Source organism: Aulonocara sp. 'chitande type north' Nkhata Bay, linkage group LG12, assembly GCF_057382095.1.
Source record: "Aulonocara sp. 'chitande type north' Nkhata Bay isolate Kocher_YH1m ecotype deep benthic linkage group LG12, A_spYH_male_GT1.1, whole genome shotgun sequence".
NCBI classification, from domain to species: Eukaryota; Metazoa; Chordata; class Actinopteri; order Cichliformes; family Cichlidae; genus Aulonocara; species Aulonocara sp. 'chitande type north' Nkhata Bay.
The window spans coordinates 24,050,432-24,179,626 of NC_141355.1; the positions used below are offsets into that span (position 1 = coordinate 24,050,432).

At 39.3% G+C, this 129,195-nt stretch overlaps 6 protein-coding genes and 1 long non-coding RNA gene across 15 annotated transcripts; 5 read left to right on the plus strand and 2 right to left on the minus strand.

The window, feature by feature from the left end:
• Nucleotides 1-286: 286 nt before the first annotated feature.
• slc1a3a (solute carrier family 1 member 3a) lies at nucleotides 287-13,310 on the minus strand. The gene is made up of 10 exons (XM_086314532.1): nucleotides 13,024-13,310; nucleotides 12,259-12,583; nucleotides 11,268-11,405; nucleotides 5,997-6,201; nucleotides 5,616-5,658; nucleotides 3,772-4,034; nucleotides 3,458-3,691; nucleotides 3,026-3,220; nucleotides 2,645-2,779; nucleotides 287-2,047 (listed from the first exon to the last, which is right to left on the minus strand). Exons 2-10 carry the CDS (start codon nucleotides 12,440-12,442, stop codon nucleotides 1,840-1,842), a joined length of 1,605 nt encoding a protein of 534 aa, XP_086170658.1. The 5' UTR covers nucleotides 12,443-12,583; nucleotides 13,024-13,310; the 3' UTR covers nucleotides 287-1,839.
• A 2,665-nt stretch (nucleotides 13,311-15,975) lies between these two features.
• On the plus strand, nucleotides 15,976-16,910 carry LOC147317514 (uncharacterized). Its single transcript, XR_015131675.1, has 3 exons — nucleotides 15,976-16,043; nucleotides 16,438-16,621; nucleotides 16,699-16,910. It is a non-coding gene; the product is annotated as an uncharacterized LOC147317514 (long non-coding RNA).
• An 11,371-nt stretch (nucleotides 16,911-28,281) lies between these two features.
• Nucleotides 28,282-37,458, plus strand: LOC147317515 (G protein-coupled receptor-associated protein LMBRD2B-like). 2 transcript variants are annotated; one of them, XM_086314534.1, is made up of 18 exons: nucleotides 28,282-28,442; nucleotides 29,042-29,269; nucleotides 29,490-29,596; nucleotides 30,956-31,054; nucleotides 31,677-31,844; nucleotides 31,941-32,151; nucleotides 32,240-32,314; nucleotides 32,417-32,521; nucleotides 32,658-32,838; nucleotides 33,162-33,343; nucleotides 33,617-33,750; nucleotides 33,961-34,066; nucleotides 34,164-34,261; nucleotides 34,970-35,073; nucleotides 35,264-35,310; nucleotides 35,423-35,531; nucleotides 36,647-36,740; nucleotides 36,868-37,458. In XM_086314534.1, the coding sequence occupies exons 2-18, from the start codon at nucleotides 29,096-29,098 to the stop codon at nucleotides 36,929-36,931; spliced, it is 2,058 nt and encodes a 685-aa protein (XP_086170660.1). In that variant the 5' UTR covers nucleotides 28,282-28,442; nucleotides 29,042-29,095; the 3' UTR covers nucleotides 36,932-37,458. The 2 variants fall into 2 exon arrangements, with proteins under 2 accessions (XP_086170660.1, XP_086170659.1); XM_086314533.1 differs by having other exon boundaries at nucleotides 28,298-28,391.
• A 2,046-nt stretch (nucleotides 37,459-39,504) lies between these two features.
• golm1 (golgi membrane protein 1) lies at nucleotides 39,505-52,124 on the plus strand. 3 transcript variants are annotated; one of them, XM_086314536.1, is made up of 11 exons: nucleotides 39,505-39,698; nucleotides 40,815-40,956; nucleotides 44,882-45,049; nucleotides 45,285-45,339; nucleotides 45,473-45,575; nucleotides 45,727-45,847; nucleotides 46,236-46,386; nucleotides 46,507-46,734; nucleotides 47,592-47,756; nucleotides 48,348-48,446; nucleotides 49,473-52,124. In XM_086314536.1, exons 2-10 carry the CDS (start codon nucleotides 40,828-40,830, stop codon nucleotides 48,443-48,445), a joined length of 1,218 nt encoding a protein of 405 aa, XP_086170662.1. In that variant the 5' UTR covers nucleotides 39,505-39,698; nucleotides 40,815-40,827; the 3' UTR covers nucleotide 48,446; nucleotides 49,473-52,124. The 3 variants fall into 3 exon arrangements, with proteins under 3 accessions (XP_086170662.1, XP_086170663.1, XP_086170661.1); XM_086314537.1 differs by having other exon boundaries at nucleotides 39,506-39,698; nucleotides 44,882-44,956; nucleotides 46,233-46,386; XM_086314535.1 differs by having other exon boundaries at nucleotides 39,506-39,698; nucleotides 46,233-46,386; nucleotides 49,473-52,123.
• An 8,967-nt stretch (nucleotides 52,125-61,091) lies between these two features.
• On the plus strand, nucleotides 61,092-62,848 carry LOC147317517 (kallikrein-2-like). The gene is made up of 5 exons (XM_086314538.1): nucleotides 61,092-61,334; nucleotides 61,439-61,601; nucleotides 61,805-62,106; nucleotides 62,185-62,324; nucleotides 62,433-62,848. The coding sequence occupies exons 1-5, from the start codon at nucleotides 61,298-61,300 to the stop codon at nucleotides 62,580-62,582; spliced, it is 792 nt and encodes a 263-aa protein (XP_086170664.1). The 5' UTR covers nucleotides 61,092-61,297; the 3' UTR covers nucleotides 62,583-62,848.
• A 3,003-nt stretch (nucleotides 62,849-65,851) lies between these two features.
• Nucleotides 65,852-77,392, minus strand: naa35 (N-alpha-acetyltransferase 35, NatC auxiliary subunit). 2 transcript variants are annotated; one of them, XM_086314546.1, is made up of 24 exons: nucleotides 77,064-77,392; nucleotides 75,521-75,614; nucleotides 74,604-74,732; nucleotides 74,416-74,449; nucleotides 73,995-74,109; nucleotides 73,774-73,848; nucleotides 73,283-73,450; nucleotides 72,877-72,943; nucleotides 72,413-72,456; nucleotides 72,251-72,301; nucleotides 71,810-71,893; nucleotides 71,323-71,437; nucleotides 70,758-70,936; nucleotides 69,864-69,923; nucleotides 69,569-69,675; nucleotides 68,944-69,010; nucleotides 68,405-68,503; nucleotides 68,117-68,295; nucleotides 67,873-68,009; nucleotides 67,652-67,719; nucleotides 67,428-67,568; nucleotides 67,211-67,333; nucleotides 66,486-66,566; nucleotides 65,852-66,268 (listed from the first exon to the last, which is right to left on the minus strand). In XM_086314546.1, the coding sequence occupies exons 3-24, from the start codon at nucleotides 74,722-74,724 to the stop codon at nucleotides 66,209-66,211; spliced, it is 2,175 nt and encodes a 724-aa protein (XP_086170672.1). In that variant the 5' UTR covers nucleotides 74,725-74,732; nucleotides 75,521-75,614; nucleotides 77,064-77,392; the 3' UTR covers nucleotides 65,852-66,208. The 2 variants fall into 2 exon arrangements, with proteins under 2 accessions (XP_086170672.1, XP_086170671.1); XM_086314545.1 differs by lacking the exon at nucleotides 75,521-75,614 and having other exon boundaries at nucleotides 77,064-77,389.
• On the plus strand, nucleotides 77,156-105,981 carry agtpbp1 (ATP/GTP binding carboxypeptidase 1). 5 transcript variants are annotated; one of them, XM_086314539.1, is made up of 27 exons: nucleotides 77,156-77,478; nucleotides 78,811-78,869; nucleotides 80,044-80,174; nucleotides 84,124-84,191; nucleotides 85,791-85,854; nucleotides 86,063-86,209; nucleotides 86,609-86,740; nucleotides 86,911-87,004; nucleotides 87,129-87,166; nucleotides 87,444-87,652; nucleotides 87,773-87,950; nucleotides 88,203-88,244; nucleotides 89,754-89,848; nucleotides 90,248-90,364; nucleotides 90,659-91,425; nucleotides 91,513-91,596; nucleotides 91,759-91,848; nucleotides 92,017-92,165; nucleotides 92,355-92,442; nucleotides 94,337-94,481; nucleotides 94,880-95,030; nucleotides 95,900-96,080; nucleotides 96,295-96,424; nucleotides 96,796-96,927; nucleotides 97,446-97,622; nucleotides 99,404-99,555; nucleotides 103,441-105,981. In XM_086314539.1, exons 2-27 carry the CDS (start codon nucleotides 78,838-78,840, stop codon nucleotides 103,601-103,603), a joined length of 3,756 nt encoding a protein of 1,251 aa, XP_086170665.1. In that variant the 5' UTR covers nucleotides 77,156-77,478; nucleotides 78,811-78,837; the 3' UTR covers nucleotides 103,604-105,981. The 5 variants fall into 5 exon arrangements, with proteins under 5 accessions (XP_086170665.1, XP_086170667.1, XP_086170668.1 ...); XM_086314541.1 differs by having other exon boundaries at nucleotides 103,444-105,981; XM_086314542.1 differs by lacking the exon at nucleotides 88,203-88,244 and having other exon boundaries at nucleotides 77,157-77,478.
• The last annotated feature ends 23,214 nt before the right edge of the window (nucleotides 105,982-129,195 follow it).

Genomic DNA, 129,195 nt, shown 5'->3' on the forward strand with positions numbered 1-129,195 from the left:
TGATATGCCATGTTTAGTAATTCATCTGAACTTTTATTTGCCTTATTTTAAGACCTGCCCAGGATTAAATGTTTTATTTTAATTTATGTAATGTATAAAGAACTGAATCAAGGTCTGCTTTCTTCCTCCTATAACCTTGAATGAATGCATTCCTGACAGTATGTTCACAACTGCTAAAAGTGGATTTCAAAGATTTATTCAATTTATATGCGATTTCCAAAAGCTAAGAATTCACTGATTATTTCACATTTCTGATAATCATGATCAAACAATAAACACACAACCAAAGATTTTATTTTTTTTTATTCAAAAAAGCAAAACAAAAACAAAATAATCATGCAAGATAAAACTACAACTCTCATTATTTCCTGTTCATGTGTGTGTATGCGTACCTGTGAATTAATGAGAAAATCATATCAAGAGAGACACCAGGAACTGTAAACAAACGATCTATTCATTTTCCTCAAGTGTGTAAAGAGAAACATTTGGTCCTTTAATCCGGCACCGTTTGCATTTGTAAAGAGGAACTAGAGGAAATGTTAGTTTGGTAAGAGCGTCTTTACATTTACAATCCTCAAGTAACCTTTTGCCATTTTAAGCTACAATTAATATACACATTTATCTACATTTCCCTATACAATTACATTATATTCAGATGGATCTTCTATACAAAGAATCTGCTATGCATTCTATATGTCCTTTATATTGAATTAGTTCAAATGTAAAGCTAAGCATTAAACTAAAAGGCTCTGATGTAAAATCTGTTAGATCTCTATCTAAATCAAAGAAGTGTACACATAAAATTGTACTTTCTATGCCAAACTGAATTCAGAAAAATCCACCATAATGTTTCTAGAAAAATATGAAAATTTAACATCCAACCTATCATTTAACTCTTTTTTTCCAGGCAATTATTTTTCAGTCTGAAGGCGCCACCTTACAGTCACCACATTATTACTGTCTTTATATTGAAACAGCACCATGTTTTGTTGGTTGCTGTTAAGCTATAGAGAAATTTGGATTACAGACTCCTTTTTTGGTTTAAAAAAAATCTTAAAGGACTTAAAGTTCGAATCTGCAGCTGAGCAGATTTAAAGAGAGAAAACATGAGTTAGTAGTTTTGGTATGTCACTATTTATGATTATAGTGATTGAGGTGATAGTTATAGAGAGAAAGAGAGAGAGCTTTGTTTGCCTGACAGCACATACTGCTTTGGATAGTTAAGGGATAAAAGACTTTTTGTAAATATATCATTCATTCAGCTGATATCTGTACAATGATCATAAAAAATAAAGTCACAAATGACTGTACAGAAGTTGTAGTAGCACTTTTTCCTCCATATAGGCTGAAAAATGTTGGCCATTTAGTCCATGTGCATGAAGTCTCCTGATAGATTTTTACTACCACTTAACAACATTTCTCATAAACATAACCAATGAAAAACAATTAAAGCCAGAAAATGTGTGCAAGTGGGCTGCTTTCCCGATACAGCAATACTGGCCTCTAGTGGGTAAGGTTAGTCATCACAGTTCTGGGAGAAGTTGGATAACATGCACGCCATGGACCACTGGGCTCTGTTTTCATTCTTAATAGTAAACAGCTGCCACCCTCTGGCATAACATATAGTACTGTTAGGAATAGCACAAAGCTACTAATCACTTCAAGTGTGTGGGATGTGAGAGAAGCCTTACACATTAGTGAAACTCACTTGGCTGAAATAGATTCTAGCTGTAAATCACTTTAATCATACGATCTCATCAGATGAAAACTTTAGAAGTCAAAAGGACTTTGAGAGTTGAAAATGTGGTTCAAAGCAGTGCAGCAAATTTAACCCTGTCTTTACATCTTGGTCTCATTGCTGACAGGATGCTCATTTTCGTACTCATTCTCCTGGTTGATGAGCTGGTATGGCTTCTTCTCTGACTCCTCCACCACTGAGTTGCCCACCTCGGGGTCAGTATTCTGCAACTCATGGCGAGACAGATGTTCCACTATGCCTGCACCAATGGAGTCCCCAAGGACATTAGTAATGGTGCGCAACCGGTCCCTAATGAAAGACAGGTGACAACAGGAGGTTAGACATGAAACAAAAGAGAACAAACCAAAGCAAGACAGGACAAAAGATGCTAAACTTAACAAAAAAAAGCACACCGACATGTGTTCATAAAAATAAATTTAATTAGAAAATTGTAAGCGTGATTTTAGAACTGTTTCAGGCTATCCTCAGACTGAATGTACACAGCCAGTAGATGGGAGGAAGAAGGGGCTAGCGCAGGAGATAGTTGTGGATTGAATCAAATCCAGATGGATTACGTATCGTGGAATGTGAAAGGAGTGTCTCTGGAAGCTGTCCTCTTATCTTCTAATCAAGAGTGCAAGGCACAACAGATATTTCTACTAGGTCCAAATTGATTGAATTCATACCACACAGCAGCACTACATTTTATTTTCTCAAAATTAAATCCTCCCCGTTCCTCCCTCATACCAAACTATTTCCAGTTTGTACAGTGAGTGATGCAGTTTCACAGCTAAATTGTGAAAAAGCCTGGCTTAGTCTCCCTTTTTTACTGACTGCACAGAAGAACATTAGCTTTTTTTGTGTGTGTGTGTGTTTTTTTTGTAGCAATATAAAGCCAATACTTACAGGAACCAATCAACGGCAATGATCAGTGTGATGTCATCTGTGGGAAGGCCTACAGATGTTAGCACTATCACCATGGTGACCAGTCCTGCCTGAGGGATTCCAGCTGCTCCAATACTGGCTGCAGTAGCTGTGATACTAAAACAAATAAAGGCAGATGGAGCGAATTACCTGGAAATTCAATTTCTGTCCCCATATTAAGTCATTCTATGGTAATAACACTGAAGAGGGTGACTTAAATGTATTCCCTTGGCTACAATACTACTTATTTATTCCTCTCCAACTAATTGGTGGCAAAGAAACACCATGCGTAAATGCACACAAAATCTAAGGGAAATTGTGACAAAACAAATCTGATAAAAGAGTGCAGTGTACAGCACATACCTGATGGTGAGAATCTGTCCAAAGTTAAGTTGATAGTCATTGACCTGAGCGATAAAAATAGCTGCCAGGGCTTCATACAGAGCAGTGCCGTCCATGTTTATGGTGGCACCAACGGGGAGCACAAAGCGGGTCACGCGTTTGTCCACCTTGTTGTTTTCCTCCAGGCATTTGAAGGTGATAGGCAATGTGGCAGAGCTGCAAGACGACAGAAAGAGCAAGAGACGGTGGTGTAATAATTAATTTATTAATATTATTAATCTGACACAATTTATTTTGCTGATTGACATGTTAATAAAAGTTATTGCAGTTTGTTTTCAACTCATTTGGGAACAGCACAGACATTAGTGTCACACGTGTAAAATCTCTTTCCAGATCACTAAAACAACACAAAAGTGAATAATATTAAAAGGCTTTTGGATGATGCTTCTTTACCTGGATGATGTTCCTAGAGCAGTGATGAGCGCCTGCAACAGGCCAGTAATGAAGACAAAGGGGTTCTTCCTGGTGATGACGAAGTAGAGAGTGGGCAGGACAAAAATGGCGTGGATGAGCAGCCCGCAAATGACTGTCACTGTATACATTCCCAGCTGGCCACCCATAGCCGAAATGTCATCCATCTCCACAATCTTACCAGCAATCAGGAACAAGATACCAATGGGGGCATACCTGAAGAAAGATGGCTGTTATGAATTTGTAAGCTAAACACGTCATTCATCCATCCAATAACCATCCTTTGTGGTACTTACCACATTATTATGGCAACCAGCCTCATGATGGCCTCGTTCAGGCAGTCAAAGAAGTCCCTTAGTGGTTGTCCCTGTTCTCTCATGTTCCCGATGATGAGACCAAAGCATATGGAGAACACCACCAGCCCGAGTGCATTGATTCCATTTACCGATCCTGGCACAGGGATCATCTCCTCTATTTGTTGGCTGCTATTGGGTGCGACTAACGTGTCGTTTATAGTCATCGTCACATGGACTACTCGCTTGGCGTATTGTGTCTTGAACTGGAATTTAGCAAAGAAAGAAGACAGCTCTCAAACAGTAGTTTCTAAATATCTGGGCAAAGTAATTAAAAATAATTAAAAAGAAAAAAATGGCTTAGCTTAAAGATAGCGTTAAAGATTACTATGAAACTGATGTGTAATATACAACTTAAAAATGAGTATTTGGATAAGAATTCTGTGTCTGTGTGACGTCAGCAAGTTTTCACTGGAATAAGATGCCAGATGATCCTGGCATCTTAATAAATCTGGATAAATTTGTTCTAGATAAAATGTAGAGAAACAACAGCAAATGCAAGCCATCCAGTTCTGATGTACCCTAACACCAATAGTCTTTAACATTCTTTCTTAGGTTTACTTTTCCTTTAAGATGAGTGGGGTCAGTCAAGACAGATGAAGGGTCAGGCCAGCTCAAATCAACACGGGACTTGTTCTCGACATATACAATTATTGCTGTGAAAGTTTCGTTTTATATATCAAATACTTTTCAAGATTCAGAAATGTCACTAATGGTCTTTTACAGTGTTTTTTTATTAGCACATGCACAAATATTAGACTTAACAGGCTTGAATTTTTTCAAGCTTCTGGTTATCAGACATTTTCTGATGCATCTACCCAAATTATAGAGCTGGATTCATTTTGATGATAAGAAAGACAAGTGAAAATTTCAGGCTTTTATCTTTAACTCAAACATTTCCTCAGATTCAATGTGCAAAGAAAATGGCCTGAAGTGGCTTGACTGACCATTTTCAAAAAATATCTTTTCTAAAGTGTTTGATTTATGACAATAAAATGTCACAGAACTCATTATATTCGAACTTTGGACAATAACATTTTTATGCAAATAAAAGAGGGTAGAATAGAAATGTTCTAACAATTTGCTTATTTGAGATGGAATGACCTATAAGGGAACACATCTGTCTGATCCTTCAGACCGCCCAGATAGAAGATGCCAGAGCAAATATAAGATCAGATGGCGGAGATGGCGGAGATGCCAGAGCAGAGGTCCCAAGGTCAGACCAGCAGACTGACCTCAGGTCCTCTGTGTAGGTTCTGCAAGACAAGATCTTTGCAGACCTCACTAAAATAGCGAGTGGAATCAACTCTAGAAAAAAAAAAAGCAACCTTCACAAATGTTCACAAAATATAACAACCCACAAACACATCTCAGCGTACCTAAATTGTGTTCAAATGAGGAAGCAAAAGTCACAATAGGATAACATGTGTTGTGTGGAGATGTGTTTGAATGGCTTGCTGGATGTGCCATCACTGTCCCAAAATAATTTTTGTCTATTTTAATAACGTTTTGCAATGCACACCTTACCAAAGACTGAGATAAATAAAGCATGTCTAATGTGTTTTTATAAGGATGCTACCAAAGGAGTTAATCGTGGAATTTAACTCCACTGTTTATTTTGGCAGCATAGGTCAGAAATGACAATGGCAATATGAAAAGGATTACTAACTGTGAGTTTGTAAACAATGCTAACTGTGCACTCAGGTACAGATGTGAGACATCTTTGTGAGATAATCAATTTTCTGTAAGTGTAGAAGAAAACGGGAAATGTGTGGAGGAAAAATTACCTGTTTGGTGCAAGCCTCCACGAGGTTAGGTGGAAACATGTTCCTGCAAAACACAACAAAATCAGTACATTTAAAAATTAGAATGAATAAATTACAAACTACAAATGCATATTGATAAAAAAACAAAAAAAACAATCAAACAATCAAAAAGGAATTGTATAGAATATTAAGACCACTGTGTGATTTTGCAGTGCATTTTGCAGCATTAAAAGATAAAACAACTTAAAAATCCTTCTCCCAGGTTGAACACCTCCATCTCAGTGACCTATATCAAAAGGGCAATTAGTAAGGGACTATGAATCCTCATTTTTGCTGATTCGGTCATTGTACTGGAGTGATCTTGTGAGAACGCTTGTTTGGTCAGAATGCATAAAGGTATACCTGATAAGATCCAGAAAGGCATCAGCAGCGCTGACCTGCTCTATCTGCTGCTGCTTGGAGAACTCATCCTTTGATCCTTTTCCAGGGTGAATAATGAGCACCATGACAATACCGATGAAAACAGCGATGATGGTTGTAGTGGTGTAATAGACAACTGCTCTTATTCCCATTTTACCAGAAGCACGGCTGTCCAGAGCAGCAATACCTGCAAAATGACAAATCATAAACATATGAGCAGAGTTTTAAAAATAAATAAACACATTCACTGACAGCTGTACTTTTGGAAGAAGCATGGAGTGACTCATGCTGTAATAACTCCTATATACTAATGAAGAAACGGTGCCATAAAGGTTGTGTTGGGCATGATGTAAATTAGTCACCGCAGAGTTCGTGACTGTAATATTTCATTATTTCTTTATGTATATAGTAGAAAAAAAAGAATGTGGTTATTTTTTAAATAGGGTGCAATAATACTACAGTGAAGTTTGTAAAGATAGAGCATGTTCCTGTTTTTATGATGGTTTCTATTAAAAGAATAATGCAGTAATCCTGCCCAGGGATTTTTATTGATGCATCACTAAAGTCTATCCCTGTGAGCATACGGTTAGCTTGGGAAATGAGGCTGTAATTATAGATCAAATGTCTCCACCTGGATTATCTGAATTACTATCTGTGACAACAAAAAGTGGCAAGAAACACAATCTGACTGACCTTTCCTGATGGAAAAACAACACCTAAAGCACACAGAGGGGAAAATTGTAATACGCAAAACTGCACAAGTTGCAAATTACAATTTGGGGGATAAACTCTGCAAAAATGAATTGGCAGTTGAATTAAAAACTAGAGCTGGCGTCGTTCCGTGAACTCTCTTTATTGCTAAAAAGTTCTACATGTCCTCGCGAACATTAGTTTGCTGTGTACACACTGTGTAGAGATGTTGGTTGCAGATAAGCAGTCTAACGTCAGCTCAAGGTTTGTGTGCTGTGTATGTGTGTGTGTGTGTGTAGCTAGTTACTGCCATAAAAATCAGCAAGTTACTGTGTTATTTTCTTCTTCTTCTTTTCTGTTTTATGGTATGTACTACCCAGCATAAAGGTGTAATACCTCCACCAGCTATGTTGGCATGACAACCAGACAGGTACCTCTGCTATTTAAATGTAATATTAGCACTTACATTTATAGGCTATAAATTTTATAGAGCTTGATACGCCGACACTAAAATTACAATAAAAGCAAATAAACAAAATTATTTTTAGCTTCAGAAAGAAACTTTAAAAGAAATATCTGGTTCTCAGAAAGAAATTGATGCTGCAGAATAAATGAGGTTTAACGGCCGCCGGAAAGACTTTGTGAGGGAGTCGCAGCGCCTGGAGGCTAAACTGTCCTCCACAGTTCTAATAGCATTAAACAGACTTTGTAGGGATAATGGCAGCAAGAAGAAATACAGCCATTCAGAGAGCTGGATTTAGAAACTGACAAGGCGCTTCAATGGGCGCGATAGTGGTGTTGTATTTTTAAAGTGTCAGGTCCTATTATGGCCATTATCTTTATTCAGAGCTGAGGAAGGCAAAGAAAGCTTTGTGTGATGGGAGATGTATGTGTTTATTTCGCATGTCTCACTTTGATACTGTCTATACCACAGTGTGTGTGTGAGAACCAGTTTGAGTTTTAATTGGAGGTGAAGGCATTTTGGTCTGTCCTCATTTAATGACACAGCCTTGAAAGTTATATTGAGGGCTAAGACTTGGTCATAGGGGTCAGGTTAATACTGGGTATAGATCAAGGCTGGGTTAAAGGTTGTCATTTGGTATTTAGTTGTGATGTTTAAGGTTACGGTGAGATGCCAGCAAATGGATTATGTCAGTTGGCATTCAGACAAAGAGCACAATTGTGAGTGTGTGTCTCTGTTTGTCCGTGGGTGGGTGGGTGTAGCTATTGCCCCTGCTTTGGCCCTCTCTGTACCTCTTGTCTTAACATGGCCAGACTTGAGCTTTTATCCGATTCTTTTTGATCCTCTTCCTTCCCTCCTCACCGTTCCCCTTCCTCGTTCTCTTCTCCCAAATTCTTCGCCTCCTTTCTCTGCCACCCCTCCATCATGACCCCTTATTTCAGAGTGTCCCCCAGTACACCTCCCCTGCTTTCCCTTCTTTCCAAACCCACATCTCACCTCACCCCTCTCCCTTTTTTTCCTTTTTTTCAGGGGAGACTGATCTTATTGCTTCAATCCTCTTTCATTGCCACCCTTTCCCTCCCAATCAACCCCCTTCTCTTGCTTTCCCCCAATTCCCTTTCTGACAGCCCTGGGAAAACTTGTTGACTTAGTTAGTCCCAGACGCACACAATGATCTCCAGCCTGTTGTCCAGGCAACAGCGGATACAGCCGTACCAATTCCATCTTTTCAAAAGAACGAAAGATTGAGGGAGAGGAAGGACAATGACCTTCTTTTTTCATATGGGCAATGTTCATCAAATACAAAAGTAGGCCTGCCTTGGGGAGGAAGTTGAAATGCAGGACATTGCAATTCCAAGAGGTCGGCCCTTAATGCAAAGACAAACTCCACGGTTCTAGCAATTCTTTACCTGTCAGTTTATGGTCAGTCAATACCTCTGCACCTTAGTGGGTATAACTACAAATAACAACAACTTACTTTTAGTGCAGTAACTGCAAATAGACATAATGACTGTAGGTTTGTAGAAAGGGGCACTTCATATTTAGATTGGTGTTTTTAAACTTGCAGCTTAGCTGATGAGATCGTGTACCTTTCAATGCCTCTTATTCCATGTAGCTAAAATTCTTATGTGCATGCAGGACAGCACAGAGGAGGAAAATGATGCTGCAGAACATTCTTATGAGACCTGCAATGGTACTCTTGGACTTTATTTCCTTGTAAAATCACACTTCGAAAGATTTGATTTATGTTCCTCTTCCAGAAACCACCTCTGACTTCCCTCTCATGATCCCTTCACATCATTTTTTTTTACTGCCCGTGTCTCTTGTTCCTATCCAGCCCATTCTTGGCTGTATAAAGGTTCTGTGGTGGAGTTGGCTCTCACAACGAAATGCCTGAGGACAATATGGATTGAGAGGTTAGTTTATGTGAGTGGGCGAGTGAAGGAGTACGTGTAAAAGAGAGCTATAGAGAGAGAGAAAAACTGAATGAAATATAATTTTGAAAAAAAGAAACATTCTCTGTATTCTCTCTTTCTTATTCTATGATTAAAAAACATTTTCTCTGATAAGCCTTCTCCTTCCTGCCTGTCCTTTCTCCTCTGTGTTTTGTTTAAAAGACCTTTGAGGTCTTTAAACTGATTTGGAGTTCTACTTCACTTTTAGAAGAGATCAATTCAGAGCCAAATCCTTTTCTACCCAGTCTTAGGAGCGTGACAGTCATATTGCACAGGGCTACAGGTTTGCAAAAGACAACTCATGACTGTGAGGCTCCCGTGCTCTATAATATGTTATTCTCAAAGTCATGATAGTATGCAAAGCAATCAGTCCTATAGAACATAATGAAAATACTTGATGAAATATATGTTACATTTAGCTCAACTAGAGTAGGACACCTTTTAACTGTGTTCTAAAAGAACTTGTAATGCAATAACTTTACCCCATTAAAATAATAAAGATACCTGAATGATCAAGAGACAAAAACAGATGAGAAAAAAACCTCTGGTTTTATGAACATGCATGAAAGTCTATTTTTAAACAAAGTATTTGTATTTAAAACGTATGAATGAAGTGATAGTTGTTTTTTAACTTACAATAATCAGATTTCTGCATATTATTGTTATACTGTTTGTTTTCCATGTGCTACTATTTATCTCTTCATGCCGATGATGTTTGCTGTTACAGCATCGGCTACGTGCAGCAGTGTAGTGTTTGACTGTTTCTGGTTCTGAATAGCGTCTAATAACTTGCATTAGTTTGTGACTAAGGCAGAATCCTTTTTCTTTTTTTTGATTACCACATGCTGTTGGTCATGTGACATGATGTCAGAGGATGCTGTTGTTACGCCCTGCTGAAGCACAAAGAAGGTTATTATCGGACAATTGTCTATGTCATCCCTTCAGGAGACTGGCCCCTCCGATCCCCTCCAATCAGTGCTCAATGACTGGGCGTTAGGCCCTCCTATCTATTTCGTCAATGCTGTTGACTCGTATTTTGAAAATTTACACGTTCCATAACTTTATTCATTCTTACACTTGCTACAATCGAGTACTCGCGTGTGTCTGACTTGCATTAAACACTTGAAAACTTTATGTCATTTGTTTTTGTTTTGTTATTGTTCTGCAATATTTGGACAAAATTTACACGAGCTGCATAAACTAATTCTGAATGGCTTCAAATAAAATAAAATGTACTGTGACTGCTGTGGACATGCTGTTGCAAGATTAGAGCATTACTACAATGATCAAGCATGTGATTGAGTCTCTCTCTCTCTCTTATGAGGTCATTCTAAACACATCTACCGTGAGGCCTAAAAGAAACAGGCACCACTAGGTGAACACACTCTGCCACTCATGAGGGTTATTTTGGTCAGCAAGCCACAAAACAGCAAACAACACTATCAGCTTCTTAAAATAAACACGGACGAGTTTTAAGACATCCACATACATAAAATCCCATAAAAACAGAGTCATGTGCTCTTTTTTCGTATGTGAAAACTGATGTGTTGCAGCACTTCCACAACAGGATAGCAGGAACTCAGAGTACACATTAGAAGGCCATTTCTACACTAGATACTGTATTACAAAATCTGAAGAAGGCTGTGGAGACATACTGAGTAGGCACTCTGAATTACTGCTGTGGATGTGTGGCTAAGACAAAGGGTAGTATTATGTATTTATGATATTGGGAGTAAAGTGCTGGGTATATTGTTGTTCGATACAAGTGTACGTTTCTGAGAGGTAAGCCAGAAATAGACAATGACTACAAGTTACTTACCTTAATAATAGATTAAAAATGTGGCCTTGGGTGTGTCAGATGTATTTAACTTTATGACGCAGTTACTCATAGAGTAACTAAATCATTTCTATTTGAGACATTTTTTCTAAGTCATCATTCACGATTTAAAGTAACCCTTAAAACTTGACTATTTTTATTGTTGTTGTTGATGGGGGTTAGTTCCCTGACCTCCTAATCTGATGTACTTGTGACTAAAACAAGAATAAAACAAGGTTCTGACAGCGAGTAGTCTATGTATTTTTCATGGAGATGCATCTGTATCTTTTAGTGTCCTCATTGCTCTAAAAATGTTTTGATGCCCATACCTGTAATGAGACTGGAAACCAGCAGGGGCAGCACCAGCATCTGAAGCATTCGCATCAGCAGTTCTCCAGGAAAAGAGAAGAATTTAATTTCACGGTAAGACATGTTATATGGCCGAAGGGCAAATCCCAGGATTATACCTGCAGTGTGAAGCAGAAGCAAAGCAGAAACTTAATGTGACCATTTTAAGTTGACATGACAACATGAGCTTAGTAGAGTCCTAGATTTAACTCCAACACAGGAATGAATACATCCTTAATATGAGTTAAAATTATTAGTAGGCTATAATGCTTGTGACTACTTTCAAAAAAAGATAATCTAAGTAGGTGGTGCTATAGTGTTGAAAGTGAAAAGCACTTGATGTGCCGTTTAGACTCTTCAAAACACCAGTAGTTGCGCAATGGTTGCGACTCCTGCTTTAATTGATTTTTAAAATGAGATTTTCTTGTTAAAATGTCTGTTTTCATCTTCGGTTTCAGTGAAGTCTGTGTCTTCAATGAGCTGTTTGTTCACTCCATCAGTAATCCGCAGACAAGCCCAGGTGGCTGACCCTGCAGCCTGAAGTGAGGAGTATCCGGAGTTTAACAATCAATCAAATGTGTTTGTTGTGGCATGGTGTAATTCTAGCAGGGCTGCAGATGTCCAGGCAGCAGGCAGGCCCGGCTTACATCCTACTGAGTAAGAGTCAGAGGTTAGAGCACTGAGCTGACCTTTGGCTTGATGCCAAAGGCCAGTTAAGAAGTTAATTTACGTTCCCTGTATTCTCTCATTTGGAGAGTTTGTGTTTATTCGTCCTCCTTTTTTAGTACAGCGTGGAGCTGTTGGTTGCAAATTCATGGATTATTTGCATGACGCTTAGAATGTGCTGCACTCTACAAGTTTGAAGAGAGGAGGGCTATGTGGTGTACTCCAGTAATCTTCAGTTTTTAATGAACTGATTTATTCTTCATGTAAAACATGCCTGAAGTAAAAAATAAATCCTCCCCCACTTACCAATAATAACTGCAGCAACAGTGAGAATCACAAAGGCATTTCTGGTAAAAAATCCCTTCACATCGTCTTTTGTCATGTTCTCCACCTTCTGTCTGGCTTTTACTGATCGGGACTGGATTCCGGCTCGGATTTGTTTGAGACCACTCCGGGTCTTCTGCTGGTTCTCACCGTTGCTTTGAGTCATAGCTGCGAGTGAAATCTTTAGATTTGTTATGAATGTGGGAAAACCTGAACTCCACTCAGCTGTGACAGGAACACCTTAAAGGTGCTGATGATTCACTTGATCCGTTGATCTTCTCTGTCACGCCTTCTCCTTTGGAATTGCCTGGTTGAGAGGGAAGATAATATTTTAAAAGTTACCCAGCTATTAAGATTAGACAGTCATGCGGTTAGTTGAATCAGATAACAGAGGTTAGTGACTCTATCATAGTTTGAAACTACTACAGCAGATGAACAAATACATTTAAGTGAGACTGAAAAATTACAATATCCCATTGCAACTTCTGACAGATGACAGCAATAATTTAGCAGCACCATCCCACAAGAAAATATTTTAACCCTTCCTTGGAGACATGCTTTCTTATGACAAGCCCATGTGCTGCTATGCAAAGGGCTGCAAACTTCCTCTTATGCACACTAGCCTCAACACGTGTACAGTTTCCCACACATCCACACACACAAACACAGCTTCTGGTTAGATGGGTAAATGTATCTGCAAACACATAAACTGGTATAAAATACTAAAAGTAGAAGTTGTTTCTGTACCTTTAGACTCAAGTGAATGCTTCCTTTGGAGTAAAGTCTCAGTTTCTCTGAGGAAAGTTGTGTCTTAAAGCTTGATCAGTGGGAGACGGACAGAGGAGCTCTTTGGCTTTCAGCTGGCTGGCGTGAACAACCAACAATGAAAAGAAACAGGGAGAAAAAGGAGAGGGGAGGAAAAAGGAAAGGAGGGAGGAGTGGTGGTATTGAGGGAATGAAAGAGCCAGTGAGAGAATGGAGGTGGTGCTGGAGTAGAAGAAAAACTAGCTAGTCACTCATATAGTGTGGGCTTGTGGGGAGGTGAGGCGGGGACTAAAAAAAAAAAAAAAGTGAAGTTAGGTAAAGGAGGGGGTCGCTTTTCAGACGAGGGAAGCTTGAGGAATAATGAGCTTTCCAAGTAGGAAAAAGAGAAAGAACCTTCTTGTTTTCTTCTGTCTCTGTCAGCCTCTCTTTCACATGGTTTTTCACGCTTGATAAGTTCAGCCTGATTGGAGATTCCTGCAGCGAATGAGTCAAGAGAGAAATAAAAGTGCCCCATCCATCAAAAAAAATCTGGAAGTGGATTACCTATTCATACATTTTCTTATTGGCACATTTCCAATAGACACATTATTCAGTCTCTCTTTCTCTCATTTCCCCCCTGTCTTTTCTAAATTGCACATTTTTCCATTGAGTACAAAGTCCGGTTGGCTGCCCTTTATTTCTAAAAACCTGTGGAGTTTTAAGTTTGTTAAACTAAAAAGAGAAGGTAAATATTTACCAAGTGGCTATAGTACAAGTGGTGCTCAGCTTTGGGCCATTAAAGAAACAGACTAGTGATGTGTCGGTCGCGAACGAAATGGCTCTTAGAGCCGGTTCGTTGACGTGAACGACGCGAGCCGTGGGTTTTTTTTTTCTTTTCTTTCTCTCACCCTCTCTCTTGCACTTTTTTTCCGAGTCACTTGTGCTTTGCGCTGGGAAGAGGGGCGAGGGGCGGTAGTTACACTGGCAGTAGCACAGGAACAGAGCCGGAGGGAAGGAGAGAGAAAGCGCCAGGGACAACAACATCACATTAGAAAGGTATAGTAATCATCCACAACTATTTTCAGTTGCGGATGATAAAGGATTCAGAAAGTTTATTCATGCAGGTCCATATGACAGAGAATATGCATCTTCTTTTTGTTTTCATATTTTAATTTATATTTAATTGTGCTGTGGTTTGCAGTGTTTTGTGTTGTTTCACTTTAAATTTGTTTAAAAGGAAAAAGCTGAAAATTTAAATAGTTAAAAGTTGAAATGTGAATAGTTGGTTTTTGTATTATATGATTTGTTTATTACATTTTATGTGGAGTGAATAAATAAAAGTATATTTACAGTGGCCCCTACAGACAAAGCACATAAAAACTCCAAAACACGTAAAAACTCCGAAGCACATAAAAACTCAAAACACGTACAAAATAAAACAGAAGTGCTCCAGGATGCTCAGGCGCAGAGTGCTTGTGTATAAATACACAAACAATACACATATGCTTTCATGCTTTCAATTGTGTAATTTAAGTGATCTAGGTAGCTCTGTTTTGGAAGTTCAGTTCATGCCAGAAAAGTGTTTTGGAGTTTGTACGTGTTTTGTCTCTAGGGGCCACCGCATATATTTATATATAAACATATATAAATAAAACCACTTCTTTTTTTTACATTAGTACTTCCTTTTATGCATAATTTTATATTATTGTTAATAATAAATTAATTAAAGCAACAAAACAACCTGAAGAGCTGGTTTGGAGCCCAAAGAGCCGGCTCTTTTTAGTGAGTCGAGCCGAAAGAGCCGGTTCTCTAAAAAGAGCCGGAAATCCCATCACTAAAACAGACTGTTCCAATAGTGACGCTTGTTTTTAAAATGAGCTGACTGTAGTGCTACTGCACTTCTGCTACCTAAACACAAAATTTAGACCCAGACCTAACTGGGAAAGCTGAAAAATTATCACTCAGAACTGTCCATCAAGAAGTTGAAACTATTAAAGGTTCTTCTGTAAGTTTCCAGATTTCTCCCATCGCACATCCAGAGAAAACTTACACAATTAACAATGCCTTCGCTACAAGTCACTTAGCACTTTCAGACCACACCTACCCCGTATCCTCTCTTCAACGGAGATACAAGCATCTTCAAGGTATCCCATTAACCTTTACTAACAAAGCAGCTCCACTACTGCTCATAGGCTCTGATCATACCCACCTTATTACGCCTATTGCACCAGTTAGACATGGACCATTTGGATCTCCTGCAGCAGTCAAAACCCACTTAGGATGGACACTCCAAGGTCCAATCACAGACTTCCAACCCCAGAGCAGTTCCACGCATGCCCAATGTTTATTCACATCTTCCAGTTCAGGTTCAGGAGAACCGCTCCAGCACATCCTTGTGTCCGCTGATGGCTCTGAATTCATTCAGCCACCTCATACTCTACCATCAGCAGTACCTATGTCGTCACCGGCAGTGCCACTATCACCAGTTCCACCGCCTGTGGCTGCCATTCCGCCAGTGGTCAGGGCGCTGCCTGCTCCTGCATCACCTGGTCCTGCCTCTGCCAAGCCCCGTACATTGCCCCCAGCACCTGCAAAACTGCCCAACGGTCTGCAGGTCTGGGCCTGCCGCTGCATCCCACGTGGTTGCCATTTGGACCTGCTTTGCCGCCACCGCTGGCTACATGGTCGGCCCCCTGAACTGTCTGGCCTGCATTGTCGACCTCTAGGTCGACCCCCTGAACCTATAGTAGACCTGTAGCATGTCTGATTCCTCTGCCCCCGCTTTGTGAAAAGGAGCATCTCTAATCCTTTGAACATATTTCTCAGTAGAAATATGGGGGCGGCTGTTGTAAAGGCTCACCTTCTAGCACATTCACTTCACCAGATGCACCTTGTTTCTTTTCCTCACCTTTGATTGGGTGTGGTGCTTGGCCTTAATTGCACTCACCTGTCACTCGTTATATAAGGACTGCACTCACCTACCCCTCACTCTTTCTTCACTCCCACATGGGGCGGCAGCTGAGGTGAGTTTCTCTTTGAGTCTCCTGAGTTCATGTATCATTTTGAGTTACTTAAATCGTACTTTATGTCCTTTTTAGAGAGAGCAGTCCATGTGTGTCTTTCTTTCCTTCCTCCTTTGCCTTATTGATTTGGAGAATAAAAGGAAAACCCTGAGAATAATTAGATGACTGCTTATTCTTATTCTAACCGGATGAGCCCATGATGCTGATTGCTTAAGCCCTGAACCAACCTTCCTTCAAAACAAGAACCCAAGCTATGTGATGATGTGAGCCAGTGTCTCTCAATATCAACAACTAGCTCTTTTGCCACCAGACAGCTCCATATATCCAAAGCAGCTTTCAGTAACTGGGTAATTGATTGCTAAGGCCTCTTCTTTTGTATCCCTCCTGCATGCAGGTGGTGTCCACTGGAGGGGTGGCCCATGAGACTCATTCAGGCTGAGCCTGCCTGAACCCCATGGGCGAAGGCCGAACCATCAGATGTAACCCAATCCAGTCAAGATAACACAGTTCAGTGTTGACTTTTCCATTGAAAGTCTTATATTGGGGACATATTTCAGTCAAAAAGGATACACTTCAGGGTACACCTGCTTTTTGATTGGCATGTCATTACCACATGAGCATTCAGTGTCACTCAGTTCTCTCTTCTCACATCCAGGTTCAAAACATCAAGACAGTGATTGCAAAAATGTTCAGATTGAAACTTCCAAACAAGACTTACTGACCACTCAGTGGCACCACAGCACCTGGGTCCTTCTACATCTGTGTAAAGACTATGTGATAAACTGAAGAAAAATATATGCTCAGCTCCACTTTCACTAGGTGTGGCTATATGATAAATTGTACATTAATAAAATATAAGCATGATCATGATCGGGAAAGTCTATGCCAGGGTGCTGGAGAGGAGGGTTCGTCCGCTAGTCGAACCTCGGATACAGGAGGAACAATGCGGTTTTCGTCCTGGTCGCGGAACACTGGACCAGCTCTTTGTCCTCTCGAGGATACTTGAGGGTGCATGGGAGTTTGCCCAACCAGTCTACATGTGTTTTGTGGACCTGGAGAAGGCATTCGACCGTGTCCCTCGGGGCGTCCTGTGGGAGGTGTTGCGCGAGTATGGGGTGTCTGGCCCATTGCTACGGGCCATTCAATCCCTATACAACCGTTGCAAGAGCTTGGTTCGCATTGCCGGCAATAAGTCGGACTCGTTCCCGGTGGGTGATGGGCTCCGCCAGGGCTGCCCTTTGTCTCCGGTTCTGTTCATAATTTTTATGGACAGGATTTCTAGGCGCAGCCAAGTGGCGGAGGGCTTTCGCTTTGGTGGCCTCAGAATCTCATCTCTGATTTTTGCGGATGATGTGGTTCTGTTGGCTTCATCGGGTGAGGGCCTCCAGCTCGCACTGGAACGGTTCGCAGCCGAGTGTAACGCAGCGGGAATGAGGATCAGCACCTCCAAATCTGAGGCCATGGTTCTCAGCCGGAAAAGGGTGGAGTGCCCACTCCGGGTCGGGGATGAGTTCCTGCCCCAAGTGGAGGAGTTCAAGTATCTCGGGGTCTTGTTCGCGAGTGATGGGAGAAGGGAGCTGGAGATCGACAGACGGATTGGGGCTGCGGCTGCAGTAATGCGGACGCTGCACCGGTCAGTCGTGGTGAAGAGGGAGCTGAGTGTAAAAGCGAAGCTCTCAATTTACCGGTCGATCTACGTCCCTACCCTCACCTATGGCCACGAGCTGTGGGTAGTGACCGAAAGAACGAGATCGCGGATACAAGCGGCGGAAATGAGCTTCCTCCGAAGGGTGGCTGGCCTCTCCCTTAGAGATAGGGTGAGAAGTTCGGCCATCCGGGAGGGGCTTAGAGTAGAGCAGCTGCTGCTCCACATCGAAAGGAGCCAGCTGAGGTGGTTCGGGCATCTGGCAAGGATGCCCCCTGGGCGCCTCCTGGGCGAGGTGTTCCAGGCATGTCCCACCGGGAGGAGGCCCCGGGGCAGACCCAGGACACGCTGGAGAGATTATATCTCTCGGCTGGCCTGGGAACGCCTTGGTATTCCCCCGGACAAGCTGGAGGAGGTGGCTGGGGAGAGGGAGGTCTGGACCTCTTTGCTTAGGCTGCTACCCCCGCGACCCGACCTCGGATAAGCGGATGAAGATGGATGGATGGATGGATGGATGATCGTTTTTGTTGAGACTTTCAGGGAGGTTTTGATTCTGCTTTATATACACAAATGTAAATCAGTGGAAGCAGTGGAGTTTTTATCGATACAGTTATATTGGAAGGTAAGAAATATTTCTGGAAAAACAGAGCATTTAAGATCATAAATAAAGGTCAGTGACTGATATTTGCAGCTTATGTAAAATGACTTGGAACAGAAGCAATAATGACCAAAGGGAACAGATAACAGAGATGGGACAAGAACTGATGTCACAGTTCCCCATTTGCATTCCTACATTTTGTTGTTTTTTGTTTTTTTGTTTTTTTTGAGGGGGGGGCGGGTTATATACTCAAAATAAACTATAATGGTAGTTCATTAACTTCAGTAACTGGTTTGATATAAAATGTCAATGTTTCACTACAGCCCTCACATGAGGGCTTTGGTTACACTTTGCTCACACTTTAGTCACAGTGTAGAACTGCTTTTCCTAATTATTGTGAAAGCACACTGGATGGCTGAATGTTGTCTGTCTGCGACACAAAGTCGTGACAGGGAGTAATACCATACCAAAACTTTTGCTCTCTCCTCATTAAGCCTCAAGTCATCTGGAATGACTTACATTATTCCCAGTGCTCACCACAGAGAAACCACATGGCATCTGTCACACAGCTAACCGAACAGGGAACAAACAACAGCCTCCTTTGTTGTCACAGGGCAAAGCTGGTTGGCTGGACCAAAGAGCTGAATTTGTAAAGTGAAGAAAGAAAACAAGAATCAGTGCCATGACATAAAATGCAGAATTAAAAGAGAAACACATAATTGTGGCAAATTTCTGGAGTCTGGATTCTCTCTTGTGTGTATACAAATGTCTTCATTATCATGACTGTGGGTTTTTGTGTGCTTTGTTTACAGTCCAGCATCTGCAAAACCCACCTTAAATGGGGTTTTTTTGATACTGATTGATAAAATTTTTGTTGTTTGAGGGTTTAACTTTTTTTGGTTTCTGAGCTGGGATGTGCCAGAAAAACTGAACAGTATTGGTTGGAACGGGTTTCATCGTGTAATATTTTCACAAATCTTCTAACATCTTGTTTCATCACGAATCACTGCTTTCTTTAGGTAACTGCAGCACCTCAAACACTCCAATTAGTGGTCTCATCTTAGTTCTCTTAAACAGATTATTGGAGGAATGTGGATGAAAATAGATTTACTCCTGATCTGATGATTCACTGAAGAAGCCATGTGTTTTAATGGCATCTTGTGTTTTTCTGGGATTAAAGTGAAGAATCGTATAATGTCAGGAATAGCAGGAGAAGCATTGTTTATTAATAATCCATTGAACAAAGAGGAAACAGTGATCATCCATGCTTTCTCTTATCAATTGGCTACACAAAGAGTTGGAGTTTTTGAAGGACAGAAAAACAAGTTCGATTATTTGGTAACTTTAGAAGTAAGTGATGTCATGAGCAAGCTGCTTGCTTATTTAGATCTGATGTCAAAAGCGCTTAGATTTTTACTCACTCATTCACGCACTGGTATTTTATACACAAGCACATATAAATCATGCCTTCAGCCTCAGCATCAGTTATCGTGTAATTCTATCTGGTTCTGGCTGAACTACCGGGCCAGTAGTTTCAGATGGGAGTGGTCCGGTCCCAAGGGGGTGATGTATCCAGGACAGGTTATAAGATCTTCAGTCTACAGTGGCCCTCTAGGGACACACCGAACTGGGGCCACATTGTTCAGCGGCATCATTGTGCACAAGGGTTTCCCATGGATCAAATGTTACAGACTTCAAACCCAGGGGTCTCAGCGCACTCATAGTTGTTCAGATGGGAGGCGAAGACGTTCACACACCGTTTCTCACTGATCTCAATAAGGCCACACTGGATGTTGTCCCAGTGGTTTGTCAACAGGATGCAGAGGAGAAGTGTGATGGTAGGGAGTCATAACATGCTAGGCATACAGATAAGAACACTTGGAGAGAGTGTTTAATTACAGCATAAGAGAAGAAGTAGTCTCGACACTCAGTAATAGTAGCAGACATGCCATGGAAACAGCATTTCAGTATTTGGCACACGGATAAAGAGGACTGCAAACGAGGCAATGCTTCCACATAGCAAAAAATGAGGCAGCAGTGTACAGATGAAGAAATTGGAGACTAGTACATCTTGTACTCGTCCCTAGGGTGATGCGTTTTCATAGATAAGAACATTTTGAAGACTGCGTGCATTTAATTATGTGCTAGTCAGCCGTGGTGGAGTTTCTGAGCAAGTTTACATTTAGTAGGAAAGTCAATTTTATGCTACATTTCTTTATATTGTAATAGGAAAATGGGAAATCGGTGTAGCCATGTATTGAAACATGTGCAAAGATACATGAAAATACAGTAAATAAGGCAAAAAATAAGTTTGTACAATTCCAACAAGCTTGAAGGTCAATATTTGATACGACCACCTTTATTCTTCTTAACTCTCTTCGGCAAACTTTCTAGTAATTGCATTAAGTAGTCTTCAGGAATAGTTTTCGAGTCCTCTTGAAGGACATTCAAAGCTCTTCTTTGGATGCTCACTGACTTTCATTCCGTTCTTTGTCAAGATGATCCCACAATGCTTCAAATGTTGAGGTCCAGGCTCTGGGGATGCCAATCCATGAATGTTCTATGGTGTGTTTTTTCTACCCTGGTATAATTTTACTGTATCATTCTTAAGATCACTGCTTTAACTGACGCTTTGAAGCAATCGGATGCTTTCCACATGGTGTTGTGTGGTGGATCAAAATCTGATGATGCTTTTCATAGTTTCATAAACTTATTTCCCTTCCTTTAGAATTGCTTCCACCCTTCCACTGAGACCATTTCTGCTGAGGCTTCAGTGAACAGATGACTCAACTGAAGGACCTTCTGCATCTCTCAGGTCCTGTGTCAGGTTTTTCCTACATTTTCTCCATTTCTTAACCACATCAAGACTTTGACACAGCATTTATATTATATAAAGTTGTATTTAAAGTTATAACATTTATGGTTAACCCTACTTTGACCCACTGTAATGTTAAAATGATAGTTACACATTAAGCCAGAAAATGATAAACCTTATCAACTAAAAATGTCACGCCCGGTGTGGCAGACGTGTGGAGTCGTAGAAAGGATCCAAAAGGCGGCAGCTCTGGTGCAGGTGAGTATTTATTTACAGGAGTGGGTACAAACAGCAATGGTGGGTGAACATGAAACCGGAAACCTAAACTGGGTAAAACTAACAAAACAAACCAGAAATGAAGATGCAGGGAGGTCCGGGGAAATACATACAGAGAGACGCAGGGAGACCGAGGGGAAACAACACAGACGAACCAGCAACGACTAAGACAAAAGACAAGACTTAAAAACACTCAGAGAACACAGGGAGATTACACACAGGTGGGGGACACAGCTGGAAGTGATTAACGTGACGAGACTAGGGACTGAAAACACTCACATAAGACGCAGACCTTCAAAATAAAACAGGAAACACATACATGCAATGACACAACACAAAAACTTCACACAGACTGGGGTACACATAGGAACATGAAAACAAAACCCAGAATAATAATAACTACTAAAACATAAACACGGAGTCACAAACTCCGGATCATGACAAAAAATAAGCCTAACATAGTTAAGACCTTAAAACTTTGTGTTGCAACTTTATGTCTTTGACTTAAAAAAAAAGAACAAAGGAAGGAAGACTAAAATTAATGTGTTCTGTGAGCATTAAAATTCACAAAACAAAGAAAGAAACAGAAACAAGTCAGCATGTTGTTTGTTGCCATTTTACAATAATGAAAATAACGTGACACCAAAAACTGTCATTTGTCAGCACTGTGACAAATAGGTGACTTATTGCTGCTGTTTTGTCATACTTTAACTATAGCAGCAACTCTGATGTCTCTAAATTTATGAACTTTATCATGTCTCTCTGAGTCGTGTTCAGTGTTGCATTCAAAACAAACAGCTGTGGGTTTTCTTTTACCTTCTTTCTTCAACAATTCCAACATCTTCAGCTGCAGTTTATCATTAACACTATTATTTAATCAGGAAAGGACTATATAACCAAAGTGTTGTCACTCGAGATTACAGAGCACTAAGTGAACACCAGAACTGAGTATCTAAACTATGTTCTTGTTAACGTTTGCTTCAGTGTTTTGACCAAAGTAATGTAGTTTATCATCTAGCTGACCCAGTTGCACCCATGAACTTGAGAAATTTAATTTTGTTTTTCTAATTGCTAGATTAGAGCTGCTCATTGAATGCAAACATCAGTCTGACAACGATTCAGATTTTGGGTCTTGGCTCAACCTTTAAAATCCTCCAAAATAAAGTGGTTCTCAAAATTGTCAGTAGTGTCACCACACTCCACTAGTGGGGCCCAAAATCTGTTTTTCAACAATGTTTCCTGAATATCACATGCTCCTTATTAAACTACAAAAAAAGCAACCAGCAAAAGCACAACATATCTCACTAAAATGAGTAAATATGAATAAACTTGCTCGGGTGGCAGGGATATAATTTCAGTATAAGTCATTTCAAGAACACAGTGTACAAGGTTTCCCAAATAATCTGCTTACTGTTGTGCCAAAGGGTGTGACCAGAAACCTGACAAGGTTTTCAAAATTGTGTTTGAAGTTCTCAGAGATTAAAACGCCACACTCGTCTTTTGTATCAAAACCACGGGTTCATGAATTTAACCTGTGAAAGATTCAAGAGACTTGTAACAATGGGAGAAGATAATAGCATGAAGAAGAGATAACCAGTACCTCACCTCATTACATCTTCATACAGGGGGTTTGAACTGTCTTTTAGCATCACTGCATTCATATTCCATGTTTCTGTTGAATGGTATGTATTTAGATTGCACTGAAATTTGGTGTAAAAAATAATCCTGATCGCCTGAGAAACCGTCCCCACAGTAATCACGATTGGGACTGTGTGAGCAGCAGCTTCCTGGCATTCCAATATGAAACTGTATCACCACACATACAGTGCTTTAGTTTTATTAGTTATATTCTCTTAAATTCAATTGATGTAAAATAAATGATATTTGTAGATTATTTTCTCTTATATATTTATTTATTGTTAAAATGTGTATCTGCTTGATCCTGTTTCTCTCTTTTTGCAAAGCTGAACCTTCAGAAACAAATTAACTACCTCCATCTAGTGGTGAAACAACTGCACTAACTTAATCCACCCCTGTTAGAGTTCACCCAAGGAACAATTTCTTTTGCATCTTTAAATCTAGTGGTTAAAGACATATTGGTCCGGAGCATTTTTTTTCCTCATCTAGTACGTATATAACATTGGTTTTGTTTGTGTTTTTGTTTGTTTGTTATTAAAGTAAAAACTAAACAAAAAACTGTAAAATAACAAAAACAGTACTGATTATTGCTGACAGGTCCAAAATGTGTGACGTAAAACGTTGTTAGTCTTTATAATCAGCAAATGTCCCTTCATAAGGTTAAGAAATGAGCTGCTGTGAGTAGACGAGCTGCTCATTTTAATAACCTGGTGAAAACATGATCTTATTACACATTAATAATAATTTTAATGAGTATATACATACATAACCTTAGCCTCCAGTTAGATGGTGATGCTATAATAATAATAATCAGGATAATCTCTGCCTCAGATTTGAAGAATGTATCTGATCAATGAGATTAGGACATACATATATTCTACAGTGACTGAAGGATTGAATCTCATTCAAACAGGTTTGAATGGTCATGCACCTAATTATTTTAATCCTTTTAGGATTGGGAGGGTGGGGGGGGTGTGACAGATGGCCTCATTAAGCACCTGCCACTGGGTTTTATCTGTGCTGTAACAGTTTGAATCAGGCCAATAAGCCTTGCACTGCAGAAACGAGACACAGGAAAATGGAGCTAACAGACAGTCTTCTAGAGGACTGGCCAGCCTCTCTGGACATTTTTGGGTCAGTTTTGTTGGATGCACTGGGTGTGACCAGAGCAATTGAAGGCTGGGCCGTTTTAGTGAATCTCACTGAACATCTGTGTCTGGATCTGCTGGGCCACATGGACTTGTTGCTGGAGCACCGAGCTGTGTGCATAAACATACTTGGACCCATGTATGCTGACGACCCTTATTTATGGTTGTACCTCCACAACTGAAACGCACTGAAAGCATTCTGTGTCGCTTTCAGTCAGCACTCTATCTGGATATAAGTACAAATGTTTCAGGGAGTAGGGTGGAGGAGAAGAGGAGCACGGGATCAGAAGAAAACATAACTGAAAAAGTGATTTGAGTTTTTCTTTTTCAAGATTCACCAAGTTTAGAGAATAATTGTCTGTGTTGCAAGAATTAAGATTTATGCATTTTTTGCCTGTGTTGCAATTAGAAGTGCATGCAAACCAACACAACTTTAACCAATGGATTTAAAAGGTAGTTTGCAAGGACAGACAGAAATTAATTTATATCATATCAGAATGCATATCTGAAAAAATATGTATGTTGGATTAAAAAATATGAAAAAGAAGAACGTGCAATTTTGTCTTTCTGTAATAAGAAAGACAAAATTGTGTCTTACTGATTTAGCAAAAGAAAAAGAAGATATCACAAGAAGATATAAAAAGAAGATAAGAAGATGTCCTGTTTTAAAATATTGCTCATTAGTCGTAGTATATCAGAAATATATCATTATAAATTACCTTTTCCTTTCAGGTCCAGCACTTTGCAATTTAATCAAAGCAAAAAAAAAAAAAAAAGTTCAATCAGCCTGTGGCTGATTTTGTATATGAACCTGTGATAGATTTTGAAGTTCATATGAATTTTATTTTTCATAAATTGTATCACTCTGTTAAATTCAGAATCAGGAGTATAATAATAAGAAGCAGCATCATTTGTTTCTGTTTCATTTGTTATATTTCAGCCTGTCCTTATGTAGCTTTGTGCTATACAGAATATGCATGTCTCTGGAGACAAAAACTGTTTCTGTCTTCTACAGAACACCATTATGTTTCTCTTTCAATGCTGTGCAATCCACACGTCTTTTTATGCTGAATTATGGCCACATTATTCATATGCTTGCTTCTCTGTCCACATTCCAGCCTCTTGACTCTGTTCTGCTCTTTCCTCATCCTATATCTTGTACTAAAAAGTGGGGTGAGTGAGGTTTCCTCATAAGACACTACTGCAAAGATTTTCTGGTTATTTCTGCTATTTACTTACACAAATATTATGCAAATTGTGTTTAAGTGGCATAAAGATGAAATAAGTTGTTTTTCAGTTAAACTCATGGATGGAATTGTGTCTCAGGACTCTTTGTATCACTGAAATCAACCTTGGACACCTATGATCATTAGTTTGCCCGTTGAGCCCAATTAAAGGAAAAACCACTAAAGAAGGATGTTCCACATTATTAAGCAGACCACAATTTTCAAGCAGTATGGGAAAGAAAAAGGATCTCTCTGTTGCTGAAAAGCGTGAAATAGTTGAATGCCTTGGACATGTAATGAAAACCTTAGATATTTCACAAAAATTTAAACGTGATCACCATAATGTTAAGAGATTTCTGGCTGACTCAGAGCACACACGGGTTCGTGCAGATAAAGGGACAAAGACGAAGGTTTCTGCCAAACAAATACATCAGACTAGGGGAGCAGCTGCTAAAAGGCCATTACAAAGCAGCAAACAGATATTTGCTGGTGCCTCTGGAGCCCTGTGAACATCAAGATGTAGGATCCTCCAGAGACTTGCAGTTGTGCATAAACCTTCTATTTGGGAATCCCTAACTAGGGATGGGTATCGTTTAGGTTTTAGCCAATACTGGTGCCAAACCGTTACTTGTGAAACGGTGCCGGTGCTTAAACGGTGCTCAAACGGTGCTCAAACCGGTGCTTAAAGAAAGGAGAACACAAAATTGGTCCAAAAACCTCTCATGTTTTTATTTTTAGAAGTCTCTTTTTTTCTGCAAAATGATAACCAAGTTAGCCTTTTCTGTTGATACAACATACCTCCTTTGGTTGGAACCGGTGCTTAAACAATGGAAAACACAAACTTTGACCTAAAACCTCTCATGTTTTGCTGTTGTTTTTTTTTCTTGGGGGGGGGTTGTAAAAAGATAACAATGTTAGCCTTTTTTGCAGCTATAGGGCATATATGGTATCACTCTATCAAACAAGAAGACAGCATGTAACTACAACGGTGTTTGCTAGTTCACCTTACATGCATTAATGTAATAACGTGGTTAGCCTACTCAATGTAAATTACACACGAACAACATTAAGCCACTCACTCAGAGAAGAATGGCTGCTGCTGCCATCATCATCCGTCATCACAGTATCACCTTAAAGCACTTGTTGCAGGCTGCTGAGTTTGCATCTTTTGCTGTGAAGTACAGCCAGACTTTTGAGCGCTTCGCTTTGGGCATTTTTAATCTGTAGCTCTGCTCTAAAAGAACGTATGTACCTGGGCCCGCCTACTTCCTTGGAAAGGTAAAATGATTGGCTAGAATCCAAAGTGTATGACATCGCAGGGAAAAAAAAAGCACCGAAATGTGCGCTGCTTTTTGGTCTGGTTACTACCGTTTATGTCAGAACCGGTGCACCGGATACTGGCACCCATCCCTACCCCTAACCAATACTCACAAGCAGAAACGGCTGCAGTGGGCCCAGAACTACATGACGACTAGTTTTAAAACAGTCTTGTTCACTGATGAGTGCCATACAACCGTGGATGGTCCAGATGGATGGTGGTGGCTGGTTGGTGGATGGCCACCATGTCCCAACAAGGCTGTGACATCAGCAAGGAGGTGGTGGAGTCATGTCTTGGGGCGGAATCACAGGGAGAGAGCTGGTCCGGCCCTTTAGGGCCCCTGAACGTGTGAAAATGGCCACTGCAAAGTATGTGGATTTTCTGACTGACCACTTTCTTCCATGATAGAAAAAGAAGAACCATACTTTCCGCAACAAAATCATCTTCATGTTAGACAATGCACCATCTCATGCTGCAAGGAATACCTCTGCATCATTGGCTGCTATCAGCATAAAAGGAGAGAAACTCATATTGTGACCCCCATCCTCCCCTAACCTCAATCCTATTGAGAACCTTTGGAGCATCCTCAAGCAAAAAACTATGAGGGTGGTAGGCAGTTCACATCCAAACAGCAGCTCTGGGAGGCTATTCTGACATCCTGCAAAGACATTCAAGCAGAAACTCTCCAAAAACTCACAAGTTCCATGGATGCAAGAACTGTGAAACTGCTATCAAATAAGGGGTCCTATGTTAATATGTAACTTGACCTTTTAAGAGGTTTTTGATTGAAATAGCTTTTGATTTCAGTAAATATAATCTCCTAATGCTGCAAATTCAACAAATGACCACTTTCAATTCTCTACAATCTTTAAAATGTTTTGAAACTCTGTTTGCGTAATAATTTGGAACAGTGCATTTTAAGTTTTTTATTTTTGAAAAACATACTGTTTTCATTGGGAGGTTTGTTGAGTAACATTTGAATTATACTCTAATGCTTGATGACTCGAAAATCATGCTGTCATTTGAATCGACTATTTAGGAAAATCAGAGAAAATATCATTTGCATGATAATTTGGAACGCGGTGTATATTTAAAGATAGTATTGTCAGCTCACAACATATTCTAGCAAAGTATGTAGCTGTCCTTCGAACTAAGTTCAGAAAAAAACTGGCTACAAATGTAATGACTACAAAAAACATTAAGCTACTTCCTTTTTCAACAGTTTAAAAGTTTATATTTGTGTATCTTTCTCAGGTTTTGAACCTACAATCATTTGTATGAGCATATCTGTCTACCTGTCTACACTGTACGTGTATGAATGGATCCCAGTGATGCAATAATGCTTATAAAATACAGAGTTACTTGTGTCTACTCTGAAGCCTAAACCATAAAATAATTACCCTTTTTAAAAAAAAAAACAAAAAAACAATGGAGTATCAAATAAGTAAATAAACATTAATTGGCATATATGAGTTAAAAAAAAACCCAATAACAACTCATGTATCAAATATGATTCACTTGGCGTTACGTTGTCGATGAAATTCTCAGCAGTCACTAGTGCCTACAATACCCAGAATCCCCTGCTGCTCCAGCAAATCTGGCGTACCGAACGTTAGTTACGCAACGTAGTTTCAAAGGTTGTATACATCTGTCGGGGTTCCCGTCCAGGAAATATGATGTGACTGTAAGTTAAGAAAGTTTTTTGTGCTTTTTGATGACAATGAACCTTCCACAGGTAAGAGTCTGTCTGGCTCTAATAAATAAAATATATAAAAAGTGGGCCTACTTTGTTCATGAAATGAAACACAGCATTGACTGTTAACAGTACGAGAACACGGCGCGGAAATGCATCGAAAATCGTCGCTTCTGGATTTAAAAAAAGAAAACATGACCACAATAGCTAAATGAACGTCTTGAAAACAGTAGTTATCACTCCAAAACATCTGGAAAACAGGATTCAAAGCTTTTTTATGTGAAAAATATCCCACTTGAAAAACTTTCTAAAAGCCAGTTGTTCGCTCTGTTCGGTCTGAACGTTATCAGAGTAGCTTACCTCTCTGAGTGTTTGTGAAATGTCAAAGAATATCTTTGGGCACACTAGAGTTTCAGATTTGTGTATTAATTCAAGGTCCTGCTGGTTTTCGTTCATTTCTTTTCCTCTTATAAATAAATAAAGCTTTCTTTTAATTAATCCATTGCAGTGTGTTATGTTACTGCATTTTAGTCACTTATGTTTCCCCACATCTCAACTGGTCTGTTTCTCTCTGTTATCCAGCAGATAAGAGCTGATATTCTGTCTGCTTTCACCACTCACCTCTTTCTCTTTGTTTCCAGGTCTTTTCAGTCTGCTGTCATGAGCTCTTGATGTCTGTCTTGTTATAAGTCATCATGAGTGGTGCTGCGCTGGCTGTTGTGGTGGTGGTCGTTTTTTTCTTGGCCCTCTACCTCCTCCAGCGTTATGGAGATCTGTGGAAGCAGCAGAGGCTGGTCCTGTTTGGAACGCTGCTGTCCTGGTACCTGTGCTTCCTCATCGTCTTCATCCTACCACTTGATGTCAGCATGGTACTAGACATTAATTTCTTTATTAGTGTAACTTTATTTTTTCAGGGGGTGGGGGTGGGCAAGAGTAAGATTTTTATGTGCTTTTTGAAAAAATTTCTCTAAGTAAGGTTGAGCTGTGTGTTTATTTATACAAATCTCACCTCTGGGGTCTTATATTAACTATGTTCACTGCACTTTTACATGTGTTTGCCTGCCTGTGCAAACTCTACTCTTCTGCCAGGCTGTCTACAATCAGTGCAATTCTAACATTGCAAACACCACTACTGCAACTCCAACGAACCCCAGTAGTAGGAGTGAGGCCAACTTGTCTCCTTTTCCATCTATGAGGTAAAGACGTTGTTTTGATTTATCAGAAATAGGGCCATAGTTTTCCAGATTTGCTCCACCGCCATGCAGCATTATACATAACACAGCAGATAATCTGCTGATCTGCACATATCCACTTTGTCCGTGTTTGTTTAGCAAAGGAGCCAGCATTCCACGGGGATCTCATAATCTCATTTGCTCATCTTTCACATGACTTCTCCATGTATTTGATTGCTTTAAGCCCAAGTAAAGCCTTACAACTGAACAGACTTTATTCACTCAGTTCAAGTCACTCTACTGTTTTGTTTGGTATTCTAAAACTGTTAAGAATCAGTGTTTTTTTGCTTATTTGTAATTCCCCTAGATGATATCAGTACTCATCATTTTTATGTGTTACATACACTCACCGGCCACTTTATTAGTTACACCTAGTTAGCAATGGGTTGGACTCCTTTAATTCTTTGGGGCATAGATTCAAGAAGTCGCTCTTATCAATACTGACATGATAGCATCACATAATTCCTGCAGAATTGTCAGCTGCACTTGCATGATTATAATTTCTCCTTCCACCACATTCCAAAGGTGCTCAATGGAATTGAGATCTGGTGACTGTGGAGACCTTTTGAGATACTCCAGTAGGCTCTCTTGTTTAAACAATGCTCAGCTGATATTAGGGGGGCCAAAGTCTGCCAAGAAAATATCTTCACAGCATTACACCACAGCCAGCAGCATCCTGAAGTGTTGATACATGTTGGCATAAACATGTAGCTTGCCATCACCAGTGTGTGAATGGGTGGATGACTGGATATGTAAAGCGCTTTGGGGTCCTTAGGGACTAGTAAAGCGCTATATAAATACAGACCATTTACCATTTTACCATTTTATGCCAAATTCACAAATGAGTAGTTATTCAACTTACTATTGCCTTCCTATCAGATATTTCCGTGAACGAGCAAGTGTATCTAACACAGTGGCTGATCGGTGTCATCTCTCAGATTTCACCCTTCACCCTAATACAATGGAGGTGAATTAAATTCCATTCGTGGCTCTCGCAGCTTTGAGAAATACAGTTTTAGAATTCAGGAGTAATACTTCTTTACAAAAATGTTACCGCATTTAGTTCGTACATTGTTTTATTTTATTGGAGCTATTTTTTATTAGAAATCTGTCATGAAATGTGGGGGCACTGAACCTTTTAGGGGCAATGAGTGATTTTGAAATGGCAACAAAATCCATACTGTGTATATTTTATGGATTCAAGGTGTGGTTGTGTTAAAGTTGTGATGATGTATCATGTGGCTTTTGAGCATTTAGAATTTTATACCTGGCTTCCAGTGTGCTTTTTTTCTCTAATTCTTTAATCTTCTGTGTGCGCTTCAGTCCACCAGGCAAGTGTGAGGAGCCTTGGACTTATATTCCAAATGACACCCTCGAAGTGTTTTGGAGAGTTGTATACTGGACGTCTCAGTTTCTTACATGGTAAGATCCTCTTACTCATAAACATACGATAAATAAATCGTCCCATGTTAGGAGTCAGGATGTCTAAGTGTTCCACCAGAGGGCACTCTCTATCCTCCCTGTTGGCAATAGGTGTATCTGATATCTCTGTGTTGGTGTTGGTCCTGGATCATCATAGTTACTGTTGGTCTGGATTCATCATTTCATGTGACCAGTCACATTGTTATGATGCCATAGTTTTGCGATGTGAAAACGGACCTGCCGATGTTCACTCAGGAAAAAAGGGTTATGGGGTCTGATCAGGCTTAGGCAGAGTGCAAATGAGTTGTTGTGACATTAAAACCAGACTGTTTTGAAAAAAGTTATCATATTATCTTAGTAATGAGTCTGACTAACTAACTAAATATTAAAAATGTTAAGGAAATGTGTTTATCTGTAATGCGTCTCCAAAAAATATTAGCTGATATTTTTAATTTTTAAATCAGCAATAATCGGTGAAAAAATTCCTATATCAGTTGGGCTCTAATTCATTCTTCTTCTTCTTTTTTTTTTTTTTACACACTATTCTACCTTAAGTTAAAAAATGTTTTGACTTTCCTTTTCTCTCTGTTTCTTTCTGTCTGTTCTCTGTGTGAGCATGCAGGCTGCTGTTGCCCTTTATGCAGTCTTATGCACGCTCAGGAGCTTTCTCAGTGGTTGGAAAGATCAAAACAGCTTTAATTGAAAATGCACTTTATTATGGCTCATACCTTCTCATCTTCATCGCTCTGCTCATCTATGTGGCTGTTCAGCTAAAGTGGAAACTGACCTTGTAAGTCGAGTTGGAACTGTATGCACTATATTTCAATTTGTGCTTTCTGGTTAGCATAATCAGCATAATCTACTTTCTTTCTTTTAAATCATGTAGGGCGGACCTCCAGACCATAGGGATTACAGCTGCCAACACCTGGGGACTCTTCCTCCTGGTCCTGTTGCTAGGCTATGGCTTGGTGGAAATCCCACGGTCTTATTGGCTGTCATCTTCCCACAATTACGTGCTATCCAAGAGCTACTTCAAGGTAGCAAAGATGGCTACTGAGAAGGCAGAGGCAGATGAGAAACTTGCAGATGTCATGGAGGCAAGGGTTAACCTTGAAACAGAATAAAGAATAAACTGCAGCATATTAATTTTTTTTCTTTACAAAAATAATCTGCTTTTTTTAACAGGAGGTTGCAGGCATCCATGCCTCTGTCAGGCAAAACCACTTTCTAAGGAAGTATGTGGACATAATTTTGACAAAGGTAAGAAATGAAACCAAATTCCACAAACAATTTTTTCCTCATGCATATATTGTGCATTTTCAGCTTGTACACTGGGCTCATTTGAGTGTCATTTCACTTCAGTGTCCCACAAAGTACCAAGAAGAGATGGGAATAAATGTGGAAATCTCTCGCGTGGACCAGAATGCCCCTCCCACCAAAAGAGTCCTAGTTAAACTTCATGAAAAAGTAATTAATTCTTTTTAAAATTGCACTGTGAATTAAAAAAAAATAAAGCAAAAAAATATGATTACACATTAAAATGCCTGTAAAAAGTGTTTGCCCATCTTTCCTGTATGTTTTGTATTTGCGTGTGTGTTTTCAGGTGGTCAGCGCAGTGCAAAGACACAATCAGACTCAGGTTCAGTGGTCTATCCTGTTAGAGCAGGCCTTTCATCTGGAAGATGTAGCAAAAAGCCGGAACAGCTCGCTCCGACACTTCACCCACAGCTTCCCTTTAGCACACCGTGGCTGGATCCGTAGGTTCATCTACACTCCAACTGTAGGTGAGTTCTCAGATTCCCACATGGAGTATTAAAAGTAAAACTTATTATGGCATTGATGATATATCTAATACAGCCTTAAAAATGTTCTTGAATATCTGCCATAATAGAAAGTTGTGGTTTGTTTTCAGTTAGCAACAAGAATATTTCTCTTTTTTTGAACTGTTTGTCGTCTGGCAAACAACATGCAACTTTTAGGGACACTCGGTCTAATAATAAATTCTTCGCGGCAGTCATGTGCCTTTTTTTTGTATAACATAAATGTGAGTTTGCACTTACACGCATATTTGTTTGTTTTGTGTGTGTGTGTGTGTGTGTGTGTTCAGAGTGGTTTTGGGAGTGTGTGCTCAGACAGGGCCTCTGCAGGCTGCTGGCCGTCCTCCTGTGCTTACTCTCCGCTGCAGTAATCTGGTCTGAGTGCACCTTCTTCAGCACACACCCCGTCCTTTCTCTGTTTGCGGTCTTTATTCAGTTGGCTGAAAAATGGTACAACTATCATTGCATTGAGGTGAGTATGTATTAGTGCTGTCAGCGTTAATCCCGTTAGAATGACGTTACTACAAGGAGTGACATAGTATTTTGATTTATTTAAAGTTTTTTTTTCTTTTTGCCAGAAAATTGGTGAAAGAAACAAAAGTTTGCCTTTCAAACACTTGGACTCCCACATTATTATTTTATTTAAAACCAACAGAAATCTGCTGTGAACATAAACATGTTGGTTATTTTGTTCTCTTCAGTTCAAGCCTAACCTTCAAACGTGTTTCCTTTTTCTCTCCAACAGATGGTGTGCTTTGTGGGTATCCTGTTCATGTGCGTGTGCGTCTACTCCACAGTTTTCAGGATACGATTTTTCAACTACTATTACCTGGTGCCACATCACCAGACTGATGCTTACAGCCTGCTGTTCAGTGGCATGTATGTGCAGCATATTTACACTATAAGGGATGAAGTGAGTTGAAATGGAAAGTTAGTTAGTCAAACACATCTTTGCATTTTGGTTTCAAATCAATGGAACGATAGGTTACAGGTCAGACTTTCCAAACAGGAAGCACAATTCAGTCTGGTATGCTTAATTTGTGTTGTCCTAATTTTAATATTCTCTCTCTTTTTCCCTGTATGACTCAGGTTATTTTGTCGTCTCACTCCACCTTTATGCCTCAACTTTCTGGGAATGATTCACATGGACTCTGCCATCTCACACAAGAACAGAGTACAGACATCTTACACCTCTGTGGGTTCCACAAATTCACGTATCAACACACACACACAGACATTTGTACCTGTAAATTAAATGTGTGTTTTTCTTTTCTTTATGTTTTTTTTATCAGATTATGGGCTCTATGCAGCTGCTGTCATTTATATCAGATGGGTTCTACATCTATTATCCCATGCTGGTATTGCTGCTGTGCTTTGCTACATATTACAAGTAAACCAGCAATCTCTAACAACTTTTGCACATTCTTGTGTATTTTTCCCACCTAAAAATAGTCCAATGGCTGATTTAAGATGTATAAGTACAGCTATAAATATGAGAAATATGAGAACTTATAATATATTTAAAGAAAGCTATGGAACAAATAACAAGTTTTAATAATATTGTTAGAGTAAGTAACATTGTTACAGTTTATCTCATAATAGAGTAAAAATCTGTCTTGTCTATAATCCTTGAAGCGTTGATGGTTTTGTGACTCATGATGTAAAATATTGTATAAGTATAAAACACTTGTTATTTAAATTATGCTTAAAAATAGCAATTTAATTTTTTGTTGGACTCATTGTTTGAAGTAGAGTTGATAGGACTTTAGCTTTTCTACTGAATTCTGCTTTTGTCCAGAATCTGTAGTGCAAACACATTTCCAAACACATTATCACGCCCTTTATTTGCCAATTTAATCCAGTGTGGTTAAAATCATCCCAGCTATACACTACCCACCTGTTTATCACAAATTGCACGGTAGAGATGTAGTAGTTTTATACTTTTTATTACTCTGATACACTTAAGATGAAGGTTAATTATGAGCAATAAAATGGCCATTTTGCAGAAGGAATCTGCTCTGAAAAACCCATCACGTTTTTGTCTTGAGTACAAGAACTTATGTGTTACAGTATGTATGTCAATCATTTTGTTTTGTAGTCTGGGGTCTCGCTGTTTGAACCGCTTGGGCTTCCATCAGTACATCACTGATGATGATTTGATCTCTGACCTGGTGGATGAAGGCAGGGAACTCATCAAAAGAGGTAATTTGATCACAAGTTCAATTGCTTACTCTTTCTGAAGTTTCTGTGCATCAGAGCAGTTTTGGCAGCTAAACATATCCAGGTTTTTACAGTTAATGTTTTCATGCATTATTATAGTAACCTATGAAAAATGTTTTTTTGTATGTTTGTCATGTTTGCACTGTATGTTTTATAATTTGTTCTTCTGTAGAAAGAAGGAAAAGACAAAGAGCTGAAGATGGAGAGAATCGAAGATGGGTAGATATTTTCTTTCTTTAGTTGCTCAAGACAAGAAGATCTATCCAGCCTATTGGCTTGCCGGTTCTAGTGGTTTGTGTGTATAGTGTGCCTACTTTGTTTTGTGCTTCAGGCGTGGAGGGAGCGGTATGGTGTCGATGGGGCCACTGGGCGGAACAGAGCTGGTTACACTGAGTTAAAGGATAACCAGAAGGAGCCTGTAACAAAGATCAAGAAAAGTGGTAGGGCTCTTTCTCATATCACTACATCTATCTAATATTTTCTTCACACTTTTTTTTAAATCGATATTTGTCCACCTAACTTGCTGCTCATACAAGAAACTAAAAATCTATAATTTTAGACCTAGGGCACCTCACCCACATGAGATACATATCCATACAGGCTTTACAGCTTGCCTGGTTGGGTTTCTTTGGAAGAAGCACCACCCCTGTGTTCCCACAGGAAGTTATTCTTAGGTTTCTATGAACATGACACAAGTAAAAAGAACTTATCATACAGGAATCTATGCAAAAGACTGAACAAGTATGGCATGTTTGGAAGTGCTGCCACAAGAAGGCCTCTTTTCTCTAAAAAGAACATGGCAGCATGGCTTTGGTTTATATTTTATTATCCAAACACAGCAGGAAAACATCTCATACAAGTTATCAAGCATGGTGTGCAGGTGTAATGATTTGGGCCTCAGGACCTGGGCACCTGTTGACCACAAACTGCTCTGTACAAAAAGTATTCTAGAGTTAAATGTGAGGCCATCTGTCTGACAGCTAAAGCCTTGTTGTAGCTTGGTAATGCAACAAGATAATGATTCTGAGCAGCAGCAACAAGTTGGAATCAAAGTGTTGTAAAATTACAGTCAAATTCAAGATCTCAATCTGATTCAAATTATGTGGCAAGAACCTAATACGCTGCACATGAACAACTGCCTGCTTTACATCTATATATATTTCTACATATATAAATATCTAGCAGATGGTAGATGACGGTCATTTCTTTGCTGCAGATGATTATTACGAAGAACATTTCTAGAGTTTTTAACATGTCACCACCTTTCCCCTTTGTTTTGAATTACACCAAACATGGAGTTTTGATGGATTATCATGATTTATATGGCAAATAAACTGGTTTTTATATCGTGCTTTTCTACTCTACTTAAGCACTCATTATACAACTTGTGTCATTCACCCAGTCATACAGGTACGGTTTTTCTGTGAATGCATACATCGAACTGCTAACCTTCCAATTAGTAGATGACCTCTATCTCTGGAGCTATAGCCACCCCTTGTAGAAGAAGTCAACCTGCTTACTAGTGTTGTGCATCTTTTCTTCTCTGTATTCACAGTTGTCACATTTACCAGAAGAAACGAAAAGGCCGACGAGCAGCAGACGGGCTTACTGCAGGAAGACTCCAGTGATGACGAGTCGCCCAACAGAAGGTATGATGTCATTCAGTACCAAGAATATAGTTGGTTAGTGTTAAAATAAATCTGAATAATATTGTGTTTTAAAAGAATGCTAACAGTGCCTTTCTGTCACACTGTATCACTGTGTTTAATGCTGTAGATCCACAGCAGGAAGTTACCTCACTCTGTCACCTCCAGTGAAGGGCGTGTTTGACGACGTGTGACGCACGAAGGACCTGGAGGGAAATCAAAAAGCTAATATGTGCTGCAAATAGAATAAATGATTCAAATGGTACATTTTCTTCAAAGGGAAGTCTGAATGCAGATAATTCACTCTTAAGAAAAAAAAAAGTAAAGATGTTTAATAGATGTAAAATATAACTTTAATAAAGGGTTTTATATCACAAGCATTTTTGGTGGTATTCATAGCGATTGGTAACTGTAAGAACTTAACACATGTCTGTAAATGCATGCTTGATATTGTTATGTTTTATAATAAAATTGGTGGATAACAGAGCTCATAGTATGTGCATAGATTTTATATTTATTTAATTTGAAATTCAATTTCTGTGCCTAAAGCAAAGTGTCATAGAGAATATATCAAAAACATAAACACGTTTAAAGTTGTGTTTTCAACTGTATCTGCTAAATAGCATCATTTTCATGTGGTGCAGTCTCCAGGCATCTATTTATACAATTTTGAACTGTTCAATTGTTATTGTATAAATAAAACATAATGTTTTTGCTTGTACTTTATCTGCTGTTGGATTTTGAGTGGCCTAAAATATATAAAACAGCATCCCAAGATGTCCTTTATAGCACTTTTTTCAAATGTCACAATGTTTATTTTATTTTATGACCTGAGGGTTGTTGTTTTTTTTCTTTTAAATAGATAATTATTGCAAGACAATTGTTTGCAAATATATGGAGAGGTTTATACTGTAACTCCATGAGTGTACAGAGTTTTAGTTTTGTTTTTTTACATGTATTTTTTGCAGCCCTCTGCATGTCCTAATGACATAATTTGTCCAATATATCCACTATCCCTTTCAAAAAGATTGCCTCTCTAACTTTTTCTCCACACCACTCAACCTGAGCTGTTCCTGAGGATCTTCAGCTCTGCCACGTCCACCTTGGGCCCCTGACTTTTGCTAGTGCAATGCATACCACCACCTCTCCAGGCATTCTTCCACCTGCTCTAACAATAGAGCACAATGTTGTCTGCAAACATAAGTCCTGCTCATCATCATTAAAAACAAGAAAGGGCTCAGAGCTGAATCTGTGAGTCAGGCCCACCCTTAGTTTGAGCCCATCTGTCACTTCTACCACACAACTCACCACTGTCTCGCTGTCTTCATACATGTCCTCCACCACATTCATATACTTTACCACTCTTGACTTCCTCGTGGAGTACCAAAATTTATCTCTTGAAACCTTATCGTAAGTGCTGAGAGGGTGCAACTTCTTATCACGCTCTCTATACATCTCCATCAACACTCTTAAGGCAAACATAGCACATGAAGCACTCTGGCTTCATGCTATGGCTTTTTACCATTATTCTTCTGTAGTTAATACAGCTCTTCACATTATCCTTGTTCTTGAAGTACTGTGCAGTTCTCCATTCTTCAGGCATCCTCTGAAATTGTATTAAACAATCAAGTTAAAGTCCATTGCCCTCTCTCTCTGACTTCTCCATACCTCCACAGGTATGTCATCTGGACCTTTCCTGTTTCCATTCTCTTGATAGCTCCTCTCACTTCCTCCTTATTATTTCTCTGCACTCCATATTTATGTTATAATTAGCCATAATCATAAAGTTTGTCAACTTGAAAAATCAATTAATGCAATCTAAATAAGACAAATGTTGTTTCATTTTAAAATATTACATGTATCATTAAAAAAAAGATTCAAAAGAAGTCGAAAGACAAATGGGATAAAGAATAATTATTAGTTTGTTTCTTTTTTGTCATGAACATCTTCATTAAGTTTCAAAACCATTAAACCATAAAAAAGAAAGACAATTCACAAGAAAAAACAAAATTATACTAAAATGTAACTCAAAATAGACAGAGAAAGGTTGCAGCACTCTTCCTTGCATGACCAAAAAACAACACCAGTTCTATGAGGTTAGAACGATGCCACCTTAAAATAAAACTGGAAAAAATATTGAAAGTGAAAGATTTTACAGTTTCAATTAATCTTTTATTACTATCGTTTTTTTTCTTCACTTTCAATACAAAATGTTTCAGTACATTTATTTCATTTACAATATTTTTTTTCAGTTTCAATATTTTTTTCTGTTTTATTTTAAGGTGGCATCGTTCTAACCCCATACAATTCCCACTTAAATGATAAAGCTCATACTTCAGATCAGGCCCAAGAAAGAAAGAAAGGCTGGGTAGAGAAATCCCTATTCTGCTTACATTAGTTTATCTATAAATAATATAATATTTTATTGTTTAATTTGTAATTATTTTTTATATGTATTAGTATTTTCAATATACCTACATTTATTATTTAAATTTTATTTAACATGATATGACACGTTAATCTTTCGTTAATCAACCTCTTACCGGTGATGCCTTCCTAGGCACTTCGTAAAACACAAATTCTTAGATCTTAAAGTAGCCTAGACTACCAGTCTGTCAGTATTTATTACTTGACAGCAGTCAAAAGTAATAATTTGTGTGTTTTTAAGTTGATATTAGAAAATACTTAAAAAACTTTAGGGGGATTTGTTGTCTATTAATTTATTTATGTGAAACTAAATATGATTTGTTTTTACAGCAGTCAGGGGAGGTACTTGAACGTTTCAATCCTAGGCAGCAGGTAGAGCACACAGACTGAGCTGTCTGTGTGGCAATGATGGATACAAGCTAATCGTCCAACGTTACAAAACGTCTACAAAAGCTGTTGGAATATATTACGAGGTGTCACTCCATATATCGCCTCACAAATTTGGCTCTGATTTCTGACAGGCAGACATATCCGGTAAGTAGGTTCGGCTGCTAGTTTTAGCTAAGCGACCTAAAAACGGTAACAGCAACTGTGAAGGAGCAGCGCTGCTAACAATGTTAGCGTTAGCTTGCAACGTTGAGTTCCTTCGCTTCTTCTTTTAGCATTGGCCCAAATTTAAAAACAGATAAATGTGGCCATTTCTTTACACGTTTATGTAGCTTTGTCACACATTTAATAAACAATATACATAAAAAAATTCGAAGTTAGTATTCCTGCTTTCTGTTGACCTGAATTTGTCTAATCAATTATACGAAGGACCCCTTTTTCTCGAGTTCCGTATTATCGCAACCGTCACGATACTGGTGGCTATGATTTATACTGCCAAACACAGCACAGGTATACCCTGGCTCCAGACCTGTGCTTTGATTTAGTAGTAGCCGTCAGATTTTTCTAACGTGATGTTAAATTGAAGGTTTGCTGGTCGTTAGTTTTGTTACATGTTAAACAGTTCTTTGCGCCTTTGCAATCCTTGGGTCATTTGTTTGACGAAGGAGAAACACGGAAAGCAGGAATCCGCATATTATTTACGTCGACAGTATGTATTACAAACTAGACAATACGGCACTTCGTCGGTGATGTGTAATGCTGCTCTTTAGTGTGTAGTTGTTGCATTTTAGCTCCCGTTGGTCCTTGGGAATGTCCTTCTAGCTTGTTTTTTTCCCCTCCCAATTAAAAACATTTTAACTGAGTCACCACTTTTGAGGACATCTTTTTGCTGTTTGTGGTGCTGGGTATGTTTCAGTGTGACACCGTACAGGTGTATATATATGTATATATATATATTTGTAAACATAACACCAAAGCTGTGCATGTGTTGTTTCCAATAGAATCACTAAACATACTGTTGTCTGTATGTATGTGCAAATAACATTTCCTGTGTAAGCTTTTTGTGTTTTTGCTGACAAAAAAGCTGCAACAAGCGACAGCGAGCTTTTTTTTTTTCTTTTTTTTTTTACATGTCTGCAACCAACTTGCAAAACCACCACCTTTTTGCCAGAAATGCACAGAAAATATGTATTTAAAAGATGCAGTTAGAAAATAAAGTGTGGGGAAGTGTGCTAACCGTGGCTGTGCTTTGTGTGTTTTCAGTTGGTAGACAGCAATGGGTGGGCTGGGGAACGGGCGTCGTGGAGTAAGGTCACCGCCTCTTATGATTGCCGCTCTGATCGCCTGTATCTTGGTTCTGGGCTTTAACTACTGGGTGTCCAGCTCCCGCAACCTGGAGCTTGAGGTGGGTTAAAAAAATATTCAAACTCTTCCTCATTTCTTATTTCTTTTGCGTGCTTACATGTTTGTTTGTTTTTACATCTTTCTTTAATAGTCCTTACTTTGATGTTGTGTTGCATGTGTTTTATTTTACCAATATAAATGTGCCAAGAACTGTTCTCGCTTACCGACTTAAAAGAAAATATAAATACTATCATAATTTGGAGGCCTTTGTGACCTTGTAATGATTGCACCAATTATAAATTTATTCTTTTTTTCTTTCACAATCACTATTCACACATAACTTTGAACTTTGAGTGTCTCCTTTCTTGTAAAATGCCTAGAAGTTAGGCAAGGTTTATACTACCTTGCCCTACCTCACCCCAAAAACGACAGATGGGGAAATATTGTTTGCTTGTTTGCGTTTCCACACAATTACCAGGAAGCTATGCAACACATGCAATTTATACAGTATATATACATTTCTTGCTGTATTTCCTTTTCCGTAAAATACCCATAATTTATGCAGTGCTTAAATTTACTTAACCTCCTAAGACCCGAACTCTTCCACAGTATGCATTTCTAATTTCTCTTTGATATTTGAGCATATCTGTCCTAGGAGGTTAAAATGTAATTATTTCGTCTTCCCTGTAAAATACCTGAAGTTAGGCAATACTAATAACTTCACTGCTGCATTACCTAAAATTACTTACAAATTGATTAAAATTACTTACATAGCCTCCTGACTACCAGCAATGCAAATTTGTCCTCTGTATAGCACCTTTCTAAACCTGAATATCTCCCATGCACTGCATACTACAGAATTGCCTCCTTTTGGTATCTACAGAGTACATTTAGGGCTTTCCAATGATACCAAATGTGAAGGGGTGGAGCTTTGGGAACTTTAGTTTTTTCATTAAGGAACATGGCAGCCACCGCTGCAAGCACATTTTATGGGAAGAAGAAAAGTAAGTGCATAAAATTTCTTATTGAGCAATTTTTAGCTATAAATGTTAACATATTTTAAATAAGTCTCTTAATAACACATTAAAACATAGTATGCTTAATTCTAACTTCATTTTAGTATAGTATTGAAGTGTTTAAAAAATGTCCTCCATAGTGGACATTTGTAGTCATTTCCTCCATTTTGTTCTGTTTTTTAAATGACCAGAAAAGGAGTCCTTTTTAGAAGCAGAAAGAAATTTATTGCAGTTTGATGAGGGAAACCCAGATCTTGAGTTGTCTGATGAAGAAGATCATAGGGAATAAGCCCTTGAAGAAGAAAGAAGGAGGAGCATCAGGGATGGTACTCAGACCTGAACTTGCTGTCATTAAGTGGTTGGACAGTTGTCATGGCATCCTCTGCCTATGGCAATCAACCTCAGGACAGATGCACAAGATGGTCTAAGAAAAACAAAAGGTTTGTCCATGTGCCAAGTCCACTGCCAATTTCTGAGTACACTACCAATATAGGTGACGTGGACCTTGTTGCCGAATGTTGAGTTTCTACAGGATGGTCTCTCGCACTCAGAAATTGACAGTATGTGCAGTTTTCTACTTTTTGATCTGGCAATCACCAACTCGTGGCTTCAGTATAGCAGTGACTTGCAGTTTTGGGGGAAGAAACCACTACAGTTCCTTGAGTTCAAACTTCTCCTTGGTGAAGAGTTGAAGCAAATGTTTGCCATCAAAGTTCATTTTTACACGTTTGGCCTTCCAATGTCCTCTGCAGTGGACATGTGATATCTAAAAAATGTAAACTTTTTTTTCCCAAAAAATTATTTCAGTCTTCTAATTACCTTACAAACATTGGGGGATTTAAATTTTTTTTTGATTGGACAACATTTTTTTTCCTGGTAGTCAGGAGGATAGTACTTAAATGTAATTAAAGTTTAATTATTTTTGTTTCCTTTGAAAACCTGACTTGTTACTAGAGATGGACCGATCCGATATTACGTATCGGTATCGGTCCGATACTGACCTAAATTACTGGATCGGATATCGGAGAAAAATAAAAAATGTAATCCGATCCATTAAATATCACGAAAGCACCTCACAAAACTTGCAACAAGCTGTAACTCACCCCAGAACGTTAGCACGTCGGAGCAGTATGCATCACGTGATAGAGCGGCTGTGGCATGCGGGACCTGTCGGTGGTCTGGATAGCATTTGGAGCTTCGCTAGCAACCCGGCATTTCATCTCCGACAAAGTTATCCCCGAGAGAAGTAAAGCAAGTGTGTAAGTCCATCTCTGAATGTTTTTAAAGCATTCCTGCGTTAAGCTTAACGAGCGACTGCCTCTCGCTCTCCGGCTGCTACTTCAATCATGAAACTGCTTAATGATCAGCTGATCGGCTTTTCTGTCGGGAGTCCGTGTCTCTAGTTTGCTTTTGGCCCACTTTGCACCAGAAAGAGGAAACCAGCGGCTGAACAACAGCAGCACGTTTAAGCTTGATCAGCTGTTGTTAGAATTTATTTAATATTACTTTCTACACCAGGATCCTTTTCTATGCAGCTGACGGCTGTAACTGTGCAGGGGCGGATCTAGCAAAGTTTAGCCAGGGGGGCCGATAGGGCATTAACAGGGAAAAGGGGGCACAAAGACATACTTTTCTTTCTTATTCTCATTTAAAATGTCGAGCTTTTAATTATTTAATATTTATCTGAATCTTACACCCAAAGTTTTAATCTGATGTAAAATGTATAGAAGTCCATTATTGTATATAGTAACTGTTAAGTCTAATATACCCTAGTAAGCTATAGTACTTTTTCCTTTGGGAAGGTACCATCTGTGCAGTCTGCAATTTTGTTGAAGAAAGATGTTGAATCTATTTAATATTTCTTGAAAAATAATTGATTTCTGTGTATTTTTTTTTCACACTGCATCAAATTAAGCTTGATTACGTCGATTAAGCATCATGAGGTGGAGTGTGAGGGGTGGTTCCCTATTTTTTATTTATTTATTTTTGTTGTTGCTGGGAGTTGGAACCCTATTAGTTAGGTTGCTTAATATTTATGCTAAGTACTCTTTAAAATACCAGAATAGGGAGGATGGTGTAGGTTTAAGTTTATTAGATTGATCAGTATTGCTGAACTATGAAATATTTTTTTTTGCATACAGGTATAACAGAATAGCTTTAGTGTAGTTGTTGTTTTAAACTTGAGTATGAACTTATACAAAATGCAGCAAGATATTTAAAAAACAGTTTTGTTGATTAAAAAACACTATATCGGATTCATATTGGTATCGGCAGATATCCAAATTTATGATAAATTTTCTTCAATTGTGGATAATGGCTCTCACCGTGTTTCAATTAGATGTGGCTTTGTAACACTTTTCAGATTGATAGATGTCAGTGACTTTGTATTTCATCCGTTAAGAGTTTTTGAGTTTTCTTTAGATTGCGACATGTGTTGCTTCTTGAGATATTTTAGCCTACTTCGCTTTGTCAGATAGGTTCTATTTAACTGATTTCTTAATTCAACAGGTCTGACAGTGAATAGTGAATAGTAACATTGAATCAGTATTCCAAAAAATGTGGTTAATCTCAGTTAATTGATCATTTTAAATCTGCATCTTTATCAAATTTTAATATTTGATGATCTGAAGTATGTAAGGGTGACAAATAATTAGGGGGTTTTTTTCAGTCCAGTTTTTATTGTTGTTTAATATATTGCATTAAATGGCAAGACATTTCTGTCAAATAAGGTAAGAAAGACTCCTTTTTTTTTTTTTTAGCTTAATTGACACAGGAAATAAGGTAAAACATGCATGTATAACTATATATATCTATATGCATAGTTAACCCTTAAAGACTCATTCTGAACCAGGACGTTTCTGTCATTTTGTTCTCTTCATATGGATGTTATCATGACCCATGACAAATTCTAAATAAGTGGTCTATATAAAAAGCAGTAACGTGATACTGATCTTGCTGCATGTGACACAGACTAAACTGTATGAGCTGGAGGGCCAGGTGCGACGTGGAGCAGACGAGATGAAGAAGAAGAAGGAGTTCGAACAGGTGATCGAGAAACAAAAGGATCAGATCAGCAACATACAAAGTCTCTATAAGAGCAAGCTGGAGGGAGCTGAGATCTCCTGCAGCCAACACAAGGTGCACACAAACAAAACTGGTGACAATAAAACCTTTATGTGCACAAACGCCACCTCAGAGGCGCTGTCTATCAGCTCTTGTCACAAGGGAATCCTTGGGCCAATGAACACACTTTTCTGATTTACTCACTGTTGCGATTCACACCACATAAACATTTTATCAGGGAAAAATTTCATATGAACAATAAATAAGTGTGATAAGTGAGTATTGACATGCGTTGTGTGTTTGTGTTTAGGCCACACTGCAGCAGAACATTTCCTCCAGTGTAAAAACCATACAGGAACTCAAAGGTAACATAATGTTTAGCTTCTGCCCCTTTATTTGATTAAAGTGTTGCGTTGACTTAACAACCATCACATGGCCGCTACAAAACTGTGAAGTTAATTTCATGTATGTGTATGTGTGTCTTTGTGTGTACTGTAGGTCAGCTGAGTTGGCTGAATGATGCTCTGGGGAAACTTGAGAAAGAGCTGCAGAGTTGCCAAGGCAACATCAACACACTTAATAACAAACTTATGTATGACATGTAAGAAAATGATTCATTATTATTATTATTATTTTTATTTTTTTTTTAGTACACACTTATATTTGTATGCATCTGTTTGTAAAGAAAGTATGATCACTGCACATGCCAGTATAATATGCTACTGTTTACTGTCTGTGTGTTGTGTATGTAGGACCCAGTGTAACGCCCAGGTGCTGTCCCAGAAAGAGCTGTGCAATGAGAGAGTGGCTGCCGCTAAACTTGAAGCTGAGAAGAAAATGCAGAAGCTCATCCATACACCTGTCTCCTCACAGGTGGGTTTGGCTTTCCTGTTAAGCAGCGAAGCATGTGAAAGGATGCAAAGTCACTAGTCTTTCGACATGATTGAGACTTGGGCAGAGGGGTGGACCTGATTCTTTTCCTTTTTTTTTTTTTTTTTTTTTTTTGTCACCAACCCCGTTATGTTAATCAGGACAAGGTAAAATCTTAATGTCTTAAAACACTTTCCTACCATACGTGATTATCGTCACTACTGTTTTTACATTTTACCATTTTACTGTTTTTACATGCAAATGGGGAAATTTGAGTTCCTTTTGCTCGTGTTTGTTTGCGCATCTAGGCAAAAAAATAAAAAACCCTCTAATTCTGCATGGCAAGAGCTATGGAGCTGTGACACAGAATTGTATATTAATTTCTTAGCAGGAAAATGTTGGAGCAGTGGAAATCAACAAGTCAGTCAAGGCCCTGTCTGATGGAATTCCAGCAACTGCTTCAAGCCAAACACCAAGTTTCTCTCAACCCAAAGGCAATAAAGTCCATGAACTACTGACAAATGAAATAATGGTGGATATAAGTAAGACAAAAAACATAAATGGTCTGCTTAACTGAAATATACACTTGTACATATTGTGTGTCTAAGCATAGTTGGTGGACAACCTCACATTGCACTTGCTTTTTGTTATTTTCTTTCTAGTTCCCAGCGCTCCAGTGGAGCAGCCTACATCAAAGGATCTCTCCAAAGCAGGGCCAGAGTCCGTTCCCGCAACTGCTGCATTGAAACAGGAAGACAAACAGCCACAAGAAGGAGCTGACAATGCAGATGAGGTGGAAGGAGAGACTGGTAAACTTTTGGAGAATAATCTGATTGAAGACAAAGAGAATGAGGCGATGGATGCTCATGAAGAAGATCCTCAGACAGAAGGTAAATAATTTGGATAGTCACACAGATTTAATGTATTAGCAGCTGTGTTTTGCTGCCTGGCAATCACACGTCCTGTTGTTTAGTGGAAAGACTTTACCACAGGGCCCAAACCAGTACTAACTGAGCACTTCCTCTTACTGTTTTTAAAATTTGAGAAAACTCTTCAGTTTAGTGAACAGAACCTCTTTGTTATGTAAGAGCGTTTTTATTAGAGGTAATTTTCTTTAAAACTTCTTCCTACTTCTTCCTACAATATTGGTGCTGATCGCTCCACAAAAGCTGCTGTACATGTGCACATGTATGAAAGCAAGTGTTATATTATAGTTTTTCATTTTCTAATTATGGTTTTATTATTTCATTTTGAATTTTAATTTTAGTTAGCATCCAGAGTTGATTTTCTTATTTCAGTTTAGTTTTTAACTGTTTGAAAATGCTTAGTTTCTGTGTTAGCTTTAATATTTTATTTATTAGTCTTTGGAGGGAATATGTTAGAGACAAGATTCAGGAAAATCAGTCCATTTAAATGTTTTTCAAACATGTTTTTTGTTTTTTTGTCATTTGAGTTAACTATAATGTTTTTTCACATCTAGTTTTTGTTTTTAAGATTAGTTTTAGTTAACGATAATAATTTCTTTTGCTAATATATTTATAACTTGGAGTGTGTGTGAGAAAACTCGCCAGCATGTTTTACCAACAACCTCATTGACTGAGTAGCAAGAGATTATCTATCTATAGATTTTAGGCTATTCTTATAGACTTTTCAGCAAAAACAATGCACTTGTTTTATATGGTTATATTTTGACATCTTTTATACCTTTTTTAATGTATTTCATTCTATCTGTGATTTGTTCTTTCAGAAGCAGACCCTGGAATGGAAGGGATGCTGATTGGTCGAGGAAAGGCTGATGAAACTCAAGCTGGTCAGAAACTTCAGGAACCAGAAGAGTACGACGCAGATGAACAAGTCGTGGGTGGAGAAGATTTAGAAAAACCACAGGAGAACAAACAGGATGAAAATATAGGTATGTGTTTTAAATAAGCATTTAGAGAGTGAGCGCATTCTGGTCTCGACAGGCTTTATGTCAGTAGGAAGGATGATTCTGAATGCCAGAGATAACCACTGTCCTTCAATCAAACTTTATCGTATAGCCCTTGGCAGTCCTAGTATAAATTTTTATGCAAAGTAAAATGTCATATGGCAATATAATCACTATAGCTATGTTTATGTTCTCTAGCGAGCACAACAACAGAACAAGCACAGGCAATAGCTGCAGGGTTCGTACGGGTGCTTGAAATCCTTGAAAATGCTTGAATTTTAATGTTGTCTTTTCAAGGTTTGAAAAGTGCTTGAATTTCAGATGTGGTGCTTAAAAGTGCTTGAAAGTGTAGCTGTATTTCATTCACCTCAAACACCTCAAACAACTATCTGATTGAATAGTTTTCCTTTCAGATATTCGTGTATTTATTTTGTCATTAGACATTTTTTTTCAATATCATGATCTAACTTTGAGGCCATATTGGCCGGTAATAGTGATCATTACAAAAATAAATGTACGTTGTCATTTTAGAAAGTTCTTGTTTCTTTTTAATAACCATGTTGTACTTGTTGGTAGACAAGGTCATGGAGGATGAACTGGCTGACTACAATGGAGATGATGAGAATGAAGGGGAGCCTGAAGCAGACAAACAAGCTGAGCTAGCTCAAATCTAAGGTATACACTCAGACTCACACACTGTTGTCTTGCTCCGTGGCATTCACATACTCTATTCTTCAGGTCGTGATGAAAAAAACACTGACTCAACATGATATGCAGTGTAATTGCTGAAATAATGTCGTATCAAGCACACGTTTTTGTTCAGAGAGCAATCTGAATTTGATTTTCTTCATGCTTACTTAATTTTATGAGTTTAACGACTATTTAGCATCCACCCATTCTGCATTACTCCACTGCAAATTACAAAGATGAGCCATCTGGAGTTATTGATCTGGCCTTCCTTAAGGGTTTTAACCTAATGATGGACTCCTTCACTTGCTTCAGCATCTGTATGAATCTCATATTTAGAGTTAAAGTTGAACAGTTACCATATCCAAGTTCAACACTTAGAATAAACTCATATTTGCTTAATTATTTGTGGAATAACAAGGAAACTGGCGTCACCAGGCCCTGAAGCTGTTGATCAGCCAATCATCCAGTTGCTTTTCAGCCTTTAAAAATGGGAGATGATGTATAAAAATGACTGTATGTTCTGAACAGTTCACAGTACTTTTGTTAAACTCCTTGAATTAAAGCTAAAGGTCTGCATATTAACTTCTTGGCAAAACTGTACATGTCAAAAAGTTCAGCAAGTGAGAGACTAATAATTATTTTGAAAGACAACCCCCTGCATCCCGACTGAGCTCAGCAGAATCAGGAAAGCAGCCAGCAACAAAGAAGAGAAAATATGATACAGTTCTATGTAAATATCCTGTGGTGATGAGTGTGGGAGATGGCCAGGCTGGAGCCAGGCCCAGTCATTTTACTGCAGAAACAAAACCATGAATAAACATAAAAAGGAAAAGCTACACTTGGGAACTAAAGTCTGATACAGCAGCATGTAGTAATAAATCAGTAAATAAGTACCAAGATGAAAATGAAAAGCTCAGTACATCATGCATACTGAAGTACAGACAGTTAAGGAAACAGTTGGCACATTCGTTCACTGATGCATCTTTTTTTTTGAATGTATTTTTGTTGCAGGGCACAGCTTGAGAAGGATGCCGGATATCAGATTGGGGAAACAGGATCTGCTTTACATCCACAATGCTGTAAAGGTTCAAGCAGCTCGGGGGAAAATAAACATCAAATAGAATTCACTGTATGAAAAACTGGTTAAAAGTAGCTTCCTGGATGACTTTCTTTAATCTTTTAATTTGATATTTTCTTATCATCTACTATTTAACTCATGTCTCAAGACTGTCGACTTGGAAAAACTGAATACCTGGAATTCAAGCATTGTAATGACGTGTTGACTTTCACTGTTTGTCTAGTTTTCAGTGGTTTTAAGGTTTGAAAAGCTGCAACAAGTTTAAAGATCTGAGTAATTTCTGTCACAGAATTGCTCCATCTGGCCGCCGCTCTACAAGATTCAACAGCACGTTGAACAAAGCCTTAACTCACTCATAGAAATGATTTTGACTTTCGGGTCAGAGGTCAAGATATGCTAATAATTATGTTAGTTCTAAAGCGCCATTATCAAACTGTTCAGAGCTGCATTTTCAATCACAGCGTGTCAAACGTGTGAGTTTTAAATTATAATGAAATGGAATTGCTGGAAAATGCTGACACGTAGTACGTTCTTTACCTGATCATAGGTTAACATTTTGACTGTCTTTGGTCTGCGGGGCTAAATGGACTGTGCATTATGTCTATAAGTGGAAGGGGGGGGTCTGACAATTGCTGTTACATTATGAAGGGCATTTCCATGGAGCGGGGATGGCACCTCAAGCTTTATTTCTCCTGCACTAATTTGGAAGCAGTTAGGCAAATGTCAAGTAATATTAGCTAGATGTCAGGTGTAATTATATCCAGATTATTTTCTGCCTTTTGTTGTATGCAGGTTTGTCTGCGCTCTGCTCTCTATAGAAAAATTGACTAAAGAGCTGCAATTATAGACAGTGTTAGAAGTGTAATCACTGTAATTTTCATAACACCGTGGTTATCATTGCAAGTATCCTGACGCGTGCAGTGCAAATTTCTCTTCCTAGGCTACTTTTCATTTGCCAATTTGAATTTTTTTCTTTCTTTGGGTGGTTAAAGTACAATAGGTTTCTAACGCAGTGACATTCATCTGCCTGGTGTGACGATGGGTTTGACTGCTGGTGTTATTCAGCCCACAGAAACTTCTATTTTCAGTTCAAGCACCTAAAATATCCTGTACCATTGTTTTGTTCTGTTGATTTTAAAGCACACGATCTGCCTTTTGGTAGAAAGTGTGCAGCCGCCAAATTAATGTGGTCTTCACGTTACACGTAAATGCATTAGCTTCAGTGCAGAAGCACAGACAGACTATATGTGGAGGAATGTATGAGCTGTAGTTGTTTCTCAAGCTCTGAAGCACACACAGGTAAACTAAAAGCTTCTCGGATACAACATTGTTTAGGTATCATAGATGGAGTTTGTCTACTGTATAATTTTCCGTCTAAAATCAGTTACATCATTTCTTGAAATGACTGAAATATTTAAAAAAAAAAAAGTGTCATTATGAAATTCTTGACCTAATCAGAGGTTGCAGAGCTTGGGAAGCAACTGTTCATTTCAAATTCTAGATCAAATAGCTTTGATCCTTTTAGCAACACGGACTAAGAGATGATAGTCGATAGGCAGCAGCACTATCTCATGCTTGAACATAAGTCAACATCACTCCTGCAGCAGCACTCCTCAAAACTAATCAATGCAATTTTGCTGCCTTGTTGTCTCCCTTTTGGCCCATCTGCAGGGAACTTGCGTTACAGATTTTTATTTTTATTTTTTTGATTGTGTTATTTTATTTATGTTTTTTATTGTTTGTTTCAGCGTCTAACTTTGCAATCCTTGATAACTACTGCATTGTTTTCAGGAAGTTTTGTTTACTGAACTCAAAAGTATGTGTAGCCTGAGAGAATGTTTTATGATTTTTATTAATTAGATTAACTTTTATTAAAATTTGATTTGTTGGAATTTGCATTTAATTTTATTCTGCTGAACAAATTTGTGAAAGATTTTTAAAAAAATCATTGCCTTTATTTACAATAAAAATGTTTTTATTTCCTCTATCGATACATTTTCATGAGGGAGTAATATGTCACAAAGCTCAAATCATATGAAAGTTTACAGGTGTAAATCCTTCAGTAAAAATGATCAGCTCTTTACAGGCTTCCATTTTCCCTGTTTCATTCAAAAGTGCTCTAATCACACCACTGCTCAACAAAAAAGAACTAATTATAAACCTATTTCTAATCTTTCTTTCCTCAGCAAAATATTTGAAAAAATGTTCATAAAAAATTGAATGAATATCTTTAGATAAGTACCAGTCAGGTTTCAGAACTAATCACAGCTCTTATTTAAAGCTTGAAGATCGAGAATGACTCACTTTTAGTTATTTAGTTGTAACTCTTCTCAGCTTCACTGCTGCCTTTAACACTGCTCATCAAAATATTTTAAGTCAAAGGCATCATGATTGAGTTTAACAAGCCAGGTTCTCAAATTGTAAGACTGACGTTTATGTGCTTCAATTAGTAGTTTTAGACTTGCAGAAATAAAACTTTAGGCAGGGGTACCTCAAGCTGCTGTCCTTGGTCCACTGCTCTTTAGCCTTTACATAACACTTACAAAGGTTGGTTTATACATTTAGAGAGTGGGGCAAAAAAGTATTTAGTCAGCCACCGATTGTGCAAGTTCCCCCACTTAAAATGATGACAGAGGTCAGTAATTTGCACCAGAGGTACACTTCAACTGTGAGAGACAGAATGTGAAAAAAAAAAATCCATGAATCCACATGGTAGGATTTGTAAAGAATTTATTCGTAAATCAGGGTGGAAAATAAGTATTTGGTCACCTCAAACAAGGAAAATCTCTGGCTCTCACAGACCTGTAACGTCTTCTGTAAGAAGCTTTTCTGTCCCCCACTCGTTACCTGTATGAATGGCACCTGTTTGAACTCATCATCTGTATAAAAGACACCTGTCCACAGCCTCAAACAGTCAGACTCCAAACTCCGCCATGGCCAAGACCAAAGAGCTTTCGAAGGACACCAGGAAAAGTATTGTAGACCTGCACCAGACTGGGAAGAGTGAATCTACAATAGGCAAGCAGCTTGGTGTGAAAAAATCAACTGTGGGAGCAATCATCAGAAAATGGAAGACATACAAGACCACTGATAATCTCCCTCGATCTGGGGCTCCACGCAAGATCTCATCCCGTGGGGTCAAAATGATCATGAGAACGGTGAGCAAAGATCCCAGAACCACACGGGGGGACCTGGTGAATGACCTGCAGAGAGCTGGGACCAAAGTAACAAAGGTCACCATCAGTAACACACTACAACGGCAGGGAATCAAATCCCGCAGTGCCAGACGTGTTCCGCTGCTGAAGCCAGTGCATGTCCAGGCCCGTCTGAAGTTTGCCAGAGAGCACATGGATGATACAGCAGAGGATTGGGAGAATGTCATGTGGTCAGATGAAACCAAAGTAGAACTTTTTGGCATAAACTCAACTCGTCGTGTTTGGAGAAAGAAGAATACTGAGTTACATCCCAAGAACACCATACCTACTGTGAAGCATGGGGCTGTTTTTCTGCCAAGGGGACAGGACGACTGATCCGTGTTAAGGACAGAATGAATGGGGCCATGTATCGTGAGATTTTGAGCCAAAACCTCCTTCCATCAGTGAGAACTCTGAAGAAGAAACGAGGCTGGGTCTTCCAACATGACAATGATCCAAAACACACCGCCCGGGCAACAAAGGAGTGGCTCCGTAAGAAGCATTTGAAAGTCCTGGAGTGGCCTAGCCAGTCTCCAGACCTCAACCCCATAGAAAATCTGTGGCGGGAGTTGAAAGTCCGTGTTGCTCGGCGACAGCCCCAAAACATCACTGCTCTCGAGAAGATCTGCATGGAGGAATGGGCCAAAATACCAGCTACTGTGTGTGCAAACCTGGGAAAGACCTATAGTAAACGTTTGACCTCTGTTATTGCCAACAAAGGTTATGTTACAAAGTATTGAGTTGTATTTTTGTTATTGACCAAATACCTATTTTCCACCCTGATTTACGAATAAATTCTTTACAAATCCTACCATGTGAATTCATGGATTTTTTTTTCACATTCTGTCTCTCACAGTTGAAGTGTACCTCTGGTGCAAATTACTGACCTCTGTCATCATTTTAAGTGGGGGAACTTGCACAATCGGTAGCTGACTAAATACTTTTTTGCCCCACTGTACCATGAAGGTTGGTGGAGTGACCACATCCCAAACAATCTTGCACTCGCTCAATAAACCTAAAAATGTATTGATTTCTTCTTCTATTGATATTGATTTCGTAACCCCTGCCCCCACCTGTGCATGGGGACAGTACGCTGTACTGTAAAAGTGTAAGTTGAGGATAACTGGATGACTGGCGCTTTGAATTTGTATGGCGTATCCACAAATTTAATTATTATGCATATACCGTAATATGGTATATTTTCATTCTTGGTGGTTGGACTTTTTTTAAAATTTTTTTTAACTTTGTAAACTTTTGCTGTACCTGTAGCTGAGGGCATGTACGGTTACATGAAACCCAACTGTGGGTGTGTTACGCCCTCTAGTGGTGTAATTGTGCATTGGAATGCCGTGCTGAATGCTTATAATAATAATAATGGATTGGATTTATATAGCGCTTTTCAAGGCACCCAAAGCGCTTTATAACAGGTCAGCTCTCTGACCCACGAGGTTGTGTTCTGTTAACATTTAAAGAAAGCACTCACTAAAGTCTTTTCCCATTTACTATAAACAAACAAACCAAAAAGAATTCTCAACGTCTCACAGAATTTCAACTCCTATCTTTTTCAGCTTATCTCTTTAGAGATCACCACAAGGGAATTATCTGCCTCCAGCTCATCCTATCCATAACATCTTCTTCCTTTGCACCAATCTTCTGCATGTCCTTCTTGACTACATCCATGAATTTCCTCTGTGGTCTTCTGTTTTTCCAAGTGCCTAGCAGCTCCATCATTAACATGATTCATCCACTATCCCTCCTCCACACATGTCCAAACCTTGCCTCTCTAACTTTGTCTCTAAAACGTTTGACCCGAGCTGTTCCTCTGATGTACTTAATTAACAGAACAACATGTTAGTAATTAGGGTTGATAAACTATTATTAGCCTAAATAAATTACAGAAATAAATAATCTGATACTTTTGTCTTTGTACGTGTGACAGAGTAGGCTGTATGAGCTGACCAGTTGAGCAGTAGTAGAGTAAATGAAATATAGGAGTTTCAGCTGGAGCCTCATAGAAGGTCCCTACAAGAGACAGCTGAGGTGAGCTGAGCACACCTGCAGCCAACACAAGGTGCACACAAACACAGTGAGTGAGAAAAAACAGGTGAACTAAAACTGTGTCAGCTGCAGCCACAAGGACGATTGGGCACAGGACATGTCTGACTTCCTCGCTCTATTGGTTCACATTAAACAACCACATGATCAGATCAAATTTCAACATAAAGTGTAAAGTAGGTGTGAATCTTGATATCGGGTGTGTCTCTGTATCTTGGGCAGCACTGCAGCACAACGCTTTCTGTAGTTCAAACATTACACAGAGCTCAACAGAAACCGTTAATGTTTAACCTCTTCATTTGTTTGAAATATTGCAGTAGTTTAACAGCTATCAGAGCTGTGGGTGTGTGTTCAAGTGACTCTTTCAGTCATTGATCAATGGTCTTTGATCAGTGGTTATTGATAAATGGCCATGACAATTTGCATGTCAATGATCAAGAAACTGACCTCACAGCCCATTGTTTGTCAGTGGTGCTAATTTCAGTCATTATGCAAATGTACTCTAAACCTGCAACCCTGAATAAAACAATTATATCAAAATATATGGGATGTATGGATGTTTTTAACTGTGAAGCATTAAAGTTATTCCGGTGGTCTTAAATTAAAAAGATGAAATTTGATGTGATAGCAGGTGCCCTTTAAGAAGTTTTCCAAAATTATAACTCTCCAAAATGGTCACAGGTCCAGCTGGTATGCAAAACCCCGCTACCCTGTATTTTAGTACACTCCTTCCCATTTCTCCTATCTTCTTAACTCCCACCTAACAGTACATGTAACTGCCATGTTAGGCATCTCACACCACTTGGCTCATGCTATAAAAAAGACGCAGGATCAGACCTGAAGTGACCCACATCCAGAGGGACCAGGATGATGCTTTCCTTTGTCTTTGTTTTTGTGCTCGCTGGTGAGTTGTTTTCCTTCATATTCTTGTCTACGTTCACGCTTTTGTTGAGTCACTTCACCAATGAGAGGGAATGGTGTTTAAAGCTAGTGTGTCATCAGGAGCACGAAGTGAAGGTGAAGTGAAAATCAAAGATAAAACAGAGTTACTAAATTTTTAAGCTGCTCAGTAATATTGTTGTTATTATATTATGTGCTCAAATAAGCTTATCTCTCCTTTTTCTATTCTTTTCTTTTTTTTTGCAGGATGGTCAAAGTGAAGATTGGCTTAAATAACCAAGTACCATTTTTGAAACAAATTAAAGTTTTTTTAAAACAATTTTTTTAAAACAATTTTTTAGGATCCCCCCAAAATCTTGAACGGGACATTGATCCTAAACAACAGTGATCAACCCCATGATATTATGCTGATAAAACTGAATAGGGTTTGTGAGCACAACTCCAGATTTTAGTATGCTCTAGAATAGCCCCAACATACCAGATGATTGAGACTATGCTGTAGAATTTGGGTTTAACTGTCATTTCTTTCTGTTTTCCATAAAAAAAAGTTTCACATTTCAGCCACACTCCCACTTCATAGAGCACATAGTGTGATATCAAGCTGACCCATTGTTAAATGAGCACTGACAAATCTGTAGAACAAGGCACCTTCATTTATGTGAACTAAGTAAAACTCAAGATCATAGTATGTGCTAGAATTCTGTTTTGTCGGATCACGTTCAGTTTTGATGATACACTTGCAGAGACATTGTTTCAGCAACCTTAGTGTGTAGGGTCTTGACATTTATTTCCATCCAGATTTACACTGATTTTTCTCCCAGTTGTGTATCTCGATAGTGAGTCTGTGTGTTTTCACACAAAGCACATCCCAAGATTCTCAGTGAGGTTAACCCCTGGGTCATGTGCTCCCTTAACTGCTCATTTACAATTCAGTTAAGGGCAGTCAAACACTTCACTGTCCAGTCTTAAATAATTTTTACTATGAGCCTAAACAAAAGTGGTAAATAATCCAATACTTATGTCTTTGTACATGTCACAGAGTAGGCTGTATGAGCCGACCAGCTGCAGAGTAAAAGAGATAAAATAGTTTCAGCTGCAGCCGCAAGGAAGATTGGGGGCACAGGATGTGTCTGACTTCCTCGCTCTAGTGTCTTACATCATACAACCACATTATCAGGTCAAAATTTAATATAACTGTGAGGGTTAATATTGGCTGTGTTTTTTGTATCTGCAGAAAACTGACTAGATTGCTGTTAACAATGTAACACTGTCAAAAGTGTTCATTAAAAACTGTTTACTACATACTCAAGTAAAGTACAGATACCTGAACGGTCTACTTAAGTACTGTAACAAAATATTTTTACTTCATTACTTCCCACCTTTCGCTGTAAAGCAAGTAAATCTGGTGATGATTTGTTGGCTAAAACACTTCAGCCATTCTAAATCTTTCTGAAAGTGACGAGGGCACAGGTGACGTGAGAGGAGGTGGAGAAGGAAAGTTAATGCTGCCACCTCTGACACACTGAGCCACAGATTCACACACTTCTCACACTCAGTCACACATCCATTAATTTTCTCATGTAGGCTGAAACAACAAACAAATTCATCACTCATAACAAAGTTATTGAGAACATCAGGGGGGCAGAGAGAAATAATTACAGCTCTGCGATGGTGTAAACATAAAATCACACAGCTGCTCAGAGCCGACCTCATGATGCCCAGTAAAAGATCTGAGGTTATTATGTCCGTGCGATATCAAACTGTAATCTAGTAAAAGAAATACACTGTATATGTATGCAGTGCATACTACTGTTGTAACATTAACAATAGGTGAATTCATCATTCCATACACAATAATGTGAAGACTGTGCCGCTAATGTTATTTCATAAATATGAACCCATCTCTTGAGTGCATTTTCTGTAATTTCTCTGGTTACAATTTGTTGCTCTTGTGCCACAATAAGAGGAAAATGATAGAGGTTCATGTATTATGTTGTGTTTCATGTTCAATGAAATCCAGTTTACATTTGAAAACGCTACACAGAATAGTTTGTAGGAAAGAGTAAGTCAGTGTCGATGAATACAGTGAAATCCCAAAAATGGTGTAAAAGAAAAGTAATTATTAAAATACTCAAAAAACAAAGTACTGCAAAAATGAAAACAGAAATTAAAAAAATAATAAATAACTTATTTTTATAAAAAGGTGCTTTTAACACTTTAAATCCAAAAAAATTCAGACATCCAAGCAACGTCCCTGATATATGGTATGTACATTTATATATGAATTCCTCACTTGCCCTTTTGGTGGTCTTTATCCTTCAAGCTCGGGTCCTCAACCAGAGGCCTGGGAGTTAAAAGATCCTACACAGTATTTCAGCTGTTCCTAGGCCTGCTATTACCAGTTTTCTTTTACCTTGAATAGTGGTTCTGATGCTCACAGTCCTCAGCCTCCTTCCTTCTGCTTAGCTTACAGTCTCAGGATGCTGGATTTGGGGTGAAACCCTCCATGCAAAGTAAGGAGCTTTCTTGTCTTGATGTCAGCGGGTTCTGTCTGCTCCCAGATATTTGACAATCTTCACATCATAGGTGTTAATCAACTTAATCAACCTGTTCGTCCCTTTCAGCTGACTCCTCTGGACTTGCCTTACTCTCATCTGGAGGCGCACCTGCAGGTAGTTGACAAGGAGCAGAGGACTGTAGTTGCGATAGATATGGCGCTTCCAGTAGGCAGCTGGAAGATGTGGTCCCAGTGGTAATGGGAGCATTAGGAGCGGTAACCAAATTGGAAGAGTGGCTCCAGCAGATTCCAGTTTGAACATCAGGTCCCTGTCCAGAAGAATGCAATCCTAGGAACAGCCAAGATACTGACAGGACCCTCAGGCTCTGTTAGAGCTCTAGTATCACACACATACTACTCCCCACTGGGTGAAAATAAGATATATATAAATATAATAATAAAATAATTTTGTTTATCAAATGACCATAGATAAACAGAAAGTACATAACAGAGTCAGGATCTTAACAGTGGCACTGGGATGTAGGGATTTCCCAGTATTGTAAACCTTTATATGTTGTGTTGCACATCTATTCCTGGGTTTAAGGTTTATGCTTATATCACATTAAGGTTTTTAATGAAGGCGAAATCATCAGTTGTTTCACGGTGTGGTGGCATGCAGAGAGGATAGGTTGACACCTTATCTTCCCCTTCTGTTTGTGTGTGCATGTTAAATGCTTTGCTTCGTGCTCGGGTTGTTTAAACTGATTACTGAACTATGCAATTAAATTAAATGACATTTTCGCTCTTCATGTGCAATGACTAAAGCACCGAGTGGAGGGACTATTTGACCTGTCCACTGGGGGCGCTGTCTGCCCTTGTAATATCTATGTTGTCTGAGCAATGACGTATGATTTCTAGTGTTAACGATGGATTCCGAAATAACTGATTGGTGGAGAAATGCATACTGACTGTTTTTTGGCTGTGTCTGCTGCAAACGCTGCTACTGAACTGCCTAATTTCCACAAAGGAAGTTTGAATGAAATAAATGTGACAACAGAAACTAAGAATGATGAAGCTGCGATTGCAACATGAGGCTTTAGAAAAAGAAAGTGGAAGGTTGTAAAAGGAGCTTAAAATGCAAATGAATGCAATCAAATATCTGATACCTGCAATGCTTATGCAACAAAGTGAAAAAAGTCAGTAGTTGAAAACTGTCATCCAGCTGTCTGATACTGCCTTAATGATTTTGCTGTGCAGATTCAGTCTCTGCTTTAGCGGCTCTGGAGTGTATTGTTTACATATTCACCCAGCAAGTGAAAGATCCCCCGACACACTTTTAAATGGAAAGCTTAAATGAAAATTAATTTGATAAAAGTCAACTAACAGAATAAGTAATAATATTATGGTGAATGATGAAACGTTTCTCCATCCAGATGAACAGAATCAACATTTTGGGAATATTATGAATCGTATGTGGCCTTTTGTTTTGTGCAGATGTTCTGCTCTGTGTAGAAACTTACTATATAGCTATATTAGCTCGTGATGTTAGATGTGTTATCACTGTAATTTTCATAATGCTACAGTCACCATTCCAAGTATTCCTGAAACACCATGGCCTTCAGCTTCTGTGCTCCTGGCTGGTTCAAAGGTTCAGGAGTGGATTAAAGAACTGAAACATAAAACCTGGAAACTGTCATTTATTATATATATAATAATTCCCCACTCGCCCCTGTGGGCGGTCTATCCTTCAAGCTCGGGTCCTCGGGACCTGTTCAGTATCTTAGCTGTATACTGTATATTCAAAAGGCTACTGAGTAGTCTTCACTTTATCATCAAACATTAAGTTCACAAGTTTTCTCGTTACAACAATTACTGTTTTTGAATAGACTGGGTTTTAAAAACATGTTTTACACATTTTAACTATAACTTTTGCACGTAGTTCAACAGAAAGTCCAATAAGAAGCAATACACAATAACGGAAAACAGTATCAGCTTGATCGCATTTGGTTACAAAGGATTTGGTTAAGCATATGTATAAGTATCTCTTCATGATTCTGAATATACAAAATACTATGGATATGTTGATATGGGTTCCAAAGCAACTAAAGGAATATTGTATATACATTCTCATACATTGGGCTATTAAGCTGTTTAAGCAGCTCCATTTAACTTTGACCTAAAATACAATATAAAACTATAGCAGGCAACTCCAATATAAAATAAAAGGTAAGCCTATAATTTGGGCTTACCTCTACTAAAGTAATTGTACATGTGGAGGATACTATGACACATATAGTAAAATAATTGAACTAACACTAATAGAAATGAATAAATAAACAGCTAAAAGAAATACATACATGAGCAAAAGCAGTCTATAGAACATTTATAGAGCTCATGTTGGAAAACCCGAGTGTGTTTGGCTCAACACTATTCAGATCAGAATTTTGACTGTAAAAGCTGCCAGACAGTACAGCATTAAAAAATTAATTAACAAATAATTACATTTGGAGGATGACTTCAGTAGCATGTTGTCATATATACCATAATTCTAAGTGTTTTATTTTTATATAAGTGGATAGTGTTTAATTGACCCAGATCTCTAGCAGGATTTTCCAGGGAGACAGTGGGAAACTAAGTTTCTCCACCCAATGTGATATAAAGAACTAACTTTTAATTTAAGCCCAAATCAAATCATCATTCATCATATATTGCAATAAATATACTCTAAGTTACATGGAAAAAGCACACGGCTGCTAAACTATTTTATTTTGAAGTGCAGAGTTTAAGGTGATATAAATTTAAAAAGGCCTGTCTTAAAAGTTTGAAAAATTCTTTAAAAAATGAAACGAATCCCACAAGTTTAGTTTGAGGTAAAAAGGGGCTCCAAACTGGTTCTTCTAGTTCAGGAGGTCAGAGGTGCAGCTGGTATGCAAAAACCTGTTCAGTATTTTAAATACACTCCTTCCCATTTCTCCAATCCTCTGCATGTCCCACCCTAACGGTACATTTGACTGCCATATTAGGCATCTCACACCACTTGGTTCATGCTATAAAAAAGACACAGGATCAGACTTTTGGTCACCTGAAGTGATCCACATCCAGAGGGACCAGGATGATGCTTTCCTTTGTCTTTGTTTTTGTGCTCGCTGGTGAGTTGTTTTCCTTCATATTCTTGTCTACGTTCACGTTTTTAAAAGGAAGAAATTATTTAGCACGAGTGCACTTTTCACCCTTCTCTCCCTCCTCGTGTCAGGTTATGCATCAGGAGACATTGAGAAGAGGATTGTTGGGGGAGTATCCTGTAATGAGGACAGGCAGTATCATGTCCAGATAGACTCTGTTCAGGGGGGCATGACCTGCGGAGGCGCTCTGATTAACACCCGCTGGGTCATCACGGCTTCTCATTGTGCCGAACGGTAAGAAACTGCAGCTTTTGTTGAGTCACTTCACCAATGAGAGGGAATGGTGTTTAAAGCTAGTGTGTCATCAGGAGCACGAAGTGAAGGTGAAGTGAAAATCAAAGATAAAACAGAGTGACTAAATTTTTAAGCTGTTCAGTAATATTGTTGTTATTATATTATGTACTGAAATAAACAAAGCAATTTCTTTTTTTTTGCAGGTTGGTCAAAGTGAAGATTGCCTTAAACAACCAAGTACCATTATTGAAAAAAATGACAGGTTTTTTTAAGAAGCTTTTTAAAGGATCCCCCAAAAATCTTGAGCAGAACATTGATCCTAAACAACAGTTTACCTTCAAAGACGGTGATCAACCCCATGATATTATGCTGATAAAACTGAATGAGGATGTGAATCCTAAACTTCCCACTATCAGGCTTCCTCCTGCTGAAGGGTGTCAAAAACCAAATATGAACGATCCTGTTCAGATTGGAGGATGGGGTTTCAAGACAGCTGATGTGAAAAGTAAGGAAACCCTCAGACACTAGATCCAGTTTTTGGAAATAGAAATAAGTTTAATAATGCTTTATCTTATTTCCTCAGAGACCAGCAACCCCAAGAATTTAAAGTGCGCTATGACTGAGATAGTTCAGTGTGGAGAGAATGATAAACCTGATAGTAAATACTTTAGTGATGAGTCTACCACCATGTGTGCTCATAAACCTGGCGTGGAGTCCTGTTTTGTAAGCAAACTGTTTGATATATTAACCCCGAGTTGGTTTTAATATTAAACTTTAAACACTGACATTTAAAACGATCTAACCTCTGAACTCTGTCTGAATGTCTTCCAGGGTGATGCTGGTACAGCTGTGGAGTACAACAGCATTTTACATGGAATAATTGTCAGTAACCCTGTTGATAAGTGTGCAAATCCTATTGTAATGCTGAATATTTGTCGCTACAGACAGTGGATTGCTGACACCATGCTGAACAATCCATGAGTAAACCACAGAGGAAATACGTTTCCCTTAAAAATGTCATTTCTCATTTTTCCTAATTTATTCTGAGAATTTAAAATAAACTGGAAAAGATCAGAGACCTGAGAAGCTGAAGCCAAGTATGGTTGCAATATAAACAGCTTGGCACTGTTTTCATCTATGAATAAAAATGATGTGGTTACCTGAAGTTCATGTCTTATCTGATGTCTGTTTGAGGCATTTGAATATCAGATGTTTGTTTTCCATAAAAATGTGATCACTTTCAAATTTCATGCACCCTTTTACTTCATATGAGACGTTCTGTAATGTCAGGCTGACCCACGGTTGATTGAGTGCCGGCAGAATAAATCATCTCCTTCATTTATGTTAAATGAGCACAACTCCAGATTATAGTATGTGCCAGAATACCCCCAACATACAAGATGATTGAGACTATGCTGTAGAATTTGGGTTTAACTGTAGTTTCTATTAAAAATACACTCTCATTTTAGAATATAAAGTACCTGAAGTGTAACACAATAAAAATATTTCTGCACAAAACCGAACATTACAATAAAGCCTGATTCTCCGTTTGAATAAGATTTATCAATTTAAATTCAATCAATTTATTTATAAGCACATTTAAAAACACAGGTTGACCAAAGTGCTGTACACAGTAAAAAACGTAAAAAGTAGAACAAACACAGACAGAGAATAAAACACGAATTCAGTCGCAATTAAAAGCTAAAAAGTAAAAATGTGTTTTCAGATGTGTTTTAAAAATGTCGAGTGTCGGAGAGATCCTAATATGAAGGGGCAGACTGTTCCAAAGTTTAGCCCAACAATCACAAAGGCCCGGTCTCCTCTGTTTTTTAGCCTAGAAGCAACATCAGCTGACCTGAGGGTTTTATTTGGAGTATTTTTAGTTAAAAGGTCAGAGAGGTATGACGGAGCTAATCCATTCAGAGACTTAAACACAAGCAATAACATCTTAAAATCAATTCTACAACGTTCTGGAAGCCAGTGCCACTTAGTGGCCATCTGTCTTTGAGACATGTTTTATTTTTTCAAGGACTGGATATGCAGTCAGCTCACCCTGGATACTGATTACAAAGCTTGAGAGGAAATCATCTGTCAACAAGCTTCCTCAATTTACTGAGACGGTACAATGATCATTTTTTATTTATTTTCCAAAAAATAATTAAATTACAGACAGACTGAAAGTCCATGCTGCTTAAAAATTTACAGTTCAAGGTGAACCCCACAAAGGTTCGTCTCACATCTGCTAAAAAAACATCACGATGATCCCTGAGACTTTTGGGAAACTATTCTGCGGACTGACGAAGAAAGCTGAACTTTTTGGAAGGTTTGAGCCCTGTTAGTTAGTGTAAAACTGGCACTGCATAAAACTGAGATCATATTAACAGTCAAACGCGGTGGTGGTAGTGTGATAGTCTGGGTCTGCTTTGCTGCTTCAGGATGACCTGCTGTGATTGATGGCACCATGAATGTTGATCTCTACTAGAAAATCCTGAAGGAGAATGTCCGGCCATCAGTTTGTCACTTGAAGCTCAAGCACTCTTAGGTTACGCAGCAAGTCCACCTCTGAATGGCTTAAAAAAATAAATAAAAGGAAGGTTTCAGAGTGGCCTAATCAAAGTCCGGAGTTAAATCAGATTTAGATGTTTTGGCATGATTTTAAAAGGGCCGCTCATGGTTGAAAACCCTCCAGTGTGGCTGAGGCAATTTTCCAAAGAAGAGCGGGCCACAATTCCTCCCTCTCCCCCAGAGACGAGAAAGACTCATAGTCAGTTAAACCAAATGCTTGATTGCTTTACTCAGGCAATCTGTCTTGTCCTGAAATTTCTTTGATGATCTAAAACATATGAGTATGACAAATGTGCAAAAAAATAAAAATAAAAATAAAAATCAATCAATCGTGAAGCAGGTAAATACTTTGTTGCAGCACTGTATTAATATATTTTTGTCTTCTGATGATGTGTGATGATGGCTGTGGTGTTCTCGTGTTAAATAAAAGGGGTAGGCCTTGATGGTTCCTGGCCTGTAAAATAGGAGTACCATTACTTTTCAAACAGAGGGATAGATCTTCAAAATATTTAAGCTTGAGAAAATTAAATTTTCTCAATTGTAAGAAATATATGTTTAAAATGACGGAAAGCTCTGGTATCTCATTGCCCAGATTGTTCTGAAAATAGAAAAATGAAAAAAAAAATTAACTGACAGAATGTCTTTTGTTTTCTGTGAAAACACTGTAAAGCAAATTTAAAGGGGAGATTTAGTGGAATGTTCATCGCAGGGTGTTTAGCCAATGTAAAAATGTAGTTTGATCTCTTGGTTTGTGAGTCTTTTCCACAGCATGTCTTCTATCCTGTCTTCCTTCTCTCACCCCAACCGGTTGCAGCAGATGGCCCCGCCTCTCCCTGAGCCTGGTTCTGCTGGAGGTTTCTTCCTGTTAAAAGGGAGTTTTTCCTTCCCACTGTTGCCAAAGTGGTTGCTCATAGGGAGTCATATGATTGTTGGGTTTTTTCTCTGTATATATTATTGTAGGGTCTACCTTACAATATAGAGCGCCTTGAGGCGACTGTTGTTGTGATTTGGCGCTGGATAAATAAAATTGAACTGAATTGAGCTTCAGTTGTTTTGTGTGTATATTGTATGAGTGTAGACATGTTCATAGATAAACATTCATATTTTGGGATTATATGTTGAACTCTGAACACTGATTTACAAGTTATGGAATCTGAAATAAGGGAGTAGGAACAAGTCAGTGTAAACTTCATCCTACTCCTTTTCGAGCATAAACATTGTGTAGAGATACTGTGACAACTTGATGTCTATACTTTTGTCTGTTCTTTTTTCTCTTATTTTAGTTATCTTGACATCCTCAAAATAAAACTATTCTATTCGAAAAAAAACCCAAAACATAAATTAAATAGTAGAGAGTAAAAAACCCAGCAACTTTCTGTCATTAAATTGTTTATTAAATTGTTATTTACGTTGGTGCAGTATGCATGGCTGTGGGGAGGATCCTTCCCAAAACTGCAAAACCTATGAAAATACAGCTAAAACACCCCAATTATTTTTTTCTTCCAGATTGTCAGATCTTGGGCCTTATGCTTCACACCTGTTTTACAGAGACTGCACATTGTATTGTCAAGTTTTCGATCTGACTTAGTCCAGTAATCACATAAAGTCAGGGACAATAAGCTCTAACAAGACATCATTTATAGATTCAACGCTGTTCCTCAGATAAACATGCAGACACATACAAAAAAGTTTCATATGATTTAATGATATGAACCTATTATCATTACAGCACTCTTTATAAGCATTTGCAAGACTTGTTCTTCAGGCAGCATCCATCTGCCAGGTCTTTGCACAAAAGCACATCGGCTCTTCTGTAACACACACACAGAAATACAAATGTGCATACTGTCACTCATTGAGGTCCAGTGGTGAGTTCTCTGGTTTCATCTCTCAGAAAGGTGAGAAAAGAGTCAAGTGCAGACACTCCTGTGCATGGCGTTACAGTTAAATGTGTCACACAAACTGTTGGACGAGGTCTGGGTCAGGGCCGCTGCACACCCGTTCAGGTGAGGAACGCTGTCACCCTGTGGCTCGGGGCGGGATCAAATAATCTTCACTATGGGGAAGTACTTATGAGCTGAGAAGTCAAACTCTGGGAGCACCTGAGGATAAAGAAATGTATAGCTGCATTAAGAGAAGCACAATGCAACCAATATGTACACAGTTAGTACTTTTTAAAAAATCAACTACTCCTATTTAAATTATCAAATGCATTTGTTTGATTCTTTTGGTTTGTAGCTTAAAAGATCTACGTTGTATTAACTGTAAATGCAGACACAAACACAAACAATAATACAAGTAATGTGAGTAATGTGTTACCTTGGTTTCCTTCTTATGACCTCCAGCCAGTAGTTTCATAACTACAATATTAGGTTTGGCCACCTTCAGTATACGGTTCACCTGTTATCAAAGAGTAATGAGTGGTTATAGAACAAGACAAGAAAAAGTGCAGATAAGATATCATTGTATAAAATTGAAAACCACCCCAAGATAATTACATACACCATTGCTTTTATGCATCGCAGCCACATTATAGAGCAGTGTGTTCAATCCAAGGGACAGTCACTGGAGCTAATGATGCTAACGTGTCGATATTCGGACACAGGCAGCTGGAGCAGATCAGTATCTTTAAGGCCTCACCGTCACTACTTTGAATCTATAAACTGGCCTTCTGCACTGTGTGTGTGCTGCTGGTGCCTTTTGGAGCATCTGTGATGAATTATGTGACTAAAATTATTGCTTACTGGGTGATAAAATCCATCTAGGAAGCTTGTGTTTCAGTTTTGTTGATTGACAGAGCAGTATTTTATCAATTTACTCATTTGTTCATATGGGCATCTATCTAGCTAGTAATAGCTAAACGTAGGGCTTCATGCATGCATCCAAATAAGGTTTGGCTCGAATGCAAGATTAGTGCTACACATCTGGGCTCAGCACTCTCTTGTAAAAGAGAGTCTTAATCTCAAGAGTTTTACTTCCTAACTAAACAAATGCTAATGAACATAAACCGCTGTATTTATTTCACAGTATTTTGACTTTCTGACCTCCGGATCGGGACTGGGCACATTTTCAAGGATGAGCTTCGCCTGCTGAAAGTGTTTGCTAGCTGCCAGATAGAGGTCTGCAGAGCCTGGTGGAGGATTGTATTTCTTCAGATCAGACATCTCCTGAAATAGGCAAGAAGAGGAGAAACATTTTAAAAAGAAAGTGGAATATTTTAAAAAAGAAAAGATGAATTAGGCCCATAAAAAGACACAGTACCTTGAACTGGATGTAGTGCACAGGTGGAGGGGTGACCACACTGTTGAAGGGGGCGAAGCGATGCTCATAGCGAACCTGCTCGCTGTCCAGTTCAAACTGAGGCTTACGCACCTTCCCATCCATATCCAGAGCTACCATCGTCTGAAGAGAAAGGCCGGGAAGGGGCATGTTACACTTTGTTGTGCCAAAAGTGGCCTAATAAAGGCCATTATTTTTATGCCTACCTTGTACATGCCAGCACACATGTTCTGGTATGCTTGACTCATGGTAATCTCCTTGCTGAGAGGGCGAACTGAAGAAAATCAGAAACAATAACTTCAGTGCTCTTTGAAGAAATATCGACAGGATGATGCCACTTCTACAATGAAGTGGTCATTTCTGATCAGACTTCAGTTTGTATGTTGTGGTTATCCGCTTCACATAAAAGCAATACAACAAAATGTACCTTTCTTCTTCTTCTTGGTCTTTTTGCTGCTGCGCCCTTTCAGCTGCTCCTCTAGAATCCGCTCTTCTGCCATCTGAGAGGAGTCAGCTCTGCTTAGAGTGGACATCAGCCATGCATAAAGGAACTCTGACAGGTACCTACAACCAAAACAAACACATGCTCATTTACAGCAAACCTGCACCCACGTTATGTGGGAGAGAGAGTTCAGCTTCTACCAGTAATTCACAGAGTCATGCAATCTTACCAGTAAATGTAATAGTATTCATGCATGCTGTAAAGCTCCAGCTCAAAGCCACTCAGCAGGTACTGAATCATGATCCTCAGGTTATGATAGAGGATCCAGGTCCCAAGACAGGCTAGATGCTGTCGTTGAGGCTCCAGTTTCATCAGTAAGCTATGCAGAGCTGCATCCACCTTCTCAGCCTGTACAGCACAAAGAAAGAGTTCTGAGGTTGCTTGATGAATTTAGAGAAACTGCCTGTAGCACGAACTGCAAAGACAGCTAATTTGGATGAACGTAGCTGCAGCTCACTTCATCTTGCAGTGTGGCAAACTCTTCAAGAATGTGTCCCAGCTTGTCTCTCTGTCGAGCACGGTTGTGTCCGTGGATCTGGATGAGGCTGCAGAAAGGCTATGGGGAAAACACTCAGTTCAGTTCATATTACGCCAGTTCAGTCAAAAACAGTCAGCTCAAAGCCCTTCATATTGTAAAGACTCGATAATATTAGAAAGAAACCCTAACAATCAGACGACTCGTTATGAGCAACCACTTGGCAACAGTGGGAAGGAAAAACTCCCTTTTAACAGGAAGAAACCTCCAGCAGAACCATGCTCAGGGAGAGGGCAGCTATCTCCTGCAGCAGGTTGGGGGTGAGTGGCAAGAGAAAATGAATACATGCAACAGTCATAAACATAATCCATTATAGGGATGAACGTTTGTGATGTTTATATTTTATTACACATAAGTCTATGTCTACTTTCATACGATTTACCTCTAAGTCAGCTACTGGGAGTCAAATATAATAAACGATGACTTAGATATAGAGACTTTGAGCCACAGCAATAACATACCCTGGAGCAGTGTGTAACAAAAGAGTCAATGTAGTCCTTCGCTTGGTGATTGTTGAAGAGACAACACCTGGACAGACAGAGGCACATCAACACATGTGACAAGGTCAATCTGAGCCAAACAAAAGGACATTTGTTCTGTAGCTTAGCTTCTGAATTGTCTATTTGAGGTTTACAACCAGAACTCACACACTGCAGTGCGTTCAGAGTAAGTGTATCCAGTAGCTTAACTGCAGGCCAAGGGGTTTTAAAATGATCACTGTTGATATCTAATCACTTGTTATCATTTATTATACAATATCAGTGTGTTCAATGTTTCCACTGATGATCAGATGTTAAATACGTGGTTACGATATTTGACTAGTTTATAAAGGATATTGTTATTAAGTGTTTTAAATCCGATCATATCTCATTTCTCACTGTGTTTCATTTCAGCCTACAGTAATATCATTATTGTGTCATATATATCCTGATATTTTTCTGTTGCACCAACTATCCTCTGACAGTAGAAAGGTTAAAGTAATCAATACAGGTAAAAGCATATTGTAAACCTCAAATCACAGCTAAGCTAGTGACAAAACAACAGACCGACTAATCTCATTTAGTATTTAAAATAAACACAACTTACTTGTATGAGAGGACTGGTGGGCTGACAAAGTACCTCAGAGCATCTTTAATCATGTCTTGCATCAGGTGGGTGCCAAACACTTTTTTATTATCTATCAGGAATGTAGTCTGGATTGATGGGAAAAAAAATGAAATGTAGTTTCATTTTACTTTTTTATTAAATACTCCATAGTATCTATGGAGTATTTATATCTATCCAAGTATTTTTCATATTTGCATAGGTCGTATCTACACGGATCACCAAAATAAAACCACAGGTACATTTGAAAGATTTAGGAAAGCAAGTACTCATCTACCTGAAGAAGAGATCTGGAGAGCACACAGGGAGACTGCTCACTGAATTCACAGAAGAAGTCCTGGTAAAAACATCAGCAACAACAAAACACAATCCTTAAGTTATCATAGGAGAAACTTTATAATTAGAGCCCGAGCACGAAACGTGCGAAGGCTGTTTGTTATTATTATTTTGTCCAATGAATTGCCTTTTTGAAAGTCTTAACATAGTCATAAATTCATGAAATTTGGCAAACGGTGAAAAATAAGATATTTTATTGGTTTGGAACAGCTGTAGACATGAAACTTGGTACACACGTGTAACATACAAAGACGGACAAAAATGTCCAGGGGCCCATCACCCCAAACCCAACAGGAAGGGGTGATGTCGTGGCGACATGCCACATTTTGATCATTCGCCACGAAACTGCTGTAACTCAAAAACGGATTGAACAAACTCTACCAGACTTGACAGGCATGATGATAGTTTGGCTCTGAACAGATTGATATACCATTTGTCAGCGATAGTTTGAGCGCTGCCTAGTTGGAACAGGAAATGCGCAGTAGCTTATAATCATTATCAAATCTAGATTAAATTTTAATAGGTGGTTCCAGTGTGACATACTGTTAACTAGGATACTTCGTCGCCACCTAGTGGGCACAGGAGGTGTTGGGCATGGCTCGATGGTGCCAGAGTGCGCGGGCTCTCTCAGTGCTGCTTGCAGCTTTCATTTCAATTCATATTTCCAACTGGACACACAAATCCCCTTTGGGGTTGTCTCAGGGAGGGCATCTGGTGCATAACTGAAACAGCCTAGTTTTTTAGAAGAAACTTTCTAATGTCCTGAAAAGCTTGTTTATAATAAAACTTAATAAAAAACGAATGCATCAAGACAAACCTCAGGAAATGTATTTACCAGTATGCCATGTAGGTTGGTAGTGTTGATCACGTCACAAACAGTCTTAATGCGCTCTATAAGCTTGCTGAAATACGCCACCATGTCCTCCCTCTTAATGATTTTGGCATAGCGAGGAAAGGTGGGTGGCAGCAATCTCTGGTTGACTAAAGGCTCAAATCCCATCATGATGGGGTGGTCTGCAGCAATCACAGGGAACAAAACTAATCACAACATAAATTAGAGACATGAACACAGGTCACATATGAAAAAAAAATGTAACTGAATCATCTTTAAGGACTTGCCAAACCAAAGTAAATGAAAAGAAGTTGATTTTTTCAGTTCTGTGTGAGGAAAACTGTTAGTGTAGACAAGTTACATCCAGTGTGGACTTTAGGTTGCCATTACGATGACTTAACTGGACAACTGGAGCCTCAGAATGATTATTTTATGCTCAAATTCTTTAATTACCCATTTTTGAACATATCTTTTGCAGCTGTAGCTGAGCTGTTGGCTTGCAAATTGCAAAAAAAGGCTTAACTTGTACTCCTCCACTTAACAGATTAAACGTGAATGTGCGTGCTACCTCCTTTAGTGGTGTCATTTTGTGACTGGATGCCATGCTGAATGCTGGAATGAATGGGGGATAACAGGTCAGCTGCCTGTGCCACGAGCTTCTGGGCCTCGCTCACTGAGCTGGTCTGATAAAGACACAAAACAAAACACTTACTAACAAGCCCCCTTATCAACAAAAGTATATATAGTTTGTAAATATCACAGTTATATATCTAAACATCAGGGTTTTTCTAACACATCAAAATTTCATCCTCAGAAGAAAATCATCAGGATTGTTAAAAAACAAACTTCCTCCATTAGTCTTTGTTTTGTTTTTAAGATATTTTGCTTCATCTACTCATATTTTTGTTCAGAAATAAAGGAAAAATGTTAGATAAGGTAACTCATTACCTCAGCTACATGTGTAGTCACAAGAAAAACTCTGTTTATATGTAATGCATACAGTAAACAGAATCAGTCTCTATCTGCTGCTGGGCTTTTGTCGATATGTGCATTACCTCTTTCTTGGTAAAGGCGATCAGTGCAGTCAGTAGAAGGCGTGTGAACTTTATTCTATTGAATAGTGCCAGACACTGTTGATGCTGAAAAAAACAAAGCATGGGAGAACATTGCAGAGCTATTAATACACCTGTTTTTTTTTTTAAAGACTGCTCAGAAAAGTCCATTTTTGGGTCTCCTTGTTTTTTCCCTTCCTTTCTTTATATAACTATATAACTGAAAGAGCTGGAAATTCCAGAGCTGAGTCTTTAAAAGGTCATGTGAGTCCCACACTCTTTATTGACAGAGAGATATAGCCGGTAGTGAGATATGACTCAAAAGGTATAAATTACAAAGAAACAGCTAAACAGAGATAATTTGTTCCTGGAGTTAAAGAAAATGCCTCTAGAAAAAAAACTGTTGCAAAAACTCAACAAAAATGCGTGAATGATTTCACTTACCTCCCGCTCAACCTCCGGGTTTCGCTGCTCACCTTGTCGACTGCGCGTACTCTGACGGAGCACAAAATAACCCAGAAACATCGCATGTCAGAAAAGCTTTTGCATTATCAGTGCTTCATTGAAATGGCAATGGCCTTTACTTAAAGCAACAAGAATAATTACCTTAACTTTCCTCTGTAATTCATCTTCTACATCTTTCAGCATACCTGAAGGGATTAATACGTCATGAGAGATGAATGATTACAGTGTCTGCCTGTAATTGCTTTAGCTGTCTACACTGTAGTTGGTGCTGCAGACTAAAGCCCAAACCCAATGTGTACACACTGCTTCATAAACTTGGATGTGTGTTTATGCTAAAACCACGAGGGCCTACTGTCAAAGTATCAAGTGTTCTTTGGCAGAGATTTTTAAACCTTGTTGCACGTCTACATTTCTGCAGATGCTGCCTGAGGGCATTACCCACAAAAAGTCCCAAACACACAATCCTAGGCCTCAAACTGACTTACTCAACGTGTGATCCTGTGCACTCGAATGGTATCATTTAGGTTGTTAAGAGTTTCATTTTTATGCTTTAGGTTGGAGTTTGATATTGAGCCTTACTCAGTTATGACTGGAAGTCTTCATACCTGTCACCCGCAGATCTGTGACATTATTAGCCATCTTAAAGCCATAGGTCATGGCCTGGAAATCCTCCTGCATAAAGAAATATAAGATAAAAATCACCATTCAGACATATGACAGTTTTATAAATGGGCTACTACGAGAACAACTTTTCAAACAAATAGATTTAAACAACACACATTTGCAATCAAACTAAAGCTCTTTGGGTCCTGAAATGCTACACTGAGCTCCATCTTTCAGATATCTCAATTTTTACACACAACTTACTCACAGCTTTTTCTTTCCCACCTGGGTTTTTTTGTGTTGGTCCATGATTTTAACCTGCTATCTGTTCTGACTTTATGTCCACATTGAAACGTGCAGTACCACAGTAACCAAACATTTACTGACTGACAGCAGAAAACTGCTCACCTCTTCAAACACAGCAGCCTTGTTGACCTTTTCCCGGGAAATGTCACACACCTTCAGCAAGCCCAGGGCAAAAGCTTTGAGGGCTGGCTCCTCAATCAGGTCAGGGTTGTGAACATAGAGGCAGGTAAACACAGTCTGAGCCAGTGAGTGGCCCTCCAACCATGTTATCTATATATACACACATATTAGAAAACACAAACATGCATACATAAATATGTCTTGATCAGTGAGTCCGCAGTTTGAGTCATCGCTGGCTCGACCTGTATCAGTAATCTCGCCAAAGCTTATTGTGTTTCTCAAATTTTACAATCTACTAAAGACAAAAATGGCATAAAAACATTAAAACAGCTACAAATACAGAATATAGATTAAGCTTTTCCAATCCAGTAACATTTCAGAAAATCTGCAGTACAAAGGAATTACAGGGAGCAGCACATTACTTGAACATAACTTTCAAAATTTTGCCTTATAATAAGCAAAAGCTAATTCACCAAACAGCAGAAACAGGTGTCGATGATCCCGATGAGTTCAGGAAGACTGAGGTCTTTGACCTTGATGGCACCCTCCTGGAACAAAGAAAGAGCAAACTAAGGTGGTTAAATGTGTTTTATATACACAAACAAATGAAACTAAGCTCTGAAAAATTACATCTAGGATTACATTACATCTCTGTCTGTATACTGTTTTCATTCCATGAAAAAGAGATCAGTACCTTAATAGCTTGCTCAAAGTTGAGCACTTTCCTGTTGACCTGGTTTCCGATCATTCCCGCATCCATCTTAGGATCCATCATCTCTATAGCTGACATGGCTTCAAACAAGCCAAACCTGCAGCAGAAGTAAAACATTTTTGACCTCTGTAACATTTTTCTGTGTTCACTACATAAAAACATAAAAGCACTGACAATATTTATGGACCGATCCAAAAATGAATGCAAATATCAACCCAATTAAATTCAAAGTCACTTGTGGCAAAAACATTAGAAGCTTTCATTATAATTACTCCGCACAGTCAATGTTTTGAACTATGACTTTGGGACATGAAAACTATTTTAATTGAGGATCTGTGCAGCAGTAAGATGAAAAGGTCGTTTCTAATTTGAGGGACTCAAAAAAGCACTTTGGTGTACTCACAGCTTGTCATGAAGCAACTCTCCAAGGTTCAAATCTGCATGAATAAAGGATGACAACAAGGAAGGAGGAACACGTCAGTCCCTTTTTTTTTAACTGCACACACACACACACACACACACACACACACACACACACACACACACACACACACACACACACACACACACACACACACACACAGTCCTTACCTTTGCAGGCGCTTTTGAATTCATGTGTAATATCAACCCAGTTGGCGTTGTTCTTCATCTTTTCTGGGATACCCAGCCCCCAGCCAGTGTCATCATCATCAACTGCTGATTTCATCACCATGGTGACAGCTTAAGGCACATAGATAAACATTACATTAAATTAACCATTACATGCCAATGTAAAGCATTTTGCTAAGTCATCCATCCAACTGCCTAGCCAACTTAAAAGTTCAGGGAGGCAGTGAGGGGGCCAGCAGCCTCTGTGTTTCTGTGTCTCTGTGTTGGCATCACAGCGCTAACACAGAGATGCAAACAACCATGAACTCTACTTGCACAACTACACTTAATGCCAATTTAGAATCAGCAATTAACATACGGTTTGTGGGAGGACACCAGAGCACCCACAGGAACCCCACAAAGACACATGGAGGATATGAAAAAACAAACAAACAAACACACACACATAAAGCTCCAAATCTGCAATGTCTCCACACTTTCCTTTACTGAAAAGAAAGATTTATTTTCCTATATAAAAACATTTTTTCTCATTTTTGTATTTATTTATTATTTTAATAAGAGATATAGCCATGCTTGTACCTGATGAATTCTAGCTCAAAGTTAGTACTAGGTCCTTGTTATAATTAGCTCAGCTAATGGCATAAGAGTTACACTTGATTAAGAGGTTTCTTATCTTATTAGGTTTTCCTTGCTGAAGTGAAATCATATTTTCCTCAGGTCATAGGCTAACAAAATTCTAATTCTTGAGACAATGTAACTTCAATATCCCTAGGATTAGTGGGGTTAGGTTAGCTGGTGTTTGGTGTTTAGTGTGATTGTGAGTGTGAATGGCTGTCCATCTCTCTGTGACAACCCTGCAACAGACTGGTGAGCTGTCCAGGGTGTACTCTGCCTCTTACCCTATGGTAGCTGGGATGGGTTCCAGCCCCCCACAACCATGATAAGGAGGGGAAGCAAACGGATGGATGGATCGTCAGGACGTATTTCCACTAACTACATGAGCAAAATCATCCACGTAAAGGATTCAGGTTCATGAGACACAGCCTAGGGCATGTCATTAATATAGATGGAAAAAAGTAATGAACCTAAAATAGATCGTGTTATACCATAAATAACATTTCCAAGGGGTGACCTTTAAGAATCATTATTTAATTCTACATAATATTTTCTTTCCAATAAAAGTCTTGAACCACCTCAGATATTTACATAGATTTCCTGTGTGGATTAGAGAAAATCCGAAGTAAATTAAAAATTGTTTTAAAGTCATTAAATATGTACACTGTACAATCATTCCACAGTGGAAAAAGAAGAGTTCAAAGAAGTCATCAAAAGCCCAAAATTACCATGACATTCATGCCCATAACGAATGTATGTAAACTTCTGACCAAAACTATATTGGCTCTATATTGCTTGTAGAGTAGAATAATCTACAGTTTCAAAAGACTTCTGAAGATAGTGTATATTATACTGTATATTAAATATAATTTTATTACTGAGCTATGAAAGGTTAGTATGAGTAAAGTACCTTGGCCTAATAATAAAAAACATAAACATTTAAAACGTCATCATGCAGTGTAACAGTTGTAACACAGCTCAAAGTTAACGTACAGTAAGAAAGTGAATGTGATCCAACGTAATAATATAATTCATTGATCAGTCATAAAGCTTGTTTTTTGCTTCTCAGCATTAAAACCGCAATGCATTATTATTTTTCAACTGGAAATGTGTCAATTTATGTATGTTCTTAAAAGCTTTCACGCATTTTTGTTTACATTAGATCTTGACTCACTGAAGTTTGACGAGGCTGATCTAAGCTAACAACAGAAGATTAACATGTGAGCTGACTTGAGAAGCTTGTTATGGCCTAAAATGGTGTAAACTGCACTCCAGAGTGCCCTGGAAAGTTTCAGCCGTCAACACTAATGAACTGATGTGGGTCAGGGAGAGTTGAAACCATTTTTAAATGATTGGTTCATTCACCTGTAACATATATAACGTTTAGAGGACATATAAGAGGCAACACTGGTAATCACTTGTATAGATGCCTGAATAAAAAGCCTATCAGATATCGATATTACCCGATTAAATGATCAATGAGATAAGTAGTAGTAACTGTTTGTCTCCTAACATATACCTTTTTGAAACTAATAACATGGATGTCAAAAGGTCACCTAAGTTTACACAGTCCTCAAAAGCGTACTAAAACTCTTAGGCAAGATACATAATTTTAAAAGACACGAGATGGTGTGAGGTAGCTATCACCAATCGTCACATTAGCTAGCTTTACCGTGTGCAAACAAGCTAATGTTGCCGACACTGGGTGTTCTCTGTGAACAAAAGCTGCTTATGGATGTTTTAACAGGTTAATCCATTCCACTCAGGCATATAAAACACGAAGACTGTTACTTAGAAATTATACTTTCGCTGTAAATCAGCACGTACCTTACTATATTGTATTAACCATGTAGCTAATCAAAGATCCCTCCGAAGACTGTAAAAATTGGCGCACATGAATGACGTCATCAGCAGCAGCGATTGGAAATGTAGTCCTGTGAACGCCAAGCCTAACGGAACGCTTATGGCTTAAAACCAGACCAGTGATGATATAAAACGATTTTTGAGTTTTAAGGATTCAGTGAGCTAATTTACGATGTTCATATCGTAGCATTAAATGCCGCTTACACCACGCGCAAAGACGTAACCACTCTCGCGGTGCTCACTAACTGCCCCCTCTAGTTGTGTCTGTTCTCATCTCATCATCATCAGGGCGTTTCAACGCTCAGGAGCACAGTAGCTGTCGCCTCTTATCTCGCAACTACTCCTCCACCCTAAACGGGACAGCTCCTTTTTCATACAGGTTTGTACAGCTTCTCTTTTGTGTTGCTATTCTAAAGAACCACTGCTTCAGCTAACATCTACTGTGTGCTGTTTTTGTTAGCATATTCTTCAGTTAGCTAGCCTGCTGGCGCAGACAGCCAGTCTTAATGAGTGACTAGCCCAGCAGGTGCAGCTGCCACCAGCTTCAGCTAGGTTGTCTGACTTAGCATCTTGTAAACATGTACCGTACAGAGGCTTGCCTAGCTGTTTGCCTTTTCACCAATAACCCGCTAACATGACAACCCCCATGAGCTGGTGCAATGAGAGCAATGACCCTGGTTTCTTAAAGGATTTTGGATCGGGGATTGTGAAGTAGCTCTATAGGGTTATTTCGACTTGTTTACAGCAGTCTTGTGTAAACTGACCTCTATAACATGTCAGGTTTCATAACTGCTTGAGCAAATTTTAAACGTGTACATGGTCTGACCTCCAGTTTCATCTTTGCTCTTCTTTAGCCCGTTTGTAACAAAGGCGTGACCATAGATTGTGCTGTCACTCTTAGATAAGGCTCTATCCTTTTGGTAAAACGGGTGATGGGCATGTAAGCTTTGCAAAAGTCTCGTTAAGGAGTAAAGGTGTTTTTTACTTATTTACCTTCAATTCTAAAGTAATGAAGTGTTTTAGTGTGGACATTTCTAGCACATTATAACGTTATTACAAAACTCCCTTGTGTTTAAAAACAATGGAGTAAATGGCATTAGGCACCAGTGATGACCACGCTCTAACACATGTTTGTGACCCATCTTATCTCAGCCCATAAATGCTTCTGTTTTGAAAGTGCAGCACACTAACTCGTCCAGTCTTCTTGGATTCACCTGCTCATCCGTTTCGGTTAATGATACCGCACTAAGTTGACTTGTTTAACGTGCTTTCAAACCTTGTGCTCACATTACCTTGACTGCGACTGTTTTGTGTGGATATCTGAGATGAGTTGAACAGCTCCTTTTGTTTTGTGTGAAATCAGTTGAGAGGTAATGTGTCCCCCAGGTGGTCCCAGCATGCACTGCGGGGCAGATACACAGAGGACAGGTTTTTAGTCTGCTGCGGAGCAGCTACATATTTGCAGACTAATGGCTTCTCTGCTCAGTGTGTCCCCTAAGTTGACAGCTTCTTGTCTGTGGGGTGACTTCACGAGGCATGCGTACACTGTAGCCAGGGACACTTAACTTTTCTGTGAAATGGTTTGGCATAGTAGCAAGCCTGGCTGCAACAGAGGGAGTCCAGTGGGGTAAAGGTTGACATGCTTGTTTCTAAAATGGTGTTGAAAACCTCTTCCTCTTCATATCTAATCTACATGTTCTTTCACTTGCAGATGACTTGAAATGTTGATGTAGTAAAAATGAACAAGCCCAAAATGGCCACAGAGAAGGGGTGAGTTGATTTGCATTCAGAAAGCAAATAAAAATGTCATTACAGATGTGAACAAAAACAGGCATGGGGTTTGTGATGTTTGTGCATGTGTTTCTGATTGAAAGCTGCTCTGTCACTGCCATCTGTTCACACTCACACTCTCGTGCCCTCTCTCTCTGTCTCAGTGAGCCTTTAGTGTTATGATGCACTTCCACTTTTGTTCTGTTTTACCTTGTTAAGACTGTTCGCAGAAGGGTTTGACCCTGCTTTTCTTCTTGTGCAACAGAGCCGAGACTGGTAGATAATTAGCGGACCTTGCTTGAAACAGCCATTTGATATGTCAAGACTGAAAATAACAGCTGTCCTTAATGCTGAGGCAATATACTTTGAAAAACCTTCGGTGTATTTTGGCTTTCCAAAGTCTTTTTTTGTGTGTGTGTCTGTGTTCGTTATAGTGATTAATGTAGTATGTTAATTTAGGCTTTCTATTTTTTGTTCTGTGTTTTCCTTTTTCTGTTTATACTCTATTCTTCTCTCACTCCTGACATTTTTTGCTATTCTGTATTTAGCATACACTTTCTCTGTCTCTCTCCTTTCTTGTCTCTCTGTCTTTATAAGGACATATAAGACATTTTTGCTCCCCTGGGTAGAATCAGGGTCTTGATTCTCTGTCCAGTATTTGCCGTTGCTGTACCAACAACGGACCTCTAACCTCGAGTTTCCAGCTGAGTGCTACTGCGCTAAGATTATAAGAGGAGGACGGATCAGTGCTCCAGAAATGAAGTGAAACACAAAGAGACAGCTTTGTTGAAAAGCTTTAATAAATGAATTTTAGAGTCATATAGTCATAGACTGCCAGTTTGTAATCACCGGCACTGCTAAAAGTAACATGGAAAAGGCTGTTTTTATTGGATGCTTTCTAAAAGTGGGCAAAGACACACTTGACTCAGTGTGAGTATATGAGGTCACTGCACATATTAGATCATGCTTTACATTTGTTTTCCGGTGCCAACTGCACATTGTGATTAATAACATTAGCCTTTTCCCATAATTGAGTTGATCATCCTGTGTGTGTGTTTTTTGTTGTTTTGTTGTTGTTGTTGTTGTTTGTTGATTTTTTTTTTTAAACATACGACTGAATTATCCTGTTGGATGCATTGTTCTAAAAGTAAAAACAGATTTTATTTGTTACAAGGGTTCCCAGTAACTCCAGGATAGTGATGCTCCTGGGCCAACTGGAAAGGATGAATGGTGAGGCCATGGTCAGGGATGTTGAAACAGCAAGACAGGTCACTACAAAGATCCTTCATCTCATACAGACACAGGGTAAGAATGTGTGTAAACATGCACAGTGATACATGTAATCTCCTGAACTCCGGTATAGTTTTGTTATCTTGAGCCAAGTGCGATCTCAGTGAGCAGTCCTGGCCTTGAATTGCATTGCTGGCAGTGGAAACAGCTGCAAAATATTCAGGCACTGTAACAAGTTATAAAACAGCATTTCCTTGCAATTTGCAAAGTGATTCGTTTGGATTGTGTAAGCAAGTATTCGACGTTATTGATCAGAGGTTTTTGATCACCTCCATATTTTTGCTACAAATGTTCCCTTGGACTCGCGATAAGATGCTTAGAATTAGGAGGTCAAAGGTTCCTGTGGAATCACTTTTTTTAAAACTCCCAGTAATTATCTGGAAGATCCTCAGTATATCTGTTGGACATGTATGAACGTGTACAGACAAGTACATGTCTGTAAACTGCATCTTTAGTTGTTGGAATAGTGACGCAACCACAAAGTAGTATATTTAGTTCCAGGATGCAAGTCTTGCTAATGGGCAGTTGTTTGTGCAACTGTTTTAAAGCTCGTGTTTAAAATGAATGAGGATACAACCCTAACCTTTATTTTAATGGTCATGTATGTATAGACGCACCAGTCATAACTGATACAATCATTTCTTTCAATTCTAGAAAAAGTTTGGCCTCAAATATGAAGTTTAAACAGCATTTAAGATGTATTTGAATGTATTTATAATGTGCATGCACCCACATTTATAAGACTAACAGCTTAATTGAAGGTGCTAACACAATAAGTGTCTCTGGCTGATCCCACAAAATGAGCCCAATGCCAAAGCACAATATGACTACAGTTAGCTGAGAAATCTTTATTACAATAACCATGGATGGGAATGATAATGAGTAGATATGCCTAATGTGTCAGAGGGCACAGTTTTAGAGTGTGTTCAAACACATCTGGTCTTTGTACAGATGGAGGGTTTGCAGCAAAATGATTAAGTTATCAGCAGAAGCTGTTGGAACTGTTTGGATTTAATCTTAAGACTTAATTGGTTTCTGTTGGTTCTTGCTGTAAATCAATCAGTTTCTGAACATTTAATTTCTATTAAATGTACATCATTTTTAAGTTTGTACCATTCGAAGTCTTTCAGTGGAACTATAATGACCAAGTGGAAGAGTTGGTTGTTATTGTTTTAAGACTTAAAGGCAAAGATCTGTGTGAAAGCTTTAAAGAACTCTTATTTGTATTTCAGTCAAATGCAGCAGAATCAGAGTTATTGTCCATTTATTAAGTACATTTCTTCCTCTCAAACCCATCTGTACATTTCACAAATGCCTTGATGCCTAGCTTCAGGTTGTGGGGAAAATTCCCAAATTCGTAGAAAACTTAAAGTGTGGTTGTTGTGTAAATTGAGATGCAGTAGTTCGTTGACAGTCAAGATGTGACCCCCATTCTCTGATTACTCCTTGAAAGGAAAATGGAGACGAAGATCTCATAACAGAAGAAGGTGGCACACCAGGTGTCGGACACACTGATACATGAGTGCGTCTCTGTTAGCAAGGAGCTAATTACAAAAACGAAAAACAAACAGCATTGTTCTGCTGCTGTAACAATTAAAAATTAAAGGACTTGCTTAATTAACAAACTCACAGAGGCTTTTGATCCTGTGTTTACAACATTTAGTATTTGAAACTCGTACCTCTAACCTTTACAAAGGTAAAGTTATAAACCTTTAAAAAAAACCCACAATCTTCAAATAATGCTATCTTGCAAAAAAATCAATTTTTGCAAGATTTTTGTTTGTTTTTACTTATAATAACATAATAATAACAATATTAGTAGTAGTATAATTATATAATACTACTACTACTAATAATAATTATAATAAACTAATGTTGTCCTGTAGCACAGTTTTAAGTTACTGGTTTTCAGTGCTTGTCAGTCCCCTCCTCCTTTGAGAAATTCTGCTGAATCATGACATGATGTGATTTCCAGCTACTTCTTCTCTCTTACTTTTCTTAAATTTCACCTTTCGTCTTTCCGTAACTTGTTGCTTCCTCCTTCAAAGCAAAGTCCTAGCTAATCTATCATGAATGATGGGCACAGTGGAAAGGCTTGTCTGTGACTCTATCAATCATGCAATATCAGCTGTTCCTCTCTCACCTGTTGCTTGGCTGTCCGTGACACCATGCCTGCAGTCTCAACTTGAAATGTGTATGAGTGTGACGTCGGTTTGAGGGAAGCGCCGAGGTCTGTAACCCTGCATGCAGTAACTATACACCCCAGGATGGACTTTGCTGTACTCTTGTCTCAAGTTCAGGGTCTCAGGAGCTTAAGAGGCAGTCAAGAAATACCATGAGAAAGAACAAGGGAATGTCAGGTGCTGTAAGGGCAGACAAAATGTCATCTCTTGAAATAATTTTAAAAGGGAAAAGGAAGATAATTACTCCACATACTGTACCTTTGGACATTTGGTTTACTGCAAAATGAATGAAATTTTGAATTTTCTCCATATTGCATGGATCCTGTGGGAATTGTAGTGTCTGTTTTCATTTGGTGGTAATGTATCATCCACCCCCTCTGCATAAACAGAGTTGTCTTATGCTGATGTCTATAGGAGCTGTCTGTGGATTAGTTTCAGGTATCAAGGCAGAAGAGGGGCTGATTACCAGCTTCAGAGAGCCCTGACTGAGAGGGCAGAGTTAGAGGTACGGTTGAAAAGTAGGAGGCTTGGACTGACTAATTGAGGAGTTAGTGAAAAGCCTTGATTTTCAATCTTTGACAACACATGATTTGAGGTGTCAAAGAGTTAAACTTTTTGAATCAGTTTTAGTACTTCTGTGGAAGCCTCAATGGGATCTTTTGGAAAATAGACACTGTTTCACGTAAAGCTTCTTAACTTTTTATCCTCAAATGGAGTACCGCTACACCAGGAGACACCATCAATCTGTGGTTTCCTTGGACACACCAGGTACAGTTCAGAACACCTTGAGTAAAATTTAATGTGTATGTATGTATGTATGTATGTATATATATATATATATATATATATATATATATATATATATATATATATATATATATATATATATATATATATATATACACACACACACACGTATATTACTTTGAGTGGGTAGAGTGAGAGTTGCGGTATATTGCATTTCAGTTCATGTGTGATAATTTTTCACTGTCAGCTGTTACAGCCTAAAAATTACAGTTGAAATGAATGGTGATTGTTCAGTCTCGAAGTTCAGTTTATTTTATAGGATTCTTATATAAACAAACTAATCATCATTATTCAAACAATACAGTTGCCCTTGTGTGGCCCTTCATTACTCTTTAGTGGGGTTGGTGTTGAAGTGCTTTAAAATGTCTGGCATAGCAGAAACAAGAGGTTACTGCTTTACTTCCCAGAGCACTTGTATATGTGAATGGGTCCTCAGATATGCAAAGTATTTGGCATGTATGTATCACATTTTGAGATACAATTTCAAGACATTTATTTCTATATTTGTAATCATCTACAATTTCTGCTGTTAGTTTACAGAGAGCATTTTGCAAAGGCGAATACTTGTACTTGATTATCCCTTTGTATTCAGGACAGGACCAATACGGTCCTTTTTAGAGGTCAGGAATCTGTCAGCTCCTAAATAACAGGACAAACATAGGGTATGGATTTAAAGAGGTGGGAAGATGAAGAAAGAGTAGGGGTTGTTGCAAGACCTTGTCACCCTTTTCAGCTGTTCTTGAGCAGGTCAGTATATAAACAAAGACTGGTTGAGGACATGGTTGTAAAATGTGCCTTAAAGATGCAATTTGTACTCACTGAGAGTTGCAGGAGTTTTCTAACTGTGAGTAAACTAGATGTTTTTACATACTCCAGTATAAATTACATTGTGATTTCCAAAAAAATCAAAAATTGCAGTGCAAATCTGTTAGCCTTCACTTTTGTGTTCATGTTGACTTTGCTGTGCATTACAGAGAAGAGTGGAAAAGAGGTCATGTCCAAAGGCTCCAGCGGCATGGAAGTCATCCTGGCTTCACTGGAGGTCAGTTCACAAACAACACTTGAGTTCTTATGCATTTCAATTGTTACTGACTTGTTGAAGAGAGCTTTTTGTCAATCTAAGTGAACAATAATGTTTAAGAAATTTATTATAAAATAATTTAAAAATACATTACTGTCATACAGTCATGTATATAATATAGTTCTAAGGATTTACATATCAGAACACATCATTAAAAAAGTTGCTTTGTTATTTTGCAAAAACAAAAAATCATAATGCAGAAGCACTGTGTGAAAAACTAAGTAAACCCCATGATTCAGGAGCTTATAGAACCACCTTTAGCAGCAATAACTAAGTAATTGTTTTCTGTATGAATTTATCTGTCTCCCACGTTGTTGTGGAGGAATTTTGGTTCACTCTTCTTCACAACATTGGTTTGGGTCATTGAGGTTTGTTTGCATTCGTTTATGCATAGCTCTTTTTAGGGCCTGCCACAGCAGTTCAGTCAAATTGAGGTCTCAACTTTGGACCATTACAGCACTTTGACTCTTTTCTTTTTCAGCTATTCTGTTGTAGATTTGCTGTTATGCTTGGGATTAATGTCCTGTTGCATGATCCAGTTTGGGCCAGCTTTAGCTGTCAGAGAGATGGCCTTACATTTGACTCTAGAATCCTTCGAACTGGTACAGAGGAGTTCATGTTCCACGGAATGATTGCAAGGTGCTTCGGTCCTGTGGTTGCAAAACAAGTCCAAATCATCACCCCCTTCATCACCATGTTTAACAGCTGGTATGACCTGTTTGTGCTCATATGCTGTGTTTAGTTTTCACCAAACATGGTGCTGCACATTACTGCCAAACATCTCTGCTTACGTCTCATCTGTCCAAAGGACGTTGTTCCAAAAGTCTTGTGGTTTGTTCAGATGTGACTTTGCTAACCTAAGAGTGTTACTGTGTCCTTTTTTTAAGAGAAGCGGTTTTTCTCCTGGAAACCCTTCCAAACACGTTGGACTTGTTCAGTCTGTTTTCTAGCTGAACTGTTATGAACTTTAACATTTAACGTGCTAACAGAGGCCTGCAGAGACAGTTCAGATCACATTCAGATCAACTCAGATCATTTGAGCATTAGATGGTCTGACCTTGAGGTGAATCTCCTTGGACGTCCACTCCTGGGAAAAATGGCAGCTGCTTTGAATGCTTTTCATTTGTGAAAAATCTTTCTCACTGATGAATGAAGGACTTTAAATGACTTTTAATTATCTGGAAATGGCCACGTAACCCTTCCCAGAGTGATGGACAGCAACAATGTCGTTTCTAAGATGATTGCTGACATCTTTTTTAAACACACAGCTGGATACTCCAGACCAGCAAACTGCCAAAAATGTCTGTTTTTATAGAGATTCTGTGACCAAGCACCTGGCTGCTACCTATCCTCTTAATTCCTATAGATGCAGTAAGGGTGTGTGTAGTTTTTCACAACCTGACTTGCATTATGACTCAATTTTCTAGCACCTTGCTCCCTGAATTCAATTTGGAATTAGATTTCACACTTATGTAGAGTAACATCAAGGTAATTACACAAATTTCTCAGATTTACCGTGCAAATAATTTTTAACTAATGTATTATTTGTGACTGTTACAGAACAGCAGAGATGTTCAGACCACCCTGAACATCTTGTATATTCTTAGTGAGCTGCTGACTGTGGGTGAGTGGAGTTTTTTTTTTTCTTCTATTTTTTGTTCACCGAGTTTGTTCATGCTCTAACAACACAATCAATTGCTAAACATGTGAACTTTTTGATTTTTGTTACCAATAAATTGTTACATGGTGTTAAATTACACTTTTTGATTGGATTAATAATTACAGTATCTAGTTCATGTGGTTCTCATGCTCTCAACCCTTTTCTGTCTCAGGCAGGGGTCGCAGGATGGGAGTGTTTGTGTCCAAAGGAGGAACAGGAATATTATTCCAGATCCTGACCTCTGCCAGCAAAGAGTTGCCTCCCAGTGAGGAGCTCATGCTACAGCTTCACTCACTCTTAGCCAAGGTTGGCCCAAAAGGTAATGTCGCAGTCCAACACACACACAGACTGGATGAGCCAGTGATTGTATTTTTGTCTTATTTTTGTTTTGCTCTGGGCATCATGCTTGTAAATGAAGAGTGTTATGTTTACATTTTGAAAAGTTTTTGCTGACACCACATGTGTAATGTTTATTTAAAACGTATGTTGAAGTTGTACACCGATGATGTCCTTGTGAGTGTTCTGTTTTCACTGCCTTTGCTATCAGTGTTAAGTGGATAAGTGAAAAAACTTTAAGCCATTTGCAGAAAAACAACAACAAGCAAAACTGATAACAAGTCCTCTGTTCAGAAACAAAAATAGAGGAAAGGTACGGAAAAATCAAAAGTTTCTATTGTTTATTTACTGAGCTGGGACATTGGACCCTGTGTGTGTCCAGACAGAAAGTTTGGTGTGAAGGCCCGATTGAGTGGAGCTCTGAACGTCACCATCAGCCTGATCAAACAGAATCTACAGAATGCCAAACTCCTTCTGCCCTGCCTGCAGGTTCTCAGGGTTTATTCGGCCAACTGTAAGTCCCCGTAAACTCTCACAGTATATATTATAATCTCTAATGAAGTTCAAGCAAAGTAGTCCCAAAAAATACTACAGAGTCCCAGACAGCAGCTGATAAAAATAATTAAACTGAACTGGCTGTGTTTACTTCTAAGTTGTGCTTGATTTTGATTTCTACTGTAATAGCGGTGAATGCAATTTCTTTGGGCAAGAATGGAGTAGTGGAACTGATGTTCAAGATTATAGCACCATACAGCAAGAAGAACACCAGCCTGCTCAAGTGAGTGTCTAACTGTCAATGCTGACTCCTTTGCAGACCTGAAACAGCCACATTCATATGCCTCTGGCCATAGTTGTGTCATATTTGCTGTTGGACCCCATCTTTTTTGTTTTTAAATCAACAGGGTAGCTCTGGATGCACTTGGAGCACTTCTCAAATCCAGTGAGTAATTTATGTTTGTAGCATTAAACAGCTCAGTGGTCCTTAATTAGTGTTGTTTAATCTTTTGCCTGTACTTCACTTATTGTCTTTTCTGCTCTGGAGCACAAAGTGTAATAGATCATTCCACATAGACTTAAAGTTTAGTGTCACGTGACTTTCTCCTATATACTATATGCTTATTACTGCTTTTATTTTCATTTTCTTCTTCTGTCCCGCCACACAATTGCAAAGTGATATGTAGCAGTGGTTTCGCTTCTTGTTTCAATTCCCTTTTCAGAAACTAACGCTCGTCGTGCAGTGGACGGCAGTCATGTGCCCGCCTTGCTGGCTCTGTACCTGGATTGGCATCGCAATGATGCACGTCATCGTCACATGTTGATTCGCAAAGGGCTGCTGGTCTGCCTCAGGAATATTACCAACATCAAACTTGGGAGAAAGGCATTCATAGAGGCCGATGGCATGAGGATCCTCTACAACACATCTACTGTGAGTAAGAAAATTGCATGTGAATGACAAGAAGTTAAAGCATGCAAAACAGAACTACTTCCCACATACACAGGTTTCGGTCTGAGCTGCTCTCTGATTTTTCTGTGGCTTTGTTTCTAGGAGTGTCTGCCGGTGCGAACTCTGGATCCACTGATCAACACTTCGAGTCTCATCATGAGGAAGTGTTTTCCTAAAAACCGTCTGCCTGTGCCTACCATTAAATCAGCTTTCCACTACCAGCTGCCTCATGTACTTCCAGTTGGACCTGTGGCACAGCTGTACAGCCAGCCTCCTGGGGGTGAGAGCTCAGGACACACACACACACACACACACACACACACACACACACACACACAGTTCACAAGCGTGTGGCCCAGCTTATCACTGTGTATGTGCACGCCTTCCATCTATGATTATACAGTACGGGCACTTTTTTAAAATTGCTGTCCTAACTGCTAGTTTCAACACGTTATACCATACAGACGGATAAATAATACTAAATGGCTAATGACAACATTCATGACACTGCTGCACACAATGTGCCTTACAGGAACAACAAGTCACCAGCTCAGCAACAAGCCCTTAAAGAAGGGTAAGACGTACGTAACCCTCAGATTATACAGATTCACTATTTCTTTCTCATTCACCTCACATCATACTTGACTAAACTAACACATGACATGTGTTGGTAATAAAGAGCACATTGCATAGTCTTGCTTTCCCACTAGTAGACATACCGTATGTTCTTGCATTTAACTCAGCTAATTTGCTTCCTACATCATGTGCAAAGGCTGCGCGATGAAACATTTGAGCTTCTTTTCTTTTCTCATAAGGCCCTGTCTCACCGACACGTAAAATTGTGTAAATGTTTTATGCGTTAGAAATATATTTTTTGGACCTTTTCTTAAAGCAGCCATTCAAACGGGCCAAATAATTTTACTCGACGGAGTTGAAACACTTATTTCTTTGAACCAATCTCAATTTTTCCTGATGTTTCGGATCCAAATAATCAGATCTCTGGTCATTGGCAACAAGTGCATTCATAGCTCAAATCCAAAGCTGTACTGTATTCTGATGCTGATTCTGATTCTGAATATGCAACGACATTGAAATAATTAAAAAAAATATGATTTTACCTCAGACACACAGCCGAACACTACTCCGACTAACGTGGCTCTCTGAAATGATTTCTGTACTTCCTCATATATGATTCCAACTCTGCTAACAAGACTTCAAACTGCCCCACTGACATCCTGAAATGTACAAACGCGGCTGGGATACCGCTTCCACTCCTGGACCAAACCATAATACTCTCCCTGCTGCTGTGTTCTCGTGAGAATTGGATGAACCAGAATCCTCGTTTCTTTCTTCTCTTCATTAGGAAGATCAGGGCCAGCGCATCATCAGCTCAACTTTTCTTTTTTTTTCTTTTCTTGACAGTCCTTTTTTTGAGGATGATTTTTTTGTAAAAACGCAACACCTTCTGTGTTTATATATTTTACGCATCAAATTCAGATTCATAAAATTTTGAATTTTCTTTTGTTTTTACACAACACGTTCGGTGTTTAAGGGCCTTTAGTCTCAACTAAAATTTTAAATAAAAAAAGCTCTATTACATTCTTTTTTTTTTCCAAGTAGCACTGTTCGTATTTGTATTTTTTAAAAAGAAGGTTACCAAATACTACCTCTGTTTTTGGTTTATTGCAGAGTGTAGAATCAAACAGGAACGCTGTAAAACAGTGATATACATTAGTTATTACAGCATCGATTGGTGCTGACTCGTTTATATTCCTGAAAACATGTCGGTGAGCTCTTGAATTTTTATTTGAAGAAACGTGCTCAGAATCTCTTCTTTCTCTTGATCACCCATCTCTTGACCATGGCTGCTCACATCTTTTTGTTAACATTTCCTCTGTTCTGGGCATAGCATTACAACTCATTGACCAGAATCCTCTGGGGGGGGACTGCTGTTCTGGTCATGTGCTGGCCTCTTTCACATTTTCAGAAATAATAAGCCCCCCTCCTCTCTCTCCCCCAGCGTGGGCAAAAGACAAACAGAAATGTCAGGGGAATAATTTCTGCGTATGTGTGTTGTACCCAGTGGATGATGTGGTGGATGACAGCGACGATAATGAGGAGACGGAGGCAGAAACTGATACTGACAATGAAGAGGACGAGAAAGCTCATCGCACTTTGGTAATACCAAATACTTGCATGCATATGGGACATTTCACATGACAACAGTACACTAACATGTGGTACACTTGTTCACTATGGCAAGCATATTGCCTCTATGTGATATTAGATTCACAATTCAACTTTGATATCACTGGAAATTATAATATCATCGTTAGTTTTGTGAAACACAAAATCGTACATTTTCATGAGTCATACCTAGTCATTGATATCGGAACTTTCCTAAATTTCCAGTAGAGGGCAGTCATAATTTACCAGCCATTTTTGAGTGCTGAAATCACTTTGTCACCCATATCTGGTGAACCTCATAAGAACTAGATTGGAGCTGTCTTGACAGAGCAAATACAAATGTATAACAGGCAATTTGAAGTTTTTCTTCCTTTGTTTCCTGTCAATCAGAACGATGACATAGAGACTGACCTGAACAAGCTGCATCCCACAAAGAGCCCTGGTCGTCCATTCGAGGAATTGAGGGTATATGAGAGATTCTTTCTGGAACTATCTGAAGACTTTCAGGTCAGTATTTTCTACACGGCTCCATGGTCCTCATAGTTCTTTAAGACCTTGACTCTGTGCTTGCATGGTGTTGATATTGCATGATGGGTAGGTGCCTAAAACTTTGCATATGTGTCCGTGTGTCAGTCTGTTTATCACATTGCAAGAGTTCAACAAAATTGTGTTATTTATTATATTTGTGGTGTCGACTGAACATGTAATATTTACTAAAAATCCTACTGGCTGACAGGCAGCAGTCTGGTCTAGACATTCTTCAATGCATGAGCTGTTAACTACAATATATTGTTCCTGCAGGGGTATAACTTTGAAGGCTCAAAAGGTGCCTCTTCTACTCCTTCATCAGGATCCCTTTCTTCATCATCATCCTCAGCTCGATCCACTCGTCCAATCATAGTGCCCACAGCTCAAGCCCTGTCCCCAAAGCACATGGCGACACCAGCCTCTCAGGAGATCTGGAACTCTATCAAAGGACAACACACACAGCCACCTGCCTCTGCCACCTCTCGAACCCCCGCTGCTTCTCTAGCATCTCTAGAACTGGACACGATCCACCTCACCAAGGACCATGACAAAAAAGAGGAGACTCACATTCCTACCCCAGATGGGCATACAACCTTATCCTCCTCCATGCATTCTCCTCAAGGCCAGATGATAGAACAGGGACTACCGCATGCACTGGATTGTGTCTCTCTAGAAGACAAGGGGGCTCTGAATGTAGAGGACGGTTTAAAGGGAGTGAAACAAGAGGGATCCCCAGTCAGTGCTACAAGACACATACAGTCACCTCTGCTGTTGGGGGATATCGCTACACGTCGCGTGGGAGGAGGAGGTTCAGATTGTGGATCAGAGGGTGCTGAAGATGAGGGAGGGGAAGGAGCGGTTCTGGAGGTGCCTGACACAGCCCTCCTCCTCCCGCTGCATGACCCTGACCTATACGTGGAGATGGTGAAGGGGACACGTTCTGTCCCACAGTACGCTGAAGTGGCTTACCCAGACTACTTTGGCCATGTAGCCCCAACTTTTAAGGAGCCCCATCTGGAAAGAGTTTATGGTGTACAGAGGTGAGAGGTCATCCTTATTAATAAGCAATTGAAGAATATTTATCCTTTTAGTCTGTTAGCAGTTTCTTTTTGGGTGTTACGCTGCAGATCTAAGATATTCCAGGACATTGAGAGGTTGATTCACCCGAATGATATCCTGGATAAAGTGGTTTATGACTTGGACATTCCCAGGTGAGCCTTAGAGCTTTTTATCAATTAGGGTTAAACTCATGTAAAATGATGAATTTTGTTTCCATTATTGAGCATTTGCAGTTAAGTGGTACTAACAAAAGCTACTTTTCTCCTTATAATTAGAGTTGTGCCATTTACTGTATATTAATTTTTATGTTTCAGTTGCCCTGTTATTGAAGACAGTGGTGAATCACTGAAGTTTAACTCTCAGTTTGAGTCTGGTAACCTCAGAAAGGCAATTCAAGTTAGAAAGTAAGTACTTAATACTCAATGGAGTATACAGTGTTACAGACACCACTCTGTGGTAAGCTGTGTGTGACTTCACTAATGTTAAATGCCTAAAATGGTCTAGATGAGTTTTCTTTATGGTTGATGATGTTTGGGCTCATATTTAGAGTTTATTCTGTGGTATCTCTTCAGGTATGAGTATGACCTTGTGTTGAATTCAGACATCAACAGTAATCACTACCACCAGTGGTTTTACTTAGAAGTGAGTGGGATGCGTGTTGGGACCACCTACCGTTTCAACATCATTAACTGTGAGAAGTCAAACAGCCAGTTCAACTACGGTGAGAAGAATAACAGTCCAACCTACAGAACTTTTATTTATTCATTTGTTGTAAAGATTTTTATACAGCAGAAATGGAATTAGACTGTATTAAAGGCACAGCAAAAAAAATTTGACTGTAATTTGCTTGAGAATTTGCACAGCACAGTTTGACTTATTTTGTGTTTGGGCTTTCTCCCTGTTTGTGTAGGCATGCAGGTGCTGATGTACTCTGTGCAGGAGGCAATCAGTGGCAGACCTCGCTGGGTTAGAACGGGAACAGACATCTGTTACTACAAGTAGGTGCAATCATATTGTAGTGAAATGGGCAAAATTGAGCAGAAAATCAAATGCTCTAAAGCAAGAGTAGACTTGCTGCTTTTATTAGATGCACTTTTTCTTGTTATTGCAGTCACATAGCACACTGCAGATTGGTGGAGTTAGGCATGTAGACGACCAAACTGAGCATCAGAATCAGGATGAAAAGTGACTCTGAACATGGCATAGTTGTTGGTACAAGACAGGCTGGTCTGAGTAGTTAAGAAACTGCTGATCTACTAGGATTTTCACACACAGCTGTCTCTAACCCAAAAAAGATATATATATATATATCCAGTGAGCAGCATTTTTCTCGGTGTAAATGCCGTGATACCACAGGTCAAAGGGCAGTGGCCACACTGCTTCAGTGTGATGGGAGGGTAAAATTACCTCAAATAGCCATTTGTTACAACTACGGTGTGCAGAAGAGCATCTGTGAAAGCACAACATGTTGAACCTTGGGCCAAGATGGGCCACAGCAAGATAAGACCACATGTGGAGCCACTTGCTAAGAACAGGAAACAGAGGCTCAAATTTGTATGGTCTCGCCAAAATTAGACAATGTTAGATTGGAAAAACTTTGCCTGATCTGTTTCAGTTTCTGCTGCGACATTCGGAGGGTAGGCTCAGAATTTGGCATAACCAACATAAAAGCATGAATCTGTCTGGGCTTATATCAACTGCTCAGGCTTGTGGTTTGTGGTGTAAAGGTGTAGGAGTTGAGGATTTCTTAGGCACACTTTGGGCCCTTTGGAGAATAATTAAAGTATTGTTGTTTGTCCATAGCTTTATGATCATCTTCTGATGGCTACCTTTGAAAGGATAACGCACATAAAGCTTTAATAGTCTATAACAAGTGAACATGACAATGAGTTCACTGCCCTCAAATGACCTCAACAGTCACAGGATTTCAGTCCAATAGAGCACCTTTGAGATGTGGTGGAATAACTGATTGACGTCATGGATGTACAGCACCCGTGTGACACCATCATGTCAATATAAACCAAAATCTCCATCATGAAGAAGTAAGGGTGGTCCAACCTGATTCTCACAAGATGTACCTAATATGGTAGCCACTGAGTGCATTTGATCATATATTTTATAGCTTCAGCGACAAAAGTTATAAGGTATATTTTCAGAGAAAACTAGGATTTACAGTGTAGTCATCGCCTCGCCCCAGAGGAGAGACCTTGCTTTGACAGTTCTAATAAATTAACAGCAGGAGCAAACCTGTTTATGACCTTTTTCTCTCATCTTAACTGTAAATTTTAGGAAAAGGGTGAAAGAAACTTAAAAGAAACTCAGGTAAATGAGAGACTAGTGTCATTCAAGAGGTGTTGGGCTAATCAAAATGAATTTAGCAGCAACTAAATGTGGACATATATCCAAGCACCAGGTGACATCCAAAGGCTTTTCTATCTCTAACAGTGTTCACAGGCCCCTGCAATGTCTTATGTCCATACCATTGAATTGAAATATATGCTGAATATTCAAATATATATATTAATCCATTCTTTAAATCAAGTGAAGCATAAATAATATTTCACAGCAGGTGTCTTCACTTCATGCAACATCTGAAATAATAAAGCTATAACTTTCTCTTTTGGTTAGTTTTCCACAGCTCACATTAGGCCAGGCATATTTATTATAAAAATAACTGCAGTGCCATCCAGTGGATTCAGGTAGTCATTCCATACTACAACTTCTAGTATAGCTTCCAGTACTTGCTCAAGTGTTTTTTGACTGTGATTCCACGTTTACTAGTTTCCTATGTATTGTCCTGCAAAGATTATGCAGAGATCTCTAATGAAGAACTAGAGTGTGTGTGTTGTTGGCGTTCAACAGATACTCACGAAGTGTTCTTGCTTCTCGTAGGAATCACTTTGCAAGGAGTTCCATCGCAGCTGGTGGTCAGAAAGGAAAATCGTATTTCACTCTGACCTTCAGCACAACCTTCAGCCATAAAGATGACGTCTGCTACTTTGCCTATCATTACCCTTATACATATTCTACGCTCAAGGTATTATTGTAGCACTAGAAGACATGTGTAACCTCAAGAATACTGAAATGGGTCTTAGCATGCGCTCGTACAGTAATTATCACTCTTCCTTTGTTGCTACATCACAAACCTGTAATCTGAACCCTGATGCAGACCACTATTAGCTCTCAGTCTACTCTCAGTCACTTATCAAGAGAATAGGTACATTACATTTTTTTGCATATGTCTAGAGCTGCTTCACGGAATTACTTCAGCTTAAACCCAATCTAAATCACTTAATTGTGATCAGCTCATTAAATAGCCAGTAGAATAATACAACCATAACATGTAAAAATAGAAACATCCAAAAGCTCTGAGGGTTCAAATGGAAGCTGTGGATGGGAGTGGGTTTAAAAGCTGCAATTTGTCATTTTGCGCAGATGCACCTGGCCAAACTGGAGGCACTGAGGACCCCTCATATCTACCTGAGACAGGACGTGCTGTGCGAAACCCTCGGGGGGAACATCTGCCCCCTTCTTACCATCACTGCCATGCCCGAGTCCAACTCAAATGATCACATCTGTCAATTTAGTGAGTAAATAAATGTAGATCCATATGGAGATTTAGTTAAAGTTATTTGGTTAAAGCTATATAGCTCTCTCTAGAGTTGGCAATAAATGTCAAGGAAGCAGTGCTGTGTGGTTTTAAATGTCAGAAAAATCTGGAGTCGATAGATTTTGCAAACTGCTGGATTCATCATTTTGTTTGCACTCAGGAACTTGTGGAAAGTATTGATATTGAAGGTTTATTCTGGTGAAACAAAGTTAGTTCAAACTTATTTGGGCTGTAGAAAGTTGAAATCATTGAATTATCCAATTAAAATTGTCAAATGCGCAACAAAATCACAATAATGGGAATCGTGTGTATGTAAAAGAAGTCCAAAGTGTTTCATTGCCAGACACTCTGATTAAATCACCTAAAACAGCCTTTCAGATACACCTAATTTGTCATCCTTAGAATGAAGATTATTCCTGACTGCTGGGAGCAGTCTGTCTAACAAAGTAAACTGAGCCTGAAAGTCCAACTTACTTGCTTTTATGAATCTCCTTGAGTATCTTGTAGCCTATTTAAGCAGATAAAACTATTTCAGAGTCTGTTAATGGGTAGATTTTTGATCCACGTGAGGTTATTTTATCACAAGTAATCTGTCATTAGTTGGTGATAATTTCTTTGGGTCCTTTAATTGAAAAACCTCCCCAGTAACTGATAGAAATGACTAGTACTACAGTAAAACAGCCTTGAGGTATCAGGGCATACTCTTATTTTCCAAATAGCTTTGCACTGCACTGATGTTGTTTTTCTGCTCTGAAAAAACTTAAAATTGAAGATTTTTTCCTTCTCATTCCATCTCCCTGTGCTCATGTTTGTGTTGCACTTTTTTTTCCTTTCTCGCTCTTCAGGGAACCGTCCATTGATCTTCCTGTCTGCCAGAGTGCACCCCGGAGAGACCAATGCCAGCTGGGTAATGAAGGGCACGCTGGAATTCTTAATGGGCACGAGCCCACTGGCAGCCAGCCTGAGGGAGGCCTACATCTTCAAGATAGTGCCCATGCTCAACCCTGATGGAGTTATAAATGGGAAGTGAGTAAAAAGAAATGGAACTAAATTAACGCACGCTCATAACTCTCAAGTATACACACCAACGACACACACTCTGCCGAGCCTGGGCCTGCACGGTGGCCACAGCTTTACGTTAACACACATCAAATCTTGTCTTGAAGGATTCTCTAGCTGTTGCTCTGTTGTGCTCCACTCTGTATCCTTCCCCTCTTCTGCCATCTCCTTTCTGCTGTAGTCATCGTTGTTCTCTGAGTGGGGAGGATTTGAATCGCCAGTGGCAGAATCCCAATCCTGAGCTCCACCCCACCATCTACCACACTAAGAGCCTGCTGCAGTACCTTGCACACATACAGAGGGCACCACTGGTATGACCTCTAATTAACTGGAATTACTCTAGGGGCGTTTTCCACTTTGCGACACAATTTTTTTTTTTCTCCATCCAGCTGCACATTCTGTTTGGCTGCTTAACATCTGTAAATAACTGCATTATTTTATTACACATATAGTTACCATAAACTAAACCCTGTGCTCGCCTCTCTGCTACATATAATTTTATTTACTGGTATATTGCAATGGGTGGCAACATAAAGGCACAAAGAGGGGTGAGGCTGTTATTCTTTGCAAACTGACCAGAGAAAGTCATTATTTTATAACTCGAGTCTCAGTGTCATGGTTAAAAAAACTATTCAATGTACTTCTTTTCCGTCTATGTGTGTGCATGTGTGTGAATGCACAGGTATTTTGCGACTACCACGGTCATTCCAGGAAGAAGAATGTGTTCATGTACGGCTGCAGCGTAAAGGAGACAGTTTGGCAGTCCAATATCAGTGCTACATCGAGCGACTTGCACGAGGACCTTGGATACAGGGTGAATGCCAGCAGTACACACAAACTTCTCTTAGACTTGCCCAGTTTCTGAAAGTACAGTTAACATATCAGTGGATATTAATTGGGCTGAATTTGAATCACCATTATTAAGTTGTGCTCGTATTACTCCAGAAAAGACATGCCATCAGTCGACTTATAATTACACCAACACATAGTTAATGCTACATATTAACTATATTTAAGATGTTGATTTTAGTAAGTACATGTTTGTAATGTTACCTGTTCTGTTTGTTGACTTTCTTTAACACTGTCACCATGTCTTAATAAACATATTCAAATGGGTTTAAACTCATTTTGCAAAGACAAAAAAAACTGGTAACATCAAAATGTTTTTGTCTGCATTTGGGAATGAAAACCCCAAATTTGGGGGTTTGCATAACTATAGCTTTTATCGATTCCTGTTTTTCTTTATTTAATCATCTGCACCCCTAGCACACACACGCACACGCCTACACAAAGACATTCAGACTTCTCAAACACTTTTTATATGTTCTTCAGACCCTTCCCAAGATCCTGTCCCAAATCGCTCCAGCCTTCAGCATGGCTAGCTGCAGTTTTGTTGTGGAGCGCTCCAAAGAGGCAACCGCCCGCGTGGTTGTCTGGCGAGAGATCGGAGTGCAACGCAGCTATACAATGGAGAGCACGCTCTGTGGCTGTGATCAGGGCAAATATAAGGTATGGGTATATTTGTTTATTCAGTATGGATTGCTACCGAACACTAGTATTAAATTGGTACCGATACTAGACAAAGAGTGCTACTGTACAGTCAGTCTTTATCTAGCATAATAACAATTTAGACTTCATTTTAACAGAGCTGTAAGAGCTCTGCTCTCATGACAACACTTCTGTGCTGTCCTGTCATGTAGATGGGACAGGCTGTTCAAAACTAACTTTTGCTACATTTTATGAAAATTCACTGACTGTGAAGAAATGGTTTCATTTGAGAAGGTGCCGCCCACCTCTGGAACGAATTTCGAACACAGTGTTCTTATAATAAGCAGAGCAGTGAGTTGCACCCATGCAGAAAAATACAGTTGTTTCCCCTTCAAATTAAATCACTACTTTTAATGTTCCTATTTAATGAAAAGCTCCAGCCAACAGTTAATTTTGTGATAATTAAATAATCGCTCATAGTTATTCATACAGTTGCCTGTAGGGAGATTACTGCAGCTGTTGGCACCTGAGGCACATTACCAAACAGCCCCACCTGCTTACTCTGGTGAGGTTGGCAATGTGTAAAACTTATGATTATATTTTACATTAACACATGTGCAATCCAGCAATAAGAGTGCAGGTAAGATCTTAACAGTACCCATCCTTTGTATGGACAAATAAAAGACTTGGGCATTTTATTGTAGCTTAGAGTAATGACCCTGAAATTAAAATGTTCTTTTGAACAAGCTTGTCATTTTCTCAGAGGGAGGTGCCCCTCTGCTCCTCTGCATGCCCACCAGGTGGAGCTGCGGTGCTGTTTGTCTTTGCTTCTTCTCAGTCCTTTCTCTTTCTTCCCTTTTTGACTGTGCTGCCTCCCTTTCTTCTTTCTAACTCCATGGTGTTCCATCCCAGCTGACTTCCTTCCTATTGATTCCTGCCAATGTCAACATCTAACACTGAGTCCCACAATGCCATTTTGGCTCTGATTAAGACCCCTACTGGTTTTCATGAAAGTTTTTGTCCAGATGTGCAGGAACTAATGTCTCCTGATTTGTGGCTGCATATGTCTGTGGCCAAGTTTAGATGTTCCTCCTTCTGTTCTGCTCTGGGGGGAGGGGAAGAACATGAAGGGTTTTTTGGAGGGGTCGGGATTCGGGGTGAGCTGAAGGTTAGTGTGTCCCTGTTTGCATTTGCTTGTACGAATGAACTGTGCAGACTTTGTGTGGGTGTAGGAAGGGGTGCATATGTGTTTGAATGTGTGTCCCTGAAAATGAAATAAATGATCATGTCTCCACATGAAAAGTTTTCTTACCAAGTGCTTGGCCGCAGCGAGAATTGGGGCGTTTGAAGCTGGACAATGACTCTATCCCCAGGCTCCAGAGCAGCTTTAGAAAACCCACAGCAGTCATTTTAAACTAGATTTCACTCTGACCTTTGCAGTTATTTTTGAATATGTCAGTATATTGAAAGTACTTGCGAGTATGTGTGTGAGTTTTTAGTTTGTTTTCTGGTGAACGTATCGAGTTTAAAATCTTGGGCTCAGGAGGTACAGCGGGCTGTCCAGTCATCTCACGGTTGGTGTTTCAATCCCAACCCTCTCCACTTGCAAAAGTTCCCTGGTGTTAGACACCAAACCCCAAGTCGCCCGCTATCACAGCCGAGCACCTTGCACTGTAGCACTGCCGTCATTGGAGTGTGTTTGAGAAAGGATAATTGAGAAACACATTTTAAAGCACTTTGTAGAACCACTAAGAACTGCGCTGTGTAAGTGCAGACCATTTACCATTTAGCGTTTTCTCCAGGGTCTTCAGATCGGCACCAGAGAGCTGGAGGAGATGGGAGCTCAGTTCTGCGTGGCACTGCTGAGGCTGAAGAGGCTGACCGGGCTCCGGAACCACCAACACCTACTGGATTTGGAGAGCGATATTATTGGGACACAGTCCAAAGTGGTCAGGTTAGTATTGTGGAAAAAAGCCATGACTCTGTGCAGTCATCTGAACAAGCCACACACAGCTGTGGAATTTGGTCTTATTGAAACAATACAGCAAACAAAAACTACTCTCCTCATTAACCTTTTTCTCCTTTTTGTTTTAAGTTTTTCAGCTTTTTGTTTCTTAGCTGTTGAGTTCTTGTCCTCTTGCAACCTTCTCAAGGTATCTGAGATATTGATAATGTTTTCTGTGACCATAAATCTACCTGGAAATGATTACAGACTGCCTTCTTTTTTTATCTGCACAAATATCCTCATTACTGCTAGACACGTTCCCCCTCGGCGCTGATTCTCAACGGTGTGACTGTCATTCTGGCTCTGAAGCACTACTCAAGAAACAAATGAAGGCCTGAATTTATGCGCTTTGGGGTCCTTAGGGACTAGTAAAGCGCTATATAAATACAGGCCATTTACCATTTACCATTTATGCAGGGCTGCTGTGAGCATCATTGAAATTCTACCAATGATCATGTGCGAGGAATATAATGAAAACTTTGGTCTGAGAGGGAAGTGGTCATGAATAATTGTCAGTAGCATCATTATTTCTTAAAACAGCCAGAAGATCTCTTTTGATAAAACCATTTACACCTACACAGTAGAGTTGTTAAGGGGCGCGTGAAGTAGTTGATGGTGCAGGGTAGTACATGTGCGTGGAACGTGGAGATTAGCTTCCCTCCATAGCTGGAATACATTTGCAACAAAGTGGGAAAGCAGTTTATTAAAGTCAGTATCACAGCGTGTCCTCATACAGCCTAAGTGTCAAAGGATGGTAAAACTGAATGTCTTTATAGTTCAGCTGTTAAGATGAACTCTAATCTTATCTGCCTTTTTATTGTATAGTTATATTCTTTATAGTTCTTGTGTCAACGTGTTCAGTTTGTTGCAGTAGTGTACAGTAACTTCATTTCTTATGCTCTCATTCCCCAGTGCAGTAAAGGAAAGGATACAACTGCAGTATCAGGCATAGGATTAAAAGAAAACTTACCACGTTTGGTATTTGTTTTGATGTTTTCATATAGAGATAGATAGATGGTTCATGTATAGATTTGCTGCTGCTCTCTATTTTACTCTGTCGTAGACTATATGAGGTGCAGTCCTTGGCTTCTCGTGCACCTCCGGACCAGTTTTCAGCGCGGCTGCTATTTTAAGATTGCTCCTTGAAAGTCTCGTTCTGTCCCTCGCGCTTGTGCGTCGGCGATGCGCGCTGGATCCTCTCCAGTGTGTCAAAATGGGAGCTGTTCAATTTGATTTTTATCTCGGGCAAACTGACAGAGTCACAGGGAGCCAAGTCTGGTGAGTGGGAAGGGTGGTGAGCGATGATTATGTTGTGGTGGCAAAAAACTTGTGCCTCTTCAGTGCGGCGTACGCCGTCACACAGTTCCACGTATTACTGTTCGGATCACCGAGTGCACCTGCTCAGGCGTCTCAGGACCTTGCAGGAAAACTCAGCCTTCAGTCTCACCGTGTGGGGTGACCTTAAACTGACGTACATCTTTAGGTTTGGAAACTGCTCGGGCATAACCGGAGACCCAGCTGTCATCACACGCCGCAATCTTTGTCGTCTCTGCACAAGTTTGAGCTCTGTGGCGAAATTCCAGATATGGAAGTGGTTAGAAGTATGGAAATAGAACTTAGCTCCCAAGCAGCAGTATTAAAAATGAAAGCCTCTCTGAAAGCATCCCAGAGATGCGTGACAAGTTACCACATTTAAATCCTTTTCTAAAGAAAAATTATTTTTAACCTTTTAATCGGGCCTCATGTTGGACTGTCGGACTTTTCTCACCGAACCCAGCGGACCTGCTATAATTAGGAAATTATGACGTATCTGTCTGACAAACCAACATTAACTAAAGTTTAGAAAAAATCTAATCTACATCAGAGTTTTATGGGTTAGGAAAAAAATGCAGTTTTAACTCTAAATTTAGTGTCCACATCTAAATACAGACTCATTCAAAAACCATAGTTGCACTCAAGTTTTCAGCATCTTCATCCATATTTTAGCAAGTGACAGTGAGTCAGCACTGCTCTTCACCCTAAAAGAAGAAAAAGAAATCACCCAGTAGCTTCATGCATTATCTAATCACCTCGATTGAAATGACCAGTTCAGAAATATGAGGTCGCCACAGATTAGATTGTACTTAGTTCAACACAGCCAATAAATTATTAAGCTTGGCCAAACCCAAGCCGTGACCACCAAGGTTATCTTCATTTCTTATTTTAATACATTAGCTTCTGCTTTGTTAAAGAAGTCGAATCCAAGTGATGGCTCTATATTCCAAACCACTTAATGCTTACATCTCTTTCTCCCTGCATCTCCTTGTCTCTCTGTTACTAACCTACTCTACTCTCATATTGATATATTCATTCATCATTTATGTGTCTGATCATTAAGGGACTCCAAAAGTGTTTGTGTGGCTGTGTGTGTGTGTGGGCATTAGTACCCTCTGGGATTGGTCGCTCTCATCCTGGATTTATGGCTTTATTCGTGGGGCTTGGTATAGTACCACTTACCATTTAAGAGTTCATCACAACGATGATATTGTGGCCACTGGGATGTGTCTTCAAATAACTGGAGTGCTTAAATGGGTGGATACGAGCAATGGGGTCTGGTTTTTTTTTTGTGCGCATAAGAAAGGACCAGAACGATTTAGAAGGTTCTGCAGATGTGGAGGTTTATCCTTGTGTGACTGAGGGTAATTTGGGTTTTAATGAACATATATGGATTTGTATATTCAGACAGACGGTATATGGAGATGACTACAATTTGGTGGATACACAAAATGTGTGTGTGTGTGTGTGTGTGTGTGTGTGTGTGTGTGTGTGTGTGTGTGTGTGTGTGTGTGTGTGTGTGTGTGTGTGTGTGTGTGTGTGAGAATTGGTTTGATATTTCTGTAATGGCCTGAAATGGTTGACACATTGCTTTCATTATCTGCTTGGACAACATGCATTACACGCGCACACATTACCTCATACACATACACGTTTGCTGTACATATACTGATGCGTAATTTCTCTGTCTCTGTCTCTCTCATCCACTCATACTCTGGCGAGCTTGGTGGGAGATCATTGTCTGAGCCCCCCTGATCGACTGTCTCCCTGGGATCACATTTCAGACCATTAACACCATTAAAAACCCACTAAAGCCACTAAAACCTCAAAGAACCAGCAAGCATTTAACCATTAAGACCGACAGAAAAAACCCAACTGCCTCATTGGTCAAAGCAGACATTTAATGTGTGTTAGCGGTCTTTACGTTTTTATGATTTGTAAATGTTATATTAATATGTATAATTGTTTTGCAGAGTTTGCGTTTGCTTCTTGTTCTGTGTTTAAGCAATTACTCTTACCGGCAGGATCTGATTATTTATGTGGCATTTAACAGTAGAAATGTGAGGAAAGAGAGCATTTCCTCATATTTAAGGTCACAAACTGCAGCAGTTTTATGAATATATCGGTCATTTAAGTCATATATCAAGCAAAAATGTTAAATCTAGATTCTCAGATCTTTTTTTGCTGCCTTTTCATTTAGAAAATATTTTTTTAATCAAACTTTGAGGAAAAAAATCTATTTGTCTTTGACTAAATTTAATAGTGAGTCCAAGATAATCACGAACTCCATCAGCAATAAAAATAATGACCTGTCTTACTGGTATATTATTTAAATTAAAAATTAAATCATGCCTCTGAACAAAAAAAATCACAAAATAAAGAAACATTTTATTTATTTATTTTTAAATGAAAGCTCCTGTTATGTTTTGATTGTGCTTTCACAATTTGAACATTGCCATTCTTCCAGTTTAACCATCATCCATGACACGCGTGGCAGTGACTCTTTATTTTGTTACCCAGCAGCCCAACTACCTATGTGATGGAGGAGGACGAGCCGTCCTTTCTGGAGGCTATAGACTACAGCGCAGAAAGTGACAATGAGGACGCGGAGCCCGAAAACGAGCACGGCAACAACGTCCACGAGAATCCCGACCACCTTGATCAACTGTCCGACTCGTACTAATCGCAGGGATCAGCGCTGCGGGGTTAATCTCATCTGTACCTGGCAGTTTGAGCTTACAAACAGCCGGTGCCTGGGCTTTTAGATGATCTAAATTTAAAGATTTCACAGGTGACATAGCAACACTTCTCACATTGACTGCTGGATAAATAGCATAGATTTAAACCTGACCCTGCTGTAAATACAAATCCAAATGCTACATAAGCACCACACAGGTGTGCGTCGACCTGATAGATTTACTCTTGTCTATGCGGCTGACGTGCTGCTCCTAACGGTACTCCACCTGCCTTTCACTTCAGATAGACTGATATAAGCTACAGTAATACAAAAAATAAAGCTTCTAATGAATGTTTTCACCTTTAACTACCAGAATTTAATCATCATGAACTGTAAGCCTTGACCTCAGACACCATATAGCCTCTGAGATTCACATATAGCTGCACAGGGCTGCAACCAGCAGGCACTTTTGACATTTAACTTGAACCCCGGTCCACTCGCTGCTCCTTTTTTATCACTTCCAAACTCACGCTGAAGCTTTCTGCCAAGGTTGTAGTTGTATAATAGAGCCAGTGGCTTCTGTAGGCTTTGAAAGCCCTCTCATCTGTGACGCTGTGTTTGATAGAAACACTTCTGCAGGTGATTTAGGGAAACTGGATCTCCTCCACTGGCCAGCACCGAGATCCAATCTGCCTGCCTTCTTATTTCCTCTTTCTAGCTTTCTTTATTGTTGCCCTGCACTTTAACTTTGTATTCATTTAGTTTGTTCAGGCCTTCTTTGCTTGTCTCTTTCTTTTCTTTGAGAAGCCAAGGTATCACTGTTGAAATGGGATGCACAGATGATCAAACAGCTGTCATATCTGAACATCATTTGAACAAGAACCAGCTCAGATGTAACCAGACTTGAGCCGTGACCTTACTTCCTTCCCTCTTTGGCAACGTGACACGTGGGCCGATCACCCATGTGCTCTCTGCCTTGCTTTATCCAAAACCGAAGCTATTCATATCACACACAAGCAGAATGTTCACGTCTTTATAAAGACAAACCTTGTACAGTATTTAAAACGTGGATGTAAACACTGCAAACTAACATCAGTGACACATTTAGGTGGAATGTATAGCATCCACATGTCGGTGTTTTCATTGTTTTTTATGAACCGTGTTAGTATAACAAAGTAGTGATGAACAAGAAAGCATGAGCTGCACAGAGAGCAGAAAACCCTTGCGCACTTTGGACAAACACAAATCACACAGAACAAAGACAAAGTGAATGCGAGTAGTGTGGAAACCTCATCTTTAGTCACCTCGTTTGTTTGAGCCCAGCCCAAAGCTCGACAGTAACACTTCTCTTTTGTCTATACTGGAATGTTTTTCCCGTCGTTGTTCTTTCCTCTTGTGTGTATATTTTGTGGAGTTGTGTAGGACAGACCCATGTGTAAAAACAGATGGTGCCGAGTATCAAATTGTTTTTTTTCCTGCTCATAGAGATGTGTTTCTGTTGTACAGGTTGATTTGTTTGTTTGTTTTTTGCTTGCTGTTTTTAAATTATTAAGTATTTTTTGTGTGATGCTTCCTGTACGTACATTTTTCTGTGTGGGTGCAGACTGTGTGTGCACATTTGCAGGAGTTTAAGTTATTCCATTATTCTGCTCAGCTAATGCTCTTAAAGTGTGTTTCTGCTTTCAATTTGATTATCCACTCTAACTCGGCTTCACTCCCCCAATAATTTTTTCGCTCCTCTCTTTCCTTCTAAACCCATTTCACTCCTCTGTTTTCTGTCCTTTGCTTCCTTTTAAGTTTTGTTTGGGACATCTTAGAAACAAAGCATTATTGTCGTGCGTGTGCATGTGTGTGTGTGTTTGAGGGATATCCACGTGTAATTTCAGTATAATATGCGATACGTGTCTGTCATGTTTCTGTCTCTTGCAGCTTATGTGCAATGCTGGGCTGCGTTTGTTGGGATAGTTATTCATTTTAAGTTGATTGTACTGCAGAAAATAAAAGCTAAGACTGAATACATGGGAAATAAAATGTGAATATGGTAAACTGCTGCATTTTATTTATTTCATATTTAGTTTTTTGTTCCTGAACTGTACACTTTTCACTATGATACTGACGTGTGTTTTGTGAAACTTGAGTGAGCAAGAAATTCACATAAAATCTGTCCTCATGGAAACATTTCTCTTTGAATTTAATAAAACAACTGTAATTGATCCTAAAGATATGAGAAGCAAAACACATTAAAAGAGCTTCTTTTCTTTCTGTTTTTTTTTTTTTTTAAAGGAAAAAACGTTTTCAGGCTGTGTTGACTTTCAAGCTTGTAAACTCTGGTTTTGGTGTCAATAAATCACTGCACCCGTTTCCTGTTTTGCTAGCAAAATATAAAGAAATGAGGGGTGTCAAGTCATTTGCACGGTCCTGTATCTGACAAATGATGTGGCTTGCAGTGTGGTTAACTGTCCCAGCAGATATTCCAAGAAGTCGAAGTTGCATTATTTACTTTTTTTTTTTTTAATTGACTGTGCAGGGCATCCACAGATGCTATAGATCAGCGCTGCTAACTGAGATTACTAGGCATAGTTATAGATCAGCACCCAGCCTCATGTAAATATGTTCATTTCAGGCTTCAAAAGAGGCCAAGACTTCAGAATGTCAGTCCATTAAACTGTGGTTAAGATCCTAGTTAAGCTTTTATATACAGCGGTTTTTCACTTGATGTCTTTGACAGACACTCTTCTAAATCTCAGCATTAGAGTGATTGTATATAAACAGCCCGTCCAGCTTTGGCGCCATGCACACAAATCATTTCAGTCAGCCGATGATGGGGGGGAGTTAGCTTGTTAATAATGGATTACTGGAGAGATTCATGTTGCTTCAAATCTATTGTAAAACCAGAATCCTGTATAGTTGCTTTAGTTTAACCTGTTGACATTAATAATACTTTCTAATATGTTGGGGCCACAATTGTAGAGTAAACATCACCCTCGATATCTAAACAAATTACGGGTATTATTCTCTATCAAATACAGGGCAAAGTTTTAAAACGCTTGTCTAACTGAGTAACTTCATTTGGTCTGGACAAATCGAGGCACATTTGTTGCATTTTTTTCAAATTTGGTGAAAATTTTCACGATGATGCACTGCAAAAACCCATCAACTTGGACTCTCCTGATGTCACGGGCGGTCAGAAAGGGAGTACACGGTGACTGTCACTGAAGCTATAACTGCGTGGTTCAACTTTGTGTTTAGAGGGACAAAAAAAAAAAAGAAGAGCTTGGAAAAAAGTGAACAAAATCGTAGCATTTCATGGTAAGTTCTGGTGATATGTTTCAACTGCTGATTCAACTCCGACACAGAAGAGATTATGCTACCATGGTGTCAGCCACTGGTTTGTGAACACCTGTTTTGAAGCCTCAGGTTGAGTTTTGAAGCCAGATGTGATGATCGAGGGATGGATCTTACTGTGAAACTTAATAAATCAGGAGCGGAGTTGGGACGCATTGGCTTAATCCTTTATACTGGCTGTGATTGTACTCTGGTCCCATTGGGAGTCATTGTGGGCTTACTTTGGAGATAGCCTTAAGTAGCTGCTAGAGGAAGTGCAGTCCTCGGCACTTTAGCGTTGACTCCGCTTTTCATTCCTTTTCATTTGAAATGTAAAAGAAAAGAGAGAGTTAGGAAATGATTGATGATTGAATGAGTACAGAGAGATTCTTCTCTAATATAAGAGAGTACAAGCCAAAACTAAAATCACACAGAGCAAATAGTCCAGCAGTGCGTTGTGTCCACGGCGACATGCATCTTAAAACAAAGGCTCTAGATACCATTGTAGCAGTATGGCAGGCATACACTTGATCATTCATCAGTAGGATTTCAGTGTAAATTGCCTGTTACATGTCCAACGCTGGCTCCGAAGAAACAGCTCTATGGGGTTCCCAATGATGTCTGTTTTGCTCCCGTCCCTGCTCTGCTGGGTCTCTGATGCCTGCTGCGGCTGCTCTGCTGTGGCTCGCCTGCTGTGCTGACGCCCAATCCTGGCCTAGTCTCACTTTTATTTATTTATTTTTAGGTCAGATGTGCCTCATTGCCTTAATTGGGAGACGTGGGTAGGAAGTATCACTAGCAACAATTTTCAAAATAAAAGCATATAAGCCAAATACAAACATGCAAAGTATAAAACCAAGTTTAGTTATAGCTACACCATAAAAAAAAGATGGTTAAAATCTTTAAAGTACTTTACAACCCCATTACAGTAGTACCCCAGCAGAAGCTGCTGCCTGACTACTGGGTAGAGGCAGACACACCAACACCCCAGCCTGCATTTACCCTGTTCCCTGCATGCTCACGACTTTGCTATGTGTGCAGAAAATAATTTTAAAGTTCAGCCAATGTTAATATGAGGCCTTTGTAGTCTGACTTGGACAAATTAACTAGGTCGTCTTAGGAATGAAATTCCCTGCTTGTGTTTCTGCCTCTTCACTGCTAGGCACAGAAATACAGGCCGAATCTTGAGTACAAAAAACATAAACTTTGGAAGATATCCACTTTAGTTTTTCTAACTCATGGAAATGAGCTTGTGCTGAAGGCTAGAATCCTTTTGTCCCACAGTAATTTCTTTAAAAAGAGCTTTATTCACAAACGAGGACAGGAAGAACAATGACACGGATCTGCACTTTTAGTACTCCTGTTATCCTCAAAAAAGCAAGTTTTGTTTAATTATATGTGCTATAAGTTCATCCTTTATGCAGTCATTTATTTGTCAGAAGACTATTTTTCTTTATTCTTAGCGCCGTCATCTGTGCATTGCTCACCTCTCTGTAACGCACTGAGAAGTTTTCACATCCACAAATCCAAACAGATCAGAAAAAGGTCAGCGACTTGCTAATTCTTTAAACATCCCCTACAGGCATGCTGGAAGATATACAGCACAAAATGCTTGGTAGTGGAAAACGAACCCTGTACGTGTGTCATGTTTTCCCCTAATTATAATAATAATATCATATTTATATCTGGAAAGGAAAGAAGCAGAGGACCTTGTTCCTCTTTAGGCAGATTTACTTATGAGGATAATAAAAAAAAGATAATGTTTCTGTTCCCACACGAATTCGCCAGTCACAGTTTGGAAAGAGGAGGTTTTGAAAATCTGATGATGTAATCCTTTCTGCTCACTCAGCCTCCTGAAGCACGGCAGCCCTCAAGTCACTGCTGAGGACTAGAAAATGATCGGCAGACCCTTACAGTGGTATGTGTTTGTATAGTTTCCATCAAAGCTTCAATAAAAATAAAAAAAGTGTTGCAAATGAACCTGTGAAACATAGATGACAGAGGTCAGGTCACAAGATCACCATCAGGTCAAGTTAGCAAATCTCCGTCTGGGTTTGGTTCGGTGTGATTTATTTCTGTGCTAATAGAAATAAATCACATAAATCAATAAATCATTACCTATAAGTAGATAATGAATCACTTCTTGTGAGATTTTTTTAAATCTCTTGCTTCTGAGGAGATGAACACAGGGAGAATGGGGGGGGGGGGGCAACAAAAGCCAGTGCATGTGTTCTGAAAATCAGTAGTGTATGATACTGAATGTAAATTGGTATAACTGGACAGAAAGATGCAGGAGGTAGCAAAGTCAGAGCAAAGGGAGGGAGAGAGTGAAAAGCAGAAAGGAGGATGAGAGGAATTTGGAGAGTTGGAGGGGAATGTTAATCTGAGGAAGGCAGCATGGAGAGAAAAGCTCTTTTCCTCTCTAAGCCCCACGCCCTCACTTCCTGTCCCTGCTGTCAATCAGAGCAACTGAAGTGCATCAGACAAAAGACCCCCCTATTCCCTCCATCCAACAGCAGAAAGCATCAGTACCATCCAACCAATTAATTAACTGCCCTGACCAACGGGCGCAAAGGTGTGTGTGTGTGAGCCTTACAGGGTGGAGGGTTTTGAACTGTTTCTGTAGGTTTCTCATGTACATCACAGACCCCTAATTAGTAATCTCTCTCCCCTCTGTCTCTCTCCTTGTCTCATGCATTCATGCAGGCACCGTGCCCAACCTCCATCCTCACACTGACGAGCTTATTTCTGTAGTCTAAGTGTGGCTCTGTGAGCCTCTAATAGTGGAGCCAATTAGTGCCAGAGTCCGACTTGGCAGCATCTCTAACTCACTGGTGGTCCCACTGAGGGACAGAATGGCTCCCCTGAAAAGGTACAAGTCCACAAAGGACGTCCTGACAAAGACGTGTGTGTATAGGCTGCATGTCACAGGAGGATAACTCTGCGTGCATGTGTTTGTGTGTGCGTTTGATCTCGTTGTGATTCAGTTTTAGAATTTCGCAGCAAAGAGTTAAACTGTATAAGCTGTTACAGGCATGATAGGAAGAAGTGCTTTTGAAGATGCTTGAATGGTTAAAAATGGTCCCACTCAGCAACGAAGGTATCACATTCAGGCACGCGTTCAGTGTTTTTAGCCTGACACCAACCCATCTGTACAGTAATTTAAAAAAAGAGAAGTTTAACAGATTAACAGACTGGTTCATGAACAGATGTACTCCATACTCGATAACACCACTGACACAAGTTTGGACTGAATGCTTACATACTAATTTGTACATTACTTGCTCAACCCATTGATAGAAACTGGGCTGTGGTCACTAACTCAGCAAGGATCAGGGGTGTTTTATTTTTTTAAGATGAGGTCATGTTTCTAAAGTCTCCTAAAGAAACACAAAACCTCCTGTAGCTAAGTAAAGCATGATTAATTACATAGGATTTTCATCTGCTTCATTCTTTTGCTTTTGTAAGCACCTGTGGGGTTCTAATCTATGCCTATTGAGATTTCTGATGTTGGTGTTTTATAAGTGATTGTTCTTGAAAAAGCAGGGAAACAGATGGACTCTAAACGACCCCAAACAGATTGCATACTTTACCCCGCATTGGGTGAAAGGACACCAAAATATAAAATGTATACCTCAAGAAGACTGGACGGATTGTGTCTCTCACTGGGGGGAACCGCTCGTGATGGTGTTCTTGAATTGAGCCCAGTGTGCAGCTTTTTGTTAGCAGTCAACCAACATAACAGTACAAACATGGCGGGTTTTGTTCGCTTTTGTGTGTCTGTGTGTGTGAGTTTGTGGCTGTTGATAGACTGACAGAAGACAGCTTGACATAGATCACAGATGCAAACACGTTACATTAAAATCAAATGGCCTGCAAACATTTTCACAGACCCTTGTGTGGATATGCCTTCTCTTTTGCATATCAATAGTGCTAGATCGTAGACACACACACACTCACACACGTACACACTCACACACGTACACACTCACACAGACATAATTGGTTACGTAGGGAGCAGTGCCAACTTGCACCTCTCGTTGCCGTGGTAACCAGAGAGACTGAGTTTTCTAGAAGCACTTACTCACATCCCGTCTGTTATTCACTTGTTTGTTCATTCATTCCTCTTTTTAGTCTCCTTTATGCCGCGCTCTCTTGCCCTTTCTCTCTCTCTCTCCGGGTGCTTTTCAGCCCGTTTCCATTCCCACTTCTCCTCCAATAAGATGCCCTCTTGGCATGCATATGCAAATGAGGCAGACTTGAAACCAATTAAAAGAATTGAATAACGAACAGCGTCGTGTCCTCAGAGGTTGGACACGGAGATAGTGGCTCGGTTAGACCCGCATGACACGACGTGTAAGCGCCAATGTCTGTGTAATTTGCTTTTGATAGAGGAGCAAAGGACCTGGAAATTAGTCTGTTTCTTTTCACATGCTGGTAGATCAAGTCAGAAGGAGCCTGGTGTGTTTGTGGGGGAAAAAGAAGAAAGAATGTAGTGAATGCTTTCATCTTTATAGGTGGACACTTTACTTAAAACCTCAAAACACCCCTACTGCCCCATCTTATTTAACTTCACATCCTTTGGCTCATCTGCTCTCCCATCGCCGCCCCCGCAAAAGCTCTCAGGGGTGTATCAAGTTATCATTGGCCGACAAAGCAGGAAGCAGGAAGTATATACTGCCTCATAGGCAGAACTCTGGAGATATTAGGTGGACAAATATATGCACACTCAAGGATACTACACACACACACACACACACACACACACACACACACACACACACACACACACACACACACACACACACAAAACAGCAAATAAAGCCTGCTGTGTTATGGCTAAATGTTGTCTCTGCAAAGAGGAAAAATATGTTGTAGCTCCAGTGTTGCATATCAATTATGTACAAACTTGGAGGAAAAGAAAAAGGGGATGGGCTTTAATAAAATTCAATGCTTGTGTGAGGTTTACAACTGGGTAATTAGAGTTACATGAAAACAAACAAACAAACAAACAAAACAAAACAAAACACAACACCAGCTTTCATACACCCTTCAATAAACTAGAAAGCTGTATTTCTAAAGAGCAGCACACACACTGCAGGCCATCCTTCTAGTATTTCTGTGCCAACCTGCACATGCAGTATTTTAACCCAGAGGGATTTTTTTTTTGTCTGGCATTAAACAACCAAATGCATCCGATTTTTACTAAATTGATTCCAGAGCTGGCAAATCGTAGTGTGGAAACAGAAATGTAACAATGCAATATTAGAAATCATGGGGAAAGAAGAAAATGTAGATATTTGGATGCAGCTCAACAGCAGAAAGAAAAGATGCTGAGAAAGAGCAAAGACAGGAAGGGACAGCCCTACACTCTTGTGTCAGCTTTCTGTCACAGAGCAAGAGAGAGTGTGTGCAAAAGGAAAGAAAGACATAGTGACAGCAGACTCTTAGAGTCCTGTGTCAGCGTCCAGTCAGACCCCGGACCGAGGCGACTCGGGGAAGTCGATGGATGGACGCCAGCAAGGTCAACAGCCATAACCTTGAGCTTGGCACAAGGAACAACACTGCATACACTGTGCATATGCACACTTAAAACACACACAAAAAGCATGTTAAGTTCATGGCACGCCTGGGTGGAGACAGCTCAGTGTGCATGGTGGGAAGAGTGAATGGTGATGATAGCTCCAGAGAGAAAAACATACAGACAGACCGGCACAAAGTCTCTCAGGAGTGTCTTTAATGTGTAAGTTAGTATAGCAGCCTCCCTGCATATCTTTATACCGGTAACCAAAGGTCGCTGTGCTGCTGGTAAATATAATAATACAAGGAGACATAACAGAAAGCAATTAAGAAAACATATGACTCACAAAGCACACTGCAAATATTGAAAACACAACAATAAAGCAAATCACTGCAGATTTAAATACTGAGCAGACAAAACAATGAAGTCCTGACTTAGACAAGGTTCAGTAAAAAAAGCTAAGACTTAGCTGAGGGATTATGCTGTGCTCTCATTAACACACTGAAATGCTAAATATACATTAAAAAAACAACCACGTAGCCTTCCTTTTTAAAGTCCTTTATGTGATTTAACTGTGGATACTTTTTAAGGAGCTCGCTTGAATTTTTTTTTTTGTTTTCCTTCCCAGCAGCCATAAGGGGCAACACTGAGCTCATTTCACACTCAAAAATAAGCATTTTACCCAGAAAAGTGCCCGTAGAGCTTTTCTTTGGCAATGTGTAGCCTGTGCACCATCGTTAAATATTTAAAGTCAGTTATTCAGCAGAAATCAAGAATTTATTTGAATTTTTCAGAATGTTAAAACTGAGAAAAAGACTAAAACTTACCATTAGCTAATTTTCCAGTAACTGACAGGTAATTAGTGTGTACGATACTAGTGCTGGTCTCGGTTTCTGCATATTCCTGCAGCTGGTTCTTGAGCAGGGAGATGATGAGAGAATCTTAAATATATATTTTAGCAGCACAAAGTCTAAATATTAACACGACTCACTGATAATGAGGTAAAAAAAAATTGTTTAATTTCTGCCATTGCACAGGATAGCTGTCACTCAGAACATCTCTAAGCTATGAAAGGTTAAAAGATTTACCCTCCTGCGTGACCCCAGAATTATGTAACTTTGAGCCACTCCTTAATGTTATAAGCAGCTTTCAAACCCATCGGCGAAGAAGTTGTGTGACAGTCCTCCAAGATTAACTAGGTAATTTAAGGACTAAAGCAGATGGAGCACACTGCTGCAATTGACAGAAGAGTTGCTATCAATACAAAAAACCAGAGGTAGGATAAAGGTTGAATTCCTGACTCAATAAAAGAGCTTGAAGCGCTCTGGAATGTTAAGAGCAAAGACTCAGTGGAGCCAAAACATGCCATTAAACATAAAACAACCACAATAGGATATTGTGGCTGAATCATACTGATTTAAACCAGACTACAAGAAAAAAAAAGTAGAAAAAGAATGAAAGGAAAAAAGAAAATCATGAATAATAATTTTCAAAATGATGTGGACAAACTATAGTTAACATACTATAGTTTAACTATCAGTTCCAGCTTTATAATGGCTATCCATATACTGTTTATATAGCTATATGTTGTTTTTTTGCTTGTTGCTGCAGTTGCTGGTTTGTTTTTAAGCCACTTAACACTGACTTATGAATTATTCAAGCTTAGCAAAAAAATAAATTTTTAAATCGTTCCGTTTTTTAAATTCTTACACTTTGTTAAATAGCAGCCTGTAAAAAACAAATCTATGGAAAATGCCAAAGATAACACAGGTTGAGAGATGAATCCCAAAGTTATTTTGTGAAAACTTGGGCTATCTCAGCACAGTGTTCAGTGTGTCCTTAAAAAAAAAAAAAAATCTGAGGAAAGTAGACAAACAGGGAAGAAAAGGCCTAAAACCTTGTTTTGTTGCCATATCAAATTACAAGTTAACAAGTTTTATTCAAATCATCATCTCTATGTAGGGAGGTCAGGTGGGGTGTTGAACGGTGAGTTTCTACTGTCATCTGTGAAACAAGAGGAGGCACCGTCGTGGTTAGGTGCTCCATTTCAGCCAGTGGTGTTGGAGATCATGTCACAAGTGATGGAAATATGAATGCTGAATAATATCAACAAATTTTGATCCATCATGCAAAACCATCTAGATCTAGAAGTGTCTGTTCAACAACCTGAAAGCAAGAAAGGTTTCCGAAGAGGGTTCAGACTGCGTCGAAGAATAAAGTCAGTCATACAAAATAAAGTGACTTTCAAAACTCTGTTTTTCCATTTATGTGGATAATATGAAACAACTAGGGAGCACTCAAGACTTTTGTACTATAATATCGGTTTATTATAGATTCACTATGCATTATCTAATAACTAATTACAAATTTTTATAAATGTAATGAGCAAATTTATGAAACCTTCCAGAAAATGTTCATAAATTATTTAGAATCCGACTATTAAACAAGTAAACACCATCATTCGATTACTTGTAAATAACTACCGGTACTAAACCAAATCGTCTATTAACTTAACACGTGTTCGTGATACTTAATGACCACATGTACTGAATTCCCTTTCACCTTTTTCTGAATTTTGAAAGGCTTTCGTTTTTAATGGAACAGGATCTGGAAAATGTAGTTTCCCTGGACTAATGGGGCTAGCACATTGTTTTGAAAATAGGTCACTCTTCCGTCTGCACACTGACAGGTTAAAAGAGAACAATCTTTTTTTATAGGTTGAGATTTGAAAGGAGAGGGAAGAAAGATGCTCGCACGGGGACAGGCTGAGTGAAGCATGCATCTGCTAAATCAAAGCTTCATCATTTAAAGGTATATGAATCAACAGTTTCCATAAAGTGGCAGAATCCTAGTGAAGTCTTGTGATGTAGCATGCAATGTGTTTGTTTACCCTTTTGCACCTGTGGCTTAGTCATTCTAATTACATGCATTGACTGCTCTCTTTTCCTGCTTCTCTAGAAATGAGAGTTAAGGGTTTAATTAGTACGGCATGACCCTCATCAGAGCCAGCTTACCTCAATAACGCTCATCTCAATCAAAAGGAACAATAAGCACATCCAGGTGCACACAAATGCAAATGGATGTGCCTTTCCAAAGGGGCGTACGCATGCGCGTTCGCTCACAAGCACACACAAAAAGCACGCACTGGGGCAAGAGGTTCCCTCGGGATTAGTCAATTATTAAGAGGTCTATCCTCCTATGAAAGAGTGTTATTGATTATTACTGCAGGTTTAATAATTCAGTTGTTTTAATAGCAGAGATATGGAAACAGAGGAGAAAATGATCAGCCAGGAAAAGGGGTGGAGCCAGAGGAGAAGTGGGAAGGGGGGGGGGGGGGGGGGAAGAAGACGTCATGTAGAAGGAAAGGAAGAAAAATAGTGTCCGAAAGACAGCGCCTGGTTATTGAAAGACATACTTGACAAAAAACCTTTATGTTGAGATGTTGAGTTTGTGAGCTCTTCTTTATCAAGCTCTGCTGATGTTCTTTTTAACACCACAAAGTATTTCATCCTGCTCTCTCCGTCTCTCTCTCCATCAAAAAAAAGTGTGATTGTTTCTCAATTAAAAGAATCTGTGTGAATTTCTGCCCCAGCAGAAATAAATTACCAAAGACATCACTAAAGACTACATTTAAAAACAAAACTTGACTGTTTGGTGAATTTGCCATAGATGATCTATAAAATCCAGTTTATTACATATTTTGAGACAGTTTCTTTTTTGTGTTTGGTGCATTAAAAAAAAAAATGAATTAAAGGTGCCAGGAGTCTCTTTCATCATAAAACCTAAAAATACTTATAAGCACATACTTACAAAAGCATTGCTTAATAAACAAATCACTGATTTGGACTGTTGTAAGTTAATTTCCACTCCGGACTCTAATCAGTTCAATAGTTGCAGCTTTGCATGCATCCACTGGTGTTGCTGTGCACACTTTGAATACAAATTTAGGTCTGCTTGATTAGCGATTCAAAAAAAAAAATTGAATCAAGTTGTTTAGTAATTAGAGCTATGCTTCCTAATCACACTGTCATCATGATATCATCTGCACGCAATTAGCTTCACCTACAATCAGCACCCCAGAAATTAATGTCAGCTTGGCTTACAGTTCAAGTCTGGGGAATGATGGAAATCATTGCAAACAGAGGATGTTTAAGTGTAGTTTTAACAGACCAATATGTTCTCCAATACTAATTTTGTTTATCTTTTTGTGTTACCAATGAAAAGAGGATGCTGTGTGTAGTCACTTTCTCCCTCTGTGTTTGTTTCCTCATGCTCCTCATTTTAGCTTTTCTCACGTTTAATTGCTGGGTTGTGAGTAAGGCTGCAAAAAGTATTGTGTGAATTGTAAAAAAAAAAAAAAAAAAACAAAAAACCAGTACGACACTAGGTGAGCTACTCTCATGCGTGCGCTTTCAATTTGCGCTGTTTTGTCCGATTTGTTTTCTCGTGTTAAAAATGCATGAACTCACTGTACAGGAGAGGCTTTCCGGCTCAGAGAAGCATCGCTTCTCTAAAAAATTAAAGGCTTTTCATACTCCACTGTTTAGTGGAAATGGAGAGTTTGAGGAAGAGAAGATAGACGGCTGGCGTCGTTAACCTTCTCCGAAGACATGACCCAATTTGCCCTGAACAAAAAACAGGCTGATAAGTGTCCACATGTAACACACAGAGGCATGTAAAACCTCACATAGCCAGCCAATAAAGGTTTTAGCCTGAAAGCCTGCAGGGAGACTGGGCTAAGCTGACCCTATACCTGCAAAAACCTGAGAAAACATTCAGTTTTAGTCAGTTGACTGTGAATGTAGTTAGCTTTTTCATTTTGCTGTGACCCTTAGAGATAAAACAGGTTTTTCATATACACACACCCTGCCAACGCTTTTCTTGGTAACATAGAGTTTCATCAGCTTTACTTTAAAAGCTATTTATTTAAGATTTAAAAGGTACATTACATGTTGGTGAAGTGCCAGTGTTAAAAAATGTGATTACATTAGCACAAGGATAACTCTGATTTGCTAGCTTAAGTACTTTTTCCAAAGTGTTCCAAAAAAAAAATGCATAATTATTGTTGTTATTGCTGTTTTTAAATGTAGCATAAGAGCTGTTATTCCACATAATGACATAAAAGGAGACGGGCTCTGCCCCCCTATTATTATAGCATTTGAAGCTTTTTATTACATATTGTTTCTGCTTATTAGCTAAAAAGTTAGCAAGTTTCCAAACATGTGTCAAATATGTGCAATGTATCTCTGGATGTGTCTCTGATGTCCAAATAATAAAGGTTTCATTTAGTTTTAGTCTTCAGTCTCAATGTCTTAAAAGCCTTGGCAATGCAAAGTTATCTTTCATATTTGTAGACAAATTAGTTGTACATTTATTTCATGATTTCATCAGTAAAACAAGAACTACTCAAAATTGCTATTAGCATTATACTTTCATGCTAAATGTTTATAGTAGTTTTTTTAACCTATGTAATGATAAAAAGTCTAAACGAGTTAAGCACCTAAGATAAGATTTCAGTTCTGAAAGTTCTACTGTATCCATTATTTCTACTCTTGTCTCCTATTCCTCAGCTTAAGTCGACTTACGTAAAATGGCTTATCTTACTCCACCCTTGCCTTCTCCTTTTCTTTTTCTTTGGATTTGGGACTTACACCTTTGTGTGTCCTGGAGGTTTTAGATGTGTTCATGATCCATCACAGCTGATTTAAAGGGCTAAATGACTCCTCAGCATTTCTTGAAGTTCTCCAGAGGCCTGGTAATGAACTAATCATTTGATTCAGGTGTGTTAACCCAGGGTGCGATCTAAAACCTGCAGGACACTGGCACTTGAGGCCTGGAGTTGCCTACCCCTGGACAAGTTTACTGATCACAGCAAACCAAAGCACCCGTCAGCCCACAGTACTACTGTTACCCCAAAAATAGATGTCTGTGACCTCAGAGCTGGCAACAGGCATGGGATTATTGATACTACTATTTTTGCTGTGGCAAGAGTGCTTCAACAAGGTTTCAATTGGAGAGAATTTCCAGCTACATCAGAATCAGCATCCAAATAGTGAAGCTAGTAAGGTAAGCTCAAAGCACTAATCATGGCATTAGCAAAGAACAGTAATGGAGCAAAGCTAGTTATAATTCTGAATCTGTGTCTTTCACCAGGTACAATGTTAAGTCTTTTTTTCCTTTGCTTTGGACCTGGCTGTTCAGCTAGCTGCTACTGAGGAGGCCTATGTTCCTGAAAACAGCAAAAATCATCAAAAGTCATTCTCCATTGTGCTTAACTGAGTTTTATCGGCAAATAAATTTGTATAAATAAGGCACTAAAATAAAAATACTATCACAGCCTAGATGTGACCAAGAAAAAAAACAACCAAAAACTGGTGGTTGACATGATTGCATTTATTTATTTTCCCCCCGCTATCTTTCATTGCTACCAACTATTAGTAAGGCAATTCCTGGTGGGAAGCAACCTGTCTCAGTCTGACCTGGACTGACTGCAGTCACTCTCAAACAGATGGGAGAAGGTTTGCAATTAATCAGCATCTAATTCATAAACTCTGACAAACTGCCAACACGTTGTAATCAGTCAGTCTGCACCAGTGATGGCAACTCATCAGCTCCAAATAATGAAACACAAACCTGAAGTACTACGTTTAGTAGCAGCAACTTACTGGAAATTGTGCTAAATTTATCACCGTAGATTCCTAAAGAATAGTCTGCTTTCAGGAAAGATTTTTTTTCCCCGCTATCCTGCAGAGCATCATTTGAAGCCCATTCCCATTTTTATCCCCAGATCTCCACACAGAAAAGGATTCACTTTGTTCCATTTTGGCAGTTGACTGCAAGTGGACTCATACCTGGTCCCCATGTATGAAGTGATCATTTCGAAGACAAGGGGATATCGAGTTGATTGCACATAGTTGGAATAATTTTGATCACTCTACAGTCTCCTACCACTGTTTTCCCATGTGTGCTAAAAAAGCATTTTCAGTGTTTCTGTGTATTTTAATGTCTAATAATTTTTGCATATATAAGCTGTAGAGAACAAGGTTTACAAAGAGGTTATATGTAACATAAATGATCTTTACAACTCTGCATTATTGTCTTTTTTAGCCACTTACAGAACTGTTATATTTGTTCCCATTCCTGATGGCTTGTTGGCTGGATGTCTAATGCCAATGACACTTTCTACCTGGATTAATAAAGGAAATCTAAAACCCCCATTGCACCTCCTAAGAAGAATATTTTTACTGCTCAAAATTCCTTGATATCATTCATAAGAGATATGTTTTAAGAGCTAACAGCTTATAAGCCAAAAAGTTATTTAATTTTTTTTGGCTAATACCCAAAATTTCTGCCCTGTTCAGAGCCTTCAGTAATATTGCCACCACATGGGAATGTTTTGGCGAGTGCTATAATGTCCAGGATGACCAAACCTATACTCAAAGATACAAATTGTAATAATTTTTGTAATATTTATAGCCCATAACACAGCCCTCATTTAAACTGTTGGTGGTTTAGCCACGGAGATGTGAACCAAATCAAATAACTGCTCCACTGAGGCTGCCGAGGTTCAAACCCCAAATATACCACCGCTGTGCTCCGACTGACCACAAGTCCCAGCTGCTCTAACACCACTCACTCAAATGAGATACATGCCCGAGTACTCAGTTCATGAAGCAGGTAACTGACTGGCCCTTAAATCTCACCACACTCGCACATGCGTCCATATAGAGGCACAAGCAAGCAAACACACAGCAGCACATCCTTCCTCCCTTGATAGCGCAGGAGAGTCACTAGTGTGATTGTGTTATTGATTGCCCTGGATATGTTTTTTTTTTTCTTCCTTCTTAAAAGCATTTAGCAATCTGGCAATTAGTTAGAGCTTAATGTAGGCTGTCAAAACAGTGCTATTGATCCAGCGGGGCAAGGAGGAAAGATTGATCAGTCAACTCATTACGTTGCTGGCGCTGTCTCGTCATAAACACTCCAGATGAGATTCCATCAAAAGCCCATCCCTCGTTCACTGGCTCGTTTTTGCTGCTTGCTCTATTGCTCTCCATGTATCAGGCTCCCCAGTGTTTTCTGTTGCTGGCTCCTGATGCTTGATTGCACTGTCTGCACCTGTTTTCAATACTGTCTTGGTTTATTGCTCTCATGTTATTTGCTTTGATTCAATTGTTTTGACTTTTCTATGCTCTCGCTTCCTCCTTCTGTCGCTCTCCTTCCTTCCTCTCTTCGTCGTCACTGGATTTATTGTAGCCTATTAGAAAGCAATTTATATACAGCTTTTCCTCACATTTCAGCTTCACCCATGCTCACATCATTTTCGCTTTTACGGCCCACTCGACAACTCTTAACTCCACCGTGGCAGTGTAGAAATTATACGGGACAAATAAGTTGATTCAGTTTACGGCATAACTTGAATCAATTCATCGGCCAATCATTTGGAAATCAGGAAATTGCAGATACCCTTGATTCAATTTGCCCAAACACCAGACTCGGCAGTCATTTCGTAGAGGGTCGTATTGTTCAATGGACAGATGCTACAGCCTAATAAAGGTGGCGCAGGCTGTGGGAGCTGACATTTATCAAGTATTTACAGTTTTAATTTTGTTTTTATCACACGATCCCTGCAGATGCATTCGATTGGGGCTTAAAATGAGTAGATCAAGATAAAACAATAACAAACCTTCACAGTGAAGTGAGCTTTCAAAGGAGATAGTGTGTTCGGTGAACAGCAAGCAAACAATTTTTAGAAGACTTGTTGAGCTAAAACAGCTCAAAGAATTGTTTTTTTTATTTTCCTTAAATTTGTGTGTAAATTGGGATATTTTTCTTCGTAAGTTTGTAATTTTTATAGCCAATGTCCACACGAATTAGGCTAAATGTCTCACTTTCATGCAATAAGAAATCTCATTCAGTTTTCCTCAGGAGTCTCAAATCATTTACAGCCTTGCTGATAAAAAGCACACCTTTACTACAATGACTAACTGGTTGGATTTACAAGACTTAACAATAATTAGTGTAGTTTGAGTTTTCTGGCCATCCCAGCCACTTTCCCCAAATCTCACGTCTTCCTTTTCTGACTCACTGCACACGTGCATCATGGTAATGTCTCATTAGTCCAGCTTCACGTTCTTGTTGTTTGCTATCACCAGTGAACAGTCGAAACTATGTGAAACAGCTGGTAATGTGAGTTAAGACCATTCAAACTGTCCACCACCGTTTATGATTTTCATTCTTATATTACTTCCTCGAGCTGGTGAACTCTGCCATTGCTCCCTTTCCTATTCACGCAAACTTTTCACCACTGGTGACGCTTTGTTGGACTGCACACAAGTGCATCTCTGTAGCCTATTTGTGCATCGAGTTCCTGTAATCCTTCTCTCTGCATAACCAAAAAAACCACAGAAATCAGGACAAATGCAGAAGCGTCAATCCAGCTTCAACCAAAAGAATCGTGACCCATAGACTAGACTATAGTCCTGGGGAGGTTTGACACACTGCATTAAAGCTCTACATTAAAACGTTGTACTGAAGAAATTTTACTGATCTCCTACTGGGAAAATGGTGCTGGGAAAGATTTTCACTGGGAGTGACCAGGATGGACAGGATTAGAAATATCACAGGGACAGCTCAGGTTGAGCAATTTGGAGTCAAAAGGTTGAGCTTGATTGGACATTTAGAGAGGAGGGATTGTGAGTATATTGGCCAAAGGATATTGAAGATGGAGCTGCGAGGCAGGAGGAAAAGAGTAAGACCACCAAAGAAGGAGGGCTGGCGTGACAGAAAAGGATGCCACGGATAGGGTGAGATGGAGGAAGATGATCCACTGTGGCGACTCTTAAATGATAGATTGCTAGCCCAGGGACATTATTCATGGGCTGCCTTTACCCCCATTCTTCCCACTTTTAGGCCTGCTGACATAACCCCGCGAGTACCCAGCACTTCGGGTTAACTCCTGTTGTTTTTTTAAATGCTCTATATAAATAAAAGTGACTTGACTCGACACAGCGCTGGCAGGATTTGTGTGCTCTTTGTGCTGGTGCTTTCTTTCTTCTTCAGCATGTTTTTGTTCTTTTTCTGATGGGGAAAAAAGAGATCTTGAGTGAGAAAATTAAGTGCACGAACAGATGTCGTCGTGCAATATAACAGATATGGCTGATGGACTTTCAGATTCACCTCATGTTCCATTTGTCTCCAGTCCATTCAGCCCTTTATCACTGCTGCACTTACGCTTGTTTTGAGAGTGTTTCACTTGATAACAGCTTTCAAATGGGATGTCAGCACATTTAGAGAGGAAAACAGCGGCATCATAAAAGATAGAACTGAAGTTGGGTTTCTGAATCAAGTCTAGACATCTGTTCTTACCAAAAGCCTTCTATCTGTGTTTGTCTTTCTTTCGTCATCGCTGTTGTTTTTCCTCTCACTCCGTATCGTCTTTCTCTTTTTTTCCCCCCTCATATTTTCAAACCACTGCCATCTCTTCCCCTCTCTCCACCTGCTCCCTCTCCTCTCCAATCTCCCCTTGTGCCCCAACAACTGTCTTATATTTCCAATGATGATTTGGCCCATAAATCTTGATAAAGCCACTGGCTGTACTCTTTCGGTGGAACAGGAAACTCGTACAGGAACTGGAAGAGACAGAAGATGAGGAATGACTCCTGCTCATAAGTTTGTCCCGTTTTTCGATGTTTTACGTCCGCTGGGAGGGAGAATTCTTGTGGATTGAGAGCGCCTTTTTCATCGGGATTCACTTGAGTGATCTGCAGAGGTGTTGTTTGTAATCATAGACCTTTCTGCATTTGGGCAGCAATCCTCATAGCCCTATTTGTATCTGTATCTAATCCTTTTTGCTTTTGTTTAAAGTGATCCAGCTCTGCTCATTGTTTTCCAGGCACCTCATTTACCATAATTAAACCATTCAGCAAGAAACCTGCGAAAAATAAAATTGCTTTTTATTATTGCCTCAGCAAAATGGCACAGGAAGAGAAATCATCAGCCTTCTTACATTTACATGTATTTACTGCTGTTGTGTTTTGCAGAAAATGGTCCTGTTTGGCTACAGCACCTTTAACTTGAGTAAATGTCTTTGTTCTGCTGTGGTTATCAGGATGGAGCATCCCTGGAGATGTTTCCAGCCGAGTACTGTGTGTAGTTTCTTGGCAACAAAAGCAGCATTGCACAGTTTTCTTCTTGTATACTGGATGTCATCTCACTGACTTTTATTAAACAAAGGCGGGGGCCCTATAAAAGAAGTAATAGGGTCATTCTCCTGCAAATTTACAGGTTACTATTACTCATTTTCAGCTAGCTCATTTTCAGTTAACTGGTGCCCTATTCACGAAGGCAACACCTCCCTAGAGACTGGTCAGCGACCCCTGGGAAACCTTCAGTCGCTAGGGAAACATCTGTGACCTCAAGTAAAAGAAGCCCCAAAGAAACAGATCATAAAGACAGTACGGCATCACAAATCTTGCAGTTGTGCTGTTTGCTAGCAGTCGCTCATAGGGCCGCAGCAAACTTCAAGTGATGAGGTTTTGGGCACAGGATCGTGTACCTCTTTATGAACAATTTAATAACAGAGACTGTCACCAACCTCCAGCAACCACATGCTAACCGGGTATGGGATCCACACATTTTTTTTCCTCACTTGGTCACTAGGACTTCATGGATGTGGTGTTAGCAGTTGACTCCACTGGAACTCTAAATGGTTCGTGTAAAAGGCTGTATGACTGAGAAATGCGAGCTCTTTAAATTCGGCCTCAGTCTCAGTAAGTAGAGATTCCATGTATTTTCTTTTGTCTAATGGCAATGAAGACCACTCCTTTTAATAAGCAGTCTTCAATAGGGGAAATAAATCAAAGCTTAACAGCAGCCTACTAATGGTTAGCTGGAAATGTCATGTCCTTAGCTGAATTGCTAATGACAATAGCTTTAACCTCCTGAGACTGGAGTTCTTGTTTGGGATGCATTTTTAATTTGTCCTAGCTGTTTGAAGCTAAATGTATAAGAGAGGCAGAAAAGCCTATGAGAATGCAGAGTATCGTGTTTAAAACAATTATTACTGTGTCACCTCAGAGTTGCAGACAATCCCGTTTTTGGCATGTGGCGTGGGGTTTTACCTTCATTCTCATGCTGAAAGAATCACTTTATGAAGAAATGGCTGGGTCCTATCTTAATGTCACCTTTTTTCACCAACACCATAATGTAAGAAGTTAGTGAAATAGCCTAACCCTGGTTCGATAAAAAAGGCCAACAGGAATCAAGTTTGTTTGTTGCTTCCAGCCGTTTGATTCCTTCAGCTTCACACGATCTGTAGTGTCCAGCACCAAAGCAGAGAGTCGCACTTTAAACATGAGACAGCAGCAGGCACCACATTATTTATTCAATCATTCGTTCCCAACACAGCAAGACTCTGCACTGCTGTTGGACATTTTAGTAAGTCTGATGTGTTTACTGTTTTTGGATGTGTGCATTCTCAAATTCAAAGTCAGTATTTGCAGTGGTGATTACTGTTTCAATATTTGAGCATAACGACCTCTCTAATCATTAATTTCGGTGGTCTGTACTGGCAGGAAAATTAATGATAAATGTGCCATTAAGATTGTAATATATATAAATTATACGCTGTATTCCCAGTTATGTAGCCTGTTAATGAAAATACATTTAGCTGTGTCATAAGTTAGATAAATTAATATTACACATGAGCAGGTTTTTCAGTGTTTAGGATAAACTAACAATGATATTTATGAGCAATGCACACATCATATTTGGACTGCCTTGGCTGTGCCTGCTGCATGTTTTGTGCTGTTTGTCCTTCTGTGTTACCTTGCAGGTTTCTGGTAGGCAGGGGTAGTGAGAGTAACAGGGAGCACCTGGCCAGTGTCCCTAGAGCATTTAAACTGTCTTAAGCGGTCCCTGGAGTGCTGGCTCTCTCAGGCTTTGCTGTATCTCCATCCACCCAGCACCATGCTATTTGTCTGGTTGGCTTCAGCCTTGTTATTTTAGGTTTTATGCTCTGCAGACACACCTGTTTTATGGCTTCTTGTGGTTATTAACCTGATAAATTTTGGGACTCTCCCTGTTTTTTTCATGGCTCGTGAGCTGGACATGATTTGTTGGTACTCTTATTTAACACACAGTGTGACCAGGTTTAACTCTGTTGCAAAGTATTACATGCAAGTATGTACTGTGTTGTGTCTTGCTGCACACTCAATCATCTAGGTAAGGAAATCCCAAAATGTTGATTCTGTTGATCTGGACGGAGCATTTTCAGTGAGACGTAGCGTCTTAGGGAACGAAATATAAGTAATATAGCTGTGTAGGATATTTAGCTGTTCATTTCATGTATGCTCAAACCCTCTTTAAGCATTAAATTAGTGTTTTCTGAATTCAAAAAAAGATGATCAGTGACAACATTGTTATTTTCAACTTTACATATCTGTACACACAGATGACACTTTTTGCAATCATATATTATATACATAAACTATACTATTAGACCATAATTATTGATCAGCTGATGTGTATATCACTTGAATGTTGCAGCTGTTGATGATTTTAATTACTTATATATTGCTGGGTATCTTGATCTTATATAAATATTATTCATATAGTGCCAATTCACAACAACAGTCCCCAGAATGCAACTAAGTAACTAAATAAGAATAATAAGTAACTAAAACTTTTAAATAAATGCTATGGAGTACAAAGTAAAGTAATTATTCAAAACCAAGCAAATACATTCAACCCGTGTTTCAGTAAAGTACTTGAGTAAATGTACTCAGTTACCTTGGGCACTGCAAAATTGACAAACCTGTATTTCTGTGGCACTGATGGAGGGGGCCGTCATCGTTCATTCCATCTAAGTGCTGAATCTTAACCTGTCCGTATTCAAGTGTTTTCTTAAACATAATAAAGAGCGTGACTCATGCTTCAATTTGTATGAATGAATAATTTCAGGAAAACACACGAGACCATATACTGGTCAACATTCTGCACAAATCTCTTTTTTTTTTTTTTGAAGTTTCTTCATGATCCCACATAGCAGACGAGTCTGACCCAGGTATGGTGTCAAACCGGCACTGCTGGCTGACTTCTGACATGGTAAATGGTATGTCATCCAGATGTGGGTCAGGCCTGGCATAGATTGCACTGTTCATGTAATGGCATGCCACATCTGGCCCAATTGTGGTTTGGTTTATGTGGCCCAGGCCCATAGAAAACAGGTTTGACCCAGATCTGGCATCAAGCTGGCACTTCTGACTGGTGTTATGGCAGGGTATATGTCAACCAGATGTGAGCCAGGTCTGGCATAGATGGCACTGTTCATGTGATGGCATGCCACATCTGGCCTGATTGTGGTTTAGCTTATGCGTCCCAGCCTCTGTCTGCGGCCATCGAAAGGTCACTTGTAACTTTGAGGAGAGCTGTTTCTGTGGAGTCTAACTTTCTAAAACCTGATTGAAAGTTACAAAAGATTGAAAGTTAAAAATAGTATGCTCCTCCAGTGCCTTCTTTACTTGTGACCAAATTACTTTTTCTAATATTTTAGAAATGAAAGGAAGTTTTGAGATGGGCTTGACTGAAGTACCAGATCCAGGTTAGGCTTTTTCAGCAGAGGTTGTTTAAAGCACAGAGACAGAGCCAGTTTATCAACATGACCACAGAGGAGCCAATGGTATAAAAAAATTTACAAAATAAAGTAGGACTTCAGCTGGACTCGTTGAGGGTTTCATTTGGGTCAGTAAAGAAAACAGTAAAGAAACTGGATGAAAGAATTCCATAATTACAGAGTGTGGAAGATCATAGTTAAAGGGGTTATCTAAGGGAGTTATGTTACCTCTTAGGCCACTGATCTTATCTTGAAAAAAATCTTAAAAAGTCACTGCAATCCTCATGCTGACTGAGTTAGATTCCCCGTGTAACGCAGATGAGGCTACAGTGCATCGGGTAAAATGCTAGAGCAAGCAACCCCTGATTAGTGAGGAAAAATGATTTCTGCAGTGGGAAAAGTAACAATCTGTAATTGGGATTTGGTTCAGGAGGAGCAGAACGGAATCACCAAGAAGACCGGAGGTTGTTTCAGCAGGAATTATAATACTTCCGAATGTCTTGGTGAGTGTCGTGAATGTTACCGTTGCTAGCTGATGTAACGAGCATTGTACCCACTTCCCAACTCTATCAGTGTGTGGGTGTGTCGGGTAGGCGCTGATGAAGTTTTCAAAACAGTGTTTTGGAGTATTCAGTTGTTCTTACTACTATTATAAGAATATGTTTTATGTTCAAGTTACTGTAACTGTGTGACAGTCCTGCCTGAGCCAGTGCTCTTTATTCAATTTTCTTTTCTCCCACTTACTTGCTTGATCACCTGTGAAGGTTACTGCTGCTGCAGGCAAAGTGTAAAATGTGACTGGAGTCCCGGAGCTGGATGAAGATCAAATCGTTACCATTGTTTCCAAAGGTTGATTTAAAGGAGATGAGAATATGGTTTTGTACAGGGAAAATTATTTCAATGTTAAATGCTCAATAAACCTTATTGTAAGGTGAGTTCAAGTTGTTTCAGAAAAACTTGATAACTTTCTGGTTAAAGATAATCAGACTTCATAAACAGTGGTTAAAACTTAACCAATTCTTTCTTTTGGGAAGAGAAAGCTCTGCTGTTATGTTTTTTCCCCCCAGTGCAGACTTGTACTGTTTTATTAGTTCAATGGTGTGTTAGCATTTTGTATAAGGATAGAAATATAGCCATATTCATATGTCAAACATACTTATTTACTGTTATACAGATGCAAGGAACCATTCTTTTTATATCCAGTTGATTCCAGAGAGTTGGGAATATTCAAAGTTTTTAACCTGTCCAAGGATGTGAAGTACTCTCAGATGGAGTAAAGTGTACAAAAGTACATCAGATTGCCATTCTATGATGACTTTGTTGTTGTGCCCCTGATACATTCAAATGAATGTCTGTACAGGAATAACAGAGTCAATTTCTGAGTTGATGAACCCCCACCTTTTCAGTTTGAATGACACTGTGATTTTGTGAGAGTGAAGTAGCACTTTTGGCACCAAATACACCAAGTACAGTCTTCTCATATTGCTCCTGTGTTCTGCAGTTCTTTTTAAATAGTAAATTATAGTAAGAAGAAAATGAACAAAATTCTTTACATTTACATTATAGGCCATTCATCACATTGTTATTTCTGAGAAAACAAATGAAGTGGAAATGGTACCATCGGAGAACAGTGTTTGTGGCCACCAAACAAAGTGGATGTTGTTAAAGCAACAAAGAGCCAGGAAAAACCTGGAGCAGGCTGGAAAACATATTTGTTCCAAGTTATATTCACATCAAGTAAGTACAATTGTGAGACTAGTCTTTGGTAGGGATGGGTACCGGTATCTGGTGCCATGATGGCAACGGTTCTGACATAAACGGTAGTAACCAGATCGAAAAGCAGCGCACATTTCGGTGCTTTTTTTTCCTGAGCTGTGATACACACTAGATTCTAGCCAATCGTTTTACGTTTCTGAGAATAGTAGGCGGGTCCAGGTACGTACGTCCTTTTAGAGCAGAGCTACAGATTAAAAATGACCAAGGCCAAGCGGTCAGCGGTGTGGTGCCTATTATCGGACCTGGAGTTAGCAACATCCCCCAAAAACCCGAAGACGAGAGTCCTGGCCCCTAGCCCTGCCAGTGTAGCAGAAATGATGAGGATGATGATGGCAGCAGCAGCCGTTCTTCTCTGCGTGAGTA

Excerpts from the sequence above, each read along its gene's own strand:
- slc1a3a (XM_086314532.1), bottom strand. The coding sequence starts at position 12,442 with ATGACTCAAAGCAACGGTGAGAACCAGCAGAAGACCCGGAGTGGTCTC. Across the intron at positions 4,035-5,615 it reads TGGAGGCTTGCACCAAACAG|TTCAAGACACAATACGCCAA; the intron begins GTAATTTTTCCT and ends GCTAAATTCCAG. Across the intron at positions 3,221-3,457 it reads GCTCTAGGAACATCATCCAG|CTCTGCCACATTGCCTATCA; the intron begins GTAAAGAAGCAT and ends GTCGTCTTGCAG.
- LOC147317515 (XM_086314534.1), top strand. The coding sequence starts at position 29,096 with ATGAGTGGTGCTGCGCTGGCTGTTGTGGTGGTGGTCGTTTTTTTCTTG. Across the intron at positions 31,845-31,940 it reads CTAAAGTGGAAACTGACCTT|GGCGGACCTCCAGACCATAG; the intron begins GTAAGTCGAGTT and ends TAAATCATGTAG. Across the intron at positions 34,067-34,163 it reads TACAGACATCTTACACCTCT|ATTATGGGCTCTATGCAGCT; the intron begins GTGGGTTCCACA and ends TTTTTTTATCAG.
- golm1 (XM_086314535.1), top strand. The coding sequence starts at position 40,828 with ATGGGTGGGCTGGGGAACGGGCGTCGTGGAGTAAGGTCACCGCCTCTT. Across the intron at positions 40,957-44,881 it reads CCCGCAACCTGGAGCTTGAG|ACTAAACTGTATGAGCTGGA; the intron begins GTGGGTTAAAAA and ends CATGTGACACAG. Across the intron at positions 46,735-47,591 it reads AGAAGATCCTCAGACAGAAG|AAGCAGACCCTGGAATGGAA; the intron begins GTAAATAATTTG and ends TTGTTCTTTCAG.
- LOC147317517 (XM_086314538.1), top strand. The coding sequence starts at position 61,298 with ATGATGCTTTCCTTTGTCTTTGTTTTTGTGCTCGCTG. Across the intron at positions 61,335-61,438 it reads CTTTGTTTTTGTGCTCGCTG|GTTATGCATCAGGAGACATT; the intron begins GTGAGTTGTTTT and ends TCCTCGTGTCAG. Across the intron at positions 61,602-61,804 it reads GCTTCTCATTGTGCCGAACG|GTTGGTCAAAGTGAAGATTG; the intron begins GTAAGAAACTGC and ends TTTTTTTTGCAG.
- naa35 (XM_086314546.1), bottom strand. The coding sequence starts at position 74,724 with ATGGTGATGAAATCAGCAGTTGATGATGATGACACTGGCTGGGGGCTG. Across the intron at positions 68,296-68,404 it reads TTGCCACACTGCAAGATGAA|GCTGAGAAGGTGGATGCAGC; the intron begins GTGAGCTGCAGC and ends TGTGCTGTACAG. Across the intron at positions 67,720-67,872 it reads GACCAAGAAGAAGAAGAAAG|TTCGCCCTCTCAGCAAGGAG; the intron begins GTACATTTTGTT and ends GATTTTCTTCAG.
- agtpbp1 (XM_086314539.1), top strand. The coding sequence starts at position 78,838 with ATGAACAAGCCCAAAATGGCCACAGAGAAGGG. Across the intron at positions 87,951-88,202 it reads GTACAGCCAGCCTCCTGGGG|GAACAACAAGTCACCAGCTC; the intron begins GTGAGAGCTCAG and ends TGTGCCTTACAG. Across the intron at positions 96,928-97,445 it reads ACGAGGACCTTGGATACAGG|ACCCTTCCCAAGATCCTGTC; the intron begins GTGAATGCCAGC and ends TATGTTCTTCAG.